Genomic DNA, 144,179 nt, shown 5'->3' with positions numbered 1-144,179 from the left:
CCACAGGGGGACCTTGGGGCTTCTGCCAAGAGGGTGTTAGGAAGGACCCTACCAGATTTGGCTGGTGTTCAGTAATCTGGGGAGAGTCTGAGGAAGCAGGGCTCTGCTCTGGGATAGAGGCTCGGGGGATGCAGGCAGTTTTACGACTGGGGGGTCTCAACAAGTCTTAGCAGGAGGTGGGAGGCTGGGCTGACGTAGCTGTGTAGCCGTCACTCATACCAGCTGGGGTTTTGTGGTTTGGACGAGGTTTATGTTCTGTCTGATCAGACGTGATCGCCCAGGGCTCTGGTTTCTGTCTTCCTCCTGCCTGGTGTTGATGTTCAGCAGCAGATCAGCGGGCCAGCTTTGGGGTGCAAGGCGTGGATTTTCTCTCAGTGTTCACCCCCCTTTCGCACTGTGTCATTTCAAAGTCCCTCTCATAATGCTGGGAATTAAGGGGTTAGACTTGTCCACTAGACAGTAGCAGGTGCACTTTTTGATCTCACATTCAAAGGGAAGTTTTTTCTTCTTCTCCAAGTACTATTGAAATAATAGTTAATTTTCCTCAATTTTTAAATTTACTCCAGAAGCAAGCAGTTAAAGATTGAAGAAAACAATCAGACAGATTACCACAATTCTCCAGGATACATGTTTTTACTTTCTTAATAATTCTTTATATATGATTTTTCAAAAGCCTGCTTGCAACTTGGTGTGTGATCATGTTGTAGTCTTTAACATTTCTCTGCCCTCAATTTCATGCTAAGTATCTAATCTGTGAAGATGTAAAAAGAAATGATGTGTAAAGGACAATTTCAATACTCAGCTAACTTTCAGCAGGAAATTTGTTTCAAAACCATATAAAACGTATTTTCTTTATTTGAGCATATTGGTAGCTAATTTATAACCCCATGGTCAAGAGACTTGCACTGTTCTTCTAACTTTGATGTAACTTGCTGTGGAACATTGGGGTGAACGTCCCTATCTGTAACATGAGGATGATAAGAAGGCCTCCAGATATAAAAGAGGTAACACCAGAGAAGATGCTGTAAGTTCTTCATAAATTGCTTCATATTTTACAAAGTTCTTCTAACTTACCTTTGCAAATTTTATCTATGTTATACTCTTGTGTAACAGTTATTATTTTCACTAGGAGAATATTCAACCAAGAGTGGCTCAGCAATTTGTCCAATTTCATTTAGTTTGTGTTAAGGCCAGAAACCAAGCTGCTGCTTCTTTTTTTCACTCTAAACATTTATAGTCTAATCACTCTTCTACTGCATTTTTACAGCATGGCTGCTCAAGGTTTTTCTCCTAAAGAAAATTATGCTAGTTCTATTTACAATAGCCAAGACATGGAAGCAACCTAAGTGTCCATCAACAGATGAATGGATAAAGATGTGGCACATATATACAATGGAATATTACTCGGCCATAAAAAGAAATGAAATTGAGTTATTTGTAGTGAGGTGGATAGACCTAGAGTCTGTCATACAGAGTGAAGTAAGTCAGAAAGAGAAAAGCAAATACGGTATGCTAACACATATATATGGACTCTTAAAAAAAAAAAAGAAAAGTTCTGAAGAACCTAAGGGCAGGACAGGAATAAAGACACAGATGTAGAGAATGGACTTGAGGACACGGGGAGGGGGAAGGGTAAGCTGGGACGAAGTGAGAGAGTAGCATGGGCATATACACACTACCAAATGTAAAATAGATAGCTAGTGGGAAGCAGCCGCATAGCACAGGGAGATCAGCTCGGTGCTTTGTGACCACCTAGAGGGGTGGGATAGGGAGGGTGGGAGGGAGGGAGATGCAAGAGGGAAGAGATATGGGAACATATGTATATGTATAACTGATTCACTTTGTTATAAAACAGAAACTAACACACCATTGTAAAGCGATTATACTCCAATAAAGATGTTAAAAAAAAAGAAAAAGAAAAAGAAAATTATGCTAAATTTTTCTTAAGAATCTCATTTGCATGCAGGGAAAGCACTACAATACAAAGCTAAGAAAAACAAAGGCATATATCCCTACTAGCATTAAGACTGTGGCTTTCAGTTCAAGAATTATTACAACTGAGATCATGACTGAGCAGATCTTTCTGGATTTAAATGTGATTGCTTCCTGGTGCCTGCTTCCTAAGTCCGTGCTGGCTGCATCTTGTAATTACTAAACACCAGGCCAGCCTTCCCAGCACTTCCAACAAGGAGTGCCACCTGTTCTGTTATTAGTTATTAGTGTTTGAGGATATTCTGAAGAAACCTGAAGTGGAAAACCATTAGGCACTAATCAAAACAAGAGAAAAACATGCATATATTCCAACTACTGCCTTCAGAAAACATTCATTGTCTACAGACCCTCTGAGCTTCCTCCTGGCAGAAAGGCAAAGTAGGGCATTTTTCTTTCTTCCTATTTTATCTAAAGATAGATATTATCATGAATATTATATAACTAAGAAGAATAAGACACAATAACAGATAACAATAGATATATGTCAACCCTAATGACATAGAATTATTGCCAAGGGTGAAAGTAACTAATGTTTCTTTACTTAAAACATAATGACTATAGAAAGAGCAATGGATCTTAAGGCCAAAGAACAGAGATTGAGACCTGTCCCTGCATCTCCCAGGGGAGACTTCTGGCTAATTATTTAACTCCCCAGAGTGCTTATTTCTCATCTATAAATGGTGATTTTAACATCTGCTCTACCAACTCCCAGGGTGGTTGTGAAGATAAACTATTATAAACTTTAGTGGTTGAGACCTCTTTAATTTTTCTTTTACATGCCTCTTACCAACATTAGTAATAAACTTTATCTGTAAAGTAAAAGGATTAATTTGAAAATTGCTCAGATCATCTTTTAACTCTAAAATTGAGAGAATGTATGGTCTTTTGCCTTTCCCATTTTCTGAGCCCCTATTCACATCCTATGATCACATAAAGCCAAAAAGTTGTAGAGAACCTATTATGATCCAGGCCATTCATGTGCACCACCATTGTTTCTTGATTTAGCTAACAACACACACACACACACACAACTCTCAGTTTAAGAACACTTGTAAAATATTTATATATTATTTATCAAATGATAATTGGGCACCTGATATATACTAGGCACTATGTACCAAATACTAATATTCCAGATTTACAAATGAGGAAACTGAGATTAAACAGCATGAGATTAAATAGCTAGTTAGTTCAAGAGGCAGGATTCAAACTGATGTCTTTCTTATTCCAAAGCCTGTGTGATACCAGTCTGCATGCTGCTGTCTCTCCAGGGATGTCATCTAATAAAAATAAGTTGTCTTTAACTTTTCTAACTGCTTCTGTTTAGTGTAAAGACAATTGAACAGAATCTTGGGTGGGGCGGGGGTGGTGAGGGGAAACATTGTCTGGTTGTGGGAACCAAAGTCTAAAAATGCTTTTGCTAGTATGAGTAACATATGTAAACAGCACCTATTCTGATTCATGATGCCATAAGGTTGAATGGCACCCTGCACTGTCGCTTTGACCTAGAAAAGCACTACAACCTAGGCAACCATGCCTTAATGGAAGAGCAAGGCTTGAAGCAAAAAATTGGGGCCCTGGCCCTTACTCTGTCCGTCATGAGCTGCATGCCTTTGAAGAAATTGTTTAGCCTCTCAGAATTGCACTTCTACTGTCTTCAGGACAGATGATAAACCGTATCACGCCTACCTCACAAAGACATGTGAAAGCATTTTGTAAAATACAATGCTCTGCAAATATAAAAAGTTATTGGTCACATTGGTAGAAGGCATTTCAAGCACCAATTAAAGTTGAGCTTGAAGTTATGACCTGAAGAAAGAAAGATTACTCAGTGAGTAGGTGAATACAGAGTGTTGTAGGGCTCACATCACAGCCTTTGGGGTTTGGATGCCCAAGAAGGAGCCAAGGTAGTTGGATCAGAGAGTATTGTTGAAGCTAATGTTTAAGTACATGAACAGAATCAGCTTGAGGTAGGGATAGATCACAGACAAAGTGCAAGTGTGGACAGTCGCTGGTAAAGTACAAGCTAAAATCACACCTGGAGAAAGTGTCAAGTCGCCAAAGCCAGAGGCAAGCAGAGTGAAACTGTTGTGGAGAAAGAAACTCAAGTCAAAAAGAACAAGCCCTGAGTAGCAGATGCATGAGGTGAATGTAGTATCAGGGTATCAGGGTTCAGGGAGTCCAGGTCCAAGGAAGTTCAAGTGGGGAGAGTCTGGGCCGTGGCTTGTTGGTCTTTTGCAGCCATTTCTCCTTTAACTTCAACCACTTGTTCACATATGAAGGGGGCAGGACTAATGGCCACATTGAAGAAACAGAGCAGAGTCAGCGAACATCAAAAAGGTGTGTGCATCTGTGGAAGATTTTCTAGTAGGGAAGACCCCGAAGTCCAAAGCTACTAGTTATGAGGGAGCCCTGAAGCAAGAAACTGTAAACATAATTGATGAAATCCTCTAGAACCTGGGGAGGCTTAAGACAGAAAATAGCAAATAACATTCTTTATGTAATACCAAAACAATTTGAAAGTTTTTATGTTGTAAATGCTGTTGACAGCTGCTGCTTTTTAGAAAAGGTACACCCATGTATATATTGTTAAAATATTTTTTTTATCTTAGTACCTTTTATTAATGATAATAACAGTTTCTTCAGGAGTACAAATGATTTATATTTTTGTTGATTATAGAGCAGGAAGCTTAACTTCTTCAGATCATTTCCCACATGTATAGGATGAAGACATCTCTCTATGAATATCTGTGAACCATTATCACATCTTCAGAGACAAAAATCTACAGTTGTATGAAAAAGAAGAATTAAAAAGTTTTTACAAGGCCTAACTTCAAAGTACTCATTAAACATGTATATATATTAGGCTATTTTCTATTCTAAAATAAAATCCCCAGTACACTGCTTAGTGAAATCATTGTATTCACTGGGATTGGGTTTATATAGTGGTGGGCAGAAAAGAGTCAGTTAAATAAAATAGATGTTATTTTATTCTCACATTCAAGAATCCCAGCCTTTCCTTGTCTTTTATAGCCTTGTTTCCTAAAACATGACAGTTTTGAAGATTACAGGCTGATTGTTTTATATTTATTGCCCTAAAGCAAAAAATAGCAACTTTGCTGTGGAGAAGTTTAGCAGACATGACGTTCAATGAGCAATCAAAGTTAACATAAACTGTGATGGGACAAATTGAAATCATGTGCCACCTCACAGGATGCACTGAGAAGTACATAAGCATCACTTCTCTGATGCTTGTCAAAGAGTCATGATCTGAGTCAAATTAGAAAGAAATATCAGACACACCTATTGAGGGACATTATCCAAAGAAGACATACAAATAGTCAAATGGTATATGAAAAGATGTTCACTATCACTAATCATCAGGGAAATGCAAATCAAAAGCACAATGAGACATCACCTCACATCTGTTTGGATGGTTATTATTAAAAGAAAATCTCAAAAGATAAGTGTTGGTGATGATGTAGAAATTGGAACCCTTGTATACAGTTGGTAGGAATGTAAATGGTGCAGCCTCCATGGAAAACAGTATGGAGGTTGCTCAAAAAATCAAAACTACTGTATGATCCAAGCAATCACATTTCTAAGTTAATGTCCAAAGGATCTGAAATCAGGATCTTGAAAGGATATCTGCACTCCTGTGTTCATTGCAGCATTATTCACAATAGCCAAGATATTGAAACAACATAAATGTCCATTGATGGGTGAAGTGATAAAGAAGATATGAGATATAGATATATCTCATACACAGTAGAACATTATTCAGCCAGGAGAGAGAAGGAAATTCTGCCATTTGTGACAACATGGACGAAACTTGAGGGCATTATGCTAAGTGAAACAGGCCAAACAAAGACAAACGCTGTATTTATATCACTTATATGTGGAATCTAAAAAAAGCTGAACTCATACAGAGTGTAGAATAATGGTTGCCAGGGGCTGTGATGGTGTATTAAAGTACACAGTGTTATATATAAATTATATCTCAATAAAGCTGGAGAAAATAAAAAGAGTTAATAAAGTAACAACTTTCGTAAACTAGAAACTACAAAGGCTACAAGGAAAAATAGAAACAATAAAGTAAATATAGAAACATCAGACTAAGACTTTCTCAGTTCAAGACATATTAAGAACATTACATAATCAATAATATACTTCTTATGGATATATTAAATTCAGGCCCCTGATGAAAAAGACTACATTTTACTTCAAATAATGAAAGCGTCCTGAAAACTGGTACATCATAGGACACAAAACCTCAATTAAGTAAAAATATAAGCATTCTCCAACAATGATGTACTAAAACTAGAAATTAATAATAAAATAAGAATATAAAAAAGGTCCAGTCACCTGAATATAGCAAAAAAAAAATGCTATTAAATAACTGAAATTTCATATTTCCCTGAAAGTAACAATGACAGCATGATATAATATCTGAATCTGTAGGACCAAATGAAGCAGTTACAAGAAGAAATTTTGTATCAATACTTACATCTAAAAAAATAAAAATATTAAACCAGCAATTTGAAAAGCTAGAAAGAAAACCAAGAACAAATCAAAAGAAAGCAAAAGAAAGGTATTACTAAAGGCAGAAGCAGAAATTAATGAATTAGGAAAATGTTGAACTAAGTAAACTAAAGCTGTGTAGAAAAAATGCATTGTTGCCATTATTATTTTGAATTACAAAACTGTCTCTGTGTGAACATATCATTTCATTTGTTTTTCATAAAAACCTAGGAGGAATGATTGTTTTGAGTTGTGAATTTTTCAAAGATTGACAGAATTTTCTAATTTTAAATTCTTAATTTTAAAAATTTAAGATGGTAACAGCAACTTTCAGTTAAAAATATAAAGGGAGAGGACATTGCTTAAAAGTAGTTTTATGTTACCACATTTAAGATTTTTAAAAAGTGGTTACAAATTTTCAAATTCTAAGCAAAATATAGAAAAGGTCTCAGCTTTCATCTCGGCAGGATTTAGACACATCTGAGAAAATCTGCTAGGATGATGTGTGGCACCTTGCATGTGGCTTGAGAGCTCAGGGGCAAAAACTCAACTACTGCTCTTGCTGGGATTCAGACATGTCCAAATGTGTCGGCTGAGGTGGCAGAGTTTTATCCTCACGTGCATCTATAGTGTTGGGCAGTGGCGTGGAGGAGAGGTTCAGGGGCCTTCAGAAGGAGCCATCTTGAGTGAAAAACTCAAACAAAAAAAAGCAGACACAAAGAGTTAATCCAGTCATCTTTGCGGTCATTCATCAGATACTTGAGGTACAGGCACCAAGACACACACTGAGCAAATCAGAGTAAAGCCCTCTCCATCAAGGATCTTACTTCCTTTTGCAGGAAGAAAAAATAAAGTGTGTACAGTGTCAGTGTTATAAGTACTGCGAGGAAGAGTGAGTTAGGGTGAGGGGACAGATCCCGATGGTCTAGGCTGTCATTTTCAGTAGGGGAGTTAGAAAAGGCCGCTGGGAGAGGGAGGAGGGCTCCTGTGAGCAGTGAGGGGGGTCGAAGTGAAGGCCACGGGAGCTGGTGTGGCCGGGGGCCCTCAGCAAGGGGTGGGGGTGGGAGAAATGAGGTCGATGAGGCCGGCTGGGGGCCGCATCACCAAGGTCTTTGAGGTCAGACAAGGACCCTGGGGAAGCACAGGCTTTGTCGGATCTTGAGTAGATGAGTGACCTAATCCTCCAAAGCACTCTGAGTGAAGGGTTATTGTCATGTGGCTTCTCTTTTCTCAGGACACAGGTGGAAGACACAGGGAGAGGTTTTCTAAGGTAAAATCTGAAATTAAAGCTACCCTCTAGGACACTGGGGGCCAAGCAGCTCTGCCTGTGGGATTCCACAAGGACTACATCTGCTCATCTGCCCTCCTGCCGTCCGGGAGGGCAGATGAGCACCTAGTAAGACACAGCACCCCTGAGGGAGGCCTGGCAGCCTGGGTGGTGAGAACTGGGAGAAGCCCTAAGCCGTCCTGAATGTCTGGTTGGGGCTGGGGAGGGCTCTTCTGATTACCGCGCTGCCCTAGACTCAGGCCTGGGTAAGGAAGCCACACTGAATTCCACTGGTGGCTCTGCCTTTTCCTTCTTCCCTACCCTTGCCTTCTTCTCCACTTCTTCCCTACCCACTGGATCTTCTTTTTTTTTGTAGGCTGAAGCCTGTGGAGTGTTGTTTCCCACGGCTCCAGGAGGAGATCGTGAAAGCCCTCTGTCATCTGAGCAATTCCTTAAGTGAGGGTATCCACAAGCACCGACTTTAAGCAGCTCAGCGAATATGTTGAATGGAATGACAAATTGCTGCAACATGTCTTATGGCAAGATGACATGAACTCCCAGGAGCACATAGAAACCCAAGGAGCAGGTACTACTTCACGACAGAATTCAAGGTGAGCTTCAAAGACCATGAGAAGCTTAGAGGGAGCCAGAACCACTAGTTCAAGATTAGACAGAAAAGATTAGATTGTAACCAGGTATTGTTTGTTTACATATACTATTTGCTAATATTGCTTCGGTTCAGAAACAATTTTTCTAAAATCTTTATTGAATTTTTAAAAGAAATTGGAGAATTCTTTACTTTAAATCTGGGTACTATAATTGAGACCATGGGCTCCTCCCCTGGGATATGATTTCTACTTCGTCACTGTGTATACTAGCAGTGCATCACTTAAGTAGGAGAAAATTGTTGCTCAGTGCCAAACTGCCAACTCTAATTGATCAGGTTCCAATAACACAGCCTTAATTCTTTCCTTGAAATACCACTCATGGCATGACATTGGGGGTACAAACATTGAGGATGGAGAGAAAGAATTAAGAAGCAGGGTCTGCTTTCTCTTGGTCCAGATACACAGGTAGAGAGGGCGTAGTTTAGAGATTAAGGGCAATGCCTCTGTACTCAGGCTACTGAATTTTTCTGTGTCTCAGTTTCCATAAATGAAACATTAGGATAATAACAGTATCTACCTTATAGCATTGTTGGAAAGGTGAAGTGAGATTTTCACTGCACATCACTTAGCCTGGTTTCTGTATTACAGTAGTTGCACTGCAACCACATAACTAGCTTTATTACAGTTGTTTCCATTGGCCTTTTACCTGGACAGTTGTTTCCAAATTAAGTACAAAACAGATATCTGAACGCTTACTTATACAAATCGTATTATCATGTTTCATTTAGTACTGACAGTAAAGGGTCCCCATAAACTAAATTATCAGACGCATACTTGCCATGTAAATTATACTGACACTTTTTAGGAAATTTTAAAGCAACCCCCTCCCCCCGCCCCAATTGTTAATATGATTTCCTTGTGGTCGGAAACTATACGCAGCTTGTGCTGCATGTCATGACTGATTAGTAGTTCAAATAAATAACAGTCAGTGAGCCTCCAAGGAAAAGGAAATTGACTTTAAAAATACAATATTTAGTTCTGTTAATGTAGCATTTTGTTTCTGCAAAAGACTCTTCTGTTATTGTCTTCTTCTGATCCTTGTGCTGACACAGCAGTGTAACAGGTTGGAAATCTGTGAACTAACCATAAACTGTATATTGTTTAACTTCCTTTGTGAAGTATTTGCATAATGCTGACAGTTTTACAGTCCTATTAAGTTAGTGACTTGAGCCACCTGGCTGTAAATTCTTAGGAAAACCACTGTAAGCTTTTTGCTTGGTGATCTGACTGGGCATATAACGTTTCAAGTTTTGTTTTCTTTTCTTTTTGTAAGAGAGCGTTCACAGAGAAATAGTATAACCTTTCCAAGGTCAAGGTTACTTATGAGCTGATGAAAAACCAATGCTGGCTGTGCCAAGATGTCACATTAACAGAAATTCTTAAAATTAGGGGAGATGGAAGAGGCTGTGTTTGTTGGAAAAGCTAGTTGTACGCACATGTAATTGGAGTGTATTTTAAGTAATGACTCACAGGTTGACTGTCAACTTCTCCAAATACCGAGAGACTCTTCATCCTTGATTCATCTTGACTTTCAGGCTTACTTGGAACTGCTAAGAAATGAGCAAAATTAATACTTTTTCTGGTTTCCTGAAAGCAACTCAAATGTGATACAAGAATCAGTACCACCTAGTAAGGCAGGACCAAAATTTTAAATGTTCCTCACTGATATTAATCATTTATCATTTCTATGTTAATCCAAAGAATCTAATGGAAACTAAACACTAAAAAAAAAAAGAAAAAGAAAATTCCCTCAGATATGGGGATGTTTCCAAATTGTTAACTGTTTACATTTATGTAGACAAAACATCTGGATATCTGACTTAAAAAGCTTTTCAACTCTATATTTGTATTAGGCGAACAGTATTTTTTTAAGTCCCAGGACTGAAAATGGCTTATCCTTTAGAACTTGTTGAAAGAGTTGTTGCACTAAAGAATGCCCCAGGAACAAACAGGAAATTCAGTAGATTCTAGCATTTTGGCAAATTCCATTTTTATTTAAAAAACACATTTGTAATATAGTTTGAATGAAATAAGCAGACCTTACTAAAGGTAAGACCTTACTAAAGGTGAGACCATTTAGTGATTTAACCCTTCTCCCCTGCTTATTAGCCTTTATGGGTCAGGTTTAACATAACCCTGATTCCCCTGAGTGAAAGATTATATATTATTTGATATAAATTACTTTGATTTGGGCCAATAATATTCAAGAACTATTTTTTTCTCTTAATCATCATATTTTCATCCTCAGAAACTTGGAAGACAAAGAAGAGACATAAGATAAATTTTATGTAACTTATACAGAATAAAAAAATGTTAAAATGTGTAAACATCAATGGTAATTAGTATACCATTTACTGAGCACTCACTACGTGCCAGCTGGTTTACATACTTTATCTCATTCAATCCTCCAACTATAATTTACTAGGTGTTGTATTTGTTGATTTGCAGGTAAGGAAACAAATTCAGAGTGTCACTTGCCAAGGTCACTTAGCTCTAAGTGGCAGAGCAGGGCTTCAAGCCCAAGTCTCCCTGATGGCAGGGCCAGCACTCTTTCATTGTGACACCATTTGCTCTAGGATCTTGGTAGAATATGCAAAATACATTAAAATTTGGGGGAAGTTATTTTTTCGAACTCAAACCCATTACTGAGTATTATATTCAAAGGGAATATGTTACTTTTTAAAAAGCCCTTGGTGGGGATTAACCAAGTAGAAGGACGTGCTCTCACTCCCTCTTGTGAGAGCACCAGAATCACAACTGGCTGCTGGACAGTCATTGACAGGAAGACCCTGGACTTCACCAAGGAGGATACCCCACGTCCAAGGACAGAGGAGAAGCCACAGTGAGATGGTAGAAGGGGCGCAATCAGAGTAAAATCAAATCCCATAACTGCTGGGTGGGTGACTCACAGACTGGCGAACACTTATACCACAGAAGTCCACCCACTGGAGTGAAGGTTCTGAGCCCCACGTCAGGCTTCCCAACCTGGGGGTCCGGCAACAGGAGGAGGAATTCCTAGAGAATCAGACTTTGAAGCCTAGTGGGAATTGATTGCAGGACTTTGACAGGACTGGGGGAAACAGAGACCCCACTCTTGGAGGGCACACACAAAGTAATGTGTGCATTGGGACCCAGGGGAAGGAGCAGTGACCCTGGGGGAGACTGAACCAGACCTACCTGCTGGTGTTGGGGGATCTCCTGCAGAGGCGGGTGGTGGCTCTGTTTCACCATGGGGACAAGGACACTGGCAGCGGAGGTTCTGGGAAGTGCTCCTTGGCGTGAGCCCTCCCATAGTCTGCCATTAACCCCACCAAAGAGCCCAGGTAGGATCCAGTGTTGGGTTGCCTCAGGCAAAACAACCAACAGGGAGGGAACCCAGCCCCACCCATCAACAGTCAAGTGGATTAAAGTTTTACTGAGCTCTGACCGCCACAGCAACAGTCAGCTCTACCCACCACCAGAGCCTCCCATCAAGCCTCTTAGATAGCCTCAACCACCAGAGGGCAGACAGCAGAAGCGAGAAAAACTACAATCCTGCAGCCTGTGGACCAAAAACCACAGTTACAGAAAGATAGACAGGATGAAAAGGCAGAGGGCTATGTACCAGATGAAGGAACAAGAAAAAACCCCAGAAAAACAAATAAATGAAGTGGAGATAGGCAACCTTCCAGAAAAAGAATTCAGAATAATGATAGTGAAGATGATCCAGGACCTCGGAATAAGAATGGAGGCAAAGATTGAGAATGTGCAAGAAATGATTAACAAAGACCTAGAAGAATTAAAGAACAAACAAACAGAGATGACCAATACAATAACTGAAATGAAAACTACACTAGAAGGAATCAATAGCAGAATAACTGAGGCAGAAGAACGGATAAGTGACCTGGAAGACAGAATGGTGGAATTCACTGCTGCAGAACAGACTAAAGAAAAAAGAATGAAAAGAAATGAAGACAGCCTAAGAGACCTCTGGGACAACATTAAACGCAACAACATTCGCATTATAGGGGTCCCAGAAGGAGAAGAGAGAGAGAAAGGACCAGAGAAAATATTTGAAGAGATTATAGTCGAAAACTTCCCTAACATGGGAAAGGAAATAGCCACCCAAGTCCAGGAAGCACAGAGAGTCCCATACAGGATAAACCCAAGGAGAAACACGCCGAGACACATAGTAATCAAAGTGGCAAAAGTTAAAGACAAAGAAAAATTATTGAAAGCAGCAAGGGAAAAACGACAAATAACATACAAGGGAACTCCCATAAGGTTAACAGCTGATTTCTCAGCAGAAACTCTGCAAGCCAGAAGGGAGTGGCATGATATACTTAAAGTGATGAAAGGGAAGAACCTACAACCAAGATTACTCTACCCGGCAAAGATCTCATTTAGATTTGATGGAGAAATCAAAAGCTTTACAGACAAGCAAAAGCTAAGAGAATTCAGCACCACCAAACCAGCTCTACAACAAATGCTAAAGGAACTTCTCTAAGTGGGAAACACAAGAGAAGAAAAGGACCTACAAAAACAAACCCAAAACAATTAAGAAAATGGTCATAGGAACATACATATCGATAATTACCTTAAATGTGAATGGATTAAATGCCCCAACCAAAAGACATAGACTGGCTGAATGGATACAAAAATGAGACCCATATATATGCTGTCTACAAGAGACCCACTTCAGACCTAGGGACACATACAGACTGAAAGTGAGGGGATGGAAAAAGATATTCCATGCAAATGGAAATCAAAAGAAAGCTGGAGTAGCTATACTCATATCAGATAAAATAGACTTTAAAATAAAGAATGTTACAAGAGACAAGGAAGGACACTACATAATGATCAAGGGATCAATCCAAGAAGAAGATATAACAATTATAAATATATATGCACCCAACATAGGAGCACCTCAATACATAAGGCAACTGCTAACAGCTATAAAAGAGGAAATCGACAGTAACACAATAATAGTGGGGGACTTTAACATCTCACTTACACCAATGGACAGATCATCCAAAATGAAAATAAATAAGGAAACAGAAGCTTTAAATGACACAATAGACCAGATAGATTTAATTGATATATATAGGACATTCCATCCAAAAACAGCAGATTACACATTCTTCTCAAGTGCACATGGAACATTCTCCAGGATAGATCACATCTTGGGTCACAAATCAAGCCTCAGTAAATTTAAGAAAATTGAAATCATATCAAGCATCTTTTCTGACCACAATGCTATGAGATTAGAAATGAATTACAGGGAAAAAAACGTAAAAAAGACAAACACATGGAGGCTAAACAATACGTTACTAAATAACCAAGAGATCACTGAAGAAATCAACGAGGAAATAAAAAAATACCTAGAGACAAATGACAATGAAAACACGACGACCCAAAACCTATGGGATGCAGCAAAAGCAGTTCTAAGAGGGAAGTTTATAGCTATACAAGCCTACCTCAAGAAACAAGAAAAATCTCAAGTAAACAATCTAACCTTACACTTAAAGAAACTAGAGAAAGAAGAACAAACAAAACCCAAAGTTAGCAGAAGGAAAGAAATCATAAAGATCAGAGCAGAAATAAATGAAATAGAAACAAAAGAAAACAATAGCAAAGATCAATAAAACTAAAAGTTGGTTCTTTGAGAAGATAAACAAAATTGATAAGCCATTAGCCAGACTCATCAAGAAAAAGAGGGAGAGGACTCAAATCAATAAAATCAGAAATGAGAAAGGAGAAGTTACAACAGACACCGCAGAAATACAAAGCATCCTAAGAGACTACTACAAGCAACTTTATGCCAATAAAATGGACAACCTGGAAGAAATGGACAAATTTTTAGAAAGGTATAACCTTCCAAGACTGAACCAGGAAGAAACAGAAAATATGAACAGACCAATCACAAGTAATGAAATTGAAACTGTGATTAAAAATCTTCCAACAAACAAAAGTCCAGGACCAGATGGCTTCACAGGTGAATTCTATCAAACATTTAGAGAAGAGCTAACACCTATCCTTCTCAAACTCTTCCAAAAAATTTCAGAGGAAGGAACACTCCCAAACTCATTCTACAAGGCCACCATCACCCTGATACCAAAACCAGACAAAGACACTACAAAAAAAGAAAATTACAGACCAATATCACTGATGAATATAGATGCAAAAATCCTCAACAAAATACTAGCAAACAGAATCCAACAACACATTAAAAGGATCATACACCACAATCAAGTGGGATTTATCCCAGGGATGCAAGGATTCTTCAATATACGCAAATCAATCAATGTGATACACCATATTAACAAATTGAAGAATAAAAACCATATGATCATCTCAATAGATGCAGAAAAAGCTTTTGACAAAATTCAACACCAATTTATGATAAAAACTCTCCAGAAAGTGGGCATAGAGGGAACCTACCTCAACATAATAAAGGTCATATATGACAAACCCACAGCAAACATCATTCTCAATGGTGAAAAACTGAAAGCATTTCCTCTAAGATCAGGAACGAGACAAGGATGTCCACTCTCACCACTATTATTCAACATAGTTCTGGAAGTCCTAGCCACGGCAATCAGAGAAGAAAAAGAAATAAAAGGAATACAAATTGGAAAAGAAGAAGTAAAACTGTCACTGTTTGCAGATGACATGATACTATACATAGAGAATCCTAAAACTGCCACCAGAAAACTGCTAGAGCTAATTAATGAATATGGTAAAGTTGCAGGATACAAAATTAATGCACAGAAATCTCTTGCATTCCTATACACTAATGATGAAAAATCTGAAAGAGAAATTATGGAAACACTCCCATTTACCATTGCAACAAAAAGAATAAAATACCTAGGGATAAACCTACCTAGGGAGACAAAAGACCTGTATGCAGAAAACTATAAGACACTGATGAAAGAAATTAAAGATGATACCAACAGATGGAGAGATATACCATGTTCTTGGATTGGGAGAATCAACATTGTGAAAATGAGTATACTACCCAAAGCAATCTACAGATTCAATGCAATCCCTATCAAATTACCAATGGCATTTTTTACGGAGCTAGAACAAATCATCTTAAAATTTGTATGGAGACACAAAAGACCCCGAATAGCCAAAGCAGTCTTGAGGGAAAAAAACGGAGCTGGAGGAATCAGATTCCCTGACTTCAGACTATACTACAAAGCTACAGTAATCAAGACAATATGGTACTGGCACAAAAACAGAAACATAGATCAATGGAACAAGATAGAAAGCCCAGAGATTAACCCACGCACCTATGGTCAACTAATCTATGACAAAGGAGGCAAAGATATACAATGGAGAAAAGGCAGCCTCTTCAATAAGTGGTGCTGGGAAAACTGGAGAGCTACATGTAAAAGAATGAAATTAGAATACTCCCTAACACCATACACAAAAATAAACTCAAGATGGATTAGAGACCTAAATATAAGACTGGACACTATAAAACTCTTAGAGGAAAACATAGGAAGAACACTCTTTGACATAAATCACAGCAAGATCTTTTTTGATCCACCTCCTAGAGTAATGGAAATAAAAACAAAAATAAACAAGTGGGACCTAATGAAACTTCAAAGCTTTTGCACAGCAAAGGAAACCATAAACAAGATGAAAAGACAACCCTCAGAATGGGAGAAAATATTTGCAAATGAATCAACGGACAAAGGATTAATCTCCAAAATATATAAACAGCTCATTCAGCTCAATATTAAAGAAACAAACACCCCAATCCAAAAATGGGCAGAAGACCTAAATAGACATTTCTCCAAAGAAGACATACAGACGGCCACGAAGCACATGAAAAGATGCTCAACATCACTAATTATTAGAGAAATGCAAATCAAAACTACAATGAGATATCACCTCACTCCTGTTAGAATGGGCATCATCAGAAAATCTACAAACAACAAATGCTGGAGAGGGTGTGGAGAAAAGGGAACCCTCTTGCGCTCTTGGTGGGAATGTAAATTGATACAGCCACTATGGAGAACAATATGGAGGTTCCTTAAAAAACTAAAAATAGAATTACCATATGACCCAGCAATCCCACTACTGGGCATATACCCAGAGAAAACCGTAATTCAAAAAGACACATGCACCCGAATGTTCATTGCAGCACTATTTACAATAGCCAGGTCATGGAAGCAACCTAAATGCCCATCAACAGACGAATGGATAAAGAAGTTGTGGTACATATATACAGTGGAATATTACTCAGCCATAAAAGGGAATGAAATTGAGTCATTTGTTGAGACGTGGATGGATCTAGAGACTGTCATACAGAGTGAAGTAAGTCAGAAAGAGAAAAACAAATATCATATATTAATGCATGTATGTGGAACCTAGAAAAATGGTACAGATGAGCCAGTTTGCAGGGCAGAAGTTGAGACACAGATGTAGAGAATGGACATATGGACACCAAGGGGGGAAAACTGCGGTGGGGTGGGGATGGTGGTGTGCTGAATTGGGCGATTGGGACTGACATATGTACACTGATGTGTATAAAATTGAGGCCTAATAAGAACCTGCAGTATAAAAAAACAAACAAACAAAACAACTAATACTAAACTTTCATTGGGTTATTTGTATGGAAATATGTTAATATAAATGTTTCAGACATTACATGAAATTTCTAAAAATCTTATATGTTCTGGTATAATGTTATAAGTAATAATCCTAGTTATTACTTTAAAATGTATATCTCAGAAATAACTAATTTTCTTGTCAACTGCATTATTATGAACTTTCATCAAATCTTTAACTGTGGTCATTTTTAAGTCTTTTGTCATTTACAGACAGTTCTGGGTGTACTCTGATGCTTTTGCAAATATGTTCCTATAAAAGGGTTTCATCTTCAAGAAATTCATGGAAAAGACTCTGACAAGTATAGGTTTCTGGTAACTGACTGTACTGCTGAACTGAATGAATAAGCATTTTCAGAACTCTAATGAAAAACTGATGAACTCATAAAAGTGCTAACAAAAGATCAAGATGAAAAAAGAAATTAATTACATGGGGCTGAGTGAACTGATGAGGATGAGTATAATTTTTGTGACTTTCTGTCTGAATTTAAAAAAAAAAATCCCACAAGGACTCAGAGGCAAAGAATATACAAATCAATTTTCACTGCAAAGTAAAGGAGCTGTTACAGTGGAGGATTACTGGACTGAATGTCAATATTATGACATAGTATGAGTGTGTTTCATGTTTGGTAATTGCAATCATTGTTGCTTTTGTTGTGGTCATCCATGTACAATGCTTGGTGTCAGTCTATTTATCTCTTGTAAAAATAAAATACAGTGTGTGTGTGTGTGAAAAAAAAAAAAAAAAAAGCCCTTGGTTACTCCTTTCCTTCACTGCAGAGACCAGACAGCAGCATCAGAGGTTTACGGAGCCCTGCTCTGTGGACTGAATAAATCTCCGGGCTTTGGAGAGAGCACATGCCCTGGGCCAGCAGCCCACTAGCTCTGAGTTCTCAGCTACCGCAACACTACTTTGTTCACTTTTTCATTTTTGATGTTAAAGCAGCTCATTTTCACCAGGGCATACAGAATTATGGCATAAATCAATTTTCTATTTTTCAGACAGCTTTTAAACTTTAACTTTCTAATATAAAATCAAGAAAACTATAACTCCTAATACTCCAAATGTAATACATTGTGCTGACCAGCAAAACTGTCCTTTCATGATGTTTTCAGGGAAAGAAAGTAGGTTAGAATTAAGACCAGCATAAACTTGAGTTGGATTAGAATTATATTTGTTGAATAAGTGAAATGAAGTATTAAACGTATTCTTTACCATGTATTGAATAGAAAGGTAATAACATTTGGTCAGCAAGATTTTTTTTCCACTTTTGAGATACAAAGAGGATAGCCAAAGATCAGAATTAAGAATGTACCAGAACTTTAGCTGCCCTTTCTTCATGTATGAAGAAAAGGTCATGTTTGATTTTGTTTATATGTTCTATCTCTTGTGGTTAGCACAGTGATGGACACAGAGGCAGTAAAAACACTCATTATTAATTGGTTTAACAAATACTCTGGTAACTGAACTTCTGACACTGTAGCATAAGGTGAAGTTTGCTTTGCTTTTCCCCATGCATTGTTGTTGTTGTTTTGCATTTACTCATTTTTTTTCCTTTAAGGTTTTTAAAAAAAATTTTTTATTGGGGTATAGTTGATTTACAATGTTGTGTTAGTTTCAAGTGTACAGCAAAGTGAATCAGTTATACATATACGTATATCCACTCTTTTTTCAGATTCTTTTCCATATAGGCCATTACACATTATTGAGTAGAGTTCCCTGTGCTATACAGTAGGTTCTTATTAGTTATCTATTTTATATATAGTAGTGCCCCACGTATTGTTGATTTATTTTTAGTATGGGACCCCTAGAGATAACAGTGGCATTTTCATGAGATTTTTTTGTAACTAAAATCACACAGTTCATTTTAAATGGTGAGCCAGGATCCAAACCAAGTCTGTCAGATTCTGGAGTGCTTATTTCACACTGTTCAGATAAAGAGTCTTTGCTCCTGACAAGGAAGGAGCCAGGTGCTAATGCAGATGCTGACGGTTTCCACCAAATACAAGTCCTCTGTGTCACACGTGCATGTGCGTGTGTAACCCAGAAGTCAGGATGCAGGACTCAGAATGCTTCTGTGATGGGCTTGGGGGCTGCAGAGAGCTGCAGACATTTGCAGACTCTGCCCCTGGGGGTCGGGGGGCGGGCAGGGCGGGTCACACTTCTGCAGCTCCCTCTCCCAGGCAGGGAGACGGTCTCCCTCCTGCAGTCTCAGAGAATGTGGGGCAGAGCTCAACAGTGTAAAAATAATCATGCCAGGTTTCATCTTATACCATGGCACTGAAGTGTAACTATTTGTCACACTCTGCCAACAACCTGTTAACAGATGTTTCATTTAATAGACGTCAGTAGACGCCTAACATCCCATGGTTTGAAATGTTGGTTCCCAAACAGCTATGTTTAATTTTGTATTTGCCTGGTCTCTTCTGGTCCCTCTGGCTTGGTATTTACGTTCCACCTGCTGGAATGAGCCTGTTTTCTGGCGTAAGGTTTATGTAATGAGTGAGGGCTACGTTTGCTTAAAAGCTAGAACGACGGCTTAATGAACCTGAAACAGTCCTGATGTTTACGCTCAGGCAAGAAGAGTTCTCCTCCACCGTCCAGTTCAGAGGGAATATTTACTGATTGCGGATGGAGTCTCCTTCCCTCCCCAAGAAAGACAGTGCCAGTGGCTGAATTCCCAGACAAGAATGATCCACGACTAGGACTTACACAGATTTGTTTCCCGTTTCTACAGCTTATGGAACAGGAAGAACTCCTGGTCTCCTTCTGGTGTAACTTTTTTTTTTTTTTTTTTACTTGATTTTATTTATTTATTTATTTATTTTTGGCTGTGTTGGGTCTTCGGTTCGTGCGAGGGCTTTCTCCAGTTGCGGCAAGCGGGGGCCACTCTTCATCGCGGTGCGGGGACCGCTCTTCATCGCGGTGCGCGGGCCTTTCTCTATCGCGGCCCCTCCCGTCGCGGGGCACAGGCTCCAGACGCGCAGGCTCAGCAATTGTGGCTCACGGGCCCAGCTGCTCCGTGGCATGTGGGATCTTCCCAGACCAGGGCTCGAACCCGTGTCCCCTGCATTAGCAGGCAGATTCTCAACCACTGCGCCACCAGGGAAGCCCTGGTGTAACTTTTGAAGTGTTTTTGACTTTCTGTCATTGCAAAGGCGTTGGCATATTCATGGGAATGTTGGTGGGATTCACTTTCTGCACTCCTTCATTTTGTGGATGTAAGAAAAATTCTGCCTGCACCCATTAACACTTGCCACCCATTCTTTAGGGCCAGCACTAGAGGGGACACCCTAACCTCTGTGCACCACTTATAGCTTCATAGTACATACCTGTGGAGACTTATCACATGTAGTTCTCATAAGACTTCCTATTCAGTTATTGTGCACAGATATAGGACTTTATAGAAATATGGAATATGTTTAGTAAAAGACTGAAAATGCCAGTGTTCAAAATAGTAGAAAATTATGGTCTCAAGAATGTAACATATGAAAATGATTTGCAGAGAACTCCCCGTCAGGGAGATGCTCATCCTGTCTGTTCCTATGCTGTTCCCGGTCCCAGGGCTGACCTGACTGTGCTTGTCCATGAGAGACACACCGCGAAGGTCAGTCCTCATGGTTTCGGGGGCTTATGCTCTGCCAAACATAAAGTCAGCACAGCTGTTAGGCAAACTGCTGAATGAGCCACTGGTCTGAAAGTGAAAACCCGCCCTTGCTGATGGTTGACGTACGTTTGGGGACTGTCATGCCATGGGCCACATTTGAAAGAACAGAGACCTTCTAACGTCGATGGGAACTAAGGTATCACCTGGAAAGTTGCTGGTTTATCAGAGTCATTGCAGTTTCCTACCTAACAGATTTCTGTAATGCATCCTGGAGAACAAGATGAAATAGCTGGAGGACATGAATTTGAGAACCAAACCACAAAAAGGGCTAATAAAGTTGGAACTGGGGAAACTGAAGCCGCATTACTTCTGCCCAGGGCCTCCTATGGACAGTTGCAGCAGTGTGCAACCCTCCCAGGACTAGAAAGTTGGAAACTGAGAGGAGCTACAGACACCACAGGAAAATGAGGGCGCCCGGTGGAGTTATCCCTAACCTGGCTGTTATCTGCTCTGGTGGTTTCTTCATGTCAGCAAACTCATTTGAACAAAAGTGTATACTGGAAATCTTGGACTCTTATCACACTTGTAACAGGGTCAATTAATTCAGGAAATGACATAAAGGAGTGCTGTTTGTCAGAAAAATTTTTTATGAAGAACATCTATTCTAAGGCACGGAAGCCCATTGGGGCCATCATGACTTGGGACTTGGTGGAAATGGACTTTCTAGAAATTCTGCCATCAGAAGGTAAGAAAGTGTTCTCAATGGCTAAAACAAACGTTGACATGGTGATCAAGGTCTTACTGAATTATATCATCCCAGTTTTTAATGGATTGTATCATCCTAACCATCTAGAATCCAATAGGGGAAGCCATTTTGTTTCTATGGTAACTTAGGGCTCTCTAAAACCCTATAAATACCTGTAACTTACCATACTCCTTATCATCCCCGGACTTCTGGACAGTTGCAATGATTAAACCATATGCTAAAGAATTCTTTGGTTAATTTATATCAAGCCAGTGGCTTACAGTGGCCCAGAACATTGCTATTGGTTCTATTAAAATAAGGTCAACTCCTTCTAGCAAGCATGCTACTTTTCCCTCTGAGTCAATGTTCGGAGATCTGTGCATTTTTTGAATAGAATTTAAGCCTACTCTTAACCTGAATACACGGTGATCAGAAACCAGTGAGTTAGCTTGTTTCCCTAGCTCATGATGCCATCCTGTGGCTGGACGCTGGAAGGTTAACCGAAGAAGACGGTACGGCATCGACTGGGAGAGCAGGGCTACCTACGGTTCCAATGACGGTCGCCGTGCTAAGCCAGACCTACCAGGTGGCGCTGATAACTCACAGGGCCATCAGAGTGAAGGCGAGACATGGCTTCACAAGCGAGGTCAGCGCCTGTGACTGTAAATACACTTTTACATAATATTATAACAACATAGAGTGACTATAGCTCCCATTAAGGACCTCAAGGTTAAACTCTCCAGACAGTAACCTCCAAGTCAGGTACTTGTAATTAGGAATAATCTATAAACACTATAACACTGGGCAGTATACTTTTTTAGAAATATAGAACCTATATATTTATAAAGACTTAATAAAAATGAGAATAAAATATTTACAAATTATGAATTTTTAAAAATTAGAAAGCAATATTGTCAATGCTTTAGTGATGAGTCATGCATACAATGGTACGATCTATATGATGAGAAAGGCAGCAATATACATTTGAACTATTAAAAAGTTTATATTCTTTGCCTTATTAATTCCACTTCACAATATCTATCCAAATTAAATGATCAAATTTGTTTAAACATATTTATCTGGAGATATACAAGACAAAAAGAAAGTGAAGAAGAAATAAAGTTATTAAAAGCCTCCCAAATAAGGAACTGGTTTAAATAAATTGTATATTTTGGTTAAATGAGATTTGACTTAGCCAATAAATGTCATTAATACTTTTGATATATGAAAAGTGTGTATAGCATAACGTTTAAACAACAAAGCAGAAGACAAAATAGACTAAAAAGCTTATCCTAGAAGAAATCCTGCCAAATACTGATAGTAATTACTTTTCAGTGTGGGGCTCTCACACCCCTTGCTCCTGCCCTGGTCAAGGGTGCTGCTGACTCTGCCCTGGGTGTTCTTGTTAAAGAGAGGTCCCTGCCCTGCCAAGTACGGGTGGCCAGGAAGCAAAGGGGTGAGCCCTCCTCCCTCTGCTTTTCCTTCTGGGTGATGGAAACATCATCAACAGACTGGATGATGCCCACTGTGGAGGGAAGGCCATTGCTTGACTGACTCCACCGATTCAAGTGCTAATCTCAGCCAGAAACACCCTCACAGACACACCCAGAAATCACGTTTAATCTGGGCACCTCTTGGCCTCAAGTTGACACATAAAATTAACCATCACAGTGTTATTGACCAGAGAAGCATTATCCAGATATTATATGAAAGCAAATGGGGAAAGCAAAACAATGCAAGTTCAATTCATATCAGGAAAAGTTACAGAAATTAACCTAACACCTGCCAAAATATTCAGTGTTTTATTCTGTGGGCTGAAATTATTTCAGGCGGGTAAACTGAAGGAAAAAAAGTCCATTAGCATGACAATTAAATAACTATAAAAAACACAAACTATCAGCGATAGTGAATATAGAAATGGAAGAACTATTTAGTTAATTTTTCTATTGGCTTTAATACTGGAATGAAGTTTTAATCGGGGACAACATTCAGAATGATACATAGAAGCAAGGCTATCGCTCTAATGGGTCAAGGTCATGCAAAGCCAGAGTAAGGACAAGAGACAGGAAGGCCACCCTGAGACAAAATATAATTCAGAACACGGTTTAAGGAGAAAAGTGCCACCAGCATCGGACGGCTGTGAGGTCCTCTGAGGAGCACCCCTCCCAGGAGACCAGGGGCAGCTGCCCCCTCCCCCGTCCTGTGAAGGACCAGCACTTGGCAGTTATAGCGAAAGGAGCAAGACAATAGCCTGGAGGGGGAGGAATAAGGTGCTACTGGGTCTCCTCAGGTTGCCCAAGGGTCCAGGGCTCTGGTGCAGAAGACAAAACTCTGTGAACAGGAGTTTTCCACGTCCTGATATATGGGAGCTTCTGCTAGATCTAATTTGACCTTTAAAAAGGAAGAAATATGATCCTCTTGCATTTAAACATTGTGGAACAGTTAATGATTGTAAACTGGACGTTCTTGATGTTGAGATCCTGTTAACTGAACCTTCACCACTCACGAATTGATACTTTTCCCCAGAGATCAGAGACCTCATTGCAGCAACTGTAAGGTGTGACCTGACTTCAGAAATATTAAAACATGAAAAAGCATGCCAAGAAGTGGAGGAAACACAGTGGTTAAACCGGATTTAAATATAAAATTTGTAGTCTATGAAGCTCCTTGGAGTTCCCTCAACGCATTTTGAAAGCTACTGGCTCTGATGACGTCAAAGGTATTCAGCCTCTCAGATCTCACTAATTGAATCAGATAATTTGCCTCCACGTGGGATCCCATTTCTCTGGAGGTGGAGGATTCTGATAGAACAGGACAGGACGGGGTTCTGGAATCTTCCCTTTCCCGGGACGGGGTGGCGCTGCAGGGTGGACCTCGGCCACCAGGCGGCGCCACGAGACTGTCGAGGATACAGCCCAGGACGCAGAGGACTAAAGCCGCCGTGCAGACCCACGTGACAAACACCGGGAGGCGGCCGTACAGACTCCTGCCAAGTTTACTTACACACCGCACACCAACAGAAGGTAAGAGACATAAATGCCTGCTCAGCGTGTGAGGGCTGACGCTCATAGCTAGTCAGCCTTGGCAAAGAAATTCAAAAGGAAGGAATACCATGTGGTATAAGAGAACCAACACTCAATTATAAAATATAAAATCAGGTGCTAGTTTCAATTCCGCCTGAAAAATTTCTGAGCCTCAGTTTACGCCTCTGTGAAAGGGTAACAGTGATAGTTACCACCATGTCCTTGTTTTCCTCTAAAAATTTCCCATTCCTCCGGCACCCACAGCTAGATGTTCAACAGGAATATGGTATCAGGTCATTTTGTCTTATCCAAAAACTTCAAGAAAACCAATAAAGACATTAGAATTCCCAAATAATATATGTTTTTTTCAAAGTACAATATCTTTATATGGAGAAAAATTTATATAGAGAAAGGAATCAATTTTGTCTCAAATAAAGATTTGGTGACACTGTTAGTATGGCATTAAAGAGTAGTTGAGTAATTTCTTCCAAGAAAACGTTATATCAAAATTTGATCTGTACTTTCTGAGGGTGAATAATACCACAAAAACCTGGCATAATATATTTAAGACAAAGCAGAAACTAAGTAATTAACTATACTCTTATCACCAGTTTCAGGAAACACAATAAGTTGGTGCCTCAAGATGTTCACATTGTCCCCAAAGTTGAGTTGCTGCATATTTTCTCAATCTTTGCTATTAGTTAGAGGAGAAAGCCTTCCAGATCAAAGATGGTGGACCAAGTACTCCCTCATAATAGCCTTTCCTTCCAAGAAAGCGTTGTTATCACAGTGTCTCTGTCAATGGGGGTGGAGGAGCGATCGGCAGAAGACCAGAACTGACTTGGAGCTCACACAGGGTGAAGGAAACCACAGTCCACACATGTGGGGAGGAGCTCTGGATGCTGAGATTCAAGGCATCCAGAGCAGAGCTGAGACAGCTCTCTGAAAAGAGAGGGATTTATTAAAATCTGTACCTGGAATGGTGGACCCTCAGGACCTCACCCCAACCCTCCCTGCACACCCATTCTCCCTGCCACCAGGGAGAAAAACACCAGCAACCGTGCGCCCTCCTTCCGAGAGGAGAGGAGGGGTTTTCCTCTAGAGAAAGGAAAGAGTCTAGACCAAAGACACCCCTTTCTAATATCTGGGAAATTTCAACATAGTGAGCACTACCTATCAAATTACCCCAAAGAAAGCCGCTTGCTAATGACAAACCTTACTAATGACAATGTAGATTCCGTTCACCTTTTTGAAGTGACACTGTTAAATATGAACAGAAAATAAAGCATCACCAGACATTTAAGGGAAACGATCTCCAGGTGAAAAAGAGATGAAAGTAAACGAGCAGATATGCTTATTCTTGAGAAACTAACCCCCTAGCAAAATGAGACACACACAGCATTTTTATGTTGTCATCTACTGGCCCTGTTTAGGTTTTAGACAATGCAAATGTATCACTTTGCTATATTTTTAATTAGTAGGATAAACCACGTGAAAGTGACATTCTTAGAGGTGAAAATAGTCTAATATCAGCAATTTCACACATAATAACTTTTTAAAATAGAAAGGATAGAATTAATTCAATATCCAGGCCAGCAATCAAGGAAGAAGCAAGGAGTGGAGCATTTTATAAGTAAATAATGATAGCAAGATCTGAGCTTAAAGTTTACAAAATGACTGACATATACTGTCTTGTTTGTTCTTTAAACAAACCTGTAATTAAATTAATATACCTAAATATTGTTAACTGTTGAGAAATCCAAGACCAAATAAAATGAAGCCTCCTCTGGAACACAGCTTTAATTGGGCAAGTAAGTGGAGATGGGACCAGAAGTCAGGCGGACTGACTCCATGGCCTCTGCTTCCATTGCCCAAAAGAAGTCGGGCAAGATGAGACCCTGGGAAGAACATGAGACAGAGGCAGAGGGAAAAGAGCGGAGGAAAGGATGATATGTAAACAGAGGTAAAAGAAGGAAGCCTTAACCACAGGAACATATGTCCATGGGGTCAGAACTCATGTGAACCCATGTGACCAGAGAGCATCATGTTGGCAGCAGACTCTTGAACTGACCCAAGGGGAGAACATTTATGACACTGATCCCAAGAAGGATAAACTTGACATATTCCAGATGTGAAGCAATTAAACCTTCACTGGGAAGGAATGACCCAGATAACTGCACAAATGTCCATGTTAAGGAATTAAAATGAATTTATACCTACATAAAAATATAGGAAAGATTGACTCTTGTCAGATGCCTGGAGGCTAAATTAGCAAATGTGCCACACATGCACAAACATATGCACACAAACACATAGAAATATGTACAAACACACACGGGCACACATATACACGTGGGCACATGCACAAGCATGCACATCAAACACAAGGCATGCATGAGCTCGCACACACATATACATGCATGTGCACATGCATGCACATATATACAGACATGAATGTTATGCATACAGGTGCACTCACACAAGTGCACACATGCATATGAATATACAAGTGTGTGCATGGTCTTTTGTACACAATTCACACAGGAGTGCATATCATGTGTTCATGCACACCCGTGGTGAGCTGTGCAAGCAAAGGACAAACAGTTACCTGGGCGGCTGGCGCAGGGTGACTGCTGTCTCTACTGGCAATCTCATCTTGTCCAGAACTGAGTCCCATTCACACAATAATGGCCGTGTGCTTGCTGAATCCAACTCAGCTCCCTTTAGAACCAAAAGACGCCTCTGCGTTTCATCAGAACTGACTTCCTTTTCATTTTCTCACACAGCCTCTAGGAAAAGAGAACAGCTGTGAGAGAGAGAGAGAGAGAGAGAGAGAGAGAGAGAGAGAGAGGGAATGTACACAGTGTTTGGATGGATACAGTGCCTGGAGAGGAACTTTTAGTACCTCCTAGTCCCAATAAAGTATAAACAGTCAAGGGGTATTAGAGACATCACTGCAAACCAGAAAACACAGCTGCGTCATAGCTTCATGTAGTGAGCATTTTGCTGCAGCCTTAGAGGAGCAGTGAGAGGCTGAGATGTCAGACAAGATCAAAGCCCTGATGTTTCATCAAGACATGAAACATCACCTCCTCTGTCTATGCAGCGCCACTGAAGTTCACAGGAATTCCCCATCCCCTCCCCAGTTGCAAACCTCTGCTCAAAGGATGGGTCCCTCCACAGAGAAAGATCAGTGACTCTTGTGTAGCACCTCGAATAAACACCCGCCTTGCTTCATTCCCCACGTCCATGGCTGGGGGCATCCACGCTCTTCACATACACCCCCGAGTGCGACCAAAAATGTCAATACTACGTTTTCCTGGCTAACCTTAGCACCTCCTAGAATAAAGGGGCAAGTCACCGCTAAGAGTCAGCTCTGACTAGCTCAGATTCTCCGAGGTGAAGTGACACTGCTTGTCTTTTTTTTTTTTTTTTAACACCTTTATTGGAGTATAATTGCTTTACAATGGTGTGTTAGTTTCTGCTTTATAACAAAGTGAATCAGTTATACATATACATATGTTCCCATATCTCCTCCCTCTTGCATCTCCCTCCCACCCTCCCTCTCCCACCCCTCTAGGTGGTCACAAAGCCCCGAGCTGATCTCCCTGTGCTATGCGGCAGCTTCCCACTTGCTATCTATTTTACATTTGGTAATGTATATATGTCTATCTATTTGACGTTTGGTCGTGTGTATATGTCTATCTATTTTACATTTGGTCGTGTATATATGTCTATCTATTTTACATTTGGTCGTGTATATATGTCTATCTATTTTACATTTGGTCGTGTATATATGTCTATCTATTTTACATTTGGTCGTGTATATATGTCTATCTATTTTACATTTGGTCGTGTATATATGTCTATCTAGTTTACATTTGGTAGTGTATATATGTCTATCTATTTTACATTTGGTAGTGTATATATGTCTATCTATTTTACATTTGGTAGTGTATATATGTCTATCTATTTTACATTTGGTAGTGTGTATATGTCTATCTATTTGACATTTGGTCGTGTATATATGTCTATCTATTTTACATTTGGTGGTGTATATATGTCTATTTTACATTTGGTAGTGTATATATGTCTATCTATTTTACATTTGGTCGTGTATATATGTCTATCTAGTTTACATTTGGTGGTGTGTATATGTCTATCTATTTGACATTTGGTGGTGTGTATATATGTCTATCTATTTTACATTTGGTCGTGTATATATGTCTATCTATTTGACATTTGGTCGTGTATATATGTCTATCTATTTGACATTTGGTCGTGTATATATGTCTATCTAGTTTACATTTGGTGGTGTGTATATGTCTATCTATTTGACATTTGGTGGTGTGTATATATGTCTATCTATTTTACATTTGGTCGTGTATATATGTCTATTTTACATTTGGTCATGTATATATGTCCATCTATTTTACATTTGGTAGTGTATATATGTCTATTTTACATTTGGTCGTGTGTATATGTCTATCTAGTTTACATGTGGTCGTGTGTATATGTCTATCTAGTTTACATGTGGTCGTGTATATATGTCAATCTATTTTACATTTGGTCGTGTATATATGTCTATCTATTTTACATTTGGTCGTGTATATATGTCTATCTAGTTTACATTTGGTCGTGTATATATGTCTATCTAGTTTACATTTGGTCGTGTATATATGTCTATCTAGTTTACATGTGGTCGTGTATATATGTCTATCTAGTTTACATGTGGTCGTGTGTATATGTCTATCTAGTTTACATTTGGTCGTGTATATATGTCTATCTAGTTTACATTTGGTCGTGTATATATGTCTATCTAGTTTACATTTGGTCGTGTATATATGTCTATCTAGTTTACATGTGGTCGTGTGTATATGTCTATCTAGTTTACATTTGGTCGTGTGTATATGTCTATCTAGTTTACATGTGGTGGTGTGTATATGTCTATCTAGTTTACGTTTGGTGGTGTATATATGTCTATCTAGTTTACATGTGGTCGTGTGTATATGTCTATCTAGTTTACATTTGGTCGTGTATATATGTCTATCTAGTTTACATTTGGTCGTGTATATATGTCTATCTAGTTTACATGTGGTCGTGTGTATATGTCTATCTAGTTTACATTTGGTCGTGTGTATATGTCTATCTAGTTTACATGTGGTGGTGTGTATATGTCTATCTAGTTTACGTTTGGTGGTGTATATATGTCTATCTAGTTTACATGTGGTGGTGTGTATATGTCTATCTAGTTTACATGTGGTCGTGTATATATGTCTATCTATATTACATGTGGTGGTGTATATATGTCTATCTATATTACATGTGGTCGTGTATATATGTCTATCTAGTTTACATGTGGTCGTGTGTATATGTCTATCTAGTTTACATTTGGTCGTGTATATATGTCTATCTAGTTTACATGTGGTCGTGTATATATGTCTATCTAGTTTACATGTGGTCGTGTATATATGTCTATCTAGTTTACATGTGGTCGTGTGTATATGTCTATCTAGTTTACATTTGGTCGTGTGTATATGTCTATCTAGTTTACATGTGGTGGTGTGTATATGTCTATCTAGTTTACGTTTGGTGGTGTATATATGTCTATCTAGTTTACATGTGGTCGTGTGTATATGTCTATCTAGTTTACATTTGGTCGTGTATATATGTCTATCTAGTTTACATGTGGTCGTGTGTATATGTCTATCTAGTTTACATGTGGTCGTGTGTATATGTCTATGTAGTTTACATTTGGTCGTGTGTATATGTCTATCTAGTTTACATGTGGTGGTGTGTATATGTCTATCTAGTTTACGTTTGGTGGTGTATATATGTCTATCTAGTTTACATGTGGTGGTGTGTATATGTCTATCTAGTTTACATGTGGTCGTGTATATATGTCTATCTATATTACATGTGGTGGTGTATATATGTCTATCTATATTACATGTGGTCGTGTATATATGTCTATCTATATTACATGTGGTCGTGTGTATATGTCTATCTAGTTTACATGTGGTGGTGTGTATATGTCTATCTAGTTTACGTTTGGTGGTGTATATATGTCTATCTAGTTTACATGTGGTCGTGTGTATATGTCTATCTAGTTTACATGTGGTGGTGTGTATATGTCTATCTAGTTTACGTTTGGTGGTGTATATATGTGTATCTAGTTTACATGTGGTCGTGTATATATGTCTATCTAGTTTACATGTGGTCGTGTGTATATGTCTATCTAGTTTACATGTGGTGGTGTGTATATGTCTATCTAGTTTACGTTTGGTGGTGTATATATGTGTATCTAGTTTACATGTGGTCGTGTGTACATATGTCGACGTCACTCTTGTCTTTTGTGTGACGCAATGAAGCCACATCACACCCTCGGGACGGTAACGAAAGCTGTGCCCTAACCCTAACCCTCTTCAGATTTTTCATTCCGCGTGAATACAGACCTCTTTGATCTTTCAAATGATCTGTTTTGGAAATGTGTAAAAATAAAACAAGTTGAAACTGTGTGACTCCCAAGAAAAAAAACATTCAATTTTAGCAGAGAGCCTTTGTAACCTAAGGCGTGTTGGGTTATTAACGACGGTGACTTCAAATGCACTTGACACTCCCATCTTGAATAATAAAAACAATAGGACAAGCTCTTTGCTATTCCTCTTCTAAACTTTGTGAACATCAGCAAGTCACCTAAATCCTCAGGCTGCCTGTTTCTTCTTTTGGAAAAAAAGAGGTGTCATTGCATAGGGTTCTGGACCCTGGCGGAGTGGATCCAAGCAAAGGGCACAGGGCACACTAACTGAATATGCAGTCCTGGGGATTAGTGTCCATTATTTTTAGATACCGTAACCTTGGCTTTATTGACACCTTATATTAAACAAGTCTCACTTGCCAAATGCCACAGGATGCAGGCCGACAAATGTGCTCTGAAAATTCCTGTGAGCTAAGACTGTCTTGGACACAAAGTGTTGAGACGGTTAAAGAGAGCACGCATGTCCGCACACAGGGCAGCCTCCCTGGAAGCCTCGGCATGTAAATCTACGCGGCACCATCCCTTCTTTTAGGAATGTGTTTAGATTTTATAGATTTCTGCTAGATTTTGTTATGTAAGCTTTATGTACTGAAAGGTCTTAATTACAGATTTTTAAATGTTGAGAAAAATGTTCACCAGTCTAGTTTGTAATATATATAATAAACCTGTCATATAATTTATTTTCTTTAAAAACAAGCTTCTTATACAAATTGCCTATGGAACTTTTATTTAGAATTTAAGGTCATTTGGGGGTTAGTGTCATGTAAACAAAATTCTCTAAAATGCCATGGTCTGTTTTCGGGGTGTTGCATGCCTGCAAGCCATGGTCAAGGCAGGGCTAGTCAGCTCCTGCAAACACAAATCCTTCTGGGTCTGGGAGCTCAGATGCCTGGGCTATGCCAGATGAAGCTTCATTCCTGAGTCATAAATGCCTCGATGCTTGTATTACAGAGAAAAGACCACCTTTAGCTTTGGCACTGTGACCTGGCAAAGGCCTCAGATACCTCTACTGCAGTAAAATTTGCAAAAAGCCTATCTTGCTAGAGGGCTCTGATTCAGAGAAGAAAGTTGTGGAGACTCTGGGTTTATTGCTTATTGAGTCTGGCAACAGAGCGTGTCCATCAGGAAGTAACTGGGCTTTGAGAGGAAAGTGGAAAGGCTCTGGGTTTCAGAGCTTGGACATACTTTTTTTTTAACATCTTTATTGGAGTATAATTGCTTCACAGTGGTGTGCATTGCAGCTCTATTTACAATAGCCAGGACATGGAAGCAACCTAAGTGTCCATCGACAGATGAATGGGTAAAGAAGATGTGGACATACATTTTTAAACTTCAGTTTTCTTCTAGTTAAAGAAAAATAACAATATCTGTGTCTTAGGGCTGATGTGTGGGTGAAATGTGTGGCCTGGTGAAGTGCCTAGAGCAGAGTTTGAACCCAAAAGGGGAGTCAGTGCGCTGGTCTGTTCGGTGCTGGGTGCTGTATAAGGCAGAGGTGGAAGGTGCGAGAACTTCAGAGAGCGGGGCGTAGTCCCAGACGAGGGGCAGGGCGCGCGCGGGGGGCAGGAAGCCAGGGCTCACCGGAGCAGGCAGTCACTCCTGACTGACGCTGAACCTCACGGGTCTTCACTCCTGCGCCTCTCGATGAAAGGGGGCCTTCTGTGCACATTTTCAACCCGCAGTGCAGTTATTCATAAGCATGCCTCGTTTCCCCTGCTGGCCTTAGGAGCAAGTTAAATACAGGGACGGCATCTTATTCCTTTGGCCCACTGGGCCTAGCTCAAGGTTTCCCTACACGCTTTTAGACTAAGAGGAAAAAAAGGGAAGGAATAAGTGGGCACAGCCCCAAACCGAGAGCCATCACCTGTCTCAGGAGCGTGGGTGTGTTTATGGGGGTGAGTCCCGGGCAGGCCCTCGGGGTGCCCGAGTTCAGCGGGAGACAGCGCTGCCCAGAGCTCCGTGTCCCAGGCCCACTCTTGTTCCCCACACAGCGACATGCTGCTCTTTCAGCCACGCAGCTGGTGTGTTGATCTAGCTGAAGACGGGGTAGAGAGGCAATCAGGCAGCCTGCGTAGCTGAGTTGTATAAAACTTCCTTTGCGTATTTACAGGAAAACAAACAGGACAATATCTCTTTTAAAGAAAATGTGCAAATTATTTAATTATTTCCAAATATTCACTGCTCTTCACTGGGGAAGGGAAACTGTTAGGAGTACGATTTGTATTCCAGTTCCTCCAGGACCATGAATGTGAACTATTCTAAGGGAAATTAATACTCCAGTTAAATAATTCATCAATAGAAATGTGTTTCTATTATAAATATGTGAAAGTATTATTAGTTTTTGTTGCTTTTTGTAACATAAAGCACACATAATCAAACTGATTTGGGAAGATGTGTTGTGGCATTCAGCCTCAAAAGAGTTATTCAACTTTTGGAAGCTCTCTAGAGATGGGTGGTCAGAACTGATCAAATCTTTCTTGCGGTAGCCAGCCCTGAGGTGCCCCCGCAATGATCCTGTCTCCTGGTACCCATGCTTTTGTGCAAAGTCCTCCCGTGAGAGTGGGCTGAACTGGTGACCCACTTCTAATAAACGAATGTGGAGGAAGTGACGGGACATGCTTCCAGCAGAGGCATCTGAAAGACTCTGAGCTCCTCCTTGCTGTTGCTCTCTTGTTCTCACCTCTGCATGCTCTGATGCAGGCCGGCTGTCATGTTTTGTGCTGCCCTGTGCAGAGTCCCACAAGGCGAAGAGCTGAGGGCAGCCTTGGGCAAACAGCCACAAGGAGCTGAGGTCCCCAGTCCAAAAGTCCATGGAATCAAACCCTGACAACAGCCATGGAACAAGTGCGAAAGCCATGCCCGCCTCAGCCAAGCCTCCCAATGAGAGCGCAGCCCCAGCTGATGATGCGAGAGCAGGATACCCAGCTATGTCACCCTGGATCCCTAAGGCACGGAAGTGTTCGTTGTTTCAGTCGAGTAAGTTTTGGTGTAATTTGTTTTATAGCATTAGATAAATCTATCCCTCCACCATGAATCTCACTTTTAAGAAATATCCACCTGAGTATCTAAGGATAAAGTGGTCCACTGTCTCTAACTTACTCTCAGATGGTTCAGAAAAAATAATATGCACATATAAAAACAAATAAAGATCTATAAAATAATAAGCAAATGAAGCAAAATGTAAACAACTGGAGAAAAAGGATGAAGTTTTTTATAGTATTCTTACAATTATTTCAACTTATATAAAAATAAAAAATAACCCCTAAGGCCAATATAAAAGATAACTTTAGGAAGATAATAGTTAAAACTATAAAAGTGGTGATTAACAAAGTTGTGAGAATAAACAGAAATACACAATCGAAGCCCTCATCACAAGAAAAAAAAAAAGAAAAAAAAATTGTAACTATGCAAGGTGACAGATAGTACTCAAACTTATTGTGGTGATCATTTCACAATGTGTACAAATATTTAAGGTACTCAGAATTATTGTGGTGATCATTTCACAATGTGTACAAATATTCAATCATTACCTTGTACACCTGAAACTAATACGTTATATATCAATTATATCTCAATAATAAAAATTTTTTTAATAAAATAAAAAAGAAATTATGTTTAAAAGCAAAAACAAGTGAGCCTATATTTTTGATTAGTTATGAGTGTGTTATCTGCATATGGAACCCTGTGGTCAACATATCATATCATGTCCAGAGTAACAATAGCTATTGAGAAAGAAACCTGACTTGCCTAAATAAAGAAAAATTGTATAAGACAAAAGCATTGGAATGTTTAGTTTTTAAATAGTTATTAGTTTTCATTTGGAAAATCTAAAAAAGCCTTTGGGAAACATGTGGATGTTAGCTATTTCAGCTACTTCTTTGCTTAACATCTCTACTTTTATAAACAAAAATGTATTCATCTTTAAATGCATACCTATATAATTCTATAAGCAGCATGCCTCTGTGATTTTTTGGAAACATGTCATATTGGAAATACTTATTTATATTGATGTTGAATAAATGTGTACAACTTGTTAAAGAAACAGCTGTTAATATATATCAAAAGTGTTGAAATACAGCCTTTGACTTAGTATTTTAGAAATTTCTCTGGGCAAATGAGTGCTACAAGGAAACTTTACATACAAAGATGTATACGACAGTGAAAAGTTGGAAATAATCCATATGTATAACAACAATAAATTATTTAGCAAGTGGAGAAAAATGGAATATTATGTAATAATTAAAATTATGTTCAGGGAATTTTTTAAAAATGGAGAAATGCTAAAATCTAAAAAGCAGTTTATAAAAATAGCAATGCAATAATTTTTTAGTTCATTTCAGACTTGGAAGAAACAATCTTCTTTTCTTAATACTATTGTATATTGCCAAACTGATCTGTAAAAGTATTATAGTCATGTGCATATATGCTAAAAATATACAGTAATATGTATATGATACTCCATTACCTTGTAGGAAAGAGATGATGACTTATTTGATATTTTCTTTAATAATTAATGCAGTTAAGAAGACATGTCAGTTGTGTTAAACAATTTTTGGTAAACTATAGACTTAATTTGCTGAAGTGGACACCAGGGAAAAATTTAAAGGAGAGTTTTTGTTGTCATTTTTAAAGAATATGTGCGCATGTCAAAATTGAAGCGCAATTACACAGAGAGTTTATTTTTTTTAGGACTATTTATAAGTGGTCTTGAGAGAGATGTTTTATATTTATATTCTCAGAGTACAGTACACATGTCAAATATAATTGGAATAATACTAACCTAGTTGTTTTCTGAACAAATTGTATCTCCATGTTGGCTTCAAACCATTTGCTGATAAGATTTTTTTAAGTAAAAAGAAAGTATAAATTCCTCTAAAATATCAACATTTTCCCTTAGAGTCATTTGTATCCCAAAAGTTTAACCAATGGAGAACCTTCAAAAGGAGAGTTAGTGGATATCTTTCTTTTGACCCTCTCACACGTGCTTACAAGGCATACAAAATCATCCTCACTCCAGTGTGAAATATTGCTTGGGTGAGAAAGGAAAACCTTGACAAAACAGGTCTTTAGTGTCCTGGGTAACACCCAGAATAAGATTCCAATGAGGCTTCGGTATCACAATGACTCCTGGATCCTCATACAATTAAGCCAGTGATTCTCAACCAGGGGTGTTCAGGTCCCTGCCCCCCCAACATGTGCCAATGTCTGATGACATGTTTGTCACAACTGGGGGGGATCAGAGTGATACTAGACACCTATATGCACAGAATATGCATCACAAAGATCATTCAGTTCAAAATGTCAGTAGTGCTGAGGTGGAGAAACCCTCAACTAAATGAAATCTCAAAATGATACATTTTTCCTTTTTTTTTAATACTTGTATTAACCCTAATATCAGATGACAGATTCTAGGTGCATGTATCACTTGAGGGAAAAAGTCACCACGTTTCTTTATTAACTGAAGGTAATTGTATGATTTAACAGCATGTACGCTTCAGCAGCAGCAACAGCAACAAAACAAATAATCTTGTTAAAAAATGGGCAAAGGATGTGAACAGACATTTCTCCCAGGAAGATGTACAAATGATCAATAAACACAGGAAAAGATTCTCAGCATCACTAATCATTATAGAAATGCAAATTGAAACCACAGTGAAATACCACCTCATACCCACCAAGGATGGTTACAATCAAAAGAGTGGACAATAGCAAGTGTTGACAAGGATGTGGAGAAACTGGAATTGGTGTCGTCACCGTGGAAACAGTATGTTGTTCCCTCAGATGATTAGAAATAGAACGACCTACATATTTTCCAGCAATCCCACTTCTGGGGTTATCCCCGCAAGAATTCGAACAGGATCTCATGCCCATGTCCGTTCATTACAGGTTTATCCACAGCAGACAAGAGGTGGAAACAGCGTAAGTTTCCATTGGAAGATGAATGAATAAAGAAAATATGGTATACACACTCGATGGAATATTATTCAACCTTAAAAAAGAAGGAAATTCTGACACATGCTGCAACATGGATGAACTTTGAGGGTCTTTTGTGACTGGCTTATCTCACTCAGCATAAAGGCAAATGCTGTGTGATTCCACTGGTATGAGGAATCTAAAGTAAAAACAAGAAAACAGAAGGAATCAAAGAAACAGAAAGTAGAAAAGTGTTTGCTGAGGGCTGGGGGAGGAGAGTGGGGAGTTAGTGTTTAATGGGCACAGAGTTTCAGTGTTGCAAGATGAAGACGTTCTAGGGATGTGTGGCCCAACAACGTAAATGCTCTTAACACCACTGAACTGGACATTCAGAAATGTTTATGATGCCAAATTTAATGTAATGTGATTGTACCCACAATCAGAAATAAAATCTAAAATTTTTAGAAGGCATGTGTGCTTACCCAATCATAGGACACAATTACTCAGACTGGTAGAAGCTTTGTGACCCTGGGTCCGAGAACTGCCAGCTAAACTGAGGAACCTCTGAGGTCTGTCCCACGACCCACGGCTGTGGATTTTCTGTGTTTCTGTTTTCTGTGTTACCGCTTGCACTTTTCTATTTGCACCTACTTCTACCAGCCTCCCTACAAAACCCCCAGCCACAGCCCGCCAGCTCTTCCTCACCTGCCGTAGCTCACAGAACCACTGTTGTTCACCTGCTGCAGGGCAGCGGCCCGCTCGGCAAGGTGCTCCCAGAAGCAGGTGGATGGGCTGCAAGTGGCCGGATTTATGATTGGTGAAAATATCGGAGAATTAAGTTGGAGAGAAAGTAAGTGTTGCTATAATTATGATAGAAGAAAAGTAAAAGAAATATGGCACTATTTTCTCAGTGAGAGAGCTGAGAGGGAGGGAAGAAACACTTATTGAAAGCCTAGGACAGCCCAGGAAGAAACCTGGGGCTCAGAGCAGGTGAGGGACTTGCCTGGGGCTCAGAGCAGGTGAGGCACTTGCCTGAGGTCACGTCACTGCTTGTGAGGGTGAGTTCAAGCCTTTCTGAACCCTACACCTGTGCTTTCCCATTTCACCACAGCAAGAGTCTCTGGCTGCTTGAGTACCCTTAGCAATTCCTCCACTGTAACCAAACGGTCGGAAATCCGTTCAGACCAGGGAGGGTGCCCTCAAGTGACCATTTCCCCACATTCTGTCATTATTGATGTCTATTTATTCAAAGGGTCTTGGACTTCCCTCCCTGTGTCTTTTCTTTTTTCTTTGCTATGTGAATCAATGCTTCATTGCTTTTTATTGCTAAACAGCATTCCGTTGAGTGTATGTATCGCAGCTTGTTTGTCAGTGAGAAACTCCGGGTTGCTTCCAGTTTGGGGCGGTTATAGGTACAGCTGACATTTGCATTCAGACTCTGTGGGGCCCTGAGCTTTCGCCTTTCCTGCACGGACACGTAGGAGCCGGTCGCCGGGCTGCAGCAACAGTGTGTGTCTGACTTTGTACGCGGCTGCCACACTGTTTACCAAAGTGGCCACACTTGGCTCTCTCACCACCAGGGCATGAGGGTCCCTTTCACACTGGACAACGTCTAGACTTTTCTAGAACACCCAGTGGTCTTTCTTCGTGGAGAAAGAGCTTCCTCAGTCCCTGGGACCCCCCCAGGCCTTCACGCTGCTCTACCACCTGGCCTCTGCTCCCTGCTCCTTGGTAGAGCTTGGGATTGTCTACTTCACTCCTGGAAAATCAGCTGTAAAACCTTACTTGCTTGACCATATCATAAACCAGGACCCTCTGCCTCTCACGCCCTGCTTGCGGTCAGCTCCCGCTGTCTGAGAAGCACTGCACCGAAGCCTGCCTTCCGCCTGTCTCTGGACCAGCAGGGCTCAGCACAGAAGTGCGACTCTTACCCTCCCCAGGCCTGGAGGTCAAGGTCTTGCCAGCTGCCTACGGAAGCTCCTTTCAGGATGTTTCCGTTCACCCAAAGCTCAGAGCTGCTATAAATAGGCCACGCGGCAAAGATCTGCTCCTCGGAGTTGCAAAAAGTCCTCCCTGGGACGTTATTTCCCTTCTGAAAACATCTGACTCTTAAAATGTTCTAGCTTTGGGGGAGGTAAAGAAAGAGAGGGTTACTTCAGAGTTGTTTTAACTTTCCAATTTTACATTGTCTTGGCCCTTCTATGGCCTATATAGACATTTTCCCATAACCAATAACTCACCATAGCCTGAAGAGAAGGTTGATTTAAAAAAACCGCCAATCCTTAAAATGTATTTTTTATTACTAGCTCACAACCTGTATCTAATAGAGAGCAAACTAAATAGAAGTTAATTCTGAACCAAGACAGGCCCTGGGCACACAGGAGGGGCAGCAGACTCTGTGGGTTCCAGAGACCAGAATCAGGCCAAGCCGATGTTACCCAGCCGGTGACAGCAGGAGCGCTCCTCCTCAGGGACCAGGACCTGGCACATCCAGGGTGGTCTCACCAGGACCCGTCTGCAGACATAGATACACGCACGCCTGTGTGACTATCGCCATCGAGCCTCTGTCTTCACGACATGCACCTGTGGTGAACCAGAGCGGGCATGGGTGGAGCTTCAAAGATCATCTCATGCAGAAACAAGACTGTAAATACTGAACAAACTCAGAATCCTTTTTTTTTCACTGACATTCTCCCTATCCTAACAAGTCACTTGTTAGCATTTTCCCACACACTTTGCCAGTTCTTGTTCATATGTATAATCATGTTTACCTCACTTTAATCATTGCTTAGAAAAAATATTCTGGTATTTATTTCCCTTCTAGTATATTGTGTGTATTATAATGTGCTGCTCCATATTTAGATTTTATTTGGATGCTGTACGATGCCCTATAGAGTGACTATATGTGATTCTCCTACGCTCAGTGCTACTGTTGGACATTTAGATTACGTTATGATTCATAATACAATGAGTAACTTTTATTATAATTTCATTCTCCCTTTGAATTACTTTATTGAGATACATTTCCATATGTCCATATATTTAAATAAGTGATATTAGAGGTAGTCACAGTGTTTTCTACTGACCAAAGCATATTTGAAGGACTTGTAATAATATGATCTGAACCAACCACGCACCTGAGTGAGTTTCCCTTTGTCTCTCAGGGTGTCCCCCCTCCATGCATCCTTCCCTCTTCCCGACTCTCTTGGGGAAAATACACACACAGTTTGTCTTCAGTACCAGAGCGAAGCCTGGCATCTCTCCTCTCAAAGAGTGTCCTCCCACCCCTTTTTTGGTCTTTTCTCACTGTCTGCTCTTAAACTGGCCTCTAAGCCCCTTCTAAGAAGGAGCTGGCCCCTGAAGGGGAATCTTGCAAATAATACATAACCAAAGAATCAGCGCCGAATTGAACCAGTCAGGTGACAACTCTGAAAGTAAACCACACCAGCACCTTGTGTCCGTTGTCTGGGACATCCGGGCATGTGGGCGTCCTTCCCTGGGGTTGCCCTGCGTGTTTGCCTGACCTGCCCTTCGGCCCGGAGCCGTGGCCGCCACTCTGGGTCTGCCCCACAGAGCCCGGGGTGACCCCAGGCCTGGAGACGGGCCCCTTTAGCCTCAGACCATGCTTCTCAGTCAGCCCTGCGGGCCACCCAGAAATGACACCGAGTCCCCGCGGTGACCACTTTATGGTTTTTCTTTTCTCCTGAACCTCCCACGTCTCATGTAGAGACTGAGCTACATGAGATCAGAGGTGGGAGAGCCCTGGTCTTCTGAGCCCAAGCCTACCAGCCCGACTGTTTCTGAGCACAGGGTGCCCTTCACCCTGAGACACTAACTGGACGAGTCTGAACACATCAAAGGCCACCTTCTCGAAGCCCCACCCTTCCGGTGTCCCCTCCGGGCCCTGCAGGCGCCATTCCTGCCCACATGCTCCCACTTCTGCGCTTTTCTCCGCCACCTTCACAGCGGACGCTTCACCTGCCTCCCCGCTGGGCCTCCCTCCACGCAGTTCCCCTCACCCTGCCCTCACCCCACTCCAGGGGGCTCTGGCTTGTACCCGCCCCTGGAAGGACTGTGGTCTAGACTGTCATTAACTTCCACACCAAACCCCCCAGCGGCTCTCCTCTGCCTCCACCTCACTTGCCATCCCAGTAGCTCTGGTCCTCTTGACCAGTACCTCTCATTTTAACTATTTTTTTCTCTTGGTTTTTTTTTTTTTGATTTAGTTATTTACTTATTATTTATTTTTGGCTGCGTTGGGTCTTCGTTGTTGTGTGCAGGCTTTCTCTAGTTGTGGCGGGCTGCAGCTACTCTTCGTTGCGGTGCGCAGGCTTCTCATTGCGGTGGCTTCTCTTGTTGCAGAGCATGGGCTCTAGGCACACAGGCTTCAGTAGTTGTGGCACGCAGGCTTCAGTAGTTGTGGCTCGTGGGCTCTAGAGTGCAGACTCAGTAGTTGTGGCGCACGGACTTAGCCTCTCCGTGGCATGTGGGATCTTCCCGGACCAGGGCTCGAACCCGTGTCCCCTGCATTGGCAGGCGGATTCTTAACCACTGCACCACCAGGGAAACCCTCTCTTGGTTTTAAATCTTCTTGCTTTTCCCAACTTCGCTGGCTACTCATAGCCCCAGTCTTTTGCTCTGCCCCTCACAGAGCTCTCCCAGGACCTGGTCTCCCTCCTCCTCTTCTGTATTCTTCTTTAGGTAAATGCATGTTCCACAGGTAGATGTTAGCCTTCTTTGGGCTTTAGGTCTGCAGACACAGGTCTCACTTGAGAGCACCCCCTTGGATGTCTAAGAGTCACATGAGAATTTACGTAGCCAAAGGAGAGCTGCAAGTCCCCCATCGAGCAAATGGACCCCCTTCTTCCCTTGCTCTCACCTTCAACATCCAAGCCATTTGGAAGTTCCACAGTAATTCCTCTGTGGCCCCTTTTTGGCCACCACTCCCTGACATTAGAGCACATCTGATTGTCACTCTTCTACCAAAATATCTTGTAAAGGCCTGAAATTTTGGATCTTGGCCTATATGGCCCTAAAACCCAGGCCATCCTTAAAGCCCTTTGCCCAAAGAGGATGTGTATTTGCTCTATCTAGTCCTGGCCTTTACATTTTAGAATTAGGGTTTGGGGGTCACAGAGGCATGTGGACTGAAGCCCCAAACTGAAGCATTGTGCTCAGGAAGACTCTGGAGTGACTTTTTTCTCTTTTATCCTGTTTTCCCTCCACCAGGATTCAAAGAGAGCTAAGTATTTCTCCAAGGCTGATTTGCTTTTCAAGCACTCTAGTTGTCCCCTTTCAGAGGACCTGAATTTGCAAAGGCCATTTCCACTTCCTGCCACGTGAGCCCTGTGAAATCCCACGCTTCTGGCCACCAAGAATTAACATTGTGCTGAGCCCACCAAGACGTGCCTGTTCTTGCAGATTACACTCCAAGGCTTGCTTTATTTGTCTATGTCGTCAGCTGTAAGTTTTCAAGTGTCTGTTTGTTTTTGCTTTTCCTGGCTCCCTGGTCCATAGGTCACCACATCACAGACAGTGAGCCCTCTTTGCTGTTGTTCGTTGTGGTTAGGAACTTAGTGTAATTCTCAACCAGTGCGGTGTCAGATCAAACAAACCTCGAGGAGGGGACTTTATGACAATGGAGGGGAGGTTCTGACCCTGAGACCTTCAAGCATCTCCAGCCTGGGCAGAAGAGTCTTGGTCTTTCTGGGGAGGAGTCGAAAAGGATAAGAAGACGGGTGTGGGCAAGCCTGATGGCAGGAGGTCAGAGGTCAGCTGTTCCGCAGAGATGCAGTGAGAGGGGGTGTTCCTCATTTTAATGCTCAAGGGAGGGTCCAAGTTCAGGGGCCATGGGGAGGAGCGAATCTTAGCCAAAGTTTGGTTAACAAGCCGACAGGTGTGTTTCCTGCAGCAGTGGCGACAAAGCAGTTCAGCTAACCGTTTATGGGACAAAGAACGGGAACGTGGACGAGTGGCCTTGTCGCTGGTGAACAAGCGGGTCTCATCTCAGGTGTGGGGAAGGTGTTCTTGGCAGTCGGTCCTTTCTCAGAACACAAAGGGGGGATGCCTAACCTTTGCTCTTTGCCAGGAGCCCAGGGCTGGGCAAAGTGCAGCGTCGTCAGTAGTTAGAAATAATTTTTGTCCAGGATGGATTTCATTCTGTATCCAGTGTTCAGTTTTGTGTGGAGCTCCCTATGCTACAGTGTTGTTGAATTCTTACCTCAGGTCCCTTATTACCACTCACAGCAGTATTCAGCTCACAATACTGAGAACTTCTTCCTGGGAGAAGAATTAAACTGAAAATAGAACTTCCATTCCATAGAATGTGGGAGCCTTAGTGAAATCATTGTAACTGCCTGGGAAACAGAAACTTAAGGACTTTAATCACCTTGTTTCTAGAATTATGTGGTTTGTGCCTGCATGCATATAGTATGAACTCAATCTTTTTCAACTAAATATTTTATAGCATTTTTAAAGTCCTATATTTAAGAAACCCTTCAAATATTGTTGAGAGTTAAAAACCTGGACCAAGTGGAGCCAACATAACTGCTGCCGCCACCCCAGAGCAGACCTGGGCAGTGGGCGGCAGGGAGGCCCAAGCAAGGGCTACCCCTCCGTTGTCACCCAGGCGGGGAGCAGGGGAACAGCTGCTACGTATTCACCGTTACTCCTATTCAGTAAGAGACAATTTACTTCTAGTGACTTAAACAGGAAACGTACTGATGCGGATGGCTGCCCAGGTAACTTTCAGAACCTAAGTGACACATTAACCCATCCACATTGTAATGCACCGACCTGGCTTCTACGGGGTTGACCGTGTAACCTCATGGGAAGTTCTCTCCTCAGGACTGACCCTGTAATTATAATCTCTGCGGAGGTGCTAAGAGAGAAATTCCAGCTTGTCTGGCAAAGGTACACCAGAACAAAGAAGAGCAAACTAATATCCTGGTTATGTTTATTTTTACCCTTTGGAAAAAAGTTAATTTCTGCTTGAAATCTTTTTTAGCTGTTATTAAGAAAATAAAACATGATATAAAATGTTAGACAAAGAAAAATTTTACTGCACGACCTCAGCACCCTGACACATAGCCTGTGTTCACCTGTATTTTCCCTTTCAAATTCCAAACATGTATACATTTCACTTGGTCATAACGCATGTAAAATTGTGTATCTAATTTTCTCTGAACAATATATTGTAAGCACTTTTCTGAGTTGTTATTTAGTTGTCATAATCATAATTGTAATGGCTGCGTCATATTTCAGAGTTTCTTAACACTAATAAATATCATGTTCATATGGCTGTAAATAAAATAATATTGAACCACGATGGGCCTTTAAAAGTTGAATGTTATTACCTGCATGGCCAACAATAGCTGGCTTTTCCCTGGGCTTCACGTACTTTGAAACTTATGAAATATTTTAAAATAAAATTAATTTATCTCATTTCTTGCATCCTTGGTTCCAGTCTCCATGGTGTGGGTCATCTTGCTGGGGTGAGTGTATTACAGCACAGACACTAAGCAACCCTCCCCGTCATTCTCTTTTCTCCAGCTGTGTCGTCTGCATTCCCACAGTTTAAAGTTGATCTTAAACTTTATCCTTTCCCATGTTCTTTGTTTCTTTTAGATAACGTGCATGTAATTATAAAAATAAATTCAGATCAAGGGTGCCTTTTGGAGAGATGGGTGCATCTCAGAAAAACCAAGGTCTGTAAAAGGAGGTATTCCTCCTCTGTTTTGTGCCTATTGTGTGGGAATAAAGCAATGTGACCATTTTAGAATAATTAGGGGGATAAAAGTCCAAAACACTGACTAAAAGTTAGCCTTGCTAGTCTGTTGATCATTTTTGAGTTCCTCAAACTTACACCCATATGTATTTATGGCTTTTTCTGCCTTAATTTTGTTTTCAACCGCTTTGCAAGAGCGCAAGAATGCAAGCTACAGACTTACTTCAGTTGCGTTGGGGCTTTGCCGACCTGACGTGTGCTCTGTGATAGACCTGAGGAGAGGAGATGAGCGAGACACAGAGTGCGCCTCAGGAGCTCGCAGGCAGGAAAAAGACTGTTACCGGCAGGCTTGGGTTTTGGCTGTGGGAAACAGCTGGCTTCCAGGTGTCTGGGGCAGGAAGGAGGTGATCTGAGAAGATTTCATGCAACCTGGATGACCTTCAGTTTTATTTCATAGTATGGCATCGGAAAGAGTTGTTTTACCAAACACTGCTTCTAATGCATCCTTGTGCTATTTTTCTAGACCCTGATGAGTGACAAGAGTGCTAGAACCTCCTATTTTGCACCAATACAGTAATAATTCTCACACCACTACAGAAGCACGGGGATATTTGTCTTTTTTATTCTCTGCCTTCAACGGTGTCTGGCACACAGTATTCAATAAACACATGTTGATTGAATGTATAGATGGTCGAATAGGCATTTAACATAATAGACTAGTATAGATTTCATTAGAAAGTTGTCTTATTATATATGTAGGTACAAAATTTTAACATGGGAATTGCAAGACTTACCCAACTTCCATTTATTAACTGGCAGTTAGTGCAGGTCGGTAAGTAGGCTAAGCTCCGAGGGTGCAACAACAAAGCCCCGTCCTATCAGGGACATAGGGAGATGGAAACAGGCATAGAGAATACAGTGTGCATTAGAGGTAGGTTCAGTTCTCAATAAGCATGCCTCAGAAACTACAGTTAGAACCAGAAGGTACCCACAAAATCCTTGGGTGCAGTGATTCCTGAATTAACAGCCCTGTGTGATGCTCAAGGATCTCCTACTTTCATGTTCCATGATGATCATGTCTACCGATGATCGTGCCAGAAAGTGGCAAGAGCTAAGTAAAGCACGCCGGCTCTACGGGTGACTGACATCCGAGCGCCCAGTTGGGTTTATGCATATTGATCAACGATGATCGCCAGTTCAAGCTGCAAACTTTACGTGACAATAGTAAAAACACTTCAGTAATGCTTATTGAGCATTTCCTAAATGCCCAGCACTCAATGAAATCACTTACATGCATTATCTTATTTCATACCTGTTTTACAGATGGGAAGCCTGAGGTTCAAAGATGGAAAGTCCTTTACATAAATCATAGAGCTTGTAGGCAGTCGAGTCCAGGTCTGGTATTTACCACTGTGCTCAGCAGTCTAATTCTAGCATATCACATTGACTTAAAATTTATGTGACTCCATATACATTACTTCAGACTCAGGACCCAGACAGGATATGGTAGAAAGGCCCCTACCTGTAGGTGGCTGAGAGCCATCGGTGAGACAGCTGGTTTCCCCACAGTCTCAGGGCTGACTGGAGCCTCCAGGTAAGTCTGGAACCAGCACACCCACCTGTTTTGGAGCTCTGGGTCTGCCACTTACTAGCGGTGTGATGTTGGGCAGGACATCCAGTTTCTTCACCACTAATATTTGCACAGTGGTGCTATCTTCATTCAGCTGTGAGGATTAAATGAGAGAATGGTTTGGAAAGTACCCAGTAAACCATGAGGACTGAAATACACATGTAATATTTTTATTTGACTTAAGTGAAAGTGTGGACAATTCGACATGCTAAAGAAAAAAGCATTGCTCACCTTTGTGGATATAAAATAATGACATGAGATTTTAAAATTTTGTTTTATTGTTTTTAACTAAATTCTTTAATCACTCTTTTCTTAGTATGACACAAGTCCTATGGATTTACACTGTAACCAGTAAGGACTTGGGGGTACTTGACGGAGGGATCAGTCTATCAGATACTAAACTGGCCCCACAGAGTTTATCTGAGCGTGAACCCTAACCATACGCGGAAACCAGGTGACGTCTGGAAGCCACCAGCAGAACAAGCTGGTCCAGGCTCAGTGCGCTCACAGCACGGCTCTGTCCAGGCTGAGAAAGGAAAGAGAAGTCACTCAGGACCGATTTCTTTTTGTTTCAAACTAATGTCAAAGTCTGGGAAGCTTTCCCAGAAATCTCGCTTCCTACGTGAGCACAGCAGCCCTAGGACCACCAGGTGACCTGCTAAGCTAAGCGAGAAGGACCCCTTGCTTCAGGCAAAGTCTCCTTCCTTGGTTTCCACTTTCCATCCTTTGCTTATGCAGTCCCACAAGAGCTGTGTCTGAAGACAGACAGCGCTGTTTGCTCTGCTATGATAATAAAAGCACAGTTATGAAATAATGTAAACGTGCATATAAAAACATACAGAAAAGCCAAATACAATAACAACCCAGCCAAGCACAGCAATTTAGCCCTAACCCTTAAGAATGCCAAGTAGAGAGACTCGGGCCTTAAAGGCATACTCAAGCAATGCTTAAAAACGTGCAAAACTTTTAAAAAACTCTTCATGCACAAAAGTCAATTGCAATTGTATATTTTTTATTTTAACATAATTTTAGACTTACAGAAAATTTGCAAAAATACTGCATAGATTTTCCGCATACATTTCACCCATCTCCTTCCAATGTTAATATCTTATCAGTTATCAAAACGATTAACTGCAGACTTTATTTGGATTTCATGTTTTTCCATCGATGCCCTTTGTTGTTCCAGGAATCTGTCTCCTTGCTCTCCTTCAACATCTAACATTTCTCAGTCTCCCCGTCTTTCACACTGAGAAAGTGCTTTTGGAGAGTATGCTCAGGTACTTTGCAGACTGCTTCTCAATGTTATTATTGATGGTGTTAGCCCTGGTCACTTGGCTGAAGTACTATCTACTGGGCTTCTCTGTTGTAAGGTTACTGTTTATCCCTTTTAATCAAAGATCTTGGGGAGACACTTTGAAGGTATGTATGAATCCCTTGCCCCTAATTTTGCATCCGTGAGTGGATCTGGCCTGCAAGAATGATTACTGTAGTGTTCTAATGGCAATTTTATATTTTCTTGATTCTTTTCACATTATTGATTAGAATCTTCCCTGAGGAAGAGCTGCCCTTCTTCCCCATTTACTTACTTATTCAATTATTTATATCAGTATCGACTCTGGGTGTTTGTTTACTGGGTTATAATAGAAAGTTTTCATTATTTTTTTGCTCAGATTATTCAAGCTCAGGTCACTGGGAGCTCTCCCCAGTGCATACCTGGCCCTCCCCACATCCGCAGACCCTTTCTGAGCGCTTCCTTACTTTCTGGTCCCACAGACTTCCCAGGCTCATCTTGTATTTTCCCTGCCCCCAACCCAGGAATCAGCCAATTCTTCTATTGATATTTAGATGGTATTTTAACGGTATTTCAAAGCCAGGATCTGGGTGGTGGTGGGGGGGGGCTGGGCGAGCTCCCGACAACCAGGGTGCCATGGCTCCTGGGCTGTCTCAGGGGACAGAGCTGGAAATGCACGGTGTGGACATTCTGTGTCCATTTATCTGTACACATATTAAAAACCATGAGCTCGTGGGGATGCCTCTGATTCTAATCCCAAACCAAGGGCTCGTTCTCACCTTATTCCCTACTGTACTTGTAACTTTTTTTCCTGAGGATGAGAAACAGGGCTTTCCTGTTTGTTCAGTCCTAGCGCTCACAGAGTTATGATTGCTACCCCACACCACTGAACACATTTACTAACTACAGTGTAGGACTAGTGCATAATTTTAAGTTTGTTTTTTTCAGTCAAAATCCTGTTAAAGTTAGGTTAGCACTTTTCCTTCCTTCCCCTTCCAGTGACTCACCTGCAACACAGTTAGTTTCATTCTGTGGTTTTTCCTCTCATTTTATGTCACTTTCATGTTCTTTGATGCAGTTTAAAATGATGCTTTATTTACATGGTGATCTCCAAAGACTGCTGTTAAATTTACTGGAAACTGCTCCCTGGAGGTGAATGCCAACATCATGGGACCTTAGATGTTCATTTGTGTTCTTGTGCATAGAGAGGCATTTCCAAAAATACTATAACAGAGATTGGATTCCAGACAAGCACAAAACCTGTCCAACTCCAGACGATTCCAAGTCAGACATGCCCATCTTCTCCTGGTTGCCCCCCAGAAATGCCCGATGCTCCCACATGCTTTTACCTGTGTGGTTTCCTTCGTCAGCATCCATGCTGACGTTAGTCACTTAATCACACTCTCGCATTCCGAAGGACACTGCAGGATCAAACCAGGGAGACAGTGTCAGGCTGGCCCACTTTTCTCAGGTCCCAAGAGGAGAAAACCGTATTTTGAGAAGACAGATTTCCTTCCTTTCCTTTGCCTAAGATAGATATTGGGTTGGCCAAAAGGTTCATTTGGGTTTTTCAATAACATTTTGGCCAACCCAATATCTTGCTGAAGATAGACTGTGAATTAAGAGTATGGAAATTCTTGAATTGCCATGTTTGCTTTTTAAAACTATTCCTTTGCCACCTTTGTTTATTCAACCAGGGGAATGGGCTGTGGGGAGGGGAAGAAGATGCTGACTCGTGTTTATTGTAGTTGGATTATATTAGATTTGCCCTTTTACTCTAGTTTGTAAACACATTTATATACTGAACTGTCATTTTACATATTTGTAATCCCTGCCACATTTGCTTAATCTAAGAATGTGATAACCAAGACCTTTATAGTGAAATCCAACACGCTAATGAAAATTTTGAGAGGAAAATAGGGTCAGGAAGGGCAATTATTATTCCAATTTTCCATAACATTAACGTTAGTCTGTAGTATTGCATCTGTCAGATTGTGTTTATTTTATATCCCCCCCCCAATTTAACTTAAGTGAAATTAAATCAGTAATGTGTTTCATTGACTGTACATTGCATTGTTTGTTTTGTAGACTGGAGATCAAACATGGAACCTGACTTTCACAGTGATCTATGTCATTCGTTTTCACACGTTCTCTCTAAACAATTCTACTGCAGTAACAGCATCTTTCTTGTGAAATTGTAGGTTTTAGAGGAAGCAGATATTTGCCACATTTCTTAAAAGCGGGTGCCTATATCTCCTAAGGTACTGTTTCTCAAACATCAGTGATTATATATAATTTCACAAGTTTTTTTTACCACATCAGAAAACCATCTTCCCTGTTACTTAACACTTTTCAAAAGGAAATCTTGTATTGGCATCTTAAATGGAAAATTGGTATCATTTGACATAAATAAAAACAGGAAATATTTATATGTAAGCCTGAGTTCAAAAAAAAGATCACTTTTTATAAATAAAAATAATTAAACATATCTTAATATAGCTATTTGGTTTTACAAAATGAAAACTTAGATATTTCCCAAGTGAGAAAAAATGGTGATTTATGAAGAGTTAGTAACATATATATTTTGAGTAGATGTCATTTACTCTAAGATAAAGGTAAGTTTTTATTTAAGAAAATCAATGTTTTATTTAAGAAAATAAATGTTAAACCATTCTCCAAATGCCAACTCATGTGTTTGAAAAAAATCACAATTATTTTACCACTACTTCTCATTAATTTCTCATTAGTTTACAACGAAAATTAAGAAAGTAACTATTTTTAAAAATACTTTTGTTTCCCAAAGACTTCTAGAGCAATGGATTGTTCTTTTGCTGTGTTAAACTATTTCATGTCTTGAAAGAGAGCATAAAAGGTCTATTTTTTCACTTACTACTGCCACCTGGCTTGAGAAAATATTCGTGAAGCTCAAATTTGAAATGTTTTATATGACTTTCTTTAAAATTGAGATTGCAGTATCCAGCTCTTACCGTAACTGACAATTTTTGCCGTCATGTTAAATCTTCAGCGTAACTCACATTTGACCCATTAATGAGGGAAGCTCCCAAAGAGCAAAGAAAACCCGCCCACGCTTTTAGCCTTGAGAGTCCTCCCCGCCCTGCAGCTGGAACCAGCCCAAGGGTGGAAAACAGGAGGGGGAGGGGCTCCTTCCAGCAGAGCCAGGTGTGAAGCTGTTTATGCCGAAGCCTCATTCCTCTGGGGTCTCACCCAGCAGGTGGCAGGAGGAACCGGCAGGAGTGAGCCCCGTGGAGGACCCGGGCTTAGCAGAATTTTGTTTTGAGGAGCTATTGTGACTATCAAACCTGGAGGAAACATCCCCGTCTGCGTCTAAGGAGCTGGCCCCATCACCAGTATACATACGACAACGCATTCTGGAGCAGAAGAGAATTGTTTCTTCCCTTTTTGATATAGCTTATCTAAACTGCCAGTACAAGCGATTGCTTGAAAAAGCTGGTTAAGCCAGTGTGTCAGCTAGACATTCTTCTGGTTGCAAAGAAGTGCTAATATTTATTGAGCTTTTCACGTGTTGGGCACTGTTCTAAGTGCTCCATGTGACCGTCAGTGATAAGGCAACTAAGGCACAGAAAGATTAAATAAGTTGTCTGAGGTCCCAGTCATGGAGGCTGGATCCAGAGCCTGCAGTCTTAACTGCTGGGCTCACTCTCCTGTTACCGAAGAATCTCCTCCAGGACAGATTTTTTGCCAGTAGCACTAGGGGAGCATGGGCTCTGCCCACTAGATGAGCCCCATCTTCACAGGGATGACCGAAACCACCACTGTGTTTGCGGGTGCATTTCTCCCCCACCCCAAAGTATTCATCAATTAGCTCCTAGATGACTTCAGTGGGAACTTTCAGTTGAACATTCTTCGAATACGTGGGAAATTAAAAAATTCATTCATGACCTTTTGCATCTTCCTTATGCTGTGGGAAATAGCCTTTTAAAGTGTTCCAAACATTTTTCCCTACCTCGGATCCGACTTATATTTGTCGTAGAGCTCAAGAGTGTTGGCCCTCAGGGGTAGTGTGTGTGGAGGAGGGCCCCCCCCCACCCCAAGGAAGAAGCCAGTGCTTCCAGCCCTGCCCTGCTGCTGCTCTCCTTGGAGGTTTCCAGAATTTTCACATCCATTAGCTCATTTAATCCTCCCAAAAGCTTGTTACGTGACTATGATAAAAATTTACCAAGACTCAGAAATTCTATTATTGATCCAATTTCACATGGAATTGAACATTCTTTCAAAATCCATGCTTTTGTTCATGCGGCCTTCAGGAGCTCTTGCCTATGAGAAAGAAAAAAGTGGTATGTCTTCTCCCAGAATATCCTCAGCCTGTAACTTCTAATTTTCTTGAAAGGTTTAAATTACATGCTATAATTATAGTGATGTTTGAATCTTGAAAACAAGGGCTAATACTGTCATATAAAAATAGAAATTATATTTTCCTCAGCTGTTAAAATTTACTTATGAGTGGATTAAGTTATAAGATCAAATGGCTTGGTTTCATGTTATTTTTAAATTAAGACTTTACTTTTTGAGCAGGTTTTGGGTTTACAGAAGAAAAGGAGCCCCTAGTATGGAGAATTCCCAAGTCCCCCTCACCTCCACCCCCAGTTTTCCCTGTTTTTAACATCTTGCATTAATGTGGTACATTTGTTACAATTTCATTTTATTTTAATGAATGGGCTGAATTTTCTTTGTAGTTCTGTAAAATTTATTTTAATTTTAAAGCCACGAAATAAATTGTTATATCCATAGTAGAAGGCATTGCCCTGTTCATTTTTATCATTACTTTTAGGGCAAATCTGATTGCAGGGGAGGTTCTAGAATGATGGATTACTTTTGTTAAAGAACTACCTTCTTTTGGTAAGTGCAAAGCTTTTCATTATGCAACATAAGGATCACTTACTCAATTTTCAATTTAGCTAAAAAAGAAAAAAATCTGTGCATGACTTTTGCATGGAAAACAGGGTGCACCATAATACAGGTGTTCTGTGAAAACGGCCAGTACTGTCCCGGGAAGGATGAGCTAATACTGAACTCGTATGAGGTGCCAAGCCCTTGACTCTTTGCTCATGCAGGCCTCCTCGGGGCCCTGCCAAGCCAGTGTCTTCAGGAGTGAATTTCTAAGCTGTTAGAGCAGGTAACTGGCTGAGCCCTATGTCTACCCACAAAACCATGCCAAGCACTGAGGGGTCTGATCTTTACACTTCAAGCTTTTGGGAAGAGGGACTGTCTCATAAATTCTCTGTGACAGATTTAAAATGCGCCCCATTCTGAGGCAGGGAGATCTGCCTTTCGGTGTCCAGCGCTCTGGGCTCAGCCGTCCTAACTGCCCCACAGCGGGCTGTGCTGTCGACGTCTTCCTGCCTGCTGTCTCTCTCTGGTCTGAGTTGGCTACTGTGTCACACGTGTTTTCAGGAAACCCCGTGGCCTCATTTTACCTTTCCTAGAAGCAGTAAGGTAAGACCACATTGGGACACAACTTCAAAAAGAAGAGGCCTGGTGACGTTGGAAACACTTGGGGGGGTAGTTGTTCAAATTTACTGCTGTCTTTTGTAAATGCAGCCCTGACTGACAGCACACGATGTTGAGTCTCAAATCCCAGGCCACCCAATGTGACCATAAATTAACGAGGTACTTAAATAGGCAGGAAAATGAGAATACTGAAATTGAAGAGAGAGTGTACAGAAAATACTCTAGATGGCAAAAGACAAAACTCAAAAGGTGTTTAGGCCTCTAGCTTTTTTTTTTTTTAAGTATTTTTAATTCTAATTGAACCTCTTGATAAAATTTCCAAATTGTAGGTAATATTGAAGAAATGCTCATGAACATCTTGGATGAGAAAAAAAAGTTTATCTTTTTTACAAAAGCTGACTACTAGTGAAGTCTTAAGTGTAAAACAAATATGATATATGAATAATGGTTGGAGGATTTTGTTTAATTCCATTAAATATAGACTGTTTCTGTAGACTCAGAAGAGTGTATTTTAAGTTCCAGTTCTTTTTAACAGTCTGTGACCCTTGGCAAACAGTTTAATTTTCTTGAGTCTTCTCTTCTTTTCCTCAATTGAGAAAGGGAAATTCATTCAGTAACAGAGCATTTTGCTGGGCACTAAATACAAAGTTGAATAAGACTTGGTCTTCTCCTCAAGGACCTTTGGTGAAACGGGAGGCATGTAAACTAATGAGATGATGAGATATTTAAAGTAGGTAGATGCGAAACTAAGATACCCACAAAAATGATGAAGTGCCGAGATGTAACCTTAACAGGAAATATGCAAATATCATGTGAGAACTTTAAAACACTTCTAAAAACAACATTAGACTTGGACAAATAGAAAGACATCCATTATCCTTACTTTGGACAAATGAACATCATAAGGATGACAATTTTCCTTACGTTATATATATATGTATATATATTATTAATATAATTTAACACAATCCCACTAAAAAAATAGTAAGTCTTTTTTCTGGAGATGGTTAAGTTGATTCTTAAGTTCACACATGAAAATAAACAAAAAAGAACAGCCAGGGAAGCCTGCAAAAAAAAAAAAAAAAAAGTGAGAAGAATTGCTTAACTTGCTACATTTAAAAAATACCATTAAGTCTTGTAATCCAATCAGTGTGGAAAAATGAGCAGACAAGTCTTTCCTGTATTTTCAACTTTTTTCAACTCACTATGCTTTAGACCTACCTTCAGTTCAATGATTCTCTTTTTGCCATGTCTAAATTACTGTTAAATCCACTTATTGTGTTCTTGGTTTATTCTATTTTTCAATTCCATTTTTTTTTCATTTCTCTCCTGTAGTGTCAATTTTCTGCTGAAATTCTCCACCCTGTCTTTTAATTCCTTGAATGTATACATCATAATTTATGATAATCCCATTGCAAATGAGTGCATTCACTGTATAATTTTTATAAGTTTAAAAGTTTAAATTTTGTAAGCTTACAAGTATGCAAGACAATACCACATAGCGCTTAGGGACACATACATATGTAATAAAAGTATAAAGAAATATATGGAATTAATAAACAACTAATTCAGGATGATGATTACCTTTGAGTTAGAAAGGGAGGGAGATTGGGAAGAGTGTTTTATTTCTTGCTGGGTGATGATAATGCGAGTCTTCATTCTTTTTCCATGCCTTAAGAATTATGTTATAAAAAAGTCAACACATGTATGTATAAAATGTAAGTCTATAAGAACACAAAGCAGGATAAAAATCTGGAGCATAAGTATCGTTTGGCTGCAGTGTGGAAGCAAGGAATCAAAACTGGAAGCTGTGACAATAGTCTAGGGCTAGAGTTAAATTCAGAATACTCTACTGTTGTAATCGTGGTGGTTAAATCACTTATAAATCTAGTGTGAAGGTTAAATAACAAAGCATTAAAATAACTATAGTTACAAGAACTTGTTGATGGACACACAGGTAAAAGAGATAAATTGTAACATTAAAAGCATAAAATGGGGGGGGAGAGTAAAAATGCAGAGCTTTAATATGTGTGCTAAGTTGTTATCAACCTAAAACAAACTGTTACAAATATAAGATGTTTTATGTAATCCCTCATGGTAACCACAAAGCAAAAATCTACAGTAGATACACAAAAGATGAAGAGAAAGGAATCTAAGCATACCACTACAGAAAAGTATCAAATCACAAAGAATGAGTGCAAGAGGGGAATATAGGAACAAAGGAATCACAAAACAACCAGAAAACAATGAACAAAGTGGCAATAGTAAGTCCATACCTATCAATTATTACTTTAAGTGTAAATAGACTAAATTCTCTAATCAAAAGACATAGACTGGCTGAATGGATTAAAAAAAAAAGACTCAACTATATGCTGCCTACAAGAGACTCACTTCAGCTTTAAGGACACATGCAGACTGAAAGTGAAGGGATGGAAAAAGATATTCCACATAAATGGAAACCAAAAGAAAGCAGAGGTAGCTATACTTATATCAGAAAAAATAGACTTTAAGCCAAATACTGTCATAAGAACAAAGAATGTCATTATATACTGATAAAGTGGTCAATTCAACAAGAGGCAATGACATTTGTAATTATTTATGTGCCCAACATAGGAGCACCTAAATATATAAAGCAAATATTAATAGACTAAAAGGAGAAATAGACAGCAATACAATAATAGTGGGGTACTTTGATACCCCACTTTTACCAATAGATAGATCATCCAGACAGAAAAATCAATGAAGAAACATTGTCTTTAAATAACATGTTAGACCAATAGCAGCAGAATACACGTTCTTCTCAAGTGCACATGGAACGTTCTCCAGGATAGAGCCTATGTTAGGCACAAAACAGGTCTTTATAAATTTAATATTGAAATCACATCAAGCATCTTTTCTGACCACAGTGATATGAAACTAGAAATCTACTATAAGAAGAAAACTGGAAAATTCACAAATATGTGGATAGTAAACAACATGCTCATATATGGCCAGCACACAGATAACATCATACTCAATGGTGAAAATGTGAAAACTTTCCCTCCAAGATCAGGATGCCCACTGTCACCACTTCTATTCAGCATAGTACTGGAAGCCTTAGCCAGAGCAATTAGGCAAGAAAAAGAAATGAAAAGCACACAAATTGGAAAGGAAGAAGTAAGGTTATCTCTGTTTGCAGATGGCATGCATACTTATATCAGAAAAAAATAGACTTTAAGCCAAATACTGTCATAAGAACAAAGAATGTCATTATATACTGATAAAGTAGAAAACCCTAAGTGTCCATCAACAGATGAATGGACAAAGAAAATGTGGTGTATATAAATAAAAGCAGAAAATCCTGGAATTTGTGACAATATGGATGGAACTTGAGAGTATTATGCTAAGTGAAATAAGTCAGTAAGAGAAAGACAAATACTGTATGATCTCATATGGGAATCTAAAAAAGCCAAACTCCTAGAAACAGAGAGTTGATTGGTGGTTACCAGGGGTCAGGAGGTGGGTGAAATTAAGAGATGTTGGTCAAAGAATGCAATCTTCCAGTTTCTACGAGGAATATGTTCTGGGGATTTAGTGTACAGCATGGTGACTATGGTTGATGATATTGCATCGTACAATTGAAATTTGCTAAGAGAGTAGAACTTAAGTGTTCTCACACCCACAAAAAAGTAAATATGTGAGATGATGGATGTGTTAATTAACTAAGTGGGGATCCTTTTGCAATGCATATGTATTTCAAAGCATCATGTTGTACCCTTTAAATATTTTACAACTTTGTCAATTATATATTAATAAAGCTGAAAAAAAGAGGTTAGTAGCATAGTCATGGAGGCGGGTTTTAACATTCAGACCAACCACAGACCTCTGGTTACTTTACAAAAAGAAAATAAGAAAAACAAAGTCAAGACATTAACTTAGCATTGTAAAAACATTTATTTAGGGACAATGGAACCATATCAACATAACTTTATTCTACTGCTACCAATGAACAAGCGTAACCTTGTAAAGAAGGAAAGTTAACAGATGTCATCTTTTTTTAATGCATAGTGGTTGAATTTCTTTGTCATAGTGTATTTCTTATAGATAATTTTTAAGGATTAATATTCTAGTTAATACCTACAACTCTAAGTATTACTTAATACACTATTTAAGCTGATTTATTCTTTTCTAGTCACTTTGCAAATATATAAATTGGTATTCATGCCCCTATCCTTAAGATTCTCCAGATAAAATAAAGTCATCATATACCTAGCCAAATCAAATGTTTAGTGATGTTTGAAAATGAACACGAAAGAAATATGACCATATAAATTGGAGGATATTAAACTATTAAATAGTATCTGTATTAAAAATCAGTGGAAAGTATTTAAAGATATGTAACACTCTCTCTCTCTCTCTCTCTCTCTCTCTCTATATATATATATATATAAACAAAATCTTTTACATACTGGATAAAAGTTTATGGAATAAACAGAAGTGTTTTTAAACTTATACTAAACATTGTTTAACTGAATAGTAAATCCTGCCAGTATAGTAATAATATTTTTGTAATTCTCAAAGAAGAAAATAATATAAACTTTAATTCATGGTAACATAGTTGGCTGGAAAAATGCCAGTTTGACCTCGAAGGTTTCCTTCCCACCAATCAAAATGTGAATCTGTTTTTGTTATAACTGTGATTCTGTCTCCAGCTTGAAAATTCAAATCTCCTGGCTGTTGTCCTTCAAAAGAATATAGTGCTGTCACTTCTATAGGTTGGTTCAAATTGCCTAAAACAAGAAAAAAGTATTTATTCACATTTTTATGAGAAAAACTGGAAGTATGTGTAGGTAAGATATAAATTAACAACTCAGGGCTTGGTATTCTGATGTCGGAGGCCAGCAGAACTCACAGCACATGGTCTGTGTGATTTTCATCACTTTATTAAACTTAGCTTTTCTTCTTTGTAAAGAGTAAATATTTGGTAATAACATTTCCTAAATCCACACAAGTCAAACTGCATATTGCTATGTACTTAAATAGGTGTTTGGCAAATATTTGTGGTTATAATTGTTTAAATTTTGACTAAACTATAAGATAATATTATTGTTTTTCCAATTTTAATAGAATAGTTATGGTAGCTTCAATGAATTATAGCTATTAGATAAAAGCTGATATTTATGCTCTTGATTGTATCATAAAAGATCCAATTTAAAAACCGTGCTCTGTGGTCATTGATAATGAGGATTCCAGCTCGGATGCATTTGCTGTTTCATCAGTAGACACTTCTTTTCCCCAGCCTTTTACGGCTGTTTTCATTTCTGTACTTACTTGATCCTTTCTCTCAAAAGAGAGATGAAATTCAAATTAGCACATCAAGAAGCATGTCTACATATATTTAATCAGAACTTCAACCCATATTGGGAAAAAAATACCTTGAGAATTGAGTGGGTAACATGAGTAAAAGACATTAAATATTACAAACTGTATAGCATCATAAGAAATCTAAAGAAACAGATACTTTCTGGGTACTCAGCTACATGGAATTTGGTATTTCCATGTTTCATATAATTTTGTGCAATTAGATGCTTGTTAAATGCATCTCAGTACAGTTGTACTGAAAATATAAATAACCAAATTCTAAATCCAGTTACTTATTTGAGCCTATAATACTATAATAAGAAAAAATAAAGTGACCTTGGCCTATTAGTAAGAAATGAAAATAGTCAACACTCTAGTTAAACTACATTTACTGAAGCACTGAATGTGTATCTCACACAAGATGGTGCTACAGTTCTTTCAATAAAGCATGAGCCGTGTAGTTGAGTTCTCCTAAAGAAATAGCTTTAATAATAACTAATATAATTAATTATATTAGCGATATTACTGGTACAGTTTTTTTCTATAAAACAGAAAAGTTCTGTATATTTTAATATTTTATACTGTATTTACTTTTAACCTGTTAACTTTAAGAAATGAGATTAAAAGTATGTCATTAAAAGAATAAAATTTTGATATAGTCTGGATAAAATCAAAACCAGCTAAATGACTACTAACACATATGAATGAACAGTCATTACTATGTACTTTGAAAAGTAGCTATAATACTACATTGAGATGGGACGTGCAGAAATGCCATGCCTCATTGTGATTAGATCAGAAGAATGTAAGTTAATGTTAAAGAAAAAAATCATTCTGGAAACTATTTTCCTATATTAATTAATGAAAACCCTTGAGTAACTCCTCCTCCACCTCTTGTCTCCCAGACATTTCGGATGATAGAAAGAAGCACGTAAAAAAAGAGTGCTTGTGAATATCAGGGAATGTTCTGGAAGCCACAGCCATCTTAGCTGCCACACATGTACACATCTGTAGCACTAAGTACAAAATCAAAGATGCATAGGAATGGGGATCACCATGATAACAGGTGTCATTCAGTGTGGCTATAATCAGAGCAGCTCCTGTTCCTTGAGCCGGGCACTGTCATGAGCACCCTCGTTGCTCACTCCCTAGGAGGCAGCTCCCGCATCCCCACTTCACAGAATACGAACCTGAGACTTGCAGATGTTAAGTGATTTGCCCAAGGGGGTGAGATTTGAATCTCGGAAGTCTGTCTCCGGGCAATCTTAATCACTATTGAGATTATACCCCAGGGTCCTCAGCAACCATATGAGTCTTAAATTGCATTCAACAGACTAAACCTAGATTCATCAGTGCATTTTACTTTTGTTAGGCAGACTTTCAAGGAGAACTATTATATTTTCCTGTATCACTGAGTTATCCAGACTGTACAAATAATAAGAATATCCGATGCTGATGACCCCTGGTAATCACTGATAACTGAATTTGTTTTTAGCAGTTTTAGAAATATATTTTATGATGAATAAATTAGAGGAAGAACGATATTATGACCTAAAGAAAAGACAGAGGGGATCACAGACTTGGTTCAATCCCTGCCCCCCGACCAGGGGTTGCCATTGCCTCTGAATTGCGGTTTCCAAATAAGATAATGGGAAAGATGGGTAGAAGGGCAAAGCAGATGGTTCTGAGTTGCAGCAGAGGACAAGGCAGTGCTGCTGGGTTTGAGGAGGCCAATAGTCAGCGTTCCTCTTCCCACCCGAGTTTCGAACAGAGGTGAGGCAGAGAGGGAGGTGTCATGGCTGGTAGAGCTAGTGAAGAATATGGCTAAGACAGGCAGACAGAGGTGTGCCAAGTTCCTCACCCAACTCACCAGTCAGGCAAATCCCTCTGACTGGAGGAGTGTAGGAGAGTCGGGAGTTGAGGGGTTGTTGGGAAAGTTCATTCACATGAAAACAAAGGAGTGAGCTGGGCCCGAGTAAGGGCAGGTGCTCCCAGGAGGGACCTGTTCACAGGCCGCTCAGTGCCATGCCCTGCTGCTAGCTTGTTCTTCAATAAGCTCAAAATGACTTAAAGTTCCTCTTTACTGTAAATACTTGTGATAATTTCCATAAGGAGAAGTTTAATGCCCACAAAAAAATTCATTAGAAAAGGTGAGCCAAGGAGATATGTTCTTCCAGGAAGGGAGACCACCCTGGAAACCATGGACGCAAAGCCCACTGGGTTACTATAGCAGCCGGTGTTCACAGACGCCTTCCTTCTGAGCAATACATGACTTCAAGTTTTATATTCCTGCACTCAAAAAAATCTGGAGGATCTCTGAAGCAATTGACCATTTTCATCAAAATATTCAAGTTTAATTCAAATAGAGGTTATTTTTCTCTCCCAAATCAGGACTACGCTTAACAGGAAACAGATTACAATCAGCTTTGGTGATTGGCAGCTGCTCTGAGGCTCATAATTAGCAAGTCTGCGTCCACGGGATGCTGCTATTTTACTTCTCAGCGGAGCCTGCGTAATGTAACCCATATGCAGCCGACGCATCTGGCCCAAGACATGACTCAGAAGAAGCTCAGCCTTTGGAAGGTCCCCTTCAAGAAGCAACCAGAAATAAGAGAACACAGCTTCGGTTTTGTTTCACATTTACTGCAGTGATGAGCTGGGTGGCTGACTTGATCCTAGCACCCACGTTCCTCCAGGCTACGTGTGGCGTCTATAACTTTGGCGACCACGTCCTCTGTAGGAGTGTGAGGGTCAATGGCGAGTGAGCCGGATGAGGCTCCCAGGCGAGGCCACCAGACCAGCGGTTCTCAAAAGGCAAAGTCTGGGGCATTTGTGGTTGTCACACCTGGGGAGGGGGTACTACTGGCATCGAGTGGGCTTAGTCCATGGGGGCTGCTAAAACCCACACAGCACAGGACAGCCCCACAATACAGAGCTGTCCACTGTGCCCAAAGTGTCACTGACAGTCATAGGGTGGGTGAGAAGAGGATGGTGGAGGCTGGCCGAGGAGGTACAGACCTTCAGTTACAAAAAACCCCAGTAAACAGGGCTGTGGACGCTCCAGGCTTGTTTCACCGAGAGGCCAGATGACAAGGTGGTTTGGAGCTTCCAAAGGGTGCAAAGCAAAAGTACGTACAATCTGGAGAATTATCGTTATGCCCGTGCAAAATTGCAGCTCGTCTGTGGGCACGGGACAGGCTGTGGGGAGCCAGATGTCCCGCTCAAATGGGTTTTCAACTCGAACCTCAGGACTGTGGGTCGTGACTTTTCCCTGCAAGGCTGATAGACCAGGTGTAAGGAAGTCCTTGGTAAGAATTTAACTGTTTCACACAGTAATGTAAAGTAAGATTTATTTTTTAAATAGACTTTAAATCTTTCCTTACATTTTCTTCTTCAAAATCTCTTATACTTTCAGAAAGAACTAAAATAAATTAATATTTATATTAACTTATTACATGCTGTTTATACCACTTAACTTGTCCTACTCTCAAATATAAAAGCAAAACCCAACCAACCACCCAACTATGGGAAGTAACATTGTGTTTGGATCACACAGCCAGTGAATGAGAGTATTGGCTGTAAGTCAGAGCCTCTGTCTCCAGAGCCCAGTTAGGGTTTTGTTTCTTATTATTAGACATTTTCCCTCATTGCTTTTTAAGAGATATTTCTAATATTTATTAGGCATCTAGCCTACAGGTACAGACTTTAGAGAAATCTGAGAAAAGGAACCCTACTTCCCAGAGTCACTTTGCCAAGGCCTTCTTGGGGGGGATCCACATTGGTGGGGGGGGGGGACCACAGCCTCTGCTCAATTGTAGCCAATGTCCCTTATCCCTCAGGTCCCGATGGGCCCCCTTCCCCAAGCAAGTCCAGCCTGTCTGTTGACCTTATCAAGTTTAATCATTCTAACCGTGCGGAGCGTGTTTTAAATGAAGTGCTTCTCAGGATAACGTGGATACCCCATAAATCAAAGAAGCGGTGCTGAACAACTTCCCAGGTATTTTCACAACCTGCCAGATTAATTAGGAAGTTTGTGATTATAAGATGGTTATGAATCATTTTTAAAACAGAGATATTTTTACTTACCAACTCTCACACGGTAGCTGGAAATTTCAGGATAGAGATTATATTCATTTCTGTTACCTGAAAAAAAGTAAATAGATAAATAAAAGAGGGGGAACATTTAGAAAACTTATTAGTATATAGTATATAAAATACCCAAGAATGTCAAAGCTTGTTCCGTTAAGCAAATATTTTAAATCACTCTAACTGATAGAAATACCATTATTTTATCATCTTTAAATCAAGAGGAATACCTGAATATTCCTCAGGTATTCCTATTTTCTACCTGAAAATAGACCAAACGTAAGGCAGATGGTTAATGTCTGATATCCGTATGACCAGACGCACATAAACTACAACTCATGGCCTTGCAATTACACATTTATGAAAAACACAGGCACCTCTTTTTCCAGAAAATACCTGAATAAGAAAATCTGTAATCCCCAAGCCAGTGATTTTCAGACATTCTTGCTTGCTAAACATCTAAAATAATTTTTAAACAGCAAGTATTCACTTGTATGTTTTTAAATTGATACCTAAAATTGTAACTGTAAGCTTAAGGGTGTACTTTTTAGCATATTTCAATATCAATTCACATTCATATCACTCCCTTTTTGGATAAAAGGATCTAAATAGGATAGTGATCTGAACCCATCAGCATTCATTAAAGAAAATCAACAAGATGTTTTTAATTTTTAACCTTCAAATCATATTTTCATTTCATTTGTCCCAAAGATTTTTTAGCAATGTATTAATATTGTACTTTATGTAAGTTTCTACAACAAAAATTTGTACATAAATTTACTTTTAAAATTTTATTTTATGTAACATGATCATCTATTAAATAATTTCTTATAGATTGAGTTATCATAATCATTATTAGCACACATTGATCAAAACTTTAAATATAGTATGAATTTGTTAATTTACTAAACAGGAAAGTAAAACGTTATTTGAAATGAATCTCAATAAGTGGACAAGACTTTTAAAAATTAGTTCATATACACAGGATGACTAGTATTTCTGGAATGACATAGTTTCAACATAAAATTGTATTTCAGTGTTCTTTTTTAAAGATATAGGTGTTAAGAAAGCTGGTTGTTATAAAAACTAGAGAGGGAAAGAAAGAGATATTTTATAGGAATGTAACAGAATTTTTTATGTGCCTTCTAAGATAGAGGTAAAAAAACCCAAAAAAATCGCATAGTGATCTATCATCAAAACAATAGCAATAATAAAATATTACTTATGAAATAATAAACTATTACTATTATAATTTTTTATTTTGGTGATAAGTAGCTATGTGATTTAAAAAATAATATATAATGATAATATTAATTACTATTCTTTTTTTTTTTTTTTTTTTTAATGAGGATCTTGAATCAGATGCGTATGTTTTTTTTTTTTTTTGATTGATTGATTGATTGATTGATTTTGGCTGTGTTGGGTCTTCGTTTCTGTGCGAGGGCTTTCTCTAGTTGCGGCAAGCGGGGGCCACTCTTCATCGCGGTGCGGGGACCGCTCTTCATCGCGGTGCGCGGGCCTTTCTCTATCGCGGCCCCTCCCGTCGCGGGGCACAGGCTCCAGACGCGCAGGCTCAGCAGTTGTGGCTCACGGGCCCAGCCGCTCCGCGGCATGTGGGATCTTCCCAGGCCAGGGCTCGAACCCGTGTCCCCTGCATTAGCAGGCAGACTCTCAACCACTGCGCCACCAGGGAAGCCCCAACTATTCTTATTATAAATTCAGATAACAGTGCCATTAGGTCTCTCTTCAGCTTTGTTGAAAGCAAAAAAGAAAAAAAAAAAAATGTAAATCACCTAATCTACAAAGTATTTACTGCTCATCAGACTTGACTAACTATACCAACATTAACATCCATATTTCAAACTGGATCATTGTTCTTACATTTTGGGGACAATGTACGGTAGTATGATTAAGATGGTTTGGGGTTTGCTTTTCTTATTCAAGTATGAAAACAAACTACTGTGAAAGGATAGAACACAGAGAGGGTAGCCTGCACGTCATGTTCTCACTTGGACTGGCTTTAAGAAAGAACACAAGTGGAAACTGGTCATCTGTAAACTGTATCTCTTAAATTACCTATGCCCAGGTGCACTTCCGCAGTCTCTGTGTTCCCCCTAAGGATACAGGTACACCACTTTGAAGGCCAGTGGCCTCAGAAGTTTATGAACAGAAAAATATAGAAATAAACATTGGCAAGGTGGGGAAGAGGGTACAAATATCAGAGAATCTATTTTTAACAACTGACTATAAACAAGAGATTTGGGGTTGGTGACCATATATAAGACAAAATATATGCAAATTAAGACTTTCTCAACTATTAAAATAAGCACTCTGAAATATAAATGGGAAAGTACATTCCATTCAACACAGCAAACCAAAATCACAAAGTATTTAGGAATAAATTTAACAAGAAAGGCACAGAAACTATGAAATCTTAGGAAAGACATAAAATAATATCTCAACAAATGGAAAGCATAAAACAGGAAGATTGTCATACAAATGCCAAATTTATTAGCTTATATATGTAATGTTACTGGAATTAATATCAAAAAATCACAGAATTCATGTAAGTACATAATATTACTTCAACTAGAATTGCATATTGGGGGTCGAGGGGAGTATTGGTAAAATGATCTTAAAGTATATGAAGAGTAAGTATCCAGTAATTGCAAGAATAAAACACTGCAAGAAAATTTAGGATACCATGAATGCAATCTTGTATAGGAGGGAAGACCTTAACCATGACTAAAAAATACAAAACCTATGAAAATAGGTGACAGATATATTTTTACATAAAAATTAAAACTTTCATATAGTAAAATACATGAGAAATAAGATCAACAGACAAATGATACATGTAGAAAAAAAAACTGTCATCCAAATGACAAAGCCCTTAATATACAAAGCACTCCTACAAGTTGAAAATGCAACAAATATTCCAATAGCAAAAAATTAACCAATGAAATAAAGAGACTTTTCAGACAAGAGTAAATTCCAAATACCAGCAATAGTATGAAAAAATATTTAAATGACTAATAGGGACAAAAACAATCCAATTAACGAGGAGATATAACCAACCCTCAGACTCGTAAACACTTCAAGACACTCCAACACTAGCAGTGATGAGGAATGAATATGGTGAGGAATGTTACGGTGGGGCGTGTGCATAGTAGGGAGTATAGGTATATGATGGGGGTGCACATGGTGGGGAGTGTATATGGTGGGGAGTGTATATGGTGGGGAGTGTATATGGGGGGAGTGTATATGGTGGGGAGTGTATATGGTGGGGAGTGTATATGGTGGGGAGTGTATATGGTGGGGTGTGTATATGGGGGGAGTGTATATGGGGGGAGTGTATATGGTGGGGAGTGTATATGGTGGGGAGTGTATATGGTGGGGTGTGTACATAGTAGGGAGTGTAGGTATATGATGGGGGTGCACATGGTGGGGAGTGTATATGGTGGGGAGTGTATATGGTGGGGAGTGTATAAGGTGGGGAGTGTATATGGTGAGGAGTGTATATGGTGGGGAGTGTATATGGTGGGGAGTGTATATGGTGGGGAGTGTATATGGTGGGGAGTGCATATGGTGGGGAGTGTATATGGTGGGGAGTGTATATGGTGGGGTGTGTACATAGTAGGGAGTGTAGGTATATGATGGGGGTGCACATGGTGGGGAGTGTATATGGTGGGGAGTGTATATGGTGGGGTGTGTACATAGTAGGGAGTGTAGGTATATGATGGGGGTGCACATGGTGGGGAGTGTATATGGTGGGGAGTGTATATGGTGGGGAGTGTATATGGTGGGGAGTGTATATGGTGGGGTGTGTACATAGTAGGGAGTGTAGGTATATGATGGGGGTGCACATGGTGGGGAGTGTATATGGTGGGGAGTGTATATGGTGAGGAGTGTATATGGTGGGGAGTGTATATGGTGGGGAGTGTATATGGTGGGGCGTGTATATGGTGGGGCGTGTATATGGTGGGGAGTGTATATGGTGGGGAGTGTATATGGTGGGGAGTGTATATGGTGGGGTGTGTACATAGTAGGGAGTGTAGGTATATGATGGGGGTGCACATGGTGGGGAGTGTATATGGTGGGGAGTGTATACGGTGGGGAATGGCTAGTGAGACTCTGCAGTAGTAAAAACTTTTAAAAAGCAATCTACCAAATCTGTTAAAAATTTTAAAATATATCCTTTGACCTGTCATGTCCTTTCCTGGTAATTATCTTTTAAAAAGTGCCAATGTTGTAGACAACTTAACTTTAAAAGATATTAATTGTGGCATTGCTCGGCATGGGAAAAAAACTGAAAGTTAATATCTATCAGTAGGAGAGTGGCTGAATAAAATATGTACATCTACACCATGGAATATTAAATAGCCTTTAAAAAGAATTAATTAGAGTTGTATCAGTTGATTCAGGGATTTCCATGAGGTGCTGTTGAGCAAAAGGAACAAATAAAACCCACAAACAAACAAGCTACAGTAAAGCATAAATAATATGACAGCATTTTTGTGAGACAACAGCAAAATATTCTGCCCATGCATATCTACGTGTTTGCACACGTGCCCACGTGTAGGAGCATAGAAACACGGAGAAAGATATCACTCCTGTTGTTCACATGGGTGTGCTGGGATGAGTACGGAAGAGGGTGCTGTGCAAGTTAAGCCAGAGGAGAACTGGGAAAAAGGGAATGACTCCTAAAAGAAAAAGAAAAAAATGCTTTCAAAAACCATATTTATGAACCACGTATGTACTTATATAAAAATATATGTGAGGATATATAAAAAATTAAAAATTAAGATTTTGTTTTAATAAAGAACTTAGGAATAGGTCAGGTTTAAAATAAAAGGTTGAAAACAGATACCAGTTTAAAATTTTCCTTTTATTGAATAAAAAATGGGTGTTCGCAACTGGGGATGATCCGCTGCGTGAGAAAAGGTGATGCGCATGTGAACAAAATAGGAATCGAGCAACAAACAAGGAAGCTGAAAACGTCAAGGGAGAGGAGAGTGTTCACAATGGCATATGGTGAATAGCGTTGAGTTTGCAGAAACGTGCACAGGCAAGAAGGTGAGCTGGCAAGGACACTGCAAAAAGTAGGGAGAGCAGCCCCTGCCGACACAGATGGACAGATCAGAAGACACGAGATCACTGTGGGAAACAGACAAGCCAAGGCTGGCTAGGGTAGGGGATCCAGTGACCAAAGATGATGGTGAGATTTTAAAATACATGCTCAGGAAGAATATGCAAGAGAAACAAATCTTCCAAGATTTTTCCATTGTTAGGTGAGAGGAGTTTCTTGAGATAAGGTAAGTAGCTTCTTAATCTACACTGACAAGGAATTGATATTGAGGACTAACAGGATTTTTATGTAAGCATGATACAGATACCTATTCTCTTAGCAAGGAAATTTTAGAAACACTATGTATTTTAAAGTATACACATGGGTCAAATTTTATGTAATCACTCAGATCTAAAATATCAATAAAAATAGATTCAGTGCTCACATCTTGCTACTGAAAATAAGAGCGTAAACAAATTAATCACCACAACATGAAAGAAAAATAGACTATCCCATTTGGAAGAAGAAAGCAGCATCCCAAGAGAATGGGATACAGAGTAAGTTGTTAGGGCGAGGGGGTGGGTAATAAAGAAGAATAGGTCTAGTTCCTGAGGATCTTCCTGGGAGGGGTTAATTTAAGCTAAAGGCACAGCCAGGAATCAATATAAGGGCCATGAGTCATGTTTCAGGCCCAGTTCTCACCTGGGCATGAAAACTGGGCAAATGGATACAGAACACGGAGGGGGAGGGGCAGAATAGGCTTTGTGCCCTTGGCAGCACTTTGACACTTCCGGTCCTCCTCCCAGAACTTATCATGTACTGTTGACCCTTGAATAACATGGGCTTGGACTGCTTGGGTCCTCTTATGCGTGGGTTTTTTCCGATAAATACACTGGAAAATTTGTCTATTTGCCACAATTTGAAAAAACTCACAGATGAAATGCACAACCCAGAAATATCAGAAGAATTAAGAAAATGTTAGGTGTGTCATGAATGCATGGAATTTATGTAGATACTAGTCTATTTTATCATGTGCTACCATAAAATATACCCAAATCTTTTACTAAAAGTTAAAATTTATCAAAATGTATGCACACACACACTTATAGACCCTACATGGCACTATTTGCAGTGGAGAGAAATGTAAACAAATGTAAAGCAGCAGTATTAAATCGTAAGTGCACAAATGTACGTACTGCACTACTGCAATAGTTTTGTAGCCTCCTCCTGTTGCTGTAGCGCCAAGGTGAGCCGAGGGTCGCACGTAATCATCCCCACACGAGGAGCAATCTCTCCAGTAAACTGTGTGTCACTGTAATAGGTCCGCTTTCATTGTTCTGGTGTATTTTTCATTGTATTTAGTATGATACCGTAAACCTTGAATAACACCATGGGACCCATACAAAGTGCCGCTAGTGGTCCTGGAAGTGCTTCCAGGAAGCAGAGAAAAGTCATTACAAGCAAAAGCTGAACTGCTTGATGTACACTGTAAATCGAGGTCTGCAGCTGCAGCTCCCCACTATTCCAACATAAATAAATTCAGTGTAAGAATCGTTGTAAAATTTGAAAAGGAGGGACTTCCCTGGCAATCCAGTGGTTAAGACTTCACCTTCCAATGCAGGGGTTGTGGGTTGGATCCCTGGTTGGGGAGTTAAGATCCCACATGCCTCGTGGCCAAAAAACCAAAACATAAAGCAGAAGCAATATTGTAACAAATTTAATAAAGACTTTAAAAATGGTCCACATCAAAAAAAAAAAAAATTAAAAAGAAAGAAAAGGAAATTCCTGAAGCTGTTGCTGCAGCTACACGGACAGGCGCATAAATCTTGCATCTTTTGTGAAATACCTATTTATCTTGTACTAAAAATACAGTTTTTAATGTGGGTGCAGGATTGCTATCAACTCTAATATGATTCGAGAAAAAGCAAAGTCATTGTATGACAGCTTAAAGCAAAAAGAAGGTGAAGGATCTAAAGCTGGAGAATTAAATACCAGCAAAGGCTGGCTTGATAATTTTAGTAAATTATCTGCTTAAATACTGTCAAGACAACAGGAGAAGCATCTTCTGCTGACCAAGAGGCAGCAGACAAGTTCCCAGATGCCATTAAGAAAATCATTGAGGAGATAGGACATCTGCCTGAACAGGTTTTTAATGCAGATGAAACTACCCTATTCTGAGAAAGAAAAATGCAACCAAGGACATTTATTAGTAAGGAAGAGAAGTGAGCATCACGATTTAAGGCAGGAAGGGATAGAGCAACTCTGCTCTTTTGTGCAGAGGCAGTGGAGTTTATGATCAGGACTGCCCTCATCTATAGAACTGCTAAACTCCAAGCCTAGAAGGGAAAAGATAAACGCAAGCTGCCCATCTTTTGGTTGTACGAAAAGAAGGTCTGGATCATGAGAACACTTTTTCTGGATTGGTCCCTGAAATCAGGAAGTACCTTGCCAGTAAGGGACTGCCTTTTAAAGTTCTTTTGGTATTGGACAATGCCCCTGGCCCCCCAGAACCCCGTGAGTTCAACTCCATGAGTAGACCACCAAGTTGTGTACTTGGCCTCAAACACAACGTCTCTATTTCCAGCCTCTAGATCAGGGGATCATCAAGACCTTTAAAGGCTCTCATCACACATGGTACTCTACGGAAAGAACTGTTGATGCTACGGAAGAAAACGCCTATAGAGAGAACATTAGGAAAGTCTGGAAGGCTTACGCCACTGAAGATGCTATTTCTTATAGGAAAAGTCATGACAGCCATCAAGCCTGAAACAACAAACTCCTGCTGGAGAAAACTGTTCCAGATGTCGTGCATGACTTCAGAGGATTTACAACAGAGCCAATCGAGGAAATCATGAAATAGATTGTAGATATGGCAAAATAGATGGGGGCAGGGGGTTGCTGTGAAGGGTTTCAAGATACGGATCTTGGAGAATTTCAAAAGCTAATAGACACCACACCGGAGGAATTAACAAAAGATACTAGATGGAGATGAGAGCTTCTGAACCAGTGCCAGACGATGAGGAAGAAGACGTAGAAGCAGTGCCACAAACAAACTGACATCAGACAATCCGGAAGAGGGTTCTGATTATTCAAGACTGCTTTTAACTTGTATGATACGGGCACTGAAACTAAAGCAAACAGTGGAAGGAGGACTGGGATCTTATAGACACATTTTTAGAGAAATGAAAAAGCAAAAATGTCAGACGGAAATTACGATGCATTTCCATCGAGTTACACTGAGTGTGTCTGCCTCTCCTGCTTCCCCCTCCCCCGCCCCTCCCCCACCTCTGCCACTCCTGAGGCCAACCTCCTCCTCCTCCTCCTGAGCCTGCTCAACGTGAGGACGAGCAGGATGAAGACCTTTACGATGATCCACCTCCACTTCATGAATAGTAAATAATCATCATGCTGTTCAGTTAATAAACTTTTCTGTGGTGTATGTGTGAATGTCCTCATGTGAAAATCTAATCATTGTATGGGACGTCTTTGTGTTATCACCATCATCGCCTAAGTGTTCATCGTGTGGAACATCATGGGCAAGACTTGTATAGAAGTGGATAGCCTATCCTCACATAGGCATAAGGTGAGTCATATTTAATACAAAGTTAATAATGTGTTCGTTTTCTTACTGTTTTATAACTTGGCTTTCAAAGAATTACATTGCTGTACCGTATGCCCCTCTCTCCCTCTCTCATAATTGGAGAAACTATCAGACTTCATCGCATGTAAATGGTTTTTAGAAAACATGTAACACTGTTTCTAACACCGTATTATCGCTATGGCTGCAATTCTGTGTGCCACAGAAATGTCATAACTTTCCATTCATTAGCGCATCGGCCAGGCTACCGTGAAGCAGCCATATTGCTGCTTCTTCATTATCAATGCATGAGCTATTATACCTGTAAATACGAATTTCTTTTTCCATTATCTTTTCATTTTTATGTCTAGTGTTAGTAATACATAAAACATTTCCAGTTTTTTGTATCATATAAGACAATATTGATGTACATACTGACAGACAATTCATCTTGGAAACAATGTAAACTTATGGTATAAATAAATACAGTACAGTATGATCAATGTATTTTCTTTTCCTTATGATTTTCTTAATAATATTTTGTCTAGCTTACTCTATATAAGAATATAGTATGTAACACATATAACATACAAAATACGTGTTAATAAACTGTTTATGTTATCAGTAAGACTTCCAGTCAGCAATGGGCTATTTGGGGGAGTCAAAAGTTATATATGGATTTTTGACTGCATGAGGGATTGGTGTCCCTAACCTCTGCATTATTCAAGGGTCAACTGTACTTCCTTCCAGTAATTGCAGTTACTTTTCCACCTGTAATAGCTCTGCTCCTAGAAGGAAAGTTCTTTAAAGGCAGGAGATAAGTTAGATTCATCACTGTGCTCTCAAAAGCCACAGCCCAAAGCCACTTGCAGAACAGTTAATTATTACATGAAACATTGCCTACTTTAATATATTGCTATTTACTGGTAACCTCTATAAATGAAAAGCAGAATTCCAAGAGTGACTGTCATAAAAATGAGTGATGGAAAGAGGTGTAAAGGCCAAAAACCTGGTGCTTTACAAATTTATCCTATTTTAAAACCACCTTATGAAACCCTGAGCTCCCAAGAATGTATGGTCAAATTAATATTCAGAAATATAAATCTACGTGTATATGAGAAAAATAGGCTTATTTTGTTTCCATTTCAAATTAGCAGGATAATAGTCTTTGGAAGAAATGACAAAAAAAGAAAAACTTTAAAGATAAATCACTTTGTCAATTGGAAAAAGCATTTTCTGAATGAGAATAGACGTTTTCACAAATTACAGGAATGAGAATTTGCCTTGTATGTTTAGAAGAGGCCGAGCATTTGTTTTTCTCTCTTTAATACTCATTAGTTCTTCTATTTGATGCAAAGTAATGACTTTAGATCTATCATTAAATGTAGCTTGATTTCTTAATAATATTTCACGATTACTTAATTATAAATATATTTGAATTGCAACACAAATATTTACTTTGAGAGCCAGAATTCAGCTGTACTTGTGCAGACGATTGCTGTGGTCTTGACAATGGTTTTGAAGGCAATTCTTTAGCCTGGGAGGAACAACAACAACAAAAAATGCACGTGATTTTAAAACTCTGTTTTTACTTAGGACCACATAAGGCTTTCCCCCCGCTCCCCCCAGTGGGTGTACACGCAAACGTTATCCTGTGCACTCGTTAACAGAGCACATGTACTGCTATGGGACACATCTGGTTGAACTGGACAACATGCGGGTGACGGCAGGGGGCGCGCTTCTATAACCGGAAGCTTCCCTCATCCCAGCACCTCTGACACCGCGCAGGCGGAGCAAAGCGAGGCGCTGAGCGATGGACCTGGACGGAAAGGGCCACGTAGCTCCGAAAGGTGCGGAACTCGAAGAACGAGGCGCACAAAACCCTCTGCACGTCAAGGCCCCGGGCTAGCGGCAGTTATTAGTATTATTAATTAATATTATAAAGTTCTATCCTTGCAGAAATGCAATCATGGAAAACCATGTTTCTTCCTGAAATTTGCATAGATGACTGTCAAGGTTTTATGACATTTTCACAAGAACTTTATGTTAATGAAATGACAAGGGAAGCGTAGTAGGTTATTAGAAACCTGGTATCAAGGATAGAATGTTCTATATAAAGACATTTTCTGTGGCTACTAAGAAAAATATAAAAACCAAGCATTACAGAAACCTTCTTCTGCTCCCGTGCTGCTTTTCTTGCATTGATTCGTTGTCCTTCATTTTCATACTTTTCAGTAAAAGAATCAAGAATTTCATAAAGATCTTCTGCTTCAGCAGGCCGTGGTATATCTCCAAATAAAATGTCATAAGCTCGAATGTCTTGACAATAAAATCTAATAAGAAATATATTAAGAACATTTCTTTTGCAGACAGAGATCTTTTCTAGAGTTAAATGTAGGACACACGCCTGTGTATGTGTGTATGATTTACTCACATATAGCACTTCATATATACTACTTTTCAAACACTAACTACAAGCCATAACCCATGTTAAAGCCTCTAAATTCACCTCTCCAAGCTCACCTCTAGAGGCAATCACCATAAATGGTCTGATATTTATATCCTTTTCCCAATAATATAAAAGCACATCATATATACATATAAACACTTATACATAAAAACATATATAGAACATTTATATACAAATGCATATAATAAACACATAAATATTCATATAAACACTTATACACATATAATTACAATCACATACGTATTCATCTTTATAGGTTTTTACTTTTTAAGTTTCTTATAAAAATGGTGCTAACATATAGTTTCCTTAAAATGTTTATTTGTATCAAAATTATGTAAGGATTTGCCTTACATGTTTAGAAGCCCTGCAACTGATTAAGAAGTATACTTGTTTTAGTTTATCCAGGATTTAGGTGAACTTTAGTTGGAAAATCTTCCAAAGGCCTAGAATCACAAATTTCTAAAAGCATTCTTAAATTTCTCAAATTAATAAAACCAGAAGTAAAAACATTTCTCTTGACTTTACAAGATGGAGAGTTCTGCGAACCTTACTTTCCCCCCATTCCTCCTATCTTCTGGTTGTTGAGGTCTGCACTGAACGTTTCTGCATGTGCTGTGGGATTCTGGGTAAACGGGCACCGCAGACTTGGCACTCAACTTCTCTCAAGTCTGCTGTAAGCGGCTGACGTGTGTCCACCACCAGCAGGCGCAGCCCTGTCAGGGTCACTATTAGTGGGATTCCTGCCAGGTTCTAGAATTAGTCCTCTCAGTCTTAGCTTTTTATCTTTTTCTGGGCAATTAGACATATTTTAGTGGAAATACAGAAGAGCAGTTTTGGGAAAAATCAGCCAGATGCCAGTTTAAAGTGGAAGCTCCTCGTCGCCTGTTAGGGTACTTCCAAATCTTGTGTTTTTTAAATCAAAATTGGTCTCTATCTTATGGAAGAAAGACAGAGGCTGAGCCTAACAATAGGAAACCTCTCATGAGGAACCCTGCACTTCGACGTTATGGAGACGGCTGCTTCCCTTCAGCCTCACGAACCAACCTCGGCTGGCTTCACGCTTTTCTTCTGCAGCTTCCTCAGCTCTCTCAGCCTGAACAGAATTAAAAAGAATTAGGGCCTTGCTCTGGATGAGGCTTTGGCTGAAGGCAATGTTGTGGCTGGTTTGATCTTCAGTCCAAACCACTAAAACGTTCTCCGTATCAGTAGTAAGGCTGTTTCGCCTTCTTATCATTTGTGTGTTCACTGGAGGAGCACTTGTAATTTCCTTCAAGAGCTTTTCCTTTGCAGTCACAGCTTGGCTAACTGTTTGGCACAAGAGACCTAGCCTTCGGCCCATCTTGGCTTTGACATGCCTTCCTCACTAAGCTCAGTCATTTCTAGCTCTTGATTTAAAGTAAGAGACGTGCAACTCTTCTTTTCACTTGAACACTTGGAGGTCTTTGTAGGGTTATTAATTTCAATATTGTTGTGTCTAAGGGAATAGGGAAGCCTGAGGAGAGGGACAGAAACTTGGGGGCAGGGGGTGGTGGTGAGTGGAAACAGCCAGTCTGAGGAGCCATCAGAATACACACACAGTTACTGATTAAGTTCTCCATCCTATAGGAGTGCAGTTCCTGGTGCCCCAAACAATAACCATAGTAACATCAAAGGTCACTGATCACAGATCACCATAGCCAATGTAGTAATAATGAAAAAGTTTGCAATATTGCAGGAATTACCGAAATGTGATGCAGAGACACAAAGTGAGCAAATGTTGTTGGAAAAATGGTGCCGACACAACATTTGCCTGCACAGAGGTACTCTGTACACTCTTAAGAACGACATGAATCTACAAAGTATTATTTTCCCATCGCACGTTTTTCAAATCAATTAAAATTATTTGCCTTGCACTTACTTTCGGTTAGTTTCTTTCCTCTCAATCAAACAGCTACCTTCTAAAGATATGCCAGCGAAGAGGCCTCTTGACTTGCAGTAAGTAAAGACAGCAGCTGAGCTTCTTAGGGAGACGTCTCCTTCTAAATTCCTGCGAAACGGAAGGCTTTGCATCACAGAACTGTAAGCACCTTCACTTAAGGATGACTGTTTGGCACTGTACTTCTAACCTGAAAGAAGGATCTTGCTCTGCACTTACTTCAATCATTTTTTTGGGGGGGGGGTAAGAAATATTGTTTATTGAATATTTAATGAGGTCACGTCCATAGGGCTTTCTTTTTTTTAATTTAATTTAATTTATTTATTTTTTATACAGCAGGTTCTTATTAGTTATCTATTTTATACATATTAGTATATATATGTCAATCCCAATCTCCCAGTTCATCCCACCACCAACCCCATCCCCAACTTCAATCATTTTTACATATTTTACTTCCTGCTGGCCTAAGCTAGGTGTGTTCACAGTGGTCTAGAGGACGGACAGTTCATGGCAAGTACATAGAAGGTAAGACGGCTGTAGAACAGTGTGATGAACGTGGAGAACGCACGTACAGCTGATATTTTCCCATATTGTCTTCCTTCCCTAAAACAGAGAAACACACCTCAAGAGTAAAAGACTGTGGTTCTTTCTACAGTGAGTATTTTCATGGAACTTAGAAACCTTTTTAAATGATTTTACTGAGTAACTTCTATAAACAGTCTGGGTTTAAAATATTTAATTGCTCAATTAACTCAAGAATAGTTATTGATTAATAGAGAAGGAAAATACACTTTAAGTATTGTAAACATCACTCAAGTAAAACACTTCCATTTCAATTTTTCACAATTTAGTTTGAAAAAAAACCCCTTTTTTTCCCTGATCAACGCTGCCCTTTCTCAGTTAATTAAAATTGACTCAACCTGGCTCCTTCAAAGCTTAAAGGTAAATTTTATGTTGATTCCGGTAGATACAACAGCCTGCATTTCTGAAATATTTAATTTCTTTTTGTGTGTTTTAGTTTCAGATTTTCTCATTTTATCACAATGGCTGTGTTTTGTTTATTTCTTATTTGTAAGCAGCCTCAAACCCTCTGGGACACGTGTAAATCATAAATTTCTATCATTTTAATTCGTTTCTCTTAATGAAAAACAATATAGTTTTAAAGCCTTTACGATCCAAGAGCTGTTCAAAAGGGATTTCAGAGTACTCACCTTCCCAAGGGCCCAACTGCCACAGTCAAATTCCCTCCAAGTGTTAGGTTACCACCTTTTGCAAAAGCTTCTACTGCTCTGTCATAATTCAAAATTATTACCAAATCCGATACCTGAAATGTAGACAGCCATTTATTTTAAAATAATTATGCCTAAATATCATTTAAAATATATGTTTACTAAAACTCACCATACGATATGTAATGTAGCAAGAAAGAGAGTGTGAAAGCAGAGTGATGCTGTATTTTGAGCTGAGGGTGCAAGCAGCTGACCTTCCCGCAGCAATCGGCGCGCAGGCCTCCGGGCCGCCACTGTGCATCGAGCACGTGGTGGGAGGTCTCCGGGCATCCACTTCTTCTCAGCAGCCTCGCGGGTTCGTGAGGCTGAGTGACGTGTCCTAGTGACACCTGAACAGGTCACACACAGGTAGGTGGGAAAGGTCAAAAGGCTTCCTCAAACTAAACACGAAAGCCAAGCCGGAGAATGAGAACGAGGAGCAGGTCAGAAGGTCCGGGGGCCCGAGTCTGGTCCCCACCGGCGCCCCTGCAGGTCACGCGACCCCCAAGCAGGAGCCGCCCCCAAAGTGCAGCACACCAGGAGGAAGATTAGTTAACCAGCAGTTATGCCTATTACCAGGGTTAACCCTCCAAGTAAAAGCAAAGCTGGAGCGAGTCTCCACGCTCTGGGCGGGTCGCTGGGGACAAGGCGTGTTCTTCAGACTCGCCTCCGCTGGGGCGGGACCCCCGGTGAGGCCGGGCAGGGTGCCCAGGCCTCGGCCCCTCACCCCACGAGCCCAGGGGAGAGGCGACGGCTGGGGAGGCCAGACTTTCAAGCCCAGCTCCTCTTCGCAGCACCGGGCCATCTGGGGCATTTTGGCTCCATTTGGCCTTTTCATGGTTAAAGGCCAGGGCAGGACCTGCTCCCTGAACCACGGGGAGGTCAAGCACGTGTGTCAAGTGCCGGAGAACGGAAGGCCTGAGGGCCTGGCGCTGGGAATCTGGGCTCAGAATGGAAACCATTTGGGTGTTAATTCCACTTCTTCCCCTGGCATATTGCATGACCTTGGGCAAATGATTGAGCGGCTCAAAACCCCAATCTCCTCTGTAAAATGGGTATAATAGTAATCAGATTTCTAAGTATATATAATCGTATAGGCATATGTATACACATGTATGTATGCATATACACAAATCTAGGGTTGTTTGAAAGATGAGTTGAAATCATTTGTAAACCCTGGCATATTTACCACATCTCAATAAAATATGCAAAGGCCAAGCAGATTAATGTTTAAAAGATGACTTAATTTATATCGTTCTTTAAATGTTTTGAATCTTTGTTTTCAGCTGACAGAAGAATCTGATTATTACCAAACGTGATTGCACTTGGAAGGGCCTAGTGGAATTCCTGATACAGTTTAATTTGAATTCCTTCATGAAAAAATACACTCAAGTTTCGTAGGACAGACCAAACACGCCAGCTAATTGATGCATGCCAGACATATCACTGTGACTCATGTCAACTGTTAATTCCACTTTATACATGGACAATTTCTGAGGATCATGGTGTTGAATGATACAGAATTACTTAGCGTTTCTCATGCAAAGCTAAGCAATTTTGCCAGATTATATAACCAAATCTTATATACTTTTTAAGATAACATATATGAAATTACTTTGCATAATGCTTAGTGTATACACACTCAGATAGTATAAGTCTCCAGCCGTGACCTTGTGGATACTCTAGTTGTTATGTCTCCTTCTACTTGGTACGTCTTAGGATAGTTAAGTAAGGCACAACTATATGAGTCAATAAAGAAAATAAATTAATCCTTTAACTTTATGTCTAGTCTCAATTCAGTTCTCCTGAAATAAGAGTAAGATAATCCTGTGTTCTTTTGTGACATGACTAATCAGAGAACCAGGTCCAAAGCACCACAGTTTGAAGAGCAGCAGTACGGCCAATGGCTCTTGATTTATTTCCACAGCTTAGAATAAAAAGCAAAACAGATTTCCTGAAAGAAAACTGGAGCAATGGAGCCATAAACAGTTAAGACAGACATTTAAGAATTTGATAGAGGCTTCTTAATAAGTTTGCATTAAGATACAATTAACTGTAAATAAAATGCGAGTTTTACAATTAAACTCAATTCTTTAAAAAGAATTTTAAAAAATACAACTATCATGCAGGAAAAGCTGGGGGGGGGGGAAATGTTCTCAGGAACTGGAGGGCTTCTCGTCCCCTGACACCCTGTCCCCAACACGGCACTGCCCCATCTCCCTCTCAAGTGTTTACCCACCTTGAACCCAAGCCACCGAGTCCCCGATGCTGTCGTCCTGTAATGAAGCGATAGCATTCAAGCCCCAAATCCAGACAACCTGGTGAGAAAGCCCAGGGCTCCCTCCGGTGGTTCTAGTGAGACCGTCCCCCAGCCCCACCCCTACCCTCCATAGAAGGGTCTTCTTTCCCATCTCTCAAGCCATTCTGCTCGGGAGTCTGTCTCACTCCCCAGAAAGCCTCATCGTGTGGGCAGTAAGCTTTCACACTCTCGGTACGTGGCATCATCAGCCTCAACGTCCAACCCACATCTGAGGGGTTCCCATCCCCTTCCACTCCTCACACCAACAGATCCTCCCCTTGCACAGCAATCTTAGGGGACTTGGAAACTGAACTCTGATCTCTAACAGTAGTCTCTCAACTTAAGCCTAGATGCCTTCCTCATCATTAAAGTAAAAGAATTCATCCAAATTCTCCTGGAAAAAGCGGAGTCATTTTTCTCACATTACAATCTTGGGTGAAAGCGAGGTTGATCTGACTTGATGGCCCAGTGTGGATTCTGGATTTTGGTAAACAATGAACAACTGGATAATCCAAGGTATCAGGGTTTTCAGACCTTTGGGCTCTGCTATAATTGTCCTGGAAAGAAAATATTAATGGTGTTTAAACCAAGTCTTAGCATTATCTTTCCTTACTCCACTGACTTTTAAATCTTTCATTTGTTGTTGTTGTGTTTGGTGGGTGTGTGTGAGTTACACAACCTTGGGAATTCTCAGCAGTTCTCATGAGTGGACCAGTGCCATAATCTATATTTAACTAATGCCCAAGCTCCTGAAGGCCAACAGATTCTGTCAAAAAACAACACGTCCCTAACTTCACATACCTTCAGAACCTTAACCTGGTCGAGATTCCAAAGCCGAGCTAAATCTAGACTTCCTGATAGTCAAGTCCGCTTTCCACGTGTAATGAAGGGGTCACCACCTGGGGGAGGCAGCACGGGGACGGAAGCTCGCAGGGGGTCCTGGGCTCAGGAGAGGGGTCTGGTCCCACCATGGGGGGTGCTGCAGTCTCCTCCAGCCCTGCCACCACACGCCACACCCACGTGCTGCCAGGTGGCGAGAGCAGCCGACCCCAAACGCCAGCCCCCTTGCCTCTGTCGTAAGACCTGCCTTCTCTTCCCGTCATCAGACCAGGGCGACTTTACCTGGAACCATGGCCTTGCTTGGACCCTTCCCCTTCTCTGTGCTGCTTCCCTCAGCCCCTTAGAGTTTCCCGCCCACCCAGAACATTTGCTCAGTAGGTCACGCGCACCACGAGCCCCATCTCAGGCTCTGTGTCCAGTGAAACCAGTTAGAGACAACCACACACCACCTCTGCAAGCTGCTTAGCACCTCTGTGCGTTGAAAATAATCACATGCGCCCTGCCTACCTCATCCGTGCCCTGAAATCCACGGCGTGTTATACGGGTAGAAGTTACAGTTAGGACCAGATGGGGCACTAGAAGCGAGGAGACTCACCCAAGCACCCATGGAAGCCAGAGGCCTCCCTCTGAATGGCCAGCCTGTCATTCTCAGGCTGGAGGCGTCACATAACTCAGTTATCTACACAATGACGGCGCGACGGCCACTCAGCATGGCTGCGGTATGGAAATGATTCTATGAGAGTACATGTGAGAGTTTTATGTGAATGTTAGCCATTATTGCTAATTAGTCCATTCCAAAACAGAATGGCAGATAATTAAATTATTCAACAAACATTTAATAGTTTGAACCGATGATACAGTGCTTTAAAGAAACAGATTTATTTTGGGTGTCTACTTGCTTCATACTTGGCCTGTCTGAGGACACAGGTTTGAAGGACTCAAAATCTAGGTAAGGGCCAGGCAAGAAAATCTCCAGACTGGCGCATGTGCCGAGCGCTCCATCCCGCTAGGAGCAAGCGTGCGGCGGAAGAAGAACGCCAGAGAGGAGCCTAGGCAGCCTGGGGGGCTGCAGACTCGAGGGCGTGGGTCCCCCTGCCTGTGTCGGCCACGGGCCTGCGGCACTTCATTGGAACTGGAGCTGGGGCGACAAGAGCATCCAGCCGCAGGAGCTCCGCGGGCGCATGGCCGCTGACCCCCAAGCTCCCTCGCTCATCCTGGGCCAGAGCTGCACCCAGAAGGTAACTGCGTGTTTCTGGCCAGGTCTGAGATACTTCCTGGGGAACCAGCACGGCCTCTCATTAGCACTGAAAAGTGACCGACAGCTCTAACCTTACGGCTACACTCAGGGAAGCAAAGCCAGGTCATGTTCAAGAGGCACAAACTCCTAGGACAGTCTTCTAATCTCTACTTGAAGTGGATATTTTTAAAAGTTAACACTTACCTTCCATGTACAGTATTTAAATGGAATTCCAGAGTTAATTTCTATACAGCCACGAGGGTAAGTTGCATTCAAAGTTTCCACAAATGGCAAATATAAGTAAATGCTCTTTGAGATGGAGCCCCAAAGCCTGGGGTCAGAGGGCAGTGATGAGGGACACCTGGGTACAGTGCCAGGAGGTGTGAGCAGGGGTGCACAACAGATGCGAAAATACGCTTTCCACAAGAGTGCGATGTTCCTGAAGGCTATGATTTGGTTGAATATACAACCAAAAGGCAGTCATGATAGCAAAACTAAAATATGTTCCTCTTTTTATATCACAGATTTATGCAGCAGCAAGTAAAGGTCAAATAAAAATGAAAATCAGTAGTGGAAATACTTCCTCCTAATAAGGCCAAGGGCATTTAAAACTATGGCAACAGAGCAAATTCATAAAAGGATAGTTCAGGAAGAAACTGACTGAAATTTGAGAAGAAAGTGATTTGGGAATATTAGGAGATTTGATTTACCAATCACTTAGCAATAAAGCAGCAGCTGAAAGACTGATATCATGCAGATGCTCCCTGTGGGAGTGACCTCTGTGTGCTGGTATGATTTCGAGTCCATTTGATTAGAAATGGGCTAGAAACCATAATCATTAGCAGCAAAGTTGTAAAATGAAACAATACAAAGTCAATCTTTACTTAAAAAATTGGAAGTAGTTTGAACATTAGGGGTACCAGACTGGATTTTGCCACAAATGTTGATACATGGCATTGAGCTGTTTGCACCCATGACTCTGCAATCAGAAGCCATAAACTGCCAATTGCAGTTTGTCAGATCTGAGAATATGTGTTCTACTGATGTGCTGAAGATGGAAGCAGATGAGATGGTGAATGAAAGAAACTCTACCCTCAATGAAGGAAAAGGAGAAAAATGATAAACATTACATAGCTTCAGGTAGAGATTCAAGAAAATAAAAGGGAACAATTTCCATAGGTGGTCAAACAAGAACAGTAGGAGATCCTCAACTTTCACGTATCAGTTGCTTTTAGAGAATAGGGCAATTGTACGTACACACATCACCCACTCACCTCTATTCCTAGTTCAAATCCTCCACCAAGCCCAGCTATCCCGATGGCCGAAGGTGCAGACCATTCTAATAAAAACAAACAAACATTACTCTAATATTAAAACTCCTTGGCACATAAATATGGGGAGGAAAAATGCTAAAATGTGAATTAATAGTGTTTCTTCTTAAAATAATGAGATTTTGGCATTTTTGCCTATGTTTTTAAATGTTCCTTAATAAATATATATAATTTTTTAAGTTAAAAAGGTTTGAAAGGTGTTAGGTATTCATTATGAGCCGCACAGACTCACAAGTCTATGTTTTCTAATCTTTCCCTACAAACATGCATAATACCAAACTATTGAATTCTCACCAATTAAATATACATAGCATTTGATAATTTCAACCATCAGTATTCATAATGTTTTACAAAATAATTGAGCTGGAATTCTAGTCTTTTGTTAGTATTTTATCATAGATATAAGAGAGCAAATGGATTCAAAAGAGTTCATTATAATCACTTCTAAGGGTAACATAATACTAAACTGTTTCTATTGTAAATCCTGGAGGGCAAAAACTGTTTTGACACCCTTTGTGCCTAGTAGAAGCACAAGAAATAGGTTATAAATTCAAGATTATTAAAATTCTATCAAGATACATATCCTTACATTTGGAAACTAAGTACAATAATTCCATTTGCCATGATATGGTACATTTCAGGATTATTGTGTGCCTATTTTTCCTGATCTAGACACAATTGTGTTAAACAAGTCTAGAAAAAAATAATTGGGGGGGTGGGTGGTATAGTCTAGATGAAGTACTTTCTGAAAATGCTCAGTAGCTCCCTAAGCCTAATTTTTCTTGCTATCATGTATTCTAGATGACAGGCTAGTGCTTGAATATACCCAGAACTAATCTATCTGGGCTTAGAGGGGTTTTGATCACAGAAATTAATGTCTCATAATCTCAAAGTTATTTTCCACTTCCCATGTTAGGGACTGGCCCTGTTTAAAAACTGCCCACCTGGCCAGGGTCTGGGGATTTGCTGTGCCCCACTGGGTGGCTTTTATATTACCCTCTGCAGAGCGACCAGCAGCTACTTGGGAAGATGGGAGAGAGAAACTTAGGTATCTAACCCAGTAGGAAGGTCCACCTGAGGTTCTGATAGGAGCCCCAGGTGTCGACGGCTCCTCCCCGTTTTCTGACAGTCACCGGTCCATGACCATTTGGGGCCTGCAGGGCTGGGGGCTCCTTGCAGACTTGGAGCCCATCTTAGGGTGGACTCGATTTGAGTGTGCCTGCTTGTCACAGGGCTGGGGGCTCCTTGCAGACCTGCAGAGCTGGGGGCTCCTTGCAGACTCGGAGCCCATCTCACGGTGGACTCGATTTGAGTGTGCCTACTTGTCTGGTTGTACTGCTGGGAATCTGCCCATGAAAATTTGGGTAATGCTTCTTTTCTTGAGAAGAAGAGAATGATGTCATTTTTTGTTCCGTAGCCAAGCCCAGAGCTATGAAATCTGAACCACAACCTCAGGGGCGAACTCTCATTTGCTGTGGGGACGCCTCACAGGGGACAACAAATCCCGCTGACTCAAGTTCTGGGGCCATGCGCCCCCCAAATGCCAGGTGTCTCTCCTGTCAGTGGATGGCCCACGTTCTCCCTCAAAATAAAATTAAATTATCTACACTAAAAAGAGCTATTAACAGAAAAATGTGCTCAATTATATAACTGAACAGCAAATGTTAAATTCATATAAAAGCCTTTTAGCTGGTTATGACACACCTACACACATTTTAAATATTATGTATGTTGGTTCTTGGGATTCAAGCAAACATATTTTGATGTCATGTCTGAAAAATCAAGTATTAGATTTCGCCCCAGAAAGTAAAACCAAATTATACTGATCTTGATATGATTCTGCCCTGGGGATGTTCTTTAAAATGTTTTGATTTTTAAGATACCGCACAGGAACAATGGGGTAAAAAAGCTTCCATGAAACAAAAGAAAGCTAGTGTAAGGTGAAGCCGAGGAATAAGAATGCATATTTAACAACAGAAATACAATGTCAGTGTTTACTATACGCTCCATGGAAGGACAACAAAGTGTGTAAAGACGGGGGCCCCATCTTCTGATATTCTGAGTCTCACGGGTGGGTCGGTTGACCACAGAGAAAACCGAGGGAGCGGCCCGAGGAAGGTGGTCCAGGCAGCACCAGAAAACCTGTCTCTCTCCCTACAAAACCTGTTCACAGTGGAAACAGAACAAAAAAGGGACGAGGATTCTCTGCCCCTCCCAGTGAAGGGACGCTAGCTTACTTCCATCTGGAAAGCGCGCCAGCACGATCCCACTGCCCCCTCTCGCGGTGACCAGAAACCCAGCTTTTATCGCAGACAGGACCGCCAGGCCCTTGGCTTTGGCAATGACGTGTGCTGCAAAAGATGAAGACAGGTGAGCACCCGGCAGGTGACAGCTCAGCAGGCCCGTGCGTGCAGGTTTGCTTCCCGGGACCAGGGCCTCCGCGGCTCAGCAGCGCAGGGAACTGCGAGGAAACCGCCCCAGGACAGAGGAGCCTGAAGCCTTTGGTGGCCCTAAGCCGACAAGGCGGGTGCTCAGAATCCTGCAGTGGACACAAGAAATGAGACACTGGGAAGAGACTGTACTGATATCTAGTAGCAGGACAAATAATTTGGAGATTTCAATTAATTTACAACATAATTTATAATTTTACAAGTTATAAAAGTATTTTCAAAGAAATTAAGATCTACACAGTATTAAGGAGAAACTTCAAAAGGGACTGACATGCAGTGTGCAGCAGAAGGTTTGAACTTAGAGCCACATTGTTGAGTTCAGCTTCTATTAATATGAAAATCTGGATTCAAAACCAGGAAAATTAAATGATTTTGCCACTTTAAAAAGTTTTTTGACTTTATAAAGTGATCTGATCAGTATTCGAATAACACATAACTACCAGGGCACTGAAAATATAATTCAATTTACAAAATATTGGTTTATTCACATTTCAGGGAAGTTCGTTACATAAAAGGAAGGTTATTAACATAGGTACCCACTAAACTCAGTGCCTTACTAGTCTGTGGATTTATTTACATAATAGTACATCTTTCAAATAACAAAGGAAGCCTAAACATTGGAAATTATTCTTGGATCCCAATGTTACTTTTAAGGTAGTTTAATTTATCATCATTTTAGTCAAATATTCTGTCAAGGAAGTCAAACCAGACAGTGTACTCACATACACAAAAAAGGCTTTGTAGGTGTCCCTAGGAAACACTAAATTTCTAATACACTTATGCACACCATTTCAAAATTTAAATTAATAACAGACTCTCAGAGACGATTCAACCGAGAGCACGAGTAGGGTAACACACACACCATTCCTGGAGCTCTTGGTACTTAAGGCTTAGAAGTAAGGCTCTCTTCTCTCCGATGGTCATCAACTAAGTGTGCCTTAGTTCGTGTTCTAAAGGGTGTTACACATGGTAATGATGTTGACAGCTTCATTATACATCAGGTAGGTTTGTTTATACAACACTTGTTGGCAGAATATCCTCACATGCCATTCTCAGTGCTTTTACAGTGAGTAGTGCCTCTATTCAGGAACATTAGGTATAACAGAAGTATATTTTTAAAATGAACATAGTTCAAATGTCAGGTGTGTTTTTATATCTTATCCACCCAGATTCAGGGACATTAAAATACCAATAATCCCTAAATAATTGTCCAATTAGCTCTTCATTTGTAATGTAGATGCACTGATTGCAGATTTACTCTCTAAATTGAGTTTCACTTACGTCTCAGAGCCCCTCACACCAGAGGACTGTGAACTCACAGCCTAAGAAAGGCTAAGGGTCTGGGCATTTTGTTTTAAAATATTTTTTAGATTTTATCTCCTATCACATAGTACACCTCCTTAGCTTTAATGTACGCGTAATGGGCCCTCCCTCCTCATCCCAAGGAAAGATGAGGCTTGGTCATCTGGCAGCTGCGGCCTCTCTGGCTTCCATCAGACACACAGCCCGCAGCCCTACGGGACTTTGCTCTTCTTCAGGCTGCTGTGTAAACGGGTTTTCATTTTCTGAGCTACACCCAGTGAAAGGGAGTCGGGTGGCCTTTGACTGGAAGCAGAATAAAGGCAAGGCAGAATTTTGCTGGACAAAATCCACGAGAAATAATCCGTACCCAAATGTTTTTATGGTAGGAAACACAGCTTATCTAGCCTGACATGTATGTAGATGCTGCTGTATATTGAGAAATGTCTTCTGCCTCCTGCTTCAGAATAGAGCTACAGAAAATCGAGTTCTTCTGGTCGAATTTTCTTCAAGTGTTACACAGTGCTTCTCTAACTTGTACGTGCATGTAACTCACTGGAGATCTTGTGATAAATGCAGATTCTGATTCATCAGGCCGAAGAGGAGCCTGAGGTCCTGCATTTCTAACAAGCTCCCAGGTGATGCCCAGATGTGGTCATCTGCCTTCGAGTAGCAAGGCTCTATGAAGTGCTGTTTTCTTAAGATGGGAGGAGTGGCTGGGCCAAAATAACAGCACTTAATATTATTACTATAACAACAACAAATTAGAAATTCTTACAACCCTTAAAGGTCTGTTAAATAACTTCAGAAAATCTGGTTTAAGAAATTAAACTGGTTTCTCTAATGCAGGATGAGAGTTATGCACTAAGAGGGAAATTAGCCCGCAGCTGCCTACGCTAGTCTGCATATGAGTGTCTTTGCATCAGATAGGTATTCTCTGAAACACCTTTTAGAAATAACTGGTAGTAGTAATGAACAGACAGTGGTTCCCAAAAGCTTGCCTCTGGACCAGGTCTTGTGTGGTCAGCCTGACTACAGGAGAATCACATTAGAGACGTGATAAAGTCTGCACTCCTGGCCACGCTGCTCCCAGGGTCTGATTCAGCAGGTCGCGGGGGCGGGGGGGAGTTTAGGAACTGCACTTTAATGACCCAGGGAATACAGATGTGTAGCTGTGTTGGGAATCATTGATTAGTCTTCTTAAACCACTATAAAGTATAACTATCTTACCTAGAAAGAAAAAACACAAAATTAAAATTTATTTATGAGATTAGCTAGTGAGTTTGCAAGATGAGTTTGCGAAAGTCCTCAGAAATTGAGGACAAGGACCTGTGAGTTTGAGGAAAGTGGAAGTGGAAAAGGACACAGGGTACTTAGGGCCATGGGCCGTGCAAAGGGGAGGAGGAGAGGGAGTATTACAAGGCGGGTGGGAGAGGGAGGCCGCCCAGGACCCCAGCCGGGAAGACGGGCTCAGAGGAGAAAGGTGCTCTGAGGACCTGTGTGAAGTCAAGGGTTGAGAAGGTAATTTAAGAAACAGAGCAGGTGTAGAAGTGACAAGTATGTATTTTATTTACCTACCAGGAATGATCTTATCAGGTCCATTTCTGGAAGTTATTTCTGTGAATTCTCTTAGAATTTTAGCAGCCTTTTTTGCTTCAGATTTCAAATTGGAAGGTATAGGGTTATTCACTGAAAGATTAAAAAACTGATTTTAATGAAGAGATCTACTAAATAGAAGTTAGAAATTTGTTGTAATTTCATTTTTCTCATACAAAATTAAGCATTATCAAATTGTATCCTACCAAAGGAAATAAACTGAAAATCCTTATTTATTGATCATTTCATCTCTATTTTCCTAGTAAATTAAATTCACTGGGATTGGGAAACCCTAAACTCTCAAAATCGCAGAAATTATAAAATCATGGAATTCTAAAGGATCTTAAAATCTGGTCCAGTCTCCCAATTATATATCTTTTCCCTGTAATTCTTAACTCACCACAATATTAACAAAAAATATTAAAATGTTAAGAATGAACAAAAGATGTATTTTACTACTGTCTATAACAGATAATATAAAATTTAATATATTTGACTATTGTGTTGAAAATGTTTGACCTGTCTGCACAGATTTTCCTTATCAGTGAAATTCTAGTAGACTCAGGAATTGAGTGATTACTTCCATTAATGGACATTTGCATTTGTATAGCATTCTATGTTTTCAGCATTGGTTGGGTATTCATAAACTCAGAGGAAGGTTTATGCATCCTAGCAATGCTCACATAATCTTTCCAGCTCTGAAGTATGTGGGATGGATCATTCCTTTATCACAGGACAAGGAACCAGAAGAGTCAAAGGAATCAAGAGGCTTCAATATAAATCCTGCTGTTCCGACCATCAGATGAATTTTTCATTTCAAAGATTGTATTTTCAGCCCTGAAAGTCCCATTGGTTGTTTTTCATTCTTTCCATTTCTATCCTCATTGTGTTTTTGTTGTTCTTTCAATCCTTGAGCATATTTTAAAAAGTGTTTTTATATCCTTGTCTGATGATAGCATCACCTCTGCCCTTTCTGGGTCTGTTTTTTGACTGACTTTTCTCCTACTTATGGGCTATGTTTCACTGTTTCTGCCCATTCCTAGTGAAATTCGGTGGCGGCTAGAACTGTGAACGCTGCCATGTCGAGGATCTAGATCTTGCTGTCTTCTTTGAACAGCGCTGCTGCCTTTGTGCTGGCGCCGGGGAGTTACTTGCACATCAGCTCAGTCGTTCCAAGGCTTGCTTTTAAGTTTTGCTTGGAGTGTGTAGTCTTCGGTGCCAGGCCTGCAGTTACCCTGTGACTCTGGGCTCTCTCCTGAACGTCCTCGGGTGTGACACACTCTCTCCACTCGGCTGGCTGGAACTACTGCTCCCAACACTGCATAAGCTCTGAGGACTGTTTGCCTCACAGCTTCCTGAGAGTCGTTCTTGGCCCTGCCTTGAAAGCGTCCCCTTCACACAATGCTTCCTGCTCAGCCAAGGACTCAAGGGTCCCTCTGCAGATTTCTTGAGCCCCTTCCATCTCTGATTCACTCTTCTCTGGGAATCTGCTCTGTGAACTCCAGTTGCTCAGCCTCTCCAAACTCAATGTGTCTCTCGCATTCAGAAGGAACCCATGCCACGGTGGGCTTCCCTCCCTGTGCTGCAGCTTGGAAAGTGCTCCAGGCAGAAACACGGGCAATTGTGGACTTTACCTCAATTTCCCCTCTCCTCTGGGATCCTAGACCCACTCGCCTGTTGTCCAACATGAAAACAGATGCTCCATATATTGTCCCCAGTTTCTGGTTGTTTACGGCAAGTGGCAATTCCAGTACCAGTTTCTTTGTCATGAAGCTCTCAGTGTACTTTTGTTTTTTATGATGAGGAATATTGAATATCTTTCCATTTCTGTCAAATCTTTTCTTATTTCTTGTCCATTTATGGTGGGTATTTCTCTGTTCCTTATTGATTTGTATATTAAGGGAATTAACCTTTTTTTCTAGAATATGAGTTACAAACATTGATTTCCTCTTTGCCATTTGTCTTTTCAATTTTCTTATGATGGTTTTTCTACTTTTTAAACAATGAAATCAGGGGCTTCCCTGGTGGCGCGGTGGTTGCGAGTCTGCCTGCCGGTGCGGGGGACGCGGGTTCGAGCCCTGGTCTGGGAGGATCCCGCGTGCTGCAGAGCAACTAGGCCCGTGGGCCACAATTGCTGGGCCTGCGCGTCTGGAGCCTGTGCGCCGCAACAAGAGAGGCCGCGATGGTGGGAGGCCCCCGCCTGCCGCAACTGGAGAGGGCCCTCGCGCAGAAACGAAGACCCAACACAGCCAAAAATAAATAAATAAATAAATTAAGAAAAAGAAAAATGAAATCAAATTCCTATTCTCTTTTAAGTCTAACAAGTGTCTAACTACTAAACAAAGTAGTTCCCAAATTCATATGGAAAAATAAGCAACAAAAGCTAGAAGAAAATGTGTGAAAGAAGAAGAATGAAGGGGATAAGCTCTGGTTTAACATATTATAAAGCCTCAATAATTTACCTCTTAGTGATGTAAATACAGACAGAAAAATCAATTTCACAAAATAGAAAATTCAGAAATTGGCCCAAATATATAAATTAATTTAACGTATGATAAATATTGCACCTCAAATCATTGTGGAAAAGCTGTTGTACACAATAAATAGTGGTCCTTTGGGGGGAAAAAGTCATCCACAGTTTCGCATTACATAACAATAAACTCCAAATGCATTGATGATTTAAAATACCAAAAGTCAAACCATGAAAGAACCAGAAATTATGGGAGAATTACTTTTGAAATTCATAGTGCAAAAGGCCCAACTATGAGGAAGAATTCTTTTTTCTTTTTTTGGCCGCACCGCGTGGCATATGGGATCCTAGTTCCCCGACCAGGGATTGAACCTGCGCCCCCAGAACTGGAAGCATGGAGTCTTAGCCACTGGACCGCCAGGGAAGTCCCTGAAAATTTTTCTATATTTTTTAAACAACCAGAGATTATGGCATAAGTGCATTGTAAAAATAAAGGAAAAATATAGATACACAAATATTGAAGAAGAAAGGCATCCCTACTACTAATACTCACCAATACTACTGTCTGCATTTTAGTGTGTGCTTCAGTTGGTTCCTACTGCTAAACAAGTAGATTATTTCCATTTTTAGTTTTTAGTGATACCACTGTTCGATGGTAATTATCTTGAGAGAATCTTAGGAGTTGGAATTAATGACTGAAAAAAAATCAAGAATGTCTAGCTTTTTATTCCATTATCAAATCACCTTCTAAAATTACTATCCAACCTTAGAACCACTTGTTATTACCATAAAAAATTCGTACTGTTACTGGGGAAGCTGGTTGAGGCAAAGTGTGCACATCAGAAAGGATGACAAGTTTTTATTTGAACTTAATCTGAATACTAGAGAATTTTTTTGGTTGTTTACATTTTGTTTTGCATATTTTCATGTTCATGTTCATGTTCATGTTCATGTTCTTTGCCTATTTTTCCGGTGCCATACTCCTTTTGTCTATAATTTTAATCGTGTCGCAAGTTTGTATCTCAGCTTCTTGTTTTTATACTTTTATGTACAGTTTTTCAGTATTTGATTTTATTTATATGGCAATATCTCTCTGGGCTTTCTACCATTATCATCTTTCTATTATTGTGACTAAAGGCCTTTAAGAAAAAAATTATACAAGTATTATTCTAAATTTTCTTCCAGAGCTTTTATTTTACATTAAATACTTGACCCTCCTCAAACTTGCATTGGTATAGGATATGAAGTAAGAACCTAATATTTTAAAAATATACAACACAATTTATTGAATAATCCACAGCACTTAATTAAAAATGCTACCTTCATGACAAAAGCAAGAAAGGAATATTCATATATATATACTCATATATTTAAAAATATATGACAGGAGGGAGGGAGACGCAAGAGTGAAGAGATATGGGAACATATGTATATGTATAACTGATTCACTTTGTTATAAAGCAGAAACTAACATACCATTGTAAAGCAATTATACTCCAATAAAGATGTTAAAAATATATATATATATATATGACAGAGATGACATGGTAGATTAATAAATTATTCTGGGACTTTAGGTCATTCAAAGGAAAACAAAATAAAATTAGATTACAATATCACATCATACACACACAAAAAATTTCAATGTAATTGAATGCCTAAATATTAAAAGCAAAACTTAGTACTTCTAGAATAAAAAGAATAGGGAATATCTTTATGATTTGAGGATGGAGGAATGCTACAAACAAGGCACAACAATAACGGGAAACTACAGATACATTCAACTACATTAAAGTTTAAAAAGTTGTATCAACATACATTTAAAAAATAAAAATATAAGCCACAGATTGGAAGATATTTGTCATAAACATAAGTGACAGAGATTTAGAATCCAGAATATATAAAGATCTTTTATTTTTTAATATAGAAATTTAAAATTTATTTACATTTATTATGATTGATATGATTTATGGTTGATTTATTAAAATTACGAATCAATTTGAATTTTTCAATTTGTATTTCTATCATATCTTTAGTATCTTCTACTGTTTCTTTTGTTATTTAAAATTTAGAATTCTTCAAGTTGAATTCTTAAATCCTTCTTTAGTTCTGGACATTTTGCTTCTTCCATTTCTTTTTTTTTTTAATTTTTATTGGAGTATAGTTGATTTACAATGTTGTGTTAGTTTCCAGTGTACAGCAAAGTGAATCAGCTATACATATACATATATCTACTCTTTTTTAGAGTCTTTCCCCATATAGGCCATTATAGATTATTGAGTAGAGTTCCCTGTACTACACAGTAGGTACTTATTGGTTATCTATCTTATATATAGTAGTGTGTACATGTCAGTCCCAATCTCCCAGTTTATCCCTCCCCCCCCAACCCCTGGTAACCATAAGTTTGTTTTCTACATCTGTAACTTTTTCTGTTTTATAGATAAGTTCATTTGTACCCTTTTCTTAGATTCCACATATAAGTGATATCATATATTTGTCTTTCTTTGTCTGACTTACTTCACTCAGTATGACAATCTCTAAGTCCATCCATGTTGCTGCAAATGGCATGATTTCATTCTATTTTATGACTGAGTAATATTCCATTGTATATATGTACCACACCCAGCATATATAAAGATCTTTTAATATCAATAAAAATATGAAGTCACTATAGAAAATGGGGCAAAGTGTTCAACTAGTTAATCCACAGAAGAGGAAACCTCCATGGCCAATAAATATATGAAAAGTTGATCAAACTCCCTAGAAGCCAGGGACACGCAAAGCCAGACCATAATGCATTACCGTTTCTTGTCCTTTAGGTTGACGGAAATTAAAAAAGCCTGCCAATGAGCATGTATAGGTTGTGCAGGGGCACATAGGGAAGCCTCTGTCCCATTGGTGGGGACGTGAGTAAGTGCAGCTGCTGTTCGAGCTGTTCTGAGGACAGCTGGAGATGACCCACCAATACTACTCCTGGACGTGCTCAGAGGCACTGGCTGCCCGGCTGAACGGTGGCCCCCAAATTCACGTCTACCTGGACCCTGTGAAACGGACCTTATTTGGAAACAGGGTCTTTGCAGACGTAATTAAGTTAATCATTCTCAACCACCCAGGTGGCCCCTAAGTCCTTAAGTAGACAGAAAGGGGAAGATGCAGCGAGGAGGGGAAGGCAACGTGGCCACAGAGGCAGAGGCTGGACCGTGTGGCCACAAGCCCGGGAGCACTGGGGCCCCAGGAGTTGGGAGAGAGAAGGCAGGACTCTTGGAGGGGTGCGTCCCTCCAAGCGCGTGACAGCCCACGGGCCGCCTCCATGCGGGACAGGGCGTGTCTGTTGTAAGCCGACCAGTCTGTGGTAACTTGTTGCGGCAGCCCAGCCACCGAGGCAGGGCCTTTAACAGCACAAAGAAATAAATACATTCAAAGAGGAGACAAACGACCCTCAAAAGGAGGACGGATATATCTAGTTTGGTGTAGTATTAAAATTGTATTCTATACAGAACATCAGATAAACTAGATCTACTGTATCAACATGGCAAAATGTGAATAATATTGACAGCAAAAACAAGTTGCATAAAGATATATAGGGTATCACACATTTACATAAACATTTACATAAATGTTATACAAATATTTATATATAAAAATAAAGTAAAATGATATTTGATCTGGGGGGTGGGGTGGCCCTGGGGAAGGCTTATATAGGAAGCTTACTGGAAACTACTTTTTTTCCTTAGGCTGTGTATAGTAAGTCATGGATGTAAAAATTGTTATTCTCAATAGTCTTTGGTATGTCTGAAATATTACAGAACAAAGATTGTTCAGCATAAATTGAATCCTGTACTATTAAATATTTAATATATTAGTGGAAACGTATGACTCCAGCTGTAAAAAAATATGTATATTATGAATAATTACTCCATAAGTTGTCTTTTGTTTAAAATCTGACCTCTCACAGCCAACAACATGTCTTGCGTGAAGAGGTGTAGAAAAGTGAAAAATGTACCCTTATGTTTTACACAAACAAGAGAGCACACACAGCCTCCCCTCCCCCACGCATGTGCGAACGTGTGCGCACACACACACACACACGCACACACATAATTCAAAGGACAGGGATTTGGTGAGTGGCCATACGGTAAATATTCAGTTGTTATTATATGCATTTGTATATCATTGACAATTCTGAAATTTGAATTTTTAGGAACTAACATAAAGTTGCTCTTCATCTTCTCGATCATGTATTTGTTTAAAATCACACTGTCCCATTTTGATGATGGTACTGAGATACTGAAAGGCTGATACTCTTGGTTCTCTACTTTCACTTGCAATGGTGAATATGAAACACAAAGATGAACACAGAAAAATTCTCAGAAGCACATAATTTTTAAATAGGGAAGGAATCTTAAAACATCTATTTAAAATTATGTCAATTTACTAGTGGTCTTTAAACTTTTCCTATTATCAATGCTTTGGTTATACAGCCTGGATTTAGAAGGTCTTAGAAAAAATACAACCTAGAAAAATTCCAAGTTAACATATTTATGTAGATATTTGGGCCTTTAAAGTACATTTTATGGAAGTAGCTGTTAGTCATGACTTGACTAATGTCAGTAGCAGGCTAATGACATACAATTGTTTTTGGTATTCCACAGTGATCAAGAAAAAGTGTACATGGTAGGGGGCATTTCCAAGTTTCCGATATGGTACTGACACAATTGACAGCTTCTGAAAACCACAACTGGTGTGAACAGACTCGATGGGAGCCTGCCTCTTCTCCGCTGGGTCGCTACAAAGGAGGCACCGAGCTGGCGATCAGCAAGGCAACCGGAGCGCAACTAGAAAACCGGCTAACGTGCACCGTCCATTTGTAACGCACGTGCTTTGATACCTGGCGTAGGACTAGATGAGGCCTTTGTTTTCTTAATTTTTGTTGGGATCTAAGATGATGTAACCTTACTCTTTATGGAATGAACAAGTCTCATGCAGGGGGTCTGCTGTGTTAGCTAGTATCCCACATACTCGTGTGCTTCCCGCGTCAGCGGCTGCCCAGAGACAGTAATGGGTGTCGCTTCTACGCCAAGACAGTGGGAAGGAGCGTTTTCTGCACCCTCCCTTTCCTGTCACCGGCTGCCTGAAGGGGTCTCCAGGGTACAGCCGCAGTGGGAGGGATGGAGACCCCTGGATCAGAACACGGGGGAAGGTGCCCACCACAGCTCTTCCCGTGCTAAGAAATCGAGATGTGGGGGCTCGTTGCTGCAGCTGACATAACCCTACTTCTTATGTTTAAAAATTACTTCTCATCTCTCCATGGTATTTGCTGCAGAAGAAAGATGGAGACGTATCTGTAATTTTTATTTTCTAACTTAGGACTAGACTTGTTTTATATACATCCTAATCACTTAATTAGTTTGGGGGGGTAGATAAATGGGTAAAAACACATAAAATATAACATACCATATGCTACTATCTTTCTCTTTGATTACATAGCATTCCTAATAGACTACTTGCAGGTCCTTCTAAAAAAGCAAAGCAGTAGTTTTGCCTTTTTATTAAATGTTAAAATGGATAAAAAGATAGATCTTTGCTGTACCAAGTGCTCCTATTAGCACGTGCCTGAAAACAGCTTCATGTTACAGGGCCCTTCCTCTGCCTTCCTCACTGCGCCCGAGTTACGCCTCTGGCCGTAACCCCCTGGTCACCTGGAGAAGGGGTAGCAGGCAGAGCCCAACGGCAGGTGGGATGCGCACGGCGGGTCAAAGAGGGGATATTAACTGTGGGAGTTATTCACTCTGTGTGGCGCCCTCGGCTGAGGGACAGTCCTGGGGGGAAATGTGAGGAGGTGCAGCCCTCCCTGGAGAAGCTGTCGCTCAGCCCGAGGACGGCGGGCAGCTGCGCTCCGCCAGGCTGGGCTCCCCCTGGGTGCGGCAGGGGCCCGAGTCCTTGGAGCAGTGGGGCCTCTGGCTTCTGAGCGCAGGGGGCTGTGGAGAGGACTCTGAGAGGCCTTCCCGGGCCTCTGGCCAAACGGGCTCGCCAGATGGCCTCTCGCCGCTCGCTGAGCCCTGCCTGCCCCATCCCGAGGGAGCTCGGCGTCAGCCCCTGACAGCAGCCCCACCGCTCCGCCCAGAGCGCGGACCGAAGGGGCGTCGGAGCTCAGAGGCCCCGAGGACTCGGCACAGCCAGCCACTACCTGTTCTCCCGTGGGAACGGCTGGTTGAAAAAAAGGAATCAAAGGAAGAATAGTTTGTGTGAGAACACACTTTCAAAGATGAAATAGGTAACATCCCATCATAGATCAGCATTGATTGCTGAACACTGGTAATCTATCGTGATAAGGGGCGCTAAATAGTGAACTCAAGTTGAAAACGTTCTCCCATAAAGAGAATCACATTCTACCCATCAGTAGACTTGGATTACAAAAGAAGTTCTCAATTATTATTATAATTCAGTTTTCATCAATAAAAATTTGTGGAAGATTGTTTTCTCTCTTGTGTAAATGTCAATACACAGCCTCAGTTTTCCTCGTGGCCCCCAAAGCCTGATATACGGGCTGTCTGGCCCTAGAGGAAAAAAAATGCCAACCTCTGACCTCTTAAAATTCCACTCATTCTTCAAAATCAACTTTAAACACCGCTTCTACTTGAAACCATGAGTAACTTAAATCTTAGACCAGACCTGAGATTTGGCAAGAGCCCCCCACCCCGGGGCCAGCCCTTCCTGGGGCAGCTGAGCAGAGCTTTACCACCTGGGCCGCACAAAACAACGGATGACCCGAGGAGCAAGGAAGACACCTGCCCCCATGTCTTGTGGGAGAGGTCCCAGAGGACCCAGCAGTGCCAAGGTTGCTAACACTGCCTTCGTCTGTCTTGCCAACTGAAAATTGTCACTTGCCATCTGACTCTACAAAGATTAGGTCACTGCAGTCGCTGACCTTTAACACACCCTGAAAGGAGCTCAGGGCGGAGTTCAGGAATGAGGCCCTCTGTGCTCTGGAAAGAACTGGCAGAACAGGCCTTCAGATACTTAGACATTTTCAGGAGAAGATTTTAAGAGCACGGTTTCTCGCATTTTCTCATATCTAGAAAAGCACTAAAATCATCGATAGAGACATCTGCTCCTCGTGACTGGCAGCAAACTTCTGCCAAAATGTGTGCTTGATTATGTGTACCCCCTTCACCGAAATCATGTGTATACGGGCCTCCCCACCCCATCTCTTCAGAGCAGTTCCTCAGCACTATCTGAGAGGCTATCTCCCGGGCTACAGTCCTCATTTCGCCCCAAATAAAACTTAACTCACAACTCTCACATTGTGCATTTTTTTTCCCATCGACAGCCTCCAAGAAGGAGCCAAGAAGTGGAGGTCAGCCCTTTCAGGGTCCTCTCAGCTTCCCCAAGGCTCCACCTTTCCTATTCACACTCACACCTCAGGTCCTGTGACTTGAAGCACCATTTATATCTGATAATCCTCCAAGCTTGATCTATTCTTTAACCTTTCCCTAAATGCCAGACTCACCGTATCAATTACTGATTGGACCTTGAAATCAAGTATTCAAGTAAGCATCTCAAATTAATCACAGTTAGACTTAACTGTGATGCCCTAACCTCCTCTCCAACCTGCTCCCCGAGTTTCCTCTCCAGGTAGGTTTCATCCATCAGGGAACTCACACTCAACACCTGGGCCAACTGGGACTTCCGTATCTCTCTCATTCCCAGTGCCAATCTACCAGCACACCCTACTGGACCTTCACACCCAACAGACCTTCAACACGCTCCGAATCTGATTACATCTCCCCCCCTCCCCTGCCACCAGTCTCGCCCAGGGAATATCCCTTCGGGTGGTGTCTGTTCAGCAGCTTCCTCTGTGGTCTCTGTTTCCAGTCCTGAACACCTACGGTCATTTCTCCAAAGAAATGCGCTAAGTAATATCTCATTGATAACACGCCTCAAAGTTTTCCCACCATGTTCAGTCTACACCATGGCTTTTATCTACCCTGTCTGTCTGTCTATCTGTCTATCTAATCTAATCGTTCTAACCTAATCTCCCTCTCTAGAATGTAAGTGCCATGAGGTTAAGCACATTAACTATTTTATTAACTGTAATATCTCCAACACACACCAAAATAACATACAGTAAGTGCCCAATAAATATTTGTTAAATGAGTAAAGCATTTGTTGCTTTTAGGAATTAAAGATCAAAACCCTGTGAGGAAAGGCTCATTTACCTTAAAATAGTCCTTTCTAGGTTGTCACAGGAAAGGGAGGACAAAACCAAACCAAACCAAACCACAAGCTAAGGAGATCTGAGTGTAAGGAGACCAACAAGCACACTGGTCTAAAAAGCCTCACGCAGCCCCACTGCCGAGTGGCGCTCACCCCACTAGGAGCCCTTCAGCCCAGAAGGCATGGGCGAGCCAGCTCTCTGCTTGCAGGAAGCTCTGCTGTTGTCCCATCAGAGCCGGGTGTCAGGGCCTTGTGAGAGCAGCGGGGGCCAGCTTCAGAACCAATGATAACTGAAGACCCAGAAGCAAGTCTGAGTGGGCAGAGACGGCACACACCTGACGCTTCTTCTCAACACCCGCTCGGAGACGTGACTGAAAACGAGGACTCAACAGAATGCTTACATTTCCGGCACTCGAGTTTGCGATTTGATACTCACACCCGCACAGCTGTCCAGCACTCAGCTGCAATCCTCACAGGCCAGAAGCAGTGCTTTTTACAAAGCTTTGTGCCCCTGCAGAGCCCTCTTCGTATATCCAGATGCTCAGTACATCTCACTGACTTGAATTAATAAACTTCAGTGGAAACTGGTTCCTTTTCCTACTGAACATCTATGCCTCTGGTTTCGGAACCAGCACAGTGTGTCTGTTTCCACTGATGCCGCACCTGAAGGGGACCCATTTGCAGAATCAGACCAAGTGTCCTCCTTGTGCTACAGCAGAGCTTTGTAACCAAGGCTGATCCACATCAGCATCTGACCAAGGGCTTGTGTGGGAGCTGCCGGAACTGCCTCTTTCACAGGCACTTCTGTTCGGACTTGCTGCAAGGTTTTGTCACCACTGGGGAGAGCCTGAGAGCAAAGCCATGCAGAGGAGCGCTTGCCTAGAGCTGGAGAAAGAACCTGGGCTCCGCCGGCTCTGCGTGAGCCCAGGGCTGGGCCACAGCTGGTGCCGCAAGCAGCTCTGGACTCTTCAGTCACGTGGACCAGTGAGACACTCTTCTGCTAGAGCCAGTTTGGGTCAGATTTTCTGGCACGTGCAACTAAAGCTTAGTAAATGATACATAAACCTTACCCCCAAAAGACTTTCTACTTTGAACTCCATCAACCAAGCAGAATTAAACCAGTTAAATAAGCAAATTCCACAGTTGAGAGTTGCTATTGCAAACATCCTGTGTAGGGAAGGTCAGAGCCTCTTTTATAAACATGGGAAGGAAAGCTACTGGACTGGGGAATTCACATGCAGCCCGGGATGCCTGCAGACCACAAAGCTCAATCACTAAGCCTGAGTGCTAGACACAGCCCTGTGTCACTGCGAGCTGGGTGTCACAAGGCTGGTCATGGTGAGGACACCTTCACGTTCAGCTGAATTCCAGAAGAACCTGGCTAATTTGTTTGAATAGTACAGATCCTATTACATTTCTAATAAGAGCATATTGCCAGGTAATAGTTGTATAATGGTGACTTTTTCTGTCAGAGCCAACAAATAATAACAACGATTTAGAGACAAGCCTCAATTCCTGTCCTCAGCATCAAGTCATGGCTCATCCACTTTTCCTCTGCTGTACCATTAGGCAGAGGGGCATGGTCTGGTCAGAATGTTGATATCATTATATTGCTGAAGTTGTGAAGATAAGGTCACTATTAAGTCATGGTTTGCATCTCAACATTCATAAAATTCTTAAGTCTCTTGAATTCCAAGGCAAAGCAAATCATCTATAAATATTTGAGTTTCCTCTTAAGAGAAGGATGGATGCCAAACCTCAAGCCAAGAAAACAGATGTAAAGTTTTCTTTAAAAAGTAACTGAAATATTTGAAAATTTCCATACTAAGACTTTGTTTTTTAATTAAGAGGACTTTTTTTTTTTTAATACTGAGGAGAAAATTTTTACTTTGGAAACCTCAAAAGCTTGAAATGAGCTTAAGATGTAGAAATAATTCCCATATTGGTCATAGGGCAATAAACTCAGGGCTGGGGTGACTGGGGGCCACAGTGACATTAGAATACTATTTGGAGTAAACTGCCACCTGGGGTGAGAAAACTGACTAGCTTCCAGTCTAGCCCTCCAGTCTAGAATGAAAGCAGGGAGAGGAAAGGCCCCCTCCCAATACCTCATCATTTTAAGACTTCAAGGGCTTCCCAAACTTTCCCTCTGTCAACAAGCATCTAATATATTATTTTCCTTAATGGAGTCTCAATTATGAGAGGGTTACCTATAGGAAATTTTTTTATTAATTTTTATTTTGGCTATAAATCTTAGCTAAAATAAAAGAAACTTTATGTATCTATGTAATCTTTTGAAAGCCTTTGAAATATTGAGTTTAGCTTTATTAGGACGTTATCATCTCGGACACTACCACCTGATAACTATGGCCATTGTTTCTTTTTTTTTTTTTAACGTCTTTATTGGAGTATAATTGCTTTACAATGGTGTGTTAGTTTCTGCTGTATAACAAAGTGAATCAGCTATACATATAGATACATCCCCATATCCCCTCCCTCTGTCTCCCTCCCACCCTCCCTATCCCACCCCTTTAGGTAGACACCACTGTTTCTTAAACTAGTTCTTATCTCTCTGTGGCCTGGGTTTAACTGCTTCCTTTGTCTTAAGGAGACAAAGTCTGTCAGTTCTATAAATCAAAACTGGTCTCTCTGGTCAGGTCATTAACCTTCTAATCCAAACTTCAAACTAAACTGATGATTTGAGCCCCAAACATTACCGTGGCCTGTGCCTCTTTTCTTGTTCCCCTGACCACAGGATTCAGACAGGGGACAGAGAGTATGGAGTGACAAGAACCGTAACTTCCAGCATAAGGAGACCCTTGACTTACACCACTTCACCTTTTCTCAAACTGAAGAGTGAGCCTGGCTCAGAGCAGAACTACACATGCCACTTTAGTCTGATCAGTGACTGTGAAAAATGGACTCCCCCCAAAGAAAATAAAAATTCAGTGTGTTTAGGTCTTAAACTGCACAGGATGATGTCTTATCATGACACACTTGCACATAAGGCAACTTGTAGAAAGACGTCTGTGACCACCGGTCACTCAGCGACACGGCAGCAACATCCCCTTGACTTGTCAGCGTTCTCTTTCCAAACACCATATCCTTCTTTCTAAACAGTGAGAAAGCCCCTGAGAAATTTTCCTAAATGGAATAAAAGCATCAAATCACTCTTGATGAGCACAGATTTCTTTTAAATATTATTTTTAATCTTACAAAAGACGAGGGATAGTATTAACTCATTTTAAAGAAACTTTGTTTAAATAGAACACTTGTAAACCAGATAACCAATTCTCCTTAGTTTATGCATGATAAACAGGATGGAAGTAACAACTGATTTTAACCTCCAGCTGGTCACTGCGCAGGTATTCCAATAGCAGGCCACACAAAGAACTAAACAGCACCATGGAGACTTGTTATTTCTCTGAGGTGCGTGTGTGCAGAGTTTCTGACTAACCCATTATTAATTCAGGCATCTCCCACACCTCAATAAACACTCTCCTGAGGACAAAAATGCAGGACACTCCTGTTCCGTATACAAAAGAAAACCTGAAAACCTCCACCCCTTTGGTAGAACATTCTGGGGCCATCAGATTCCTACTCTCTGTGGGCAGGGGTCCCTTGTCTGTGTCATTCTCTGCAACTCAGCCTCAGCAGCAGCAGTGGTGACACAGAACTATTTGTTGAGATGAAGTGAAAATGACACATTTCCAGCTAGCAGGGTAAATCTCATTACCTTATGGTCATCTACCTGTTCAGAGCAGTTTCCTATTTCATTACACAAGGAAAAACCACCACAATAAAGTAAAGAGGTCCAAGGTCCAGCGCTCACAGCACCAGGGAGGCGGCCACTCTGCCCCAAGAGGTTTCCCGGAACTGCGGCTGATCACAGGCAGGGCCAGGTGAGGTGTGAAGGGCCTGGCACTTACACCTGGGGAGCCCGGAAACAATGGCAGCCTTCTGACTCCTGCTGAGCGAGCCAGGCGCAGACTGAGCCCAAACCGTCCAACAAGGTCCAGAATGTCCCCCACTAAAACAGTCGGGAACGAAAACAGATAGTGACTAATAACTTGGCTTTTCAAATATTAGATATTTACAAACGAAGTGAATGATAATCGCTAAAATGAAAAACGAGAAGAGCCATTCGGTGAACTGAATCAACTGGGGCTAAACCTGAATCACAACCGCATTTGTGGAGAGTCCAGGGAGCCGGTTGCTCTTAACTTCTGACAGTTGTGGGATAACTGAGCGTTAATAGATGCGCAACAGCAAAAAAAATCCCAAAGACATCGTTTCTATGTCTTTCACCGAACATTTACCCTCCCCAGCAAAACTTCTGTAAAGCGTAAGGGGTGGTCCCGATTCCAGGTGAGGTTCAGCGGCGTCACCGACACCTGTACTCACTTGCTACCCCGAGCCTGGTCCGTTCCGGCGCCCCTGGAGCTGCGGACACCTACCCAGGAAGAGGAGGGGCCCTCCCCGCTCGGCTCCGCCTCCCAGGGCAGGGACCGGTCTAGCGAGGTGCACACCTGAGACAGGTGAGGGAGCAGGTAAACACCCGCTTTTCCAGGGCAAAGCACCTAGTTTACACATATTCGCAGGACAAAAACAGCAGCTAAGGGAGGTGTGCGCTCGCCCTCACCGGTCCCAGGGCGGCTGCTGAAGCAGCCCATCTTCGACGACTGGGCAGCCCAGCGGCCGTCCTGCCGCAGAGCGGACCTTGCGCAGCGGTTCCGACCCGGGCACCGGGGACGGGGGTCTCGGGGTACCAGGAGGTGCCCGTGCGGACCCCGCCCAGCCCCTGATCGCGGGCCTCACCTTCGGCCGCGCGGCCCAGGTGACGGGCGCTCACCTGAACCCCAGGACTGACTCCCTACTCTCCGAGGACACTCGGGGACCCCTCAGGCCCCGTCTCTCTGGCTTCAGTCTGTGGCCCCCAAAACCCCGGGGCTCGGGGCTACGCCCTCTCCTGCCCTCGGGTGGTCACTCCGCAGAGTCGCGTGACCCCAGCTCTCCCCCATTGGGCCCCTCCCCTTCCAGGTGGCTCTTGGTCCCGCCCCATCCCTCCCCTCCCCGCGCCCCACCTCCTGCCCTCGGGGTGGCTCTCGGCTCCGCCTCCCGCGGGCGGCTCTGGGGCCAGACTGCGCAAGCGCGAGACTGCACGCTCGCTCCGGGTGGGGCCGGGGCAGGACTACGCGGGCGCGCGGAGCGGGCCCCTCGCGGTGCGCATGCGCCGCGCCAGAAACGTTCCGACGTGATTAGTGGGCGCCTGTATGAGCGCGGGAAGATGGCCGAACAGGTGACCAAGTCAGTGCTGTTCGTGTGTCTGGGTGAGACAGCGCCGATCTAGCCCCACTTTGACTTTCCTGGAGGGCTGGGGAGGGCTTCGTGCGCTCTGGGCCGCGCCGCTGGACCAGGAACGGTGATGCGGAGGAGGCCGGAGAGGGGAGACCCGAGGGTGGCATGGGGCGCCGCGCTCTCCGTCAGCGTGGCGCAGTTGCCCGGGCAGCTCTGCAGGCGGGGTGTCCTTGACGGGCCCGGTTCTCTCTCCAAGCGGGGTCCCCTGTTCAGTCCTGTCTCCGAGTCGGATCCCCTGTCACCTGCCGAAGTCCTCGATGCATGCCTGGACCTCTAGCTTCTGTACAGTCCTTTCTCCAAGCCCGGTTCCCTTCTCACCTGCAGCACCTGTACTCCAAGCCAGGGTTCCTGGCATTGCACTTGCCTAGAATCCCTTTTTCCCCTTCATCAGGTAGACTCGAGGCCACTGGACTGATCTGTCCTTTAAGGGCCTCCTGATGCGCCGAAACCCATGACAACACCGGTTTGCTGGCTTGTTTCCTTGGCCCATGGTCACAAATGGATCTGACCTAAAGGCAGGGGAAGTGCAAAGGTTTAGGATTTCTTGATTGTAAAAGCCAAACCAGGGAGACCTGATTCCCTAGTTCGCTATGTAACAGCCCCATGTGCCAATATTCCTCTACATGAAAATGAAGGTATTTTTTATTTTTAATTCTTCAGGTGCCTTCCAGCTCAGAATTATTTTCATTTTTAGGATTTCAACAGTTAGCCTCCCTTACTTAAAATAGAGTTCACTTTCCCTTTAGCTTTCTGGATTTTTCCTTTGATAGGGCACCTCAGTGCTTCCAGCCCATCTCCTTAATTCCCCAGAGAGGAAGGCTTACATGGTCAATAGCCCAGTGACTTAAAACCTTCCGATGAGTCTGCATTTCCTGCATTTCCTTCCTCTCCTCTTTAGGTGCACCCTTAAAGAAGACCACAGAAGTGTGCTCAGCGTTTCCCACTTTATCCCCTTTACCGTTTCCTACCCACACACCCTCTGGACTGCCTGTTCCCCAGTACTTCAGATGCTCAGTGTGCCTTCCATTGTGTGCTTCTTTCTGGGAACCCATTTTGCATTTTGCCTGGAAAGCCTTTCTAAAATGTCAGACCCAAGTATTCCCTTCGTTACTTTTTCCAGACCCTCTAGGTAGAGGTAGTTGTTCCCATGACCCTTTATAGACACCTTTCCTCACACAAATTTTATTATAATTACTTGATAGCCTCCTGAGATTACAGCTAGACTTAGCCCTCTTGAAGGCAATAACTGTGACTTATTTCTCTTTGTATTTCCAGCTTTAGGACAAAATACGATGCACACTAGGTATTTGCAGAATTGAATTTCTATGAGGGGAAAAGTAAAAGGCCTCCTTGTTTCACTTTGACAGTAGGCATCATTTGATTTTTAAGCTCTCCACTGAAGGCTGACTGATGGCTTCAGCACATTTTTTTAAAGGGCAGTTCAGCTCAGGTTGGGCATTTAACAGGATTCCATTGCCTTGTTTATTTCACTTAGTATTGTTGATTAGGCTGACATAATGCAGTATGGTGGTTCTTAATGGGAGATGTCTGCTTGTAAGTATTTATCGTCAGTACTTTTTTTTTTTTTTTTTAAAGCAACTGCCATGGTACCAGGCACTGTTCTGAGTGCTAGGGATATAGTGGTGAGGAAAACAGACAAAAATCCCTGCCTCTCTAGAGCTCACATTCCGTCATCAACAATCAAGTATTTGGTTAAGACAGTAAGGCAGGAAGAAAGGGGGAGCGGAAGGGGAGTGCAGCTGTAAGTAGGCTGTTCAGGGGAGGCCTTACCGAGAAGGTGACATTTGAGCAAAGACTTGAAGGAGGTGCGGAAGCAAGCGTAGGGTATTTTGGAAAAGCACCCTGGATCCAGAGGAAGGCAGGTGAAAGGTTTTGAAGTGGGGGTGCTGGCCATGTTCAAGAAACGGCCGGGAAGCTGAAGTTCTGGGCCTGGTGACCTAGTACCTTCTCAGTCAGACAATCCTCTGTACCTGAGGACTCAGAGATAATGTGAGTGTTTTCTCAGTTCCCAGTGGATACATAAGTAGTACTGTTCTTGGTGCACAGGGGAGAAGTTACTTCCTCACATACAGTGAGTGTTCTGGGGCAGGAGTCTGCAAACTCTTTATGTAAAGAGCCAGAGAAATATTTTGTGCTTTGTAGGTCATACCAGAGGTGTAGTGCAAAAGCAGCCCTAGCCAATACATAAATGATCATGCTTGGCTGTAATTGTGTATGGACACTGGGATTTGAATTCTATGTAATATTCTCAAGATATTCTACTTCTGAGTTTTTTTCAACTGTTGAAAAATGTAAAAAATTATTTTTAGCATTGAGAACTATATACAAAGCTGGTGGGTCCTGAGCCCTAGTTTTCAGACCCACATTTAGATTCTGTGGTGGACAGATCTGGTGAGGCCGTGTGAGGACTTGGGCTCACTGAGCAAGTTAAGCCATTGGAGGATTTTGAGCAGAGGTGGGAGGTTTAAAAAGAAGCCTTCAGCTGTTATGTTGAGATTGGACTGAGAAGGGGTGAGGGCCACAGGAGGGAGACCCACAGTTCAGAGAGAGTTTGTGTGTTGGACCAGAGCTTTGCCGGTGGAGGGGGTGAGATGTGGAGTTCTGGGGGGATTTGAGGTTGCTGTTTGCCATTTCACTTGGCAGCCTGTATGCAGGGCAGTAACAACAGTGCACTTCTGAAAGATGCAAGTTTTATTCCTTCAAAGCGTTTATTTGGACATTTTTCAGACTGAAGTGCAAGAAAGTGTCAGATGTATACCATTGGTAAGGGTAATAGCAGAAAAGAACGGAACTCCTTATTTTGGCAAGATTATTAAGTGTTTAATGTTTTAAAGGTCTAAAGAATGTGTGCTGTTAATTGTGTCCCAGCCAGCACAGTGGAAGATGAGAGAGAACATAGTGGTGTCAGATTACCTTTTTCCTACAATTAACCAGTATTTAAATACTCTTCATCCTTTAAAGACCAGCCCTAATTGTTCTTTCTTTTTTTCTCATAAGAAACTTTCTTATTCTTTATGCTTTTTAGAATCTTTTCCTGTGCTCCTGTAGTATATTGCTTGTCTATCAACATTTGTTTTCTTGTTTTTATTATAGCTAATTCCATATCTCCCATAAATACATTGCTTGGCACGTGGTAGAAATATTTTGAGGGAAGATTTTCTGTCTTTTATCTTTCTTCCCCTGTGTAGAAAGGAATTTGACCCCATTTCATGAGAGGTCTTGCCTCTATCCTGGCTTCTGGGAGGTAACCTTCAAACCCCTTGGAATTCCCTTGGAGTGATAGGAGAGTTTTGTGATTCAGGGATGGCCCTACACAGCTTTTCCTGAGGAGGTAACTCGGGGCGGAGGCTGCGAGCCACACGTGGGAGGGGAAGGGGCTGGACACTGAGTTCAGCCACAGGCCAGTAATTCAATCAGTTAGGCTTATTTATGAAACGCCAATAAATCCTTGGCACTGGAGCTCTGCGAGGCGTCCTGGATTGGCAGTACTCTGAGTACTGTCACACATGGGTGACGGGAATGTGACACGTCCCCGAGGACCAGAAAGTTTCCTATTTGGAACTCTTCCAGAATCTTTGCTGTGCTCTCTGACTTTGGCTGGTTCTGCTCTGTATCTTTTTGTGATAATAAAACTATAATCATAAGTATAGCATTTTCCTGAATTCTGCAATCCTTCTGGAGAAATACTGAACCTGTAAGGTTCAGCTGGTTTGAAGTGGCCAGCTGGTTTGAAGTGAGAGTGGCTCTGGGGATCTGTGAACTTGCAGCTGATGTAAGTTCTGGGCAGACTGGACAGCCTGGAGGACCATCCCTGCCCCAGCTGGCTGGCTTCTGGGTCCACAGCACTCCAGCAAGGGCTCTGCACGGGTCCTGCGGTAGAAGTCTGTGTGGAACTACTCTTAGGCCTAAACACATTTGCTTGTGTATTTTATGAAACAATATTCGTCTGTATTATGTGCAGTATGCTTGAAAATACGTATTTTAAACTCTATTCTGTTGTATTTCATTTTAAAATAGACTGGTTGCCACCCACTGCGTTGACTTCCCGACTCGCTTCTGGGTCAGTGATAGCAACCTGAAAAACGATGATTTTGGTCATAACTGTTCTGATTTCTGAGGTCTTCGTCATTTGTACTTTGAGTACATGGACAGTCGGTGTGAAATCATTCAGCGGGGTTGGCTCAGCTGTTCCCCCAGGTTCTGCCAGGTGCTGGCAGGACGGTCACCTCAGAGAAGAGTGCCTTGCTTCCCTCAAACCAGACGCTCACTCTGCCCCCTCCTTTTTTTTAAGGTAACATCTGTCGCTCACCCATCGCAGAAGCAGTTTTCAGGAAACTTGTAACTGATCAAAACATTTCAGATACTGTAAGTACTGTTCACTACCTTAAAGAGGCCAACCTGAATGGCTTTGGGGCAGAAAATTGTGAAAAAAATTCTTTTTTTCTCCTGCAGTGGAGGATAGACAGTGCAGCAACGTCCACGTATGAACTAGGAAACCCTCCTGATTATCGGGGGCAGGCTTGCATGAAGAAGCATGGTATCCCCATGAGTCACGTTGCCCGGCAGGTACCGTACTTGACCTTGAAGGTGCACTTGTGTGTTTTGTGTTGCAGTGGGTCATTGACAGTGGCGCTGTTTCTGACTGGAACGTGGGCCGGTCGCCAGATCCAAGAGCTGTGAGCTGCCTAAGAGATCATGGCATTAACACAGCCCATAAAGCAAGACAGGTAGAAGAGACCTTGTTTAATTTCTAAGACGTTGATCTGGTAACCTGAGAGGTTGTGAGAGGCTTAACCAGACATTTATGTACAATGAGTGTGTTTATTTAGGGTCGGCCTAACCAGCCACAATACACCCATTCTGGTTCCACAGTTCTGAAAGGTTTGCGTGGTCTTGGAATTGACTTATTAAAATGCATGGTCGAGAGAGCCCTGCTTAAGAGCTGGAAGACCTGAGCTGTCATCTCCTTTTTTTTCGATCTGTGAGGTCTTTAAACATTGAAGCCATAGTGACTTAGTCTGCTTCCATTACTAGGTTGTTGCTAGAATGAATTTCTGTTATGGATACAGAAACGTATTGCCAGCTGTGAAGTGCCTTAGAAATACAGGGTAATGCTGATATTATTATGGGGGTGTGTCCTGTGCACCAGCAGTAGTACTTCTGGGTTTTGGTTCTGGAGTGCGGCCCAGCAGAACGTCCTGCGAGGAGGGTGGTGTGCCTTATCTGCTCTCCAGGGTGGAAGCCACCAGCTGCATGTGGCTCTTGCGCTTTTGAGATATGGCCAGTGTGATGGAGGCTGAATTTTAAATTGTAACTCATTTAAATAGCCACTTGGTCTGGTGGGCACGTTATTGGGCTACAGGGTTCTAGACTCCCGTGGAACCGCGGGAGGTGGGGTGCTGAGGTTTTCATGGCAGCATTTGTGGCGAGACGTTGGGGTCCGTAGGTGGCCTGTCCAGTCCCTCCCAGTCTAGGAGCTGCTGTGGGTGCTGGTGCTGCACCTTCTGTAACCCCAGGGACCAGCTGCCGCAGAAACACACTTCATTTCTGACTAGCGTGTTGTCCTAAAGGGACTGCTATTTTTATCAATATGATTATTTTGTGGAGATTCAGTTGGAGTTTTTAAAAACCTCTCTAAAATCTGCTAACTTCCTTTTGTATCCATCCTAACAAAACGTAGGCTCTATAGGCCAAGAAAGGTCATGGCTTGGTGTCAGATGAGCTTTTGAGGCCTTTAAAGTGAGAAGCCAAATATTTTGAAAATCAGTTGTCAAATATATTGCATGTTTGTACGTATGGATGGCAGTGTGAGAACTATAATTTAGTATTAGTGCTTGGATCAGAACTTTTTGTAAGACTGGATAAAGATTCCTTAGTCATTGGTATACTAAATTTTGTCTCTATTTAAAACTTTGCAGATTGCTTTGCCATATAACATCGTATTTTAAATTTTGGCCGTTCTCAATTTTTATCAGTTACAGAGAGGAGTGGTTGGTAAACACGTTTTGCAGATCAAGAAACAGTTCTGGAGAGAAAATAAATGACTTATTGAAGGTTACGCAGCTGCAAAGTGGTAGAACTTGGATTTAATTACAGGTTTATTTGTTGAGGTGTGAGCCAGAAAATTCACAAAACAAAACTTCTATAGAAACACTTTTAATATGTTAATAATGTCTCAGAAATTAGTAATACACACATTATTTTTGACTTAGATAACTGAGACCTGTGAACTAGTTTCTGGCTACATCAGTTGACTCTGCATGTTAACAATTTACTATTTAAATTAACTATTTTAAGGACCCTTTCTTAAGTGGAATTTTCATTGGAGATTAAACATTTTTTATATCATTTGTCCATTCTAATCTCTTCAGGGTTTTGCATACCTTGCCAATTTCTACTCTCTGTTTTTTAAATAATGTAGATTTATTTTGAGTAGACCTTCAGAATTATGAGCAATCATACTTCCATGTTTTCTATTTTTAAGATCAGATTATTTTTCATATGCTAAGTTTATAATAAAAGTGGGTACAAATGAAATATTTTAAATACACATGCCTTAAAAAAACAAAGCTAGAAAGTTACTGCTTATGAAATTATTACCAGTTTTAGAAGTAGTATTTCCACATGATCTATTTTCTTTTTCTTTTTCCTGTTGCTTTTAAGAAAATTTTCTCAACAATGATTTTTTTAAAAATTTGAAAGTCCTAGTAGGATATGTCAGTATCACGTCAGATCTTTGTTATTTTTTAGCATTTTCTAATGTTTACAGATTTCATCTTTAGTGAGTATCACAATTTGTATGAGAACTATTCTAACATTTCTATTAAACCTGGGTTTTATAGACAAAATACATTTAGGTTATTTTTTCTTTTTAGCGCGTGTAATCATTTCCCTGGGGTATGTGAACTCTCACATCCGGTTAGTTCTGTGGGGATGTTTACTTTATCATACATTCTTTCCCTTTTCAGTAAACTTTATTTGACACATACACAGATGTCAGGGAGCTCAGTGCATCTTACGGCACGACCAGCTCTACTTCCTCTACTCCAGAGGTCACCACTCAAAATGCCGTCTACCTTTTTAACTTTATGGCAGTGGAATCCTATAGTGTGTATACTTCTGTCAGCATTTTCCTTTGTGAGATTCTCCATATTGTTGCTCATAGCAAAGCTTCAGTCATCTTCATTTGTGGACTCAGTATCATTTTACAGTTAGGCTACAGTTTATGTATCAGTTCCACTCTTGATGAACACTCGGGTTGTTTCTAGTTTGGGGCTGAGTTCCACTGAATATTTTTGTATGTGTGCAGTTCTGTTGGATACACACCCTGCATCACACACTGTGTCAGGGGTGGATACACACCTGGCATCACACACTGTGTCAGGGTCGAGCAGCCTCATAAAACAAGTTAGCTAATGTTTTTTTTCTCTTCTGTTAAAAAACTTTTGTCAAACAATGATGGTATTTCTACTTTAACTGTTTGGAAGGATTCATCTAATCCATTGTCTTTTTGTTGTTTCCTGCAGTTGCTGTCATTTTCTTCTGCTGTCTTTAGTTTTTCTTCGGTGTATAGTTACCAGCAGTTTTATGTGGTCAAATTCACTTCCTGAATTTGTGTCTTGATGGTTTTCATCAGTGCTGGAAGATTCTGGGCTGTTATCTTTGTATATTTTTCTTCCCCTCATTCTTCTGAGATTCAGCCTAAATGTATTTTGAGCATAAATTTCTTGTGCTTTTTCTACTTTCTCCATCATTTTCACTCTGTTTTTCAGTCTGAGATTTTCCTACTGACCTGTTTTGTGATGTACAAATCTTTCTATGTTTTCAAACAGTCCATAAGCCTCTGTTTATTGAATATTTAGTGTCTGTTACTTTCTTTAATTCTTTAAGTGTTATTTGATTTTTTAAATTGATTCCATCTCTCTGGTGAAATTCTGCATCTTGCCCTATATTTTCTTGAACAATTCTGATCACAGTTATTTTAAATAAAGTCTAGTAACTAATACCTGGGTCATCTTTGGGTCTGCTTTTCTTTTCTTTTCCTCTTTGTTGTATTGCTTGGTAGGCTTGCTAGTTTGGATTAAATGCTGAGCATGATGTATAAACAATGTAGAAGCTTTGGGTGAAGGTCCTTTGCCCCCAGATGGCTCCGCTTGGGTAGGGCAGGGATTGGTTTGGAGCTGACTGGTTGCTGGACCTGCCTCGCGGGGCTCGGGCTGTGCTGGACGGGCCCCTCTCAGGTGAACCTCCAGGAGCCCCACCTGCTGGGGAGGTGTTCGGCACACAGGGCTGCCCCTGTTTGGCAGCTTCTGAGGTAGTTCTTCTTCCTTCCTCGCTGAGTCTGCTGCGTGCGGCCTTCCACTTGTTCTCTTGGCTTCTTTCTCTGAATGGTTTAGGAACTTGGCAGATGCTCTGAGGAGAAGACGTGTGGGCGCCAGCTTCACCTCCAGCATCTCCAGCCGGTGAGGTTGCCCACTGGCCCTTTGATGCTTCTGCCTTCCATCAGCGGCCTTCTGCCCAGGCTTCTCGTGACCTGGGAGGCTGGATGGTTCGACCCACACGATGCTGAGCACCCCTTTCGTCCCCCATCGTGACAATCACGATGTCCTCAGACATTGCTAACAGCCCCTCCTGCAAGAGTCTAAAGCACAGTCCCCAAAGTGGGTTCCAGGGACCCCTAGGCCCGTGAGGTCAAAATGTGTGAGTCAGGGATCCATTCAAAGGGTCAGACTAACCATAACCAGTGAGCTTGGACAGAGTAGGAAGAGTTTGCTCGTATGTTTTCATGTTCTGCATTGCAAATAACCTGTAAGAAACCACTGCTAATGAGCTTTGGTGTTGCATCAGAGAATATCCACAGTTACACAATGGTTGGTAAAATACTGCTTTTCGGCTACGTACTTGTGTGCGGCTGGGTTTGCATATTTCAGCAGATCAAATGGAGAAGCGCACAGGAGAAGCGTCTGCCTTGAGTAAGCAGACATTAAAGAGGTTTGCAAAAATGTAAAGCAGCGCCACTTTCCTCCCCAAGTTTCCGTGTGGAAAGTAGAGCTGCTTTTCATTTATAAAAATGTTATAGTAGCAGGTAATGAATTTTTATTATTTTTAAGTGAATAATAAGTGTTATAAAAATTTCACTTTTAATAGCTTTGGTGAATATTGGTACAATAGATATAACCCTAAGTAACAAGTTGTTTAGAGGGAAGGCCTAAATAATTTTTAAGAGTTAAAAATTTCTGCATCCAGGAAGTTTGAGATCTCTCTTCCGAGCTCTAGCCAGGGCCCAGGGTCAGCAAGTCCTCTTGAGGGCGGGAGCAAGATGCCAGCTGCCCTTTGTGGCCGGTCAGCCCTCTCAGGCAGCCAGGCTTATCTGTAGCAGCAGAGGGCCCGCCAATTTGCATACCTGGTCCTGTGCACGCGGTTGAGATTTTGGCCTTTCTGAGCCTGGCTGTCATGGGAGCACGTTAATGATTGTGCAGAAGTGTTTAGTTTTGATGGGCGTTTTCTACTTTTTTTCTGGCAATAAGGTTGTTTTGCCACAAGCTATTTCATTTATAGCTGCAAGCGGAAATCCTTTACCATGCATTCTTTATAAGATGTTAATTATAGCTGTTCCTCTTCTTCCACAGTCATTTTAACATCTAAACATCATGTAGCTACATGTAGCTGTCACTTACTAAGTCTTTCTTAGGATCTGCAATTGCAGTCATTCCAAAATTAAAAACAATGTTTAATATTTAATCCCAGGACATTTCTCAGACAACTAATTTGGGGAAATAACTTGTAATGTTTGCTCTAATAGATTTAAAAATAAGCTAGTACCTTGGGAATGTTAGCAAAATTTGGTCCCAGTACTTTATTAATGTGCTACACTAAAAATTAATGCAAGTGCATACTAAGAGCCAAAATTTATTATTTTTAACAGAATAGTGAGTATATTTATGGTTCTTTCGCAACACTGATTATAGTAGAGTGTCACTACTCTGTTTAACCAGGAATTCAAAATCTTTGTAGTTTCATTGTACCACTATATTTTAGAGGATTTTTTTAGTGATGAAGATGAGTATTGAAAGCATTCTTAGAAATTATTTCCATCCTTGATTACGGCATGTTTCCCTTCCTTCCTTCCTTCCTACCTGCCTACCATTTTTTTAATTGAAGTATAGTTAATTTACAATGCTGTGTTAGTTTCAGGTGTACAGCAGAGTGATTCAGTTTTATATATATATATATATATATATATTCTTTTTCCGATTCTTTTCCCTTATAGGTTATTAAAATTGAATATAGTTGTTCCTTTCTTATTCTGTCATTATTTATACTACTAAAAAATCATAAGAGTTTTTGTTTATATTTTAGTGAGCTTATGTTTATGAATTATGTCAGAAAACAGTGCAAAGTTTAGGTTAGAATTAGTAAAAATACTGAGTGGCACTCTCTTCTGTGTCATGTCCAAGTTATGGATATTTAGTCAGAATAGAGAAGATCCAGAGATTCAGTTACTCATGTGTTTCTTTCTAGTGAGCCTGACCACCCTACTTAAAATGTTGTCTTCCTCTCTGCCCTCTTCTCTGCTTTGTTTTTCTGTGAGGCATTGTCACTCCTGAGAGCTGCCCACCCTGCATAGGAGGGAAGCCCCACGAGGACAGCCGTCAGTGCTGCAGTTGATACGTGTCACTGGGGCTGAGGATGAGTACTTGTAGAATGAAAACTAGGGCTCAGATACAGAACATTTTAATAAGTTAACTGAATTATACTTTGTTTCTAAGAAGTCGAAGATGAAGTATAAACTTTGCATCCACATATTATACTACTTAATGATTATTCTAGGGAACTGTATAAAATAAAATTTATTTGCAATACAATTTTAGGAAATCAGGTTAACAGTTTTAACTTTAAAGTACCTTAATTGATTTATAACTTAATTAGTGAGTAGCAGATTCAAGTATAGCCTTTTTTTTTTTTTTTTTTTTTTTTTAAGGTTCTGTTTTGGATCCTCTAGGCTTGATTGGTCTAAACGTAAACATTATGTTTTCACTTCTCATTTACTTTTAGGTTACCAAAGAAGACTTTGCCACTTTTGATTATATGCTATGTATGGATGAAAGCAACCTGAGGTAATTGTATTTTTAAAGGGTATTTCTCTTCAACTCAGTTTAGTAATAGGCTAAGCAGTTTGTTGTCCAAAATGACTTTTCTAGTACCTTAAACTTTTAATATATAGTGATGGTCACAACATGTAGAAGTACTTATTTAGAATAGTAAGAAATCCAGAGAATAATTTAGAATTGAAGTCTCATACATCTGTTTATACTGAGACACACCCTTTGATAAGGAAAAGCCTGATATATAAGGTGATGCTTTGTTTTGCAGGAGAATGAGTTTGTTATTGCTATAATGATTCAGGGCCAGCATGGTGTTTTATTGTGTTTCTCATCTTATTCCCCCTTACAGCTGCCCCACACCAACCCCCAAAAAAAGACTAACAAAAAAGAAGACTTTTTAGTTCATTTAAATTGTTGATTGCCTTAATCAATTTAAAAAACAAAAACTGTCAGATTAAGGTATTAGATAAAAATGGCTACACATGGTGCGTATCATGTGCTGTGCATGCCAAAGCGCGTCCTCTGAAGGTCTGCACTGTTGCTCCGTCTTATCAAAGAGGAATTCGAGGCACAGAGAGGTTACGTTACTTGCCCAAGTTCACAGATTCAGCGGTGGGTGTGTTGGAATTTTAGCCTAGGCTCTGTGAGGCATGAGTCACACTCACCACCGTGCCCTATCGCCTCACATGTGCGTTTGACCTCAGGGGATATGGATCTGGGCAACAAGGAACTTGGTGTGGCATTTCTTCAGCCAGGCATTGGTAACCAATGATGAGAGCATTTTCCTGGGCCTCTCCTCGTGAAGTCTGAGGTGGGCTTACATGTATTACGGGCGTCATGTATTAAAATTAAACCTAACAAACAGTATGATACAGTGTGACCATGCAAAGATAAATGAATACGATATATTTTACAAATACAGAGGCAGACTCGGGCTAAGTGACCGACGGGAACACGTGAGCAGACCGTGCGCCAGGTGCACGACGGGCACCGTGCTGCCTGGCACACAGTAGGTCTTGCCGAGTGAGATGCCTCAGCAGTCCGCCTGCAGGGCCCTTGGTGTCTGCCCTCACCGGGAGGACCGAGCTGAGCCCTCGGTGTGAGCACAGGACCACACTGCCTTGCTTCACTGCTAACCCGTAAAGGTTGCACGTGTTTGATTCACAGAAACTCTTTCCTTTAGTCACTGCTGTAGGTGGACAGGTACGGATGCAACAGGCTTACCTAGGTTTTCATTAATGACGAACTGCGTTAAAAAGCATAGATTTTCTGTTTTTGTTTTTCGCTGGTGAGTTTTGTTTTGTCCTCATTTTTCTCACAGAATAGCTCATGAGTAGCCTCAGCAGTGTCCTGTTAGAGAACTCCGTGTCGCACCCTGTCTGTTAATGAAATGTCCAGACGTGGTTGGCACTTGGTGGTGCAGCCCGAGCCACCCCTGCGCCCACCTGCCCGTCACGTTTCAGCCGCAGTGGCTTCCTGGGGAGGGTCTGTGCTCCGAGGCGTCGCGGGTTTCCCGTTAGACTCTGTTGTCCCCCATAGAGATTTGGTAACCTAACGCGGAAACAGTGCACACGAAGCTCAGTGAGAAAGCGGAGGTGGGAGGTGGGAGCGGAGCCCCCCTAGGCAGTGGAGTGGGTGCAAGGACCACCGTCAGGACACCTTAGCGTGGAACCTCCCACCCTCTGGGACTTGGTTCTCAAGGCTTTTTGCGTTCCATTCTGTCACCTCCTCAGGAGAATGCTGATTACTGTCTGACTCGAAGCTGTACGTTTAGTGTAAATCCCTTGCTGTTGCGAGCTCCCTTGCCTGAGAGACAGAGCCCCATGACCGCAGCCCCACGGAGGGCTGTACAGAGCTGCCGAGTGTTTGATTTCCCCTTTAAATCAGGTCACTTTTGCTGGATTTTGACATGGATGCTTCATAAAACCCTAGCCGATGTCCCAGTTTACCTTGAAGCCATAGATCTGAAAACGAAGTTCATGTTTCAACTTTACAGAGATTTGAATAGGAAAAGTAATCAAGTTAGAAACTGCAGAGCGAAAATCGAACTGCTTGGGAGCTACGACCCACAGAAACAGTTCATCATTGAAGACCCTTATTATGTAAGTACGGCTTACAGGCTTCCATCCTGCGGTTCAGGGCAGGGGTAACGCAAGGATCAGCCTGTCTGTGGGCCCTAACGTCCGGAGTCGGAGGCAGCCTCCCGAAGGGCCTCTTCCTTACGCAGGCTTCGTTCCTCTTCCTTTTCCCTGTCTTTTCAGGGTAATGACGCTGACTTTGAGGCCGTCTACCAGCAGTGTGTGCGGTGCTGCAGAGCCTTCCTGGAGAAGGTTCGCTGACCCGGGCCCAGTCCTGCTGCGGCCCAGGCTCGTCCCCGCGGGCCCGCGTTCTCAGGTGTCACAGTGTCGCCATTCCCTAGCCAGGGCCGCAGCCCTTTCTTCAGTTGACTCACTGTTTCTTACCTTAAAAAATAATTGTAGATGGAAATCAGTTGTTGCGTTTGGTGGAAGAACAAATAAAAAATTTTGATTCAGAAAGTTTATGGGGTAAATGTTCTTAGACTAGTTGAACCTCCCACTTTGCCCCAGTTACAAAAATAGTGGAACAAACAAAATAGTAGAGCAGCAAAATAGAACATAATGAAGTAAAACATTACTGTAAGGCCCGTCAGCATCTGAGCCCATCAGCGCTTCCAAGATCTGCACTACCTCTTCCCTCTGTGTGGACGGGGCCCCTGCCCTGCACTACCTCTTGATGCCAGGGCCCGGTGTCCCGTGATGCTGGCGAGAAGCGTTCACACTTGTGCATTTACAGGACAGGAAGGCGGCAGATTTGTGCGACTCATCTTCAGCACCTTCACTCCTTAGTTTGTGTCTGTCTAGTTGATTTCATAAGGAAGTCAGCTTACGTGTTCCCGTTTGAACCACTTTGCCTCTGGACACGTAATTATGTCTGGGAAGAAGGACACTTGTGTGTTGGTTTACCTTAGGGTCAGTTTGGGGACCACGTCTGCTTTTACATGCATGTGATTAACCTGAATGTCAAATATAGGTCAGCTTAGGTGGGAAAAAAATAGTAAGTGGGAAAAAGTCCTTTTATGTTGGAATGCTTAAGTATTGATAAGTATTCTTTTATCAGTGCTTAGTTTATAGGCAAATATAGGTAATTTCTGTGCACTTGGAGATAACTGATCTAAAATTCATATGAATATATGTCAGAAAAGATTGTTTTCAAATAAACTGGGGAAATTACAAAAATACAACTAAGTACAAGTGTGGTGTCTGCCTGTTTTTTTACTGACAGGTGGAGAAGAATCAGAAAGCATTGCCTCCACTGTCCCTTTTGGATGGTGTGTGATGTGTGCCTGTCTGCTCAGTGCCGGGCAGTGCCCTGAGGAGCCCAAGTGCCTAAGTAAGCACATTGCTTCCACTTGAGTGATCAGTTCATGGAAGAAGCTGGCAGCCCCGCAGCCACAGTGGCCTTGCCTCTGCCCCCATCTTCAGTGGAGTGTGGGTTCTCCTCCTTGGGGCCAGCACCCCAAAGCAGACCCCTGTGGATGGCTAGATGAGGGACAGCTTTTCTCCACTCCCGGTCTTCACCCCAGGTCATCGTCGATGACCCGAAATCCTGGGAGGACTCTGAGGCCCAGATCAGTGCGAGTGACGGTCGCTCAGAAGCAGGGAGAGTTCAGAGGAACGGCCTCTAGTATCACAGGCGTCCCAGATGGGGGACCTTCAGTCCTGAACTCACTCGGGCCTGAGGGATGAGCAAGGCAGCTTTCCCACCAGGCCACCGCGGGCGGCAGACTCAGGGACACTGGGGAGGCCACGGCAAGACGACTGGCCAGGCGTGTGTGTGGCGGCCTGCGGGATTGCTCCAGGAGGGCTTATCCTGAAACATGGGAGGTTGGGTGGATTGAGAATTTGATAATGGTAGCTCTAAAAAGTAAAGAATTGAGGGAAAAAGTCTACCTGCAACTAGCAAACAGGAAAGTAAAGCACTTCAAAAATTACACCCTAGTGCCCTAATCGTTCAGTAATTGCTTAATACTCTCAAACTAAGGAAATTTCTTACTCTCTTCTGTTCCTTTATGTTGATCAATAAATCTCTATAGTTTGTTTTCTTTAATATTTACATATATGTCTTAAATACAGATCCTCAGACAAATCCTAGGATTCCTAAGTTGACTTTGTCCTTAGGCTGTATCCAGACTAGGGGTCATATGAACAGAAAACCTCACTGCTGAATTCACTTGTCTTAAAAAATTAGATCCAGTCGGATTTGTTCAAAATATATCTACCTGTAAAAATCTGGAGCTTCTTGGAAGTCTTAAGGTCCCTCTTAGTTTAGCGTTTCCATTACAGAGTCATACAGGAAATACAGAGTTTAGTGTTTCCATACAAAGTCATACAGGAAATATGGATGCAACCTTATTTGAAATATTCGCTACCAAATCACGTACATTAAGAAATATGTCGCCAATATATAGTGCCACTCTCTTTAAAAAATGCTGATGTCCTTTACAAGAATTCATAGCTTTCTCGTTTTATTTATTTTTGCCTTTTATATTCTGTGATATCCTGCCAGTATTTCAGTCTTTTCAAAAGATCTGTAAATCATGAATTCCCAACGATGAACTTGTTCAGAAGTAAAGAGTCGCTTTGAAGACTTCATTATAACAAACACTTCATTTATTACTTGCGTTTTATTTACGGTATTTACATATTGCACAGTATCTGGATACTATTTTACATTTATTATACAAAGGACAAATGAAATTAGCCTGAGCATGTACACAGATTTACACTACAATGTCTCCACAACTGAAGTTCTTTTCTCTCTCTCTCTCTTTTTTTTTTTTTTTTAATTCTTCATGCAATTCCAAATGATACTCTGGGAATTTAATTGTAAAAGTAATAAAATATTAAATAATACCATATGCTATATGAAAATATAGTTTTAGATTCTGCTGACTCTGCTTATGCTTCTAAAGAAATATTTGCGATGTCACCTCATCAGGAAAATGAGATATCTCTCTGCCATTTCACAGCATGACACATCAAATGTGGAGCACTCTCCGGTTTTCTAAAATGACCAGCGGCAAGCGTTACTGTCGGGCACACCTATTTACGGACTCTGTGTCCACAGACCGTGTCAGCACACAGAACTCAAGGTAAAGGAATTACGGAAGCGTCTGTCTGCAAAAATAAAGCTCTGTTCACGGGGTGTGTCCAGAAGGCAGTGGGTTCTGTCCTTTGGTCTCCAAGGCACTTCTCGTGGTTCCTGGGCCGTTGCTCCTGCACAGTGCTCTCTGCTCACTGCGAAACAAACACGTTTGGTTTCAAAGAATGATTCACGGTTGCTTAGTGATTCTGGAAGACCTATACATTAAATTACGTGCAACGTAATGTGTGCCTAGGTATGAGGAATTACAGTGTGCATGTTGCCCTGTGTTCCAAAATGTGTGTCTGTTTTATTCTGGAAAGTAACTCAGTCCTCAGTCATCACGGGCCTGCGGTGCTAAAGGGATGAAAATCATCACAGACGAAGAGAATGCTCGTTAGGATCTGAAGAACAGCGCTCAGTGTCGACGCGTCTGCCGTCAAGTCCTCGGTAGTTCCGTCCACGCTGATTTGGGGGCAATCCTGGGCTGCTCAGGTGAGGCTGCATTTTGTAGGATGAGCTGGATACTTGTTACTCAAAACTCCGTTTCTCTGAAAATATTCCAGGGCTCAGACTTCTAACTTAACTCGAGCGGCAAGTCCAGGTAATGAAGGGGTGTGTTTGGGAGGCTGTCTTGCTGTGTGGGAGGATGGCTGGGAAGCTACAGCTTCTCTTTGGCTCAGAGGAGATCAGGTCATGAGTTTCAGCAAGAAGGAGCGAAGGGCTCGGGCTCTGGCTCTGCTCTGAGACCACAAGTGTGGAGGGTCCCTGTGCTCGGACCCCTCTAAAGACGTACCTCTTTCACACTTAGCCTTTAAGAAGTTGAGGTTATGGTCTGGAGTAGGAAGAGGAATCTTACTCTGCAGCTTTGTCCTGACATCTTCACGTGTTAGGGCAGCAGAAGAAAGGGATGTGGACACAGCTTATGCCACTTAAGGAAAACCTGCTGCTAACGCAGGATGTGTGCTCTGCCCCCTGGGATGTCAGGGTACACAGAAACCCTTGACTGTCTGCATCGTCACCAACCAGTGAAGAGTTTGCTACTGCGGTTTAGAACTTCTGGACTTGGAAGAAGTTAATCTTTTAAAATGTTATAAAATTATTTTAGCAGAAGTATCTGTATTTTAAACTACCCATTTCTTGGCCAAAGTGAACACGGTTACTGACAGTGGTGACCAGTGTGATGTGGGTCTCCGCGTTGTGTTGGGAAAGCCCTGGTGTGCCCGTCCTGAGACGGTGCAGAGGTAGGCCCACGCTCGGGAGCAGTTCCACGCAAGCGTAGGCTCCTGGGTACCCGTACTCTCGACTTTTCGCTCCGGGGAGCTGTCTCTGCAGGAGAGCAGTCTTTGGGGACCCGCTGTGGGGAAGCACGGGGTTAGCGCGCAGGCACAGAGACAGGAAGCCTGTGGCCTGAGCGGTTCTTCCGGTGGATGTGGGCGCTGGGCATCTGGCCTCCCCACTTGTAAGTAGATGGCAGTTGTTTTCCAAGGATGTGCCTGGTTCATCTTTGGAAATAGCGATGCTTTAACTACAAAGAAATGCTTAATAAAGACAAGATTCTCATCTCCCCGGGCAGGTACTTCGGGAGACTTGCAAGAATCCATTCCTTGCTTTAAAAATAAGAAGTTTTCTGTTGGCCACGTGGGCAGTGGAAGAGAGACTGGACAGCATTCAGATGAGAAGTGAAGGTGGAGGAATGTCTCAGCTTTGGCATTAAAAACTGTGCTTTCACTTCCCCCACATAGAAAGTGTTGTACAAGTTTCAGTGAGCTTGTGGAAAATGTGGGATGATACCCTCCACTAACCACTTGTTTCACTGAACCCCCATTTGCTAGTGGGACTTCTGATGGGAAGAAGCAGCGCTAAGGACGCAGCTCAGGGCAGCACCCACTGCCCGGCTGACCCCGAGCATCTGTGCAGACGTTGTTCAGCGCAGCCTTCACCATGGTGAGCACCCCTCCTCCACTTACAGGAGACGAAGGGACAGCCATCTGACTGCGAGGTAGACCCAGCATCTGGCCGTGCCTAGCACACAAGACACACAGCTAGGGTCCAGTTGTGAAGTTATAGTTTGTGGCTGAAATCGATGGCATTTGTCTCAGGAAAATAAAACCTTTCAGCCCATCCCTTGACTCTTGCTGACAGTTAGTGTTTATGTGTTACATGTCAGCCCTCAAGAGGCCAAGGTAAAAAGTTTAGCTCATAAACTCAATGTGTATTTATATTTTTACCATCAGAGGCTTTGAAAAAATAACTTTTTGATAGAAACATTTAAGGAGGATACCTATTCTTAGCTATTCTTTATAAGCGTATTGGTATAATGATAGAATTCAACGCAAACATTTGCCAGACACGTCGCTAAAATTTGCATGGATATGGTTGGTCATATACTTATTTATGAATGTTTGAGTGAAAGCCTAGAAGTGGGTGGGCAGATACACACCGTGTCACGCACTGAAGTCAGTAGCCAGTGGGCTGTGTGCAGGTTAAGGTGAGCTCGGCCAGCATGTCCTCCTGCGACAGGTCTCAGTGGCTTCCTGGGGTGCTGTGTGTTTACCGCTGGCCAGTATCTAGAGCTGTTTTGAGTGTTCTGTCAACCTTACTCGGAGTAAGGCTACTTTACCTAAGGAATGACTGTCTCTGAACTCCCATGAAGTTTTCATGTCCCAAATGCATCCAGTCTTTGGTGTGTGGGCCACAGCGACAGGGCTGTCAGCTTACCTTATCCCTCCATGCACGTCGGACTGACAGCCAGCCGGGTGAGAAGCCGGGCGCATCTCTTATAGTCTACAAGGGAAGTAAATCACAGACCCTCGTCAGCTACCTCAACAACTTAAATGAATAGCATTCATTTTAAACAAGCATAGCAACTGCTAAAGCCATTCATTCCTTTAAATATTCTGAATTCCTTGAAAACAATACATAGACTGTCATCTGCAATCGTGGCTCGAAGTTGTTGACTTAATAATCTGTGGTGCCTCGGGGCCTTTAGCATCACGTGACAGAAGTTAAATGGTGTAACTGGGAGGCTGTGGGAAGTGGGGATGCAGAGTCTCCCACGCGGCTGCTCTCTGCCTGTTTTCTTCTCGCGGTAGCTGCTGGGCTCATTAAAACAGCTTTCGTTTTGCTTCCTAGAGTACGGTCTTCCTGTGCCCTGTGTTACTTAACTTTTAGGTCACGTGCAGGCCGAGTCCCCTCTTGAGTTAATCATAACACAAAGCCTTCCGCACAGAAATTCTAAAGGCAGTGGGTCAACAGCCAAGTACCAGAGCAAAAAAACCTGGCTGGACGATGGAGGGAAGCGAGAGCTGATTTCTGAGAGCAGACTGGTTTTCCTAGGCGTCTCATGGTTTCCTGTTTCATTAGTCTCACAGGTGCTGCCTCAGAGGAGACAGCAATCACGCCCATAAAGGGATTCCTCAATATGAAGTTCACGTCTCAAGAGTCACAAAATCCTCCTTAAAGATGGAAGAATTCATACTCTTAGCTGAAATTCTGAGTGAATGAGTAGATTGACAGCAATAAATATGCACAGCATGTTAGGCAAGCACCTAAAAGTCTTCTAAAAACACACCCGCTAAATATCTAGAGGACATAATAATTTGGGCTCAAAGGAAAACATTATCTGACAGCTGGAAGCAGGGTCATCAGGATTCCTGGCTCTTCTGCTCTTCTTCAGAGGCACCATGTTTTTTAGGATGTGGTTTTCCTAAAGAGACCACATGTGGAAGCAGCGGACTGTAGGAGCCCAAAGGAGATACTGGCGTTTGCCACACACCCTGAGATCCTGAGGGCGACCGCGACCCCGCTGGGCCACATGTTCTCCACCCTGATGTCCACCTGGGGTCCCCTTAAGGCGCAGACTTTGCTCAGCAGGTGCGGTGGACTCAGGAGTCCTGCTCTTCCCAGGAGCTCACCCCAGGGCCACGCCTTGAGTGAGAAGGTCTGTGGCTTCCGCGTAGCCGGCCGGGACTCCGGGCACTGGCGTAACGCAGCCCTGAGCAGCACAGGAGGGGCCAGGTTGCCTCTGCAGCTCTTCATGGGCTGAGAGAGGTGGGACCCAACGAGCAGCCACTTGTTCAGGGCACACATCTGCTTCCAGGCCCAGGGGCATTTCTGACCGGTCCTGGTCCCACCGCCTCACCTTATGGGTGACTAGGAGCTTGGTGGCGGCCCACTCAGCAAAGGAGGCGGCAATGTGGGTGGCACCTGTGGCGTCTGCGATGGGGCACACGCAGCCTAAGTGCCTTGTCTGTCTCCTTGCTCGTGAATGAAAGGAGTCAAGCAATGACCCTAAGGGTCACTTTCAAATTTAGAATCTATGATCCTATTATTGTAAAACAAGGTTTAATATAAAAATATATGCACATTGAAACAAAATGAGAAGGTTTTCTGACCCCTAGAAGCAGGTTAGTAATTCTCAAACAGAAGGTGATTCCATTTCAGAGGAAGGAAAGAGGGAGGTGAGGTGTCCCAGGTCCACGTGGCCTCGATGAGAGGGTGAGACTGGAGCATGGGGCTGCTGGGACACGGGTGCCGCCCGCTGACTTGTGCTACTGTCCCTGTGACAGCTTCGACCGGGACCACCTCAGCTCCCTCCTGAAGGCGCTGCCCGTCTTCCTGCCATGTCTGGGGACGTGCGAGACGAGGAGCCCCATGACGTGATGCTGCGGCCTGCACAGAGCGGCTTCCCCTTCATGGAAAGGAGCTTGTTGTTTTGAGCAGGACGGGCAGGTCTGGTCCGCTGCCCCTTGGGACAGTCCTGAAAGCAGCTCCTAAGATACCTGGCTCATTTGTACAACCGCCCTCCTGTGAGCCTTCAATGGAAGGAAAGTTGTGGTCCCTACACACAAAAAAATTGGTGTAGGGCTCTAGCAGATGTCACTCTAGCGAATAAGTTACTTGTCATCATTGTATGTTTTGTGAGGAGCACAGGGAACCACTTTTGGGGGAATGAAGTACACTTGGTTGTGGACAAACCAGGGAGTTACAGCAGAGAGCCAGACAGAAGAGGGCACCTGCATTGCTGCATTAGTGATGAAGCCAAGCAGAAGAGCAGGATTTTGAAATAGCAGCAAAATTCCTGGGTGATGGGGTTACAACTACTGGTGGAAACAAAAAGTCTCTGGCCAGGGTGGTGGGGACGGCCCAGGGCCAACCATAGTTACCTTACACCCTGCAGTAGTCATTTTAGCAACTCATTTGAAACATTTGTTCCACTGTCAGAGTTGAGTGGATACAAGGACAGGCATCAGACCAGAATTTGAGAACATGCATGGAAGAGTCCAGCCCCTTCCAAGAGCCGATTCATTCCAGTGACTGTAAACCATGTTCCGTTTGGCACTAGCTGCTGCTGCCTGTACTTATCTTCTTAAGTGGTCTACTCACCCCAGCCCCTGACTGCATAGTCAACAGGGAGTAAATATTAGCAAACCCGGGTTACAGAAGGCAGGGGCCTGTTCACCTAGGTGGAGGGGCCTGAAGTCGCGTCTACCCTGTACTGGCATTTCTAAAGCGAGTTGGATGCGGTCACTTACAGGCGGGGATGGTGCAGTCTCGGGTGTTGTGGTAAAGTCTGTGGAAGTGTTTGCTGCACTTTGGGCTGAAATAAAGAGGACCTGGAACGTGGAAGAAGAAACAGATTGTGAGGGCTGCGGGATGCCAGGAGCTGGGGAGCAGCGAAGTAATGTGTGGAAAGCTTACCTGTAAGATGTTTCAGAAACTTGTCTTTCATCCTTAGATCTCGAGGAACAATTTCTGTTTGAGGGAAAGTAAATTAATTATTAAATTGCCGGAAAGAAGCATGTTTTCATGTGATCCGAAGTGAATGTTTAAAGTTACTGGAAATTCTGCCCTGAACACAGCAGCCCCGTGATTGCAGTACGTGACAATGTGAAGACGGGTGATAGGGCACATTTTCCTCAAATCGTATTAACTGCTCTCCAAGCTCCGGTATTAATGCCCAGTCTCCACCACTAGGATAGAGGCAGGGACTGTAAAGCTATAGGAAGAGAAAGGGGTGTGTATGTGTGACAGTTATCTTCCAGTGAATAAACCACTCGTAGACACTTCCATCTTGAAGAGCTTGGGAATCATATTCCACAACCTCTCAAAGTTTAGGAAGAAAACCTGATCTCATACTTCAAACAAAATATTTGCTATAGGTATATATTCTTGTAGGTATATATTTAGAAAAAGGGTTAGTTGCTGTCAAAACCACTTGTTATGAAGGCTGGTGTGAATGCATGGAAACAGACATTAACCTGGTTGGATGAGATAAAGGTGCAGTTCCCAGGGAAAGACAGTACCGGCACAGCGCCTAGGTAGTGTTGGTAACTAACCTGACTGACATTCTTTCTGATTTCAGCCTTGTTTTTGCTTTTTTTTTTTTTTTTTACAGTCATCTGGATTCATTTTCACTCACCTGTTCTGCACTAGTAATGCGATGGCATGTGGTCACACTACCACCAGTTCTCCTCATCTGAAGAGGGAACATTTCCATAAGAATCTTACTTGCAAGGTTCAGACATCTCCTAAATGTCAGTCTTCATTTACAACTAACTTTAGTCAGTCTATATAAAATTGACCTTATCATATTTGACCTAATTGTGTCATGAAAGCATTAAAAGCTTGCATGCTTTCCTTGGTAATTTCCCAAGGGGCAGCCGCTCTGGGAAGGCTCTGCCATGGGGAGGGGGGGGGCGGGGAATGGGAATTTGTGTCTCAGTTGAAACTGCTTTGCTGAAAATATTTCCATTTCCAAAATAACAGATGACAGTTCTATGCTGAAATTACTGACCTAGGTGACAACTCACACGTCTTAGAAGTGGATGAGGGATAGTTATGCTATCTGCCAGGCATCATTCATGGAATTCCTATTTCCTTCTCTAAAAAAAATATTTCCCAGTTTTTTTAACAGTCAAAATGTATTTATATTTTAAAAATACGTATGTGTTCTCAAAGACAATTCTATTTGCAAGCAAGTACTAGCTCTTCCAGCGTCTCCCGAGACAGGACAGGCGGACGCGCCGCCAACACCGCACACACCCGAGAGGCCCTGGGAAGCGGCCCGCTCCGTCTGCACAGCCACGCGGGCGGGGACACTCACCCACTCTCTGCTCCTCCGGGTAAGCCCCGTAGTCCGAGACCGCCCTGCGGCCCAGGCTGTAGTCCTGCCGGCCCGAGAGCTGCAGCCTCTTGGACTCCCCCGAGTGGTACTTCCTGAGCTCCTGGACGATCTCCACGATGAGCTGCAGCAGCGTCTGCCTGTCTGCCGCCTCCCGGGTCTCCGCGAGCCCCCGGCCGGGCCCCGCCGCCCCCAGCACGAGCAGCAGCCCCAGGAGGAGGGGGCGCCCGGGTCCGCGCATCCTGCGCTCGGCCAGGCGGGGCGGATCCGACGCGCGCCCGGAGCTCGGCTCGCTGCAGGGACAGGGGTGCGGGGAGACCCGGACAGCCAGTCGGCGGGGCGAGCGGGGAGGGCGGCAGAGGCCACTCCCCTCGGGCCGCGCGCCCCGGCCCTGCGGACCCAGAGGCCGCCCGCCCACCCAGTGGAGGGACGCCCCGCGCCGCCCCGGGCCTGGAGGGCGGGCAGGGGCCCGGCGGCGGGAGGCCGGGCCGCGGTCTCCACGAGGACGCGCCCTCCCCGAGGTGCCACGCGCTGATGCTGGGAGCAGCCTTGGGTGCGCCCGCCCTCCGCGCGCGGGCGACACGGGCCCTGGCGGCCCTGCGCCCGCGTCCCGCCCCCGCCGCCGGCCTCCGAACTTTCCGTCCCTTTAGACGCCGAGCGGGGCGGCGGCGGCCGCTCGGAGGGTCGGGCCCACACCCATCTCCCTCGGGGAGCGGCCGCGCTCAAGTTTCCAGCAGCGCCTTTGTGTGGCGGTCGCCCCCTCCTCCCGCTGTCCCCGATCCCCCCCGAGGAGCTCCCGCGCCGGGACCCTCGCCCCGGCCGCCCGCTGGGCCAGGCTCTGGAAGACCCTTGGCCCCCGGGGACGGGGCCCGGCCCACACCTGCCCGGCGCCGCCCGCGGGGCCACCTGCGCGCAGGAGCCCGGCCGGGTTACCTGTCCCCGCGCCCCGCAGCCGCGGGCGTCCCCTGGCGTCTGTCCCGGCGTCCGTCCGCGCGCCCCGCTCGCTACTCCATGCCCGGCGGCGCCCGGGCCGGCGGAGCGCACTGGACGCGCGGGGACGCGGACGCCGTGCCTCGGCAGCTCCGAGCTGGGAGCCCGCGGTTGCCCGGAGTGCGCGCCGGCAGAGTCCGGCCTCGGACCTCGGGGCGCCTCTTATCCCCGCGGCCGCCGACGTCAGGCGGGTCCCCGAGGGCCCGGCGCGGGGCTTTAATTAGAAGCCGCTGAAGTGTTCGTATCCCCGCGCGGATCTTCGTCAGACACCCCCCCGCCCCCCCGCCAACAACTCCTCCCATGTCGCCCTATCCCGTCTGTCTCCCCCTCTCCCCACCCCCTCCATCGCCCCCTCCGCGTCTCCCCCGTCTCCTCCTCCATCTCCCCCATTTCCCCCCTCTCCCCCTCTCCCCATCCCCCTCCAGCTCCCCTCCTCCCGCCTCCTCGCCTCTCCCATCCCCCCTCCTGCATCCCCGCATCTCCCCCATTTCCTCTCTCCTCCATCTCTACCCGCCCTGTCGGTCTCCCTTACCCTCTTCGCCCTCCCCTTCCCCACCTCCCCCATTTCCCCCTCTCCTGCCTCTTCCCCCTTCATCCCACCTCCCTCGTCCTCCCCTTTGTCCCTCCCCTTCACCCCCCCTTCTCTCCTTCAGTCTATTTCCCTCCGTTCCTGTCACTTGTGACAGGATGAGAAGAAACGCCTTTACCAGGAACTCGGATCTGTTTTTGTCTAAATGTAGATCTTGGGCTATTAAAAAAGGAGCTGCCTGATTGCCTCGACATTTAATAAGTCAACTGGAGTCTGTGCGTTTTGGGGGGATCTGCCGGCGAGGCTGGGGACCACTCTGGGGCCGAGGTCCCAGGCGGGCAGCCCGGAGGGCAGGGGCTGGGTTAGGGCTGGGCACCTCGGGGCACAGCTGCCGGGCAGGACACCGGCAGCACCCCTCCCCCGCCACCCCCACCCCCCCCCCAGTCCGCGGACCCACGCACGAGGACAGCGCTCTGGACCGTCAGCGCCCACCCGCTCCCCGGTTCCTCTCGCTCCCTTTCCCCGGAAACGCCCGCGGGAGCGCTCCCGGGTCACCTCCCTCCAGGCCCGACTCTTTCAGAAAGTTTTGGTTCTTTGGATGTAGGCAGGCATATTTGTGAGAGTTCAGCAATTTATCTCCTTTAATTTTTTTTTCTTGTAAAATGTATTATCAATCAATTGCGCACTTTCCCATTTTATTGGCGCTTTCTGGGCAGGAGCTGGACATCCTCCAAGTCGGCGATCTGGCTGAGAAAGGTGTTCTCAGTTCAATACCCGAAAGGCAGCGTGGGGACCAGAATTAAAAGCCTCAGCCATTAGCCGGGCAGCGCACAGCGGGTGGACGGGATGGCCGGCGAGGATGCTGCGGGCGCGGCCCGGGCGGCCTCGACGCCCCCGGCAGGGCCCGCGCCGCGCCTCTGCCTCTCCCTCCCTTCCCTCAGTCTGTTTCCTCAGGAAGACGAGAGAGTTTGGCAGAGTCCGGTGGGGTAAACAGAACAGAGAGGAAAGATACTGAGCTGTGAGCATCTAAGTCCAGCCCCTTCCGCACACGCACCTTTTAAGGGTATGTGTTTAACGGAGATGGTTTGATTTCTCAGTGAGGTTCCCACCCCCCCCCCCAAGCAATATGAGTAAAATGTGAATGTTTCTGTCAAGATATACTCTAGAAACAGTAAAAATTCATATCAAACTGCTCTGAAGCAGATAAAATGAGGTATTTTTCCTTTTTCCCTTTCCCCTTTCTGTGTGTAAATGGAAGTTTAAGCTCCTCTTGGGAGAGCACCGCCTAGCGACGTCTTTCTCCGCCAGCACTCACCAGCATCCCGCAGGCAGCCCGGGTACTGTCTGCGCCGGACTCCTTTCCGGCATAATGGAAGCATGTTACGCTGCTATTGTCAAATATTTTGGTGTGAATCTGTTTTTGGAAAAACATCTTGCTGCAGTGAAAAAAGAAAAGAAATTAGCCCAATCACATATTATTTTAAATTTCCAAATAATCTTTCTTTCTAAATAGTATCTTACCATATCAAAAGCTAGATATTTTTCATAAAAAATACCAGTAAGAACTATCTTCCACTGCCCCACCAACCGAAGAAGTCTTGTTAGTAATCACTATTATCCTTTTTCTTATTTTGCAGTTTTTAACGGGACAAACAAATGGATTCCTTGAATGACTCCTTCTACCACCCAATTATAGATATGCCAACACTTCAGCCCAGCTTATTAGATATTTAGATGTATAAACAACAGCGACAAAACTGGTACTTGGTCAGTCTTTAGATTCATGAGATCTGGCATTTGAGGATCAGACAGTTCATGTGTTAGTTCATCCGTTTTTGCAAAGCTCTGTGCTGAAATGACGGTAGGTGCCCTCAGTTTGAGACTTTTTTACAGACTTTTTCAACTTAATAAAAGAGTGCACTGATTTAGAATCTCTACTGAGCTTTTCCATTTGTGGTATTGTCAGAATGAACTTTTTGGAGCTCTCCAATCACCAGAAATATGTGCATTGTGCAGATTGCTAGCACACTTGATTGGCTAAATTAAGTTGTGCTGGTGAAGGCAGAGCGGACTGTAAACCGGTTCACATGGAAATGTGAAGTTGTAGCTGCAAATCGCTTAGACTCTCCGCTATCTTTTGTGCAAAATGGTGGTTGGACTGGATGATTTCTGAAGTCTAAAGCTATATAATTCTATGATTGTTACCAACAAAGTTTAAAAACAGCATAATGCAAGTTTCCTACAAAAAGCTGAAGGTAATTCACTGAAATAATCACTATGAGTTTCACATCTGTTTTCAGGCAAGAGGAAGTGATATATTCATATTAAGTAATTTAATTCCCTCCTTTAGAAAGTGAACAACTTTCTACTATGAAGTGCCCAAAAAAGATAAATGAGAAAATTACACAACAAACTATATTCTAGCATTATTGGTAAAAAATAACTAATGTTTTATTTTTCTAGATTTGATTTAGTATTTTGAGAAAACTATATTGGATCATAGAAAGAAAACTAACCAAAGAGGGGATAGCTGTGTTTAACTTACTTTTACTGTAGGTCTATGTTGTCAGATGAAAAAGTTTTTGTTTTTTTTTAATTTATAAATACTGTAAAATTCCAATGTTTCAACTACAATCAATTTTCTCTTTCCCCCCCAAAAGGAATAAATTTTATTTGAGATGACTATTAACTGACTTCAAAGACTTCTAAAGTAGATATATATTAATGAACTATAATTTTTAAAATGGTAAAGCAGTTATACTCCAATAAAGATGTTTAAAAAAATTTAAAAAATAAAACGAATTGTTACATTTGTTCAACCATTATGTTGATCATTTAATAATCTAACTAAACTCTTACTAGAGAGAAAACAATTACCTTTCATAAAGGATAATGTTATGTGCTATAAAGAAATATTGCTTAATGTTTAACTTTTATCAGCTCTGTTATTTTCACTATTAATATAGGTTAGTATGCTAAGAATGTCCCAGAAACTGTATAAAGCATTTAGGAAGACAAGCTTTCTAACAGGACTGACCTTCTCAGTATAAATGTATCAATAACACATGTAACCCTTTATAAGTAACAACGCTACCTAGTAGTGTATTCTGGATTAGCGAAATACAGCTTTTACCTAGTTCTTTCCCTCAGATATGAGAGGGAGCACGCTATTCTAAGGATATGTAGCTCATCCACCCCCTTTTCACTCCTCGATACACGCTTTTGAATTTGCAGAACCACGTTGCACGCTGGTCCAGAAACGATAGAGGCCGAAGGCTGTGCACAGGCTGGGGACACGCTGAGCATGACCTAACTCTCGCTCAGATTTTTGCCCCAGGGCCAAGCTGAAGAGGACTCTGCAGAGGCGAAATGCTTAAAGGGAGCGTGGACCTTACCTTGTTCCTTGGAACTGGTTCAGTTATAAAATCCAACTGGGGCAGATGTCTTGAGGCTTGGTGACACTCATCTGTCCTTCGAGGCTCCAGTCTGGCACCTTTGATGGCAACAACGAGAGTAAATTGAAACGTACACACCCCGCATCAACACATAAAAAAAAGACCCTCCCATTTGGTAAAAAGCCCATCTCAAATTTATAAACAGTCAGATTTGCCCATGGGAGTATCATACAAAGTGTAGTCATGCTGAGGAGCAATACGACATACCCGCATCAATATATTTTCTGGATTTTTTTTTTTTTTTTTCTGCAGGAGATCAAATATCCTGCTCAAAGGAGACACATGTACTGATTGGGGTCATGTAAGCACTTCCCAATGTGCCAAAAAGGTGCCACATTCCCAAGATATCCCCAACCAGGCAGTGCTTTTTAGGGTACGATAACCCCTCCAACAAACAGTCCATACAGTTTAGAGGCTTAATGCAATAAAACTTTATTGCTCTCAAGTCCTGGTCTGATATGTGGCGGGGAGTGGTCTCTTCCTGCTGTCACTCAGGCTCTGTCTTTCTTGGGATCCAAGGTCCCCACTGGGTTCTCTGCATCTGGCCCGGGAGAAGTGGCGGAGCACGCCGGGAGCTGGAACACGGCACCCCTGCCCAGTTCCCGTGGTCAGCACCCCGCCAAACACCCAGCTTGTCCTCTCGCAAGGGGTGGGTTCAGATCAGTGTGAGGAGGAGGGGCAGGCTCTCTTCAGAAAACTAATACATGTTATGCTTTCTTTCCCTTAAGCAATTCAGGAAGAAACAACTCCTAACCCCTGGCCAAGGGTCTGGGGCCCTGGCCCCCCTTGTGGGCAGCGGGACGGGGGGAGTGTGTGCTGGCAACCAGCCCTGTGCAGCCAAGTGCCAGGCTTGGGGCAGACAGCCAGGACTGCGAGGCCCGCTGGCCTCCATGAAGGGAGCCCCAGTCTCAAGATCTGTGCTTCGGCCATGCGGAGCTGTTCACAAATTCTTGCCCCCTGGACCATCACCCAAACTGCTCTTTTTGTCCAGAACCACATCCTTCTACTCCTTGCTTTCACTGAATAACTCATCCTTACTCCCAACTCAGACACCAGGTCCTCTGGGAACACCCTGCCCCCCCCCTCCCTGAGGCTTGCATCCTTGCTTCTTCCTATCACGGCACCGACCTCACTCACTCCATTTAGTTTCCGAGATATCCTGCATTACTTTTCTGTATCTTCCATTAGACGAGCATATTTTTGCAGCCAGGAGCTATTTTATATCGCCAGTGCTTAGTATCATGCAGGGAACATTGTGCAGGCAAAGTAAAATTTTTGAAAAGACAAATAAAGATATTATTTTATGTATTTTTTCTGACAGATGCTCATAAAACATCACTTAAATACTTAGGCACCTATTCTATGAAAACCAGTGTTGTAGAATTACAAAGACGACTTGAACATGGACCATCTCTTTAGAAAGTATCTGATCATACGGTAAAGTCATGACCAACATACTGTTAATAAGAAAAGATGATATCCAATTGAAGCTGTCTCATAAGACTTTGTAGGCAAAGTGATATTTGAAATGCTCTTGAATGATGGGGGGTGGTCTTGTTGGGATGAGAGATGTGCATATGCAAGTCCAAGGTGGGAGCACAGAGCCATGGGAGTCTGGACCGTAAGAAAGTAGGTGAGAGCAGCTCTGCTGACCAAAGAGCCAAGGAGGGTGGAGGAGAACATGGGCTCAGGTCTGATTTCCATTCCCCAGTGTGTGAACCTGGGTGAGATTCCCCTTTGAACCCCACTTCTTCATGTCTAAAAGGGACATGACAAGAATCTGTTACTGCAGGAGTTTTGTGAGTATTAAAACAAGATAATGTATGTTAACCTTTTAGTACAGTGTCTAAAATTTTTTTTAAAAACTGATAAAAAATGTCTAAGTCTTTCCTAGCGTGTACTGTCCTAAAAGTCTTTTTTTCTATATTTCATCATTTCTTACAATATGCCGTGAAAGAGAGCATCATCGAAATCCTACAGAGTGTCTGGGGCAGCAGCATTTTGTGACTTGTTCACAGCTGCATGGAAAATCTATAGTTAGAAAGTGGACTGAAATATCCTGAAGTATTAACTGTCCATGTGACCAGCCAGCACTCAGACCACTGGGTGAGGGCTACTGCGGAATCCGAGGCAGCACACAGTCCGCTCCTAAGTGAAGGTGATAGACATGTACGGTTGGCTAAGGATATGAATTGTTAAGAATGATCTATGTTTTGCTCACCTGACCCTTACTTATAATCATGGGGACATTTGAACATGGCAGTACTGCTTTCTCTAATATTTTTGCCACTTTTATAATGCAATCCATTAGACAAAGAGGATTTGGTATACTCAGTACCCATCATATACAGGCTGATTCCTGGTCCTGATAGAACTCAGTTTCAGTGACATCAAACAGAAACAGTTCTATACTTCTGCCAGGGAAGGGTGAGTTCATGCAGAGAAACTTGAACACACACATTCAGCTGCGGCTGTTGTGAGTCGGTAGATGCGCAGGATGCACAGGTGAGGATTTCTGCCTCTAAGACTCGGTGTTTGTTGGGGTGACGAGCATGTCAGTGAGACCAGGGCGGATGGAGTGCATGTGTCGGGCTGGAGCCAGGTGGTCTATGGAGGGAGGGGGATAAGGAGGGAGAGGGTATCTCAGTGTAAAAGATCATCACGTATATGGAACATCTGAGGAGTTCCTCTCTGGAGCAGAGCGTAAGGGAGAAACAAGAAGAGAAGAGGCCATTCTGAGTTCTGTGGACTCTCTCCTGTGATCTGTAATAAGTGACCATGGGTGCTCAGATTTGTACTTTACGTAGATAGCTCTGGAGGTGGATGTGGAGAATGGGCCCAGAGGGTTTGCCAGCGGCAGATGGACCAGTGAGGGGGCCTAAAATTCACTCCCTCACTCCCCCCTCCCTCCAGGCAGCTGCCGTCCTTCCACGGAGCCGTGGACCTTCTGTGTGTGTCAAGCGCTGCACCAGGTCCCTGCCCAGTGACGTTCTCACGCCAGCTAATAGAGGACTGAATAAAAACTAGCAAGTTACAAAGAATGCAGAAGAAGGGAAGAAAGAATTGCTGAGAGAGAGATGGGATGACAAGGGGTAGAGGGGAACCTACATTTCACTAGGTGGCTGGAGAAGTCTTCTCCGAAGAGGTGTCATTTGAACTGAAATCTGAAGAACGGAAGCAGCCATTTTGCAGTAATAGTGAAAAAAGGAAGAAGCCCAGAGAGAGGACATGGAGATGAGGTTGGAGAGGAGAGAAAGTTGCCACTGCCTGAGAGAACTGTCTCTTTTTCTTGAATGTTTCACCCTGAGATCAGTATTCCCAGTGAGGCAAGGTTCCATGTGTGCATTCAAAAATACAGTGAAAGAAAAAAGAAAAAAAAATACAGTGAAAAGAGCAAACGTAAACTTTAACTTCCATAAAGTAATTCATCCGTCCATTCAGCAAATACTGGTCTTGCGCCCACCACGTGCCGACATAGTTCTCAGCAGATTTAGGAATACCGACCGCAGTGTGCAAAGTAAGTTCTCATTACTTGGCTTAAGAGGTAATGTTAGGTGGGAGGGAGGGAGACGCAGAGGGAAGAGATATGGGAACATATGTATATGTATAACTGATTCACTTTGTTATACAGCAGAAACTAACACACCATTGTAAAGCAATTATACTCCAATAAAGATTTAAAAAAAAAAAAGAGGTAATGTTAGATTACTTAGAAAAAATAGGCAAAATAAAACAAATGCAAAACAAAAGTTTAAATCAAAGCTTTCTCCTGCCTTTACCCTCCTCTGTGTGGGGCAGAGGACACGGCCGCACACCTGACCGCTTTGTGCTGCTGGGCCTGTGGACGCAGCTCACCTCCGAGGCGCGCCTGTGGCTGAGGACCTGTGCGCAGGTGGATGGCACTGGGTGTGGCCCGGTCCACCTGTGCGCCAGGTGCAGAGCTTTGCACCGAGAGCACAAAACTGGAACCCCCGAGAAGGACTCCAGATCCTTCCAGCTCTGCGTTCTGGGGAACCGTTGGGAAGGCTCGGAGATGCCAAACTCAGGTTGTCCTCTGACATCCTGATTTTGCTGTGTCATCCCTGAGGTTGTTTATAAATGTTGGAGTGACTCCTCACAGATGCCTTTGGACACGTTTATGTCTATAGTTTATGCTGCATTTTGTGGCAGTGAGTTCCATAAGTTTGCTTTTCATTAAAATACTTTCTTTAGTTCGACATAAGCGTGATTCCGAGACGCCCAAACGTGCCTATCTTTGTCCTCTTCTGCTGGAATCTAGCGCGAGGCACCGCGGGGCGGCTTTGGAGTCACAGGACATCAAGCAGCCAGCGGAGCTGCTCTCACTCTGGCACAGTCGCTGAGGCCAAGGCTAGTCCCTTAAATTCTTGGCTCTTAATCCGTCATCTGCAAATCTTTTTAGACAAAGGATACAGACGTGTCTGTAACTAAGCAGGAGGCCGTATTGGGTTTTCACACGATTCGTGATTCGGTTGCCTTTGACCAAATACTCACCTGGCCTCTGTCCTTTCTGAATCCTACTTTTGTCCTTATATGACAATGTTTTTTGTTGTCTGTCTGAGAACCTGTCATAGTGGAGTGGCCACGACAACTTTGTCAAAGCATCATCACTGCACCTGCCACCCTCCTGCTGACTATGGTGTCGGACCGAGTTTAGCTGTCACCTCTGCCCCCTAAGTGCGCGGGTCCCCCTCTCTCAGGACCCAGGTTCTGCTGCTGAGTAGCTAAAAATTGATGATTTGCATCAGGCACACTTTGGCTTACTTTCCCTCTGTATCTGTTCAAATTGAAATTCACTATTTTTTCTTCACAGTTTTGAGTGGTATTGGTGGATATTTCTTGAACGGTTTAGTATTTTACAATCCGTCGTACTCATGTCACTGGCGGACTTCACGTTTACTCTTCCATTGCTGGCAGCACGTGGATTCAGAATTTTTGTAACCCGTGTGCTGGTCCCACTTAGCCTACACTCGCATATCCAGAAAAGATCCATTTTATTCCTATCTTTTTTCCTCTATCTATAAACGAATGACCACAGTCATGTAATTATTATGCCCTATTATGGATCCTTTTCAGAGGCTTTAAAGACCTGAAGAGGCTGAGGTCTCCTGGTTTCGTTCTCACCTCCTCAATGCCGAGTCCTTATCTGGCGTGATACCCCTTCCCCGTTGTCCTGCCTCTTCTTTACTCCTGGGCATTACTGAAAAGCTGCATGTTTCAGGTATGAGTCCTGCTAATGTATCATATGGTTTTATTTCATAGGTAACCATTCTGCATATTTACAAAAACACACATTAAAAATGAGCAAAGTAGGAACAATGAGCCTATTCTAACAGAGTTACGGCAGAAATGTGAACAATATCTTGTACAACGGGGTTTAAGTCAATGACAATGGGGGATTGTTTTCTTGCCACACAGTGGGAGCATTTGAGTCTGCGAAGAGACAGCACCTTTAAACGTGGCACTTTGTTTTAATATCGTATTGCATTTATTTTATAAAGTAGTAGCTGGACATAAATAGCAGAAAGTAAATCCAGTTTGCATTATTCAGAATCTTGGTTACCAGACTTTCTTCAGGCAGGCCCTGACTAAATGTCATCAATAATCGTGGCATTAATGAGGATGTAACCAGTCTCATGGAGATCTGTGTTGGAACAACCTGGAATTGCTCGGTGTAATTTTAAAAGCAATCCTAGTTGAAGTGATAGCAATAAACAGTTTTCAAGGGACTTTTTTTGCTAAAATTAATTGAGGTCCTATTTAAAGTGGTTGATGGTGCTTCTTACTTCCCGACTGTGCTCTTACTCAAATCTTGATGAAATTTCTAATGATGAAGTTCACATACATACCACAGTAGGAAGAAATTCCATTTTCGTTGTCAGCACGTTGAAATTAGAGTGATAGAAAATGGTAGAAACAAATTTATATCAATTCCAAAGTTGTAGCTTTCATTGGGCCCAGCTTTGTTTCTGACATAATTTGTATGTACAGGAAGTAAAAGAGCTCTTTACATTTTTGACTTTTATTTGAACCCTTATGATTAGCAGGTTTGTGAAAGAATAGTCCCATATGCAGGGGTTTGGTAATTATAATTCCCTCCATCTTTTAAAATACAGTTTCTCAGTTTTGAGAAACTGACATATAGTATGGTAATATGCACTCTACAAAAAGCAAGAACATTCAGATGAAAAATGAAAAATGGAATCAATCATTCAGATGCTTTCAAATGTTTGGCATCTGTAGAAATTCCATCTGAGTAACTAGCTAATTTTTTTAGAAAGTATTTTTGCAGAGCTGACCCTGAGAATATGCTCGTAATTGCTTATGTATATCCCTGAGAACATGGGTGAAATTTAAGTTGAATTGAATCCTAAACGTGCTAAGGGTGTTTGTTATTTAAAGAATCTGGTTAACTTATTTTTAAAGAAATATGTACTTCATAAGGAAAATTGCTATTCATTATTATTTTTTGTAAATTTAAATTTATGTCACTATGTAGAAATAGATTTTTAAAACAATCTTGGATGCTTTAGGATTATTTTGATTATTTCTTTATATTTTTACAATAGTTATTTTAATCCTAATATTCAAATAATGATAAGCTACGGAAGAACATTGTGATATTTGCAGATATACAAAGACGTCGTGTTTACTGCTGTGGAATTCTGCATTTCTAAGCCTCATTACCTCCAAGCGGACTCTGGCTAAACTTGAGTTTGGGGAGCGAGGGCGAGGGGCTTTGGAAGAATACGTAGAAGTACAACGCGGCTCCTTTTTGTTACTCAAGAAAGATTCATCTTTATTATTGTCATTCTTGTTATATTCATCAGCACGTCCTAGAAAATCTTCTTCGAAGGTCAAGGAGAGACCACTTGCACATTATGTCACATTCTCTACGTATACACTGTGCTTTCCAAAAATTGTTGACTTATAATGGTCAGGTCAAGTAAACAACCTTAAACAGAATAAAACAACCCGCACCTTGAGGCCCTGAGTCCTTTCCTCTCCACAGGAGGTGTTCAGTTCCTGAAGCCGTTCCTGCAGCTGGTGGTGGCCCCCAGGTGCAGGTGGTACCAGTCCCCGGCCAGCCCGGCATCCTCTCCATGCAGACGCCCCACCCCCACTGGAGAATCTGAGTCTGCATTTCAGTGAGACCCCAGGGGATTCCACACACCTTAAAAGTTAGAAGCATTAATTTACATTATTTTAAACACGTTAGACGATTTAAAATTATGTCCTTTGACGTCTGGGTGTGGTCTGCATCCTCCCAGCTCTCTCCCTGGTGTCCAAGACAAACGGAATTATTTCTCTGTGTTTTGCTTTTCCACTTGTTCCACTGGAAATTTCCAAATACATACGCTTTAACCTTACACTTATTATCAATAATACACCTGACCTTCTACTCTACAAGCATTTTCTTTCTTTCAATCACCTCAGCATCTGGGCCTCTGATTTTTACTTTCAAGGTTGATAAGTCACACGTTCTGTTCAAACCACCATTAAGTCTGTCATGCTCTGGCTACAGTTGACCTAAAAGTTGAGAATGAATGACTTAGCAATGATTTTTGTAACAATAATGGGAAAGTCAAAGGTGGCTTAAAATATACATGTACAATGCATATACACATATACATGCATATGTATGTACATTACACACGTACATGAAGTCAGGGTGGGAGCTTCGGGGGTTGGTCTGTGGCTCTAGGACGTCAGGTCCAGCGCCTCTGTCATCTGTTTGGACATTTCGTTGTGGTCTCACGTTAGCTGCCTCGGACTGAGGGTTTCGCCTCCTCGTCCTCGGGTGGAGAGCCTTCCCGGGCCAGTGTCCGCAGCGTGTTGACGACCGAGGGTTTATCGTGTGGTTCAGTTTTGTTCCCGTCTCCTCAGCACCAGCGCGCGGGGTGGGGGGGGGGGGTGTCGGCAGGGCAGCTGGTTTTGTCTTTTAGGTTTAATGGGTTGTTGGACTGGACGAGCCACATGTGTCCTCACATCATCTGCGATCCTGGATTTTGAATTGAAGGCAACATGCAGGTGAGAAATGTGTAGGTTCCGGCAGAAGACTGTGTCCAGGGGCTGGTTGGCCAAGGCGGGTACTCTGCTAGGGCATGGTTCACAGATGCGCTCATCTGTCACTAGAATTAGTAGGGGAAATTTAATCATATGATGATTTACAAGGTTAGGGACAGGCCATGGGGAAACCACAAAGGCTACTACAGTACTTCGGGGCTTCCCGCCTCCCAGACCCAGAAGGATGAGGGTCAGAACAATGCGGAGGATCTGGTTTCAGGAGAGAGACAAATGACCTTGGGGCGACTTTACAGGGTGGGAGCAAGGGGATGACAGCCCAAGCACATTCTCTCCCTCCCTCAGATGGGCTTCCTGCTGGCCGAGCCTTGCTGGGAGCTGGAAGGAAGGGACCACAAGGGTGGTTTAAGTCAGCCACGTTGGAGCAGACACGGAGGAAAACGCAGAGAGCCCACGGGAAGGTCAGAGGAAGACACAGCTGCCCGATGCGTGTTCTCCTTGGTCCCCTTGCTAATTGAAGCCCCTTGTGAGGGGGTGGCGGCTCCTTGGTTTGCTACACATGTTGTTTCTTATCCCCCAAGCCAGGGCCAAGCGGAAGCCATTAAGACAAGAGCCAAGCCCAGGACGCACGAGGCAGAAAGCCGGTGGGACGCTGGTGATATTGCAGGTTTGCTGTTTGCGAGCTAGATCGTCTACCTACGTCTGCTTGTTTTCTGCAAAAAATAATTCTCTGTGTGGTCAAGCCACTGCAGATTGGGTGTGCTGGTCCATGTAACCAGACTCGACCTAATGCATGCTACTTTGTCAGTGAAACAACCTATCCCCCAATCAATTGCTGTGATTCAAGGCTGCTACTGTAAATGTTAACCTGGGTCATTCCCTTTACAAATGACAACTTCCCCATATCTCCTCTTTCATCAAGAACTGAGACGTCCCCATTTTAGAGACAGTACCATTTTGTGCTTACCATGTCTTTGTGTGAAAATCTCCATTTGTTTTTCTTGTTGTTGAGTTACTTCATATTCTCGTGTCATATTGCATTGGAACTAGCACCAGTATTTCAAGAGCTCCAGGGAGCCCCACGAGAGGCCAGGAAGTCTGAGCTTCTGGTAGTAGGGCCCTTAATCTAGAACAACTCTCCTTCATTTTTATATTGAGCTTCTGCTTAATATTACACTTTTGAAAAACTTAAAGAATTTCACTGCTTAATAAAAATTGAAAATTACTAATCTATTCCCATGCTCTCACCTTTGTAGGAGAGTATTCAGAAAAGTTAAGTGTCTTAAGATCACACAGCTTATTAAGTGGCAGATTCAAGGCCAGAATCAAGGCTTTGGATGTTTGCTCCGGTTTGCTCCCACTAGGCCTCCTAGTTTCTTACGTTAACCTTTTTTTTTTTTTTTTTTAATTTATTTATTATTTATTTATTTATGTCTGTGTTGGTCTTCGTTTCTGTGCGAGGGCTTTCTCTAGTTGCGGCAAGTGGGGGCCACTCTTCATCGCGGTGTGCAGGCCTCTCATTATCGTGGCCTCTCTTTTTGCGGAGCACAGGCTCCAGATGCGCAGGCTCAGCAATTGTGGCTCACGGGCCCAGTTGCTCTGCGGTATGTGGGATCTTCCCAGACCAGGGCTTGAACCCGTGTCCCCTGCATTGGCAGGCGGATTCTCAACCGCTGCGCCACCAGGGAAGCCCTTATGCTAACCTTTTTAAGGTAACTATGTAAACAAGATGAAAATACGGGCTTATTTTGTAAAAAGAACAAGAGTCGGGTATCTGAGTGGATATCCGTGTCCGTGGGGACCAACTGGGTAAAAGGTGGATGGGGGCGGGGCTGTGCCTCTCACAGAAGCAGGAGGAGGAGATAAAGCTGCTGTCTGTGAGCTGGGGCTTCGGTGTCTGAGTGTCTCTGAGGTTAGGAGGCCGACGTGGAACAAATCCCCCATGGTCTCCAGGGCCTGCTTGGACCCCTGGACACTGACATTAGGTGAAGTGAAAGAGTTTTCAAGCCGAGGTTGTCTGGGAAATCTCAGTGGCAATTGATGGTCAACAAAATTCGTCTGTCTTACATGTATTTAGTATTTTCTGTTAGTTTATTTCTTAATGTAATTTATGTAAATACATTGGTCCTGTATGGCCCAGTTTTTCTGAGACAGGGTGATATGCATCAGTGAGAGTGAGTGCAGTGAATTATCAAGATCAATTTATTCCACAAGTGTATCAACTATGATGTTACCTGTTTTAATGCAGGTACCCCAATACCCTTAGACTCCCTTTGTTGCTATGGTAACCACTGTGTTAATTTATCCTTCATGCTAAATGGAGCTTTAATTAGCATTCCATTTCAGTTTTTCTGCTGACCAAGGGACTTCAACCTGGAGGTTTTATAGCCAGCTATTCCTTTTCTTACTAACATTTTTTCTCACCTGAATCTTTTTTTTAACAGTATAAACAGTTATTTATTGTGCTGTGTCAATTGTTAACCTTCACTAATATATATCTAAAAGTACAGTATGATACTGTATTTCTGTTTGAATTTTGTTAAATAACACCAGTAACATGAAAATACATTTTCATTGTAAAAGAAATAAACAATTTATATTAATGTAGAATAAATCAGGTCTCTCCCCCTCACCCCACTCATCTCCTAAGTAGTTTGGAGAGTCCCTGAGAGTCTGTTTCTACACATCTCATATAAATGGAGAGACAAATCAGCAGCTACTCTCTTTCTCTCTCTCTCCTGCCCTCTCTCTGTCTCTGAATCTTTTATACATTTAAAAATAAAACACAAATCATTTATTTTGCCCAAGGGTTTCTCGTGAACATTTCTTGCTTATCCAGCGATCAGTATTTTTCCTTGGCAGGTAGTGACTGGAATCTGATTGGAAATCCCTGTTGAAGAACATTTACCATTTAATTGAAGAGCACATCTTCAATGCACAAGATTTCCTCCACCAGAGGCTAAAACATCTCCTTAAATGACTCCATAAAAATTTCAAAATAATAAAGTGGAAACACATCATTTGCTTTCACTAATAATTGATGATATAATTTTGTGGGTTCAACACAGTAAATTGATTGCCTTGGAATCAACATTGCATTGAAACATGACAATGTTGAGTGATCCAAGAATGAGGCATTGTTTTATTCCCCAATTTTATTTCAGATAGCCAATTGTTACAGAAAGCATTTTATTTTTGGCAGAAATGTTGCCTTCCTCCCCCAAATAATGAGAGAACGGAAAGATTTCTTTAAAGTGGATTAGCGGCAGCCCTAGTCCAGCGTGAAAATCTTGAGCCTGTAATTTAAATTCTCAATCTAGACAATGAGTTGAATGACTATGTAAGGGCTACATATTTTAGATGGTGACTCCCACGTTCTGAAGTGACTTGCCTTCCAGCATTCAAAGCACTTTGTTTAGTCTCTGTGCTATGCAACTTTGCATACTTTAACACCATTCTCATAGTTATTAATGACCTGATGTTATTACAACTATGAAAGAAAATATGCCTCCTAAAACTTATTTTTAAAATTTCTTTACATTTTTATCTATGTTCTAGCCACTCCAAAGTGTTCAGCTCTGTTTCCTTCAATACCATGAAGAGAATAACCTGTGATGTTGGTAAACAGACACCTTTTGCCATAATTTAGCAACAAGTGGTTACTGTGATTTATTGGGCTGATTGTTTTCTTAGATTGGCCCAATGCACATGTAAGACTGTGGCTGGTGGCTGTATTTGGGCTGATGCATGTCAGACCATGAATTTGGATGACCACACCTCTTTTAAGAAAGCAGTGATTGCCGTGGCCGCTTTGAATGCATTTCAGTTGTAGGCAGTGCTTCATGGCCTCTGGGAAGTGAGGAGAATTTCAGCGGGTGTTTCAGCTCTTGGGGACCTTTGCTACTTGAGGTTGTGAG

At 42.1% G+C, this 144,179-nt stretch overlaps 3 protein-coding genes across 9 annotated transcripts; 1 reads left to right on the top strand and 2 right to left on the bottom strand.

The window, feature by feature from the left end:
* Positions 1-56,923: 56,923 nt before the first annotated feature.
* Positions 56,924-103,279, bottom strand: SH3YL1 (SH3 and SYLF domain containing 1). Of its 4 annotated transcripts, none has more exons than XM_007195704.3 (10): positions 102,877-103,279; positions 87,768-87,878; positions 84,678-84,791; positions 82,384-82,448; positions 76,677-76,789; positions 75,448-75,576; positions 73,245-73,413; positions 72,539-72,617; positions 62,436-62,492; positions 56,924-57,778 (listed from the first exon to the last, which is right to left on the bottom strand). In XM_007195704.3, coding segments are annotated over exons 1-10 (1,029 nt in total). In that variant the 5' UTR covers positions 102,878-103,279; the 3' UTR covers positions 56,924-57,587. The 4 variants fall into 4 exon arrangements, with proteins under 4 accessions (XP_007195766.1, XP_007195767.1, XP_007195768.1 ...); XM_007195705.3 differs by having other exon boundaries at positions 73,251-73,413; XM_007195707.3 differs by lacking the exons at positions 56,924-57,778; positions 62,436-62,492 and adding an exon at positions 66,833-67,138.
* A 379-nt stretch (positions 103,280-103,658) lies between these two features.
* Positions 103,659-117,493, top strand: ACP1 (acid phosphatase 1). 3 transcript variants are annotated; one of them, XM_057558447.1, is made up of 6 exons: positions 103,659-103,802; positions 108,143-108,216; positions 108,304-108,417; positions 114,907-114,968; positions 116,953-117,058; positions 117,218-117,493. In XM_057558447.1, the coding sequence occupies exons 1-6, from the start codon at positions 103,760-103,762 to the stop codon at positions 117,293-117,295; spliced, it is 477 nt and encodes a 158-aa protein (XP_057414430.1). In that variant the 5' UTR covers positions 103,659-103,759; the 3' UTR covers positions 117,296-117,493. The 3 variants fall into 3 exon arrangements, 2 of the variants coding, with proteins under 2 accessions (XP_057414430.1, XP_057414429.1); XM_057558446.1 differs by lacking the exon at positions 108,304-108,417 and adding an exon at positions 108,465-108,578 and having other exon boundaries at positions 103,661-103,802; XR_009009944.1 differs by lacking the exon at positions 117,218-117,493 and having other exon boundaries at positions 103,661-103,802; positions 108,304-108,578; positions 116,953-117,028.
* A 2,650-nt stretch (positions 117,494-120,143) lies between these two features.
* ALKAL2 (ALK and LTK ligand 2) lies at positions 120,144-128,262 on the bottom strand. Of its 2 annotated transcripts, none has more exons than XM_057558448.1 (6): positions 128,179-128,262; positions 127,228-127,538; positions 125,823-125,876; positions 125,657-125,737; positions 122,841-122,906; positions 120,144-120,274 (listed from the first exon to the last, which is right to left on the bottom strand). In XM_057558448.1, the coding sequence occupies exons 2-5, from the start codon at positions 127,484-127,486 to the stop codon at positions 122,842-122,844; spliced, it is 459 nt and encodes a 152-aa protein (XP_057414431.1). In that variant the 5' UTR covers positions 127,487-127,538; positions 128,179-128,262; the 3' UTR covers positions 120,144-120,274; position 122,841. The 2 variants fall into 2 exon arrangements, with proteins under 2 accessions (XP_057414431.1, XP_057414432.1); XM_057558449.1 differs by lacking the exon at positions 120,144-120,274 and adding an exon at positions 121,248-121,647.
* Between the last annotated feature and the right edge of the window lie 15,917 nt (positions 128,263-144,179).

Source organism: Balaenoptera acutorostrata, chromosome 12, assembly GCF_949987535.1.
Source record: "Balaenoptera acutorostrata chromosome 12, mBalAcu1.1, whole genome shotgun sequence".
In the NCBI taxonomy this organism is placed as follows: Eukaryota; Metazoa; Chordata; class Mammalia; order Artiodactyla; family Balaenopteridae; genus Balaenoptera; species Balaenoptera acutorostrata.
Note: the sequence above shows the minus strand (reverse complement) of the source record. Positions and strands in the feature narration are given on the sequence as shown.

Excerpts from the sequence above, each read along its gene's own strand:
- SH3YL1 (XM_007195704.3), bottom strand. Across the intron at positions 75,577-76,676 it reads GCAGTTGGGCCCTTGGGAAG|GAATTTAGAAGGAGACGTCT; the intron begins GTGAGTACTCTG and ends TCCGTTTCGCAG. Across the intron at positions 72,618-73,244 it reads GGGAGCAGAAGAAGGTTTCT|GCTAAAGAATTGCCTTCAAA; the intron begins GTAATGCTTGGT and ends TGTTCCTCCCAG.
- ACP1 (XM_057558447.1), top strand. The coding sequence starts at position 103,760 with ATGGCCGAACAGGTGACCAAGTCAGTGCTGTTCGTGTGTCTGG. Across the intron at positions 108,418-114,906 it reads TGAGTCACGTTGCCCGGCAG|GTTACCAAAGAAGACTTTGC; the intron begins GTACCGTACTTG and ends ATTTACTTTTAG. Across the intron at positions 114,969-116,952 it reads ATGGATGAAAGCAACCTGAG|AGATTTGAATAGGAAAAGTA; the intron begins GTAATTGTATTT and ends TCAACTTTACAG.
- ALKAL2 (XM_057558448.1), bottom strand. The coding sequence starts at position 127,486 with ATGCGCGGACCCGGGCGCCCCCTCCTCCTGGGGCTGCTGCTCGTGCTG. Across the intron at positions 125,877-127,227 it reads CCCGGAGGAGCAGAGAGTGG|AAATTGTTCCTCGAGATCTA; the intron begins GTGAGTGTCCCC and ends TCCCTCAAACAG. Across the intron at positions 125,738-125,822 it reads GTTTCTGAAACATCTTACAG|GTCCTCTTTATTTCAGCCCA; the intron begins GTAAGCTTTCCA and ends TCCACGTTCCAG.